The sequence below is a fragment of the Peromyscus leucopus genome, chromosome 9 (assembly GCF_004664715.2).
Source record: "Peromyscus leucopus breed LL Stock chromosome 9, UCI_PerLeu_2.1, whole genome shotgun sequence".
NCBI lineage: Eukaryota > Metazoa > Chordata > Mammalia > Rodentia > Cricetidae > Peromyscus > Peromyscus leucopus.
Window position 1 is genome coordinate 66,076,586 of NC_051070.1, and position 144,179 is coordinate 66,220,764.

A 144,179-nucleotide genomic window follows, 5' to 3' on the forward strand; every position below is an offset into this window, starting at 1 on the left:
TTTTCTTCCAGAGTCCTGTCTTTCCCATATAGGCATCAAAGCTCGACTGCAACACACACACACACACACACACACACACACACACACACACACATACACACACACTCACACACATTCACACACACACACACACACACACACACACACACACTTTGGGGAATTTCTCAAGAGCACTCATCCATCAACTTGTGCATATGACAACTCTGACTAGGACTTAGGCCATACAAGGAGTCAGAGAAGGAGAATGGTCACCAGGCTGAATTCTTCTTCTTTTCTATTTTTATTTGTTTTGTTTTGTTTTTGAGGCAGGGTTTCTCGGTGTAGCTCTGGTTGTTCTGGAACTCACTCTGTAGGTCAGGCTGACCTCAAACTCACAGAGATTCCCCTTGCCTCTGCCTCTCGAATGCTGGAATTCAAGGTATGTGCTACCACTGCTGGGCCAGCCAGTTGAATCTTGATGTCTCTACTTCTTTTAACTCAAGAGGCCTCACTCAAACCTCCTTGATGTTTCCTTTGGGCTATATAAATTATTCACAGACATTGGTATCTATAGGCTACGGCCCCAGTCACCTCATCAGACAGTCCAATGATGGGCTTCAGTAACAGCTCATGTCACTGGGATGATACTGAGCTGCTTCCACACACTGACAGCCAGAGGTTGGGAGGTGGTCTGGCTCTGGCTCAAGGTCTCCATTGTGCTACAAGGACCTGACTCTGGTCTAACCTTTTCTAGCTCTTTCCTTCAGGATACTCATCTGAGTTGGACACAGCACTTCTTTTTTTTTTTTTCTCCTTTAATCAGTTTATGACCCAGAAGTTTCCAGTTATCTTTACCTCAAAGGCAACTCCCAAGTGTGACGGCTGTTCTTGGTTGTTGACTTGACTACATCTGCAATTAACTAAAACTCAAATGGCTGGGCACATTTGTGAAGTACTTTTTTTTTCTTAATTAAATTGTTTGAAGTGGGAAGACCCACTTTTAATCCAGATCTTTTGAGGTGGGAAAATAGACCTTTGATGGGAAGATCTACCTCTAATCTGGGCCACACCTTCTGCTGGCAGCCTATAGAAAGGACAGGGAAGAAGGAAGATGGCACTCTCTTTGCCTGCTTGCTAGCAAGTCCATTCCTTCACTGACATTAAAGAATATATAGAATATCTATACCTATATATTCTATAAGTTCTCTTCCTCTAAAGAGCCCTGGATAATATACCCAGGGCTTGAGGTTTTATCTGCAGGGCTAGTTTTGCACCCTTGATTGGGGTGTGGGGTTGTCTGAGTGTATATAGAGAAGGCAGTTTGACCACATGTCCATTTGTAAAAACATCATTAAGAAATTTCCCTCTAGGGCCTGTGACCTCTCCAGCCACAAGCTTTTGGTCCTTTCTAATTAGATTTGGGCCTCAAATCTAATTAGAAAGCAGTTGGCAGTTGGGCAGTGGTGGCACACACCTTTAATCCCAGCACTCGGGAGGCAGAGGCAGGCGGATCTCTGTGAATTTGAGACCAGCCTGGTCTACAGAGCGAGTTCCAGGACAGCAACGAAACAGTAAGAAACAAAGCCGTTGCACAGAGAAGTGTGTTAGTGAGTTAGTCTTATTTATAATAACTCACACTTGGGAGAACTAAGATCTCCCAAGAGCTATGTTAATTTGAGGACTATGTGCCCGATGACCTACCACATCTCTCCTTCTCCTTGGAACCCCTTCCCTTGCCTCTTTTTCTTTTGTCTCCTGTCAATATTTGACTAGGAATGATCTTGGGTTGGTGCTTTTGACCGTGCTGCCTCTGCCTCTCGAGTGCTGGCATTACAGACACGGCCGCTGTTTCCACTTAATGTGGTGTTGGGCATCAGGGTTCAAACCTAGGGCTTTGTGCACTCCGCGCAAACTCTCTACCAACTGAGCTACACTGACAGCCACCCACACTGAATCTGGTTCAGTGTCTGAGACCACTGTGTTCTCTGCTTGGGGAGGTCTTCCTGTTGTGTTTTTAAGTGCTTAGATGCTGAATTCCGTCCTTGCTCCTCTAACTTCACCGGAAGCAGATATTCTCTGAAAATCAAACCATCTTTAAAACCATCTTCAACTGGCGAATATTCATTTAAAAACCACGCTGAAATAAGCTATTTTCTCCGTATCACTGTCTCTCTATATTTTTGTAAAATAGATTCTAGAATTGGAATTAAGCCAAAAGGATTATACAGGTTGGGGTGGGTGGGTGGGTAGCTCTGCGGCACAGCACTGGCCTAACAGGTCCAAGGCCCTGGGTTTGAACTTCAGCATGGGAAAAACAAAACAAAATAGCACTTACATTTTAAATTCTGTAATGTATTAATAACTGTGAGGGTCTAAGGTTTTCACCAGCTGCTAGCCACCAAATGAACTTGGTGCTGTTTTGTTGACAAAAGACCTACAGGTTAAGAGGTGTAGTCTCTTAGACTGAGAGTAAAAATAAGCCAGTGTTAGGCTATTTGGAAGGGGTTCATTTTAATTTTTTTTTTTTTTTAAGTTTCGATGATTAATTAGAGAGAGGTTCTTGACTAGTTTTCTAGGTTGGCCTTGAACTTCCAAGATCAACCTGTCCTCTTGCCTCAGCATACCGTATATCTGAGATTAGCAGAGAGCGACACCAGCTTCTTGAAGCTCTATACCCCAGAGCCATGCACAAGAAGGGCCTGCTTTTTGCAGCAGGGAAAGGCCTGGAACTTTTGTTTGCCCAAACATTAGACCTTGTAGTGGGCACCCTCCCCAGTAGTGGGCAGTGCAGGGTCCTCACTTTGGCACCCAGACCCATGTAATCTTTAGTGTCCGTTTCAGGAACTGTTGACATCAGAGGATCGAGGCTTTGAAGTCTGAGCTGTGGCAGATGCTCTCCCAGTGACTTACTGTGACCTTGAGATGATCCACAAGAGATGGCTACTGACAGCCACGCTAATTAAGCCAAAGGAAAGCATATTCGTTCTTTATAAATGGCCAGACCCACAGTAGGCTCATGCCTCCAAAATGTCTCTTGGGGTACCATGTTTTTAAAGACAAAAGCCATAATTGCATTAGTGAGGAATTTGGGGTGGCCTAGTAACATGTTTTCTTGGAAAACTCAGCAGTATTTTTCAGACACTCCATGACAATTCTTTTTTATTTACACTTCCTCTAATTTTAGTTTTAGCTTGCACAAACATGAATTATTTTGGCTTATATGTCTGGACCATGGTCAGGGTCACAGAGAAAAAAAGCATTGCTAAGGCAGATATGGCTTTTAGGGGTTGAAGGCTGAGGAGTGCTAGGCAGACACAAAATTAAGTTAGGACAAGATGGCATTACCTTAGTCATTGACCTCTCCTCCAGAAAGGAAGAGCAGTTGAAAGCTGCCTTAGGTCTTGTAAAAGGGCAGGGGCGGTGCATGCCCCGCTTGGCTTTTTTTATTTTTATTTTTTAACACCCATGGTATGCCTCTGGAAGGAGGAAGTAAGGCACACAGTGGCTGTGGCACGTTACAAGGAATTCAAACGTGTCCTTCCGTTTCGCAGAGTGACATATCCGGAGTTTTCCTTCGTTGCTGTCCCTAAGTACCCGGGCTTCAGTTCACACAGTGAAGCCAGGCGGCAGGTATCTCACCAGACCTGCATCTCCCGTGTCGAGTCGAACGTAAATAGTGAAACAAGCGGCCGGGAATGTCTTAAACGTCTTTAAAGGAACGTTTTTCTTCCAAGTGTCTCTAGGGCAAAGCTTTGTGCCAACCTGGCAGCATCCGCTCCTAGGGACACTGGTTTAATGATTTCCTGTCAGAAACTGAAAAGTAAAAATTGCTCAGCTCAGAAGTGTCTGGCTTTCCCGGTTTCATCCACGTTCCCACTTTCCCACGTTCCCGGTGCTAGAGCCTAGTGACCAAACCAGGCGCCTAGCCCCGCCCTCCTGCGCCTCGGCTCCTCCCCGGAGCTTAGCAGCCAATGGGCGCGGCTGCACGAGGCCCGGACACGCCCACCCTGGCGCCCAGCCCCACCCTGGCGCCCAGCCCCATACCAGTTCACAGCCGCTTTGCTCTGCCTGCTTCCTCCGCTAGCGCAGCTGTGCTGCCAGGCCCGGATCTGCCATGGCGTCCCCCGCAGCGGGAGGGGTGGTGATCGTAGGCAGGTAAAGGTCTCAGTGGCGCTGCGCTGCAATGGCTGGCGTCCCAGCAGCGTTCGGAACGCGGGGCCTCGCTGGGGCGGCCGTGGGTGCCTCGGGTGGGCATCAGGCTGTACCTCGCTCCTCCAGGCGCTTTTGCACTTGTACTCCGGAGCTGGCCTGGCAGGAGACACGGTGGCAGCTGAGGCTTGGCGGAGCCCTGAGGAGAGCTAATGTGTTCCTGAAGTCGGTGTGGGGTCACCCCGAGGTTTTCACCCTTGTCAGTGCAGGCTGGACAGCTCAGTGGTGCAGGGCTCCTCAGAGGTGTCTGGCATCGAGTACTAGCGATGATCCTGCGAAGACTGTGTTCTAATGTTTTGAACCCGGAGTCTCATGTAGCTCAGGCTGGCCTCAAAGTCTCTAAGTAGCTGAAGCTGTTCTTGAACTCCTGATCCTCTTGCCTCTACCTCCCAATTACAGGGACTGCTAGTGCGTGCCACCACACCCAGCTTGAAAACAGTGCCCTTAGTTGTTTTTTTTTTTTTTTTTTTTTTTTTTTTTTAAGAACACAGACAAGTGATTTACCCAGGATGATAGTAATTGGGAAGGTTGGCCTGGGGCGTTAAGAAGGTTCATGTGCACCCCTGGGCTAGGCTGGTAAGTCTCTGGAGGCAGATCCCTTGTCAGTCAAAACACCTGGCTTTCATCACTCTTGTGTATGTGTGCCCCAAGGAGGGAGGCTGAGTCACTTTACAACCCAAGTTCATCCATACTGATTTCTCTTCTCACACCTCCCTTTTTTCCTTCATTGCTATTTTTTTTTTTCAATAAGGAGGGGGCGTTTATGTGTACTTTTCTTTGGCTAGATGTCTATAATTCTATCAACATGTAGCAACATAGTAACTCGTGTTGGTTGATAGCTATTTGAGGAGTGGCTGGCTCCATGTCCTGGTTTATGCTTTTGACCACCTGTTGCCCCACCTGCAGACCAATCTCAAGTTCAGGGGTTTTCCTTTAGAACCCTTTGGAGGAAGGTGTCAGGATGCCGCCGGCCATTTTCTCTCTCACAGAACTGGAATTAACTGCACCTTTGTCCTTTCCGTGGATGCTTGTGGTTGAATGGTCAAGGAATATCAAAAAGTGCACTTTGCCCCTGCGGTGAATTGTGCTGCCTCACCTTCTGTGATAGGCCAGGGTCAAGGGCTGGGTTTTTTTGGATCTCCTGTTGGGAGTGAAGTAGTGCTCTGCCTGAGCCTAACAGGTGTGTCAGGTGGAGGAACTACTCAGTTATCTGAGCTCATGGACAGGGAGCTTAGAAGAGGCTTGGGGCATCTTAAGCACCACAGGATGACCCTGGGGCCATTGCATGTTACTTTGTCTTCTAATGAGAAAGTTTTGTCTGTCTTTTGTTTACAACACCCTTGTGAACACAAAGTTGGCCTCCCCTCACCCTTCCCCACCCTTCTTTCTCATCTGTCCATCCAGCTATCAGTCAATCATCCACCAGTCTCTATAGTATCTATTACCAGTCTTCTACCGTGTGTCTCGTCTCTATTAACTTTATTTCTGTCTTCTCTATCGCTCTCCATCTCCATCTTTCAGGGCCCCGTAGGTGATTCAAGGGCCCATCCATTTATCAGGTGGTGCCCAGAATGTAAATCAGTTCCTTCAACCCGGATGAAGAGCTTGGCAAGGCCGCACACCTGCACACCTGTGACCCTAAGGAGGCGGAGACAAGAGGCTCTCAAGTTCCAGGCCAACCTGGGCAAGAGTCTCAAACAAAAGTAACCGCAAAAGAGACCTGGCTGGGCTCCACTTTTTGTTGTTTTGTTTTTTAAAGCAGTTACACAAGTTTAAAAATAATTATTTTGTATTATTGTGTATGTGTATGTGATAGTATGAGCAGAGGTCAGCAGACAACTTCGTGGAGTTGGTTTGCTCCACGCCCTCATGTGGGGTCTGGGGATCAAACTCTGATGAGGTTGCCAGATTTTCATGGCAAGTGACTTACACCCTGGCCCTCTCTTTGGCCTGCCCTCCCTCCTTCCTCCCCCCGCCCCCTCCCCTCTTTCCTTTCATTTCCTTGCAGTGCTGAGGATTGGACTGGACCCTGCAAATGCTGGGTAAGTTCCTTGCTGAGCTATACCCCAGGTCATTTTCACTCCATCTGATATAGGACCTTACTATGTAGCCTAGGCAGGCCTTGATCTCATCTTCTCCTGCCTCAGCCTTTCAAGTGTCAGAACTGTGAACATGTGCCAGATCACTGGCTCTGAAGTTCATGGGGGGGGGGAGAGAGGTATTATGTAGGTCAAGCTGGACTCAAAACCCCTGTGTAGCTGAGGATAACCTTAACCTTCTAGTCCTTCTGCCTCAGTCTCTCCCCATAGCCTTCTTAGTGCTGGGATTACAGGCCACACCCACCTAGAAATTTGGCCTTGATTTAATTATTTTCTATTGCTATTTCTACCAGGACTACCCTTCCTTAGGATCATTTATTTAACCCTATGGGCTTCTGGGGCAGGCTGTTTTAAAATGGTAGGGAAGAGCAGATTTGGGAGCATTAAGGATAGAAAAAAATCAAAACCAAAACCAAAACATGGTTTGAGGCTGTGCTATGAGCCACAGAAACATGATGTGGGAATCCAGCTGATTATGACATCATTTACCTCGAAGAGTCAAGGGCTTTTCCAGAGGAAGTCAAGACTCAAGGAAGTATTGGTGCATTGGCTTTTGAATATATCACATATATTTGAATATAGCACAATTTCATGTGTGTTATTGCAGCTTTCCCATTTGATTCTTCTAGCAGTGTGATCGATCATTCTTTGGGCACAGTTTTTCTCTATACAATTAAGTTATTTGGAATACTTCTCCCAGCTGTGCTGACAACCGTGACATAGGCAAGACTTCCTTTTTCCAGGCTGTTTTTTTTTTTCCACCTTTTTAGCATTAGAATCAGATGTCTGCCTTCTGTAATTATCTCCTTTAGCAAGCATCCAAGGCCAGGGCCATCTCTGGACAAAAGCATTTTATCTGAGATATCCATCATACATCCAAGGACAAATGGCAGACAGAATAAACATTCTAGACAGTCTCCTGAATTAAGGTAAATATCCATACAGAGACACCACCTAGGCCAGGTAGACATTAGGTACATAGCTTTGTTTCTTGTGCAAAGTAAGTTTAGACCATTCTTCTACAGCTCAAGTGGTACCTCTAGACTTCCCCTCTAACAATACTCAGAAAAAGGGCCTTTTCATACCAGGTGCATCAAGCTGTGTGACAGGCTTCCTAGCTACCAAGCAGACTTGCTTCACCTAAGCAGATAGTGGCGAAGCCAGAGAATTGCGCATTGTATGTGTGTTTAAACTGGACTGGGGAGAGAGGAGGGGAAGAAACAAAGATGGAAGGAACTCAGATAGAACAATGAGAGGACAAGAGAGGAAGGGACAGAGAGGAGCTAAGTGTGAGAACACAATTGAAGTTGTGCAGAGAGATTTTTGACTTAGAAGAATAAAGTGAATGGACTAAAGAGCTCGGTGCACATAGTATCCCATAGTATTGAGTATCCCTCAGATTAATCCACTGCTGGTAGGTTCTCTTCTAGAACCCTGGGAGAAGACTATAGAAGGGTTGGACCCCAAATAGTCTTCAATAAGGCTGTGGGAGCAAAAGAGGCGAAATCAGGAAATGACAACTTTAGTGACTTCAGTAGAGATGAGTATGGATGGGCATTTGAGTTGTGTTCCCAGGCTTTCACGCTGTTGGAGTGCTGTGTTCATTCACACACTGTTCTGTGTTGGTAAACCTACTCTAGTCATGAGCCTGTTTGAGATAGACACCTGTCTGGGGTGGTTGTGGGCATGTGTGTTGGCGGTTGCTAAGGGGTAGGCACTGTGCATGTTCAGCTGGAGCCGCCTTTTCACCCACCCTGTTTTAGTCAGACAGAGTATTTAGCTCAGCTCAGGGATAGTCTTCTCTCAGATAGACTTGGTCTCTGGAAACTTCCCCTAGGAGCTGATACTGTGTTGCCCACACTTGCACTTTAACCCATATCTAGTCCTGTGCACAGATGTTTGAATGTTTCCAATAGCTATCACCCAGGCCCCACACTATGAAGGCCCTGGAGAACATTGTTTGATATTTGTCTTAGTTAGGGTCACTACTGCTGTGATGAAACACCATGACTAAGGCAACTTGGGGAGGAAAGGGTTTATTTCAGGTTGACTTCCACCACTGAGGGAAGTCAAGGCAGGAACTCAAACAGGGCAGGAACCTGGAAGCAGGAGCTGATGCAGAGGCCATGGAGGGATGCTGCTTATTGGCTTGCTCCTCATGGCTCGCTCACTCGCTCAGCCTGTTTTTTTTTTTTTTTTTTTATACAACCCAGGACCACCAGCCCAGGGATTCGGCCTCCTGAGTACTGGTGTGCACAGCTCCTTTTAAACTTTTAAAACAAGTCAGTTCACATATGTAATCTAAAACTTTTCATCACACCCAGCTTAAAAACGTAAATCCTGCCATGGCCTCCGAGGCGCTATGTATGCAATGAGATCTCCCCTCTCACCTCCCTTCTCTGACCTCATCCTCTGCCACCCTTTCCTGCCACCTCCATGCTAGTGATGCCATCCTGTTCGCTCACCTGGACCTGCAAACACACCCCAGCTCTGCCAGAAACGGTTCTTCCAGGCACCTCCCCTCACCTCCTGCAGTGCCCCGGTGAGATAGTCCCTGGTGGCGCTTTCAGATTTCTTCTGCCTCCCAATCCCCACTTCCTACTCAGGGCCCTTCTTCCTGCTGCTTCCTCTTTCCCAGCACTTCCATTAGTGGGCTGTCTTGTGCCCGCTGCAAACTCCATCTGATCTGGAGCTGGAGTGGTGCCTGGCATACAGCGGGCGCTCTGCACATCTCCAGCCACCTGCCGTTGGGCTTGTGTTCGTTCACCCCACAGGAAGCGCCGCTGACCTTTATCTGGAGTTTGTCAGTAGCATATGTCAGCTTTTTTGGTTGTCAACAGCTAACACTTCTCAGGCTCCACAGTGTGCCAAGATTACAAAGGTTCCCAGAGCGTGTGAAGTTCATCCCGTCAAGTGCAAACAGTGTGCTGCTGCTGACCAGCACTGCGTCTCCCGCTTCCCTGCCCAAAACTGACGTTTTATCCGCATGCTGAGACACACCATCAAGAGCTGGGTTAGCATCTAGTGACCCCTCCCAGGCCGGGGGATTAAGGTGGAAGCAGGGTCTTGCTTGGGTTTGTCATTTGCTCCCAGGCACTCTCAGCCACTCCATGCCGGTCTGCACATAGGAGATGATGGTCCAGCAATGGCGTTGCCTTGGCAAGAGTCCCAGGGGGAGACTCTCTTCACACCTCTGTGTCCTTGGGCTCCAGAGCTGCAGATTGAACCAAACATGGCCTGAAAATGATTGACAGAAAAGTGCCTGGCTTCATGTGTGCAGACTTTTCCCTGTCATTATCCTCTAAAACAGCAGTTCTCAACTCCTTTGGGGCTTGAAGGACCCTTTCCACAGGGGTCTCCTAAGACCATTGGAAAACACAGGTATTTACGTTACGATTCATAACAGTAGAAAGATTACAATTATGAAGTAGCAATGAAATAATTTTATGGTTGGGGGTGGTCACCACAACATGAGGAACTGTATTAAAGGGTCTCAGCATTAGGAAAGTTGAGAACCACTGCTTTAAACAATGTAATATGACCGTCATGTATAATAGCATTTCGTTGTGTAAGTCATTTACAGATGATCAAGGCAGGATCTACAGATATGGGACGATGGATATAGGTTCTGTGCCAATGCAAGGAACATGGCCACCTCCTGGGATGGGAGCAGGAGGGCCCTGGAGCTAATCCCTCACTGATGCAGAGGGCCGCTTCATTTGCTGTTTCTGTATCAGTGCCTCTAGATTGTGACAATTTCTTAGACTTTCCTTGTTCTTGGTGACCTTGACAGTTTTGAAGAACACCAGGCAAGAAGTTGAATTCTGTTTGTTCTCCTAATATTTTGCTCCTGATTAGACAGGCTGCTGGGGGGAAGGGCTGAGAGGTCAAGGGTCATTCTCATCACAGCACAGCCTGGGAGTGAACAGTCAGTATGACTCACCATTATTGATAATAACCTTGACCAACCTGGCTAAGGTCCTGTTTGCCTTGCTTCTCCATTGCTGAGTTACTGTTTCCTTCCTCTATACTTTTGAGAGTGTCTCTGCATAAGTTACATTGGGGATGGATGGAAGGTGTATTGGGGTCAGATCTGATAGAATGAATATCTATGAATATCTATCTATCTATCTATCTATCTATCTATCTATCTATCTATAATCTATCATATAAGTTATTAGAGTGGCTTATAGACTGTGGTACAGCTAGTTCAACAGTGATTGTCTCCCAGTGGAACATCCAAGAATCTAGTAGTTGTTCAGTCCATGAGGTCTTTAGTGTATGCCAGAATCCCAAAGAAGCAGGTTCTAATCCCAGCAAAGGAATGGACTTGCCAGTGAGAGCAAGGGCAAGCAGGCAAAGAGCAAGAGCTTCCTCCTTCCATGTCCTTTATACAGGCTGCCAGCAGAAGGTGTGACCCAGATTAAAGGTGGGTCTTCACACATCTAAGATCTGGATTAAAGATGGGTGTTCCCACTTCAAATGGTTCAGTTAAGAAAAACGCCTCACAGATATTCTCAGCTGCTTGAATTTTAGTTATTTTAGATGTAGTCAAGTTGACAACCAAGAATAGCCATCAGAGTATGACCTCATGTCCCTGAGGGGGGTGTAGCTGCATGAATTATTAGAATTCTTCCACAGGGTACTTTTGTTTGCTTATTTGTTTCTATGTGATGAAAGCTGGATTTCATTGCCTTGGCCCCTGAGCCCTCACCTAATGGTTGTATGGGTCTCTTTGACATGCTGGGCCAGCCAGGCATCTGCCTTAGCACTTCCTAGCTTCCTAGTGTTGCTGACTGCTCCAGGGTCATCTTTTATCTTGCACGCTCAGTCCTAGAACTATTCATTTCTCCAAGGTGTCCTGCTTCCTTTGATTAAAGAAGCCAATTTGGACCCTGGATGTATTCTGGACTTTTTTTTTTTTTTTTTTTTTTTTTTTTTTTTAGATATCTTACTATGTAGCCCATGCTGGCCTTGAACTCAGGACTCTCTTGTCTTGACCCTCCAGTTCTGGGATAACAGGTATATTATATGTATACCATGCACCCAGCTGTGTTTTATAACGTTGTTTTTAGTCCTTTGGAAATGGTGACTTTTTGTCCTTTTGATTTGCAGTGAGTCTGGAAGGGTGGATGGATTATAGAATAAAGACTCTTGCTCAGGCTGTAGCTCATCTGCTTTGAGTGTAGTCTAGCACCAGAGAGATTTGACTTTGGTCTTCAGCACTATGCAAACTGGGCTGGTGGCACATAAGCCTGGAATCACAGCACTCCAGAGGTGGGAGCAGAAGAATCAGGAGTTCAAGGTTTCCCTCAGCTCCCTGGCCAGCCTGGGCTGTTACAGAGACTTTGTCTGGAAGCAAGAAAAACAAAAGTTAGATTTGGGGGGCGGGGGTCTTAGAAGCTCACACACATGCTGTCTGGTGTATCTTTCTTTCTTGGTGCCTTTCTCTCTCTCTTTAACATTTTAACATTTTAAAAAAATTATTTAAGTTTTATTTTATGTACATTGGTGTAAGGCTGTCAGATCTGGAACTGGAGTTGCAGACAGTTGTGAGCTGCCGTGTGGGTGCTGGGGAATTGAACCCGGGTCTTCTAGAAGAACAGTCAGTGCTCTTAACTGCTGAACCATCTCTTTAGCCCCGCCTTTCTTTCTCTTAACCTGCATGCTTGGAATCGATATTAAAAATATCTTTTGAGGGGACTGGAGAGATGGCTCAGAGGTTAAGAGCACTGACTGCTCTTCCAGAGGTCCTGAGTTCAATTCCCAGCAACCACATGGTGGCTCACAACCACCTGTAATGAGATCTGGTGCCCTCTTCTGGCCTGCAGCCACATATGCTGTATACAAAAATAAATAAATATATCTTTAAAAAAAATCTTTTGATAAAAATCCCTACTCTTCTTTATAAAAATAAAACAAAACCTAAAACAGAGTAAAGACTCTTGAATCAGACCTCCTGGCTTTATCTCCTAGTCACAGCACAAGCAGCCTGCCTGGGATTAACCCCTTGATGCCTTCTTTTCCTCAAGTATAAGAGAGAAACTGATAGCATCTACTTCTAGGGTATTGCAAAGATTAACAGAGGTGAGACCTGAAAAGTGTCTAATGGTGTCTGGCACCTCTTCCATGCTTGGATGTGGGGAGAGTGGCAGTCATTATTGGGGGCAGACAGTGGATAGGGAAAATGCAGTTGTCCCTCAGTACTCATGAGGGAGGGCTTCTGAGGTCCCCCCTCTGGGTGTCAACATAGATGCTCAAGTCTCTTGTGTAAGCAACAGTGGCAGTGTGGCAGAAGTGACACACAACTTCCCTTGAAGTCCTTGTAGATTCCGTGTACTACACAATCCAACATGAAGTCTATGTAGGCTTCTCAGGTTATTTATTAAAGGTTGTAAGAGGGGGACGTTGTTTAATTTTTATAGTTGCTTGATCTGAGATGTGCCAAGTGATTGGATCGATAAATGACTTGAATCCTTGTTGTTGGCTTTTCTCCCCAGTGGACTCATTGGTCGGAGCTGGGCTATGCTCTTTGCCAGTGGAGGATTCAAGGTGCAACTCTATGATGTTGAGCAACAGCAGATCACGAACACCCTGGAGAACATCAGGTAGGCCCTGCTCGCACACCTGGAGGTCATCCGATGGCCCTGCTCCTCGCAGTCCATCTCACTGGACTCCAGGCTATGACTACCTGAAGTTGCCCATTTGCACGAGACAGCTCTTGTAACCCTGAGAAGATAAAGGCCAGGTTTAAGGTTCACAGGAACAGCACATGAATCTAGACAAGCGAAGGGACTCCTATTGTGAAGAGAGCCTTTACATCAGCAAGTATGGGGGGGACAGGGGTGGAAGACCCAAACGTGATGTTAGCCTTCATTCCCATGTGGTGCCTCTGCAGCTATTTACATGTCCGTTAGGGTGACAGTTTTGCTGGCAGCTCTCGATTTAAGATCTAGAGAAGTTGTAGACTCATAGCAAAATTGAGAAGATGGTATAGCGATTCTCACATGCCTCCAACTTCTCAAATTCAATGTTTCCCACCTTCAACATTCCTCTCCCGCTGGTCATTTGTTACAATAGATGGAGCTACCTTGATCCATCATTGTCTCCTAGAGCCCTTGGTTGACATTAGGCTTCTCTTCTGGTATTGCACATTCTGTGGGTCGTCCTCACGTGTGTCCACTGTTACAGGATAATACTGGATAGTTCTACCTCCTGAAAAACTGCTCTGTGCTCTGCCTCTTCATACATCCCTCCCCAGGCCCTGGCAACCACTGATATTTTTACTATCTCCGTAATTTGTCTTTTTCAAGAGTGTTGCATAGTTGGAGTCAGTTTGTAGCTCTTTCTAGTTGGAATCTTTCATTTAGCAATGTGCATTTAAGCTTCCTTCATGTATTACCTACCACACTTTAACACTGACTAATAGTCCATGGCCTGGACTATTCATTCACTTTCTGAAAAGCAACCTTGGTTGCTTCCAAGTTTTAGAAATTATGAATAAAGATGTTATAAATATTCATGTACAGATTAGTGTGGACATGTTTCAACTCCTTTGAGTAAATACTAAAGATCGTGACTTCCTGGATTATGGCAAAAATATATTCCATTTTATAAAGAGCCTTCCAAAGTGGCTATACTGTTTTGTATTGTCACCAGCAATAAGTCAGAGTTCCTGGTGCTCTGAACCCGTGCCAGCATTAGGTGCAGCCAGTGTTCTGGGCGCTAGTGAGCCACAGCGTGTGTCTAATGGTGCCACCTTGTTTTTGATCTGCTGATGGCATGCGACATGCGTCAACTGTCCACATGACTTTTTGCCATCTGTATATTCCAGTCCTTTCTTCGGATCTTGCTGAGGATCGAACCCAGGGCCTTGTACGTGTAAGCATATGCTCTACCAAAAGTAGACCCAGTTTCTTTCCTTCCATTAAATACATGTTTTTGGCTAACGGGTAAGCCTTAAAGATTTTCATTTGCTGTGACTTCCTGGTGCACAGTAATTATTCTAACTCAGAATCCCATGTAAAGATTTTGTAAAGTGACTCCTCAGAAACTCTGGTCTACCATATTTCTGGGAGTGGAAGTTTTCAGAGAAGATTTAAAGGAATTAGTCACAGTATATCAGTTGGATCCCTCACCAGAATCTACAGATGCCAAGTTGCCTGTAGGAATGTGGCATAGCATCTGTATCGAGTCTGCTCATCCCCGGTGTCTTTCCACAATCTCCAGGTGGCTCATTCCTCCCAGTGCAATGCAAATGTTATGGAAGTAGTTGTGCTGCATACTTTAGGGACAATGACAGGAAAACAGTCTGTGCATGTTCCATAGAGATGAAAAACATTTTCTTGATGATTATTTTCCACCTGCCATTGGCTGAACCTGGGGGTGCAGATCCCGAAGATGGGAGGAACAGTAATCCTTTGTCAAAGTCATCTTCTAGTCCCACATGAGTAGTTTATGTAAGAGCTTTGCAGACCTTGCTTTGGAAATGGTAGCTGGCCAAAGCATCCATTGCCAGAGGTTTTAGGGTCAAAGCCTGGGCTCTGGCTGCCCAACAAGCTAGGCTCAGTAATGCATCATAGCACACCAATTACAGACACAAGTTACAGTGGAAAGCAGAGGAAGGAGATTTAATCAATGTGGCCATATGGGAAAGAGGAACAAATAGTGTAGTGACCCCCCCAAGTCTGTTTTTGGGGATCCTAAAACAAGGCTTAGTTTAAACTGAGGGCAAGTGTTATGCATAACTGAGCAGTCCTGGTCAAGGTGTGGTCCTGCCCATCACTGAGCCTTTATCATCTAGCTTCTGGTCCCACAAGGTGGCTTGGTGAGCTAGTAGAATCATAAAGTCACTTCAAAGGAGCCAAGTTCCTCCTTGAGTTGGTACCAGGACTTCAGTCTTTTCTTTCCCTCAGCATGAGGTTCCCAGGGAAATTTCAATTTTTGGAGATCCGTTGTCTCAAAGTCTGATTGCTGAGTGGAGAAGCGCTTGTGTCTGTCTTATAATACCTCCCTCCCTGACGGGGTGGTTACACGCCTTGGCATTGTACCCTTGGATGGTGACAGCTTTTCAGCAGACCTAGACTTGTCACTGGTTTTCTGGTGTTTGTGGTTGGTGGCCCCGGAGCTGAGTGACATGAACTTCAGAACTGTCCTAGTGTTGGCCTCAAGTAACCGAAGCTGCCAGAAGCTAATGCACGGGGATTGCTGCTGTGAAATGACAGATTAGGGTTCTCATGGCCCCTGGCATTTACCTACCAGTTTTGTGGGGAGTGCCCACTGCTCTAGGCAGGGGCACTAGTAGGTTCAAGCTGTGCATTTTGTTTTCAGTCTTCTGAATGTATCAGTGTCACACAAGCTCTGTGCCAGCCACTCCAGACGACACGTTGTGTCTCAGAGCCTGGAATATAATGGGTTCTAGGTCTCAGTAGGTCTCAGCAGGACCTAGGACTCATCATGTAGCCCAGGCTTGCCTCAAACTTGGGACAGTTCTCCTCCTAAGATCCCTCACCCCCACTCCCGACTGCAGATGTAAGACAAGATGCCCAGCTTCCGAGATCCTCAAAAGAGAACTCTCCTGGTGATACTTATTTTCTTGCTTGCTTTTTGGGTTCTGGTATTTTTCATAGATTCCCCCTCCCTCAGTCATTTGTTTACTTACTTACTCTCCACATTCTGATTCTTTGTGTGTTTGTTGAGACAAGGGTCTCAGTAGCCCAGGCTGGCCCTGAATTATATATGTAGCCATGGATGGCCTTGAACTTCTGATTTTCCTACCCCTAGTCCCCAGATGCTGGGATCACAGGAGTGTGCTACCGGGCCTGGCTTTATTCTGATTCTTCTGAAATTTTTTACAGCAGGAAACATCCTGTGAGCTGGCTCGGTGGTTAAGAGTACTTGCTGCTCTTGAAGAATGCCTGTGTTGAGAATGACCATCTCAGACAGCTGACAACTGCATGTAATTATAGCTCAGGGCACACAACCCTCTTCTGGCCTCTTTAGGCACCATGCGCGCGCACGCACACACACACAGACACAGACACACACACAAAATCTATTTTAGACAGTCTTAGAAATCCCTTGTATGTTACATTGACCCTAGGCTAGTGCCCCTGAGCTACATGCCCCTTCTGTATTTTCAGAGATGGTATCTGTTTATGATTATCTGTTTATGGCCTTAAATTTGCTATGTAGCCCAGGCTAGCCTAGAATTCACAACCTTCTTGTCTCTTCCCACAAAGTCCTGAGATTACAGGTATTCACTGCCTTTTTTGGTAACTAATCTTAAATAGTAGAAATAGTTCATATTGATGTGAAAAGTGTAAAAACAAATATAGAATAGGAGAAGTTTGATATATATATATTTTTTTAATATTATGACATTAGAAGCTAGGCATAGTGAGTGACTCACATCTGTAATCCCAGAATTTGGAAGCTGAGGCAGGAGGATTATGGTAAATTCCAGGTTAGGCTGGGCCACAGAATGAAACCCTGGCTCAATAAAATAAAATAAAATAAAATAAAATAAAAAACCAAGACATTAAAAAAGTTATTATCATAACCCATACTATGTGACAGGAGCTCTTAGAGCATGGGGAAAAAAATGTCATCCAAGACTGATCTTTTCCTAGCAGGGAGGCACAGTGAGAAGCCTGTCACCGTCTCAGGTGGAGGATATCTCACGGGGAGAGGCCTTGCCTGTGCCTGCCTGCTTCGCCTTTGTTCTGCTCTGAGCTCGGTAGGTGTTAGGTCTCCAGCTCTTCAGAGTGACGGCTCTAAGAACACGTTAAGAAGATAAACTGAAACCCAGTAAGCATGGTGCCAAACAAAGCCGCCTGTGGATCTGAGTGCATTATTTCTCAGGATTTGCAGCTTGTTGCATTTCTCCAAGTCCTCAGGCCATGGGTCGTCATTTGACTGCCCACCCCTCCCCAGGTATGAACACGCTGTCTTGTGTGGCTCACGTCCTCGGCTGTGACCACTGTCTTTGGGTGACATCTCATTTGTCATCTACCTTTTTCTACTCTCTGTGGTCGCTGGGACTCATTGCCCTCTGCAAATGTGTCAGCTTTTTTATAGAGATCGGGAGTTAATAAACCACGGGAAGTGATCTCTGAAACTGGCAGCTGTCCTGTCCTCTGGCTCCTGACGTTTTTTTCTGAACTCATGCCCTGCAGGTGACCCGATCCCTTGTTTTTAACTTTTCCAGCCTCCTTTCTGCCTGAGCCTAAACTTCATCTTAAACTGTGTCCACCTGCATTCCTCTGGATTCGTCTGTTCTTCTGCTTGGGAACTTTTAGTTTTCCCACACACCTTAGGCTAGAACAGCTGGAATAGTGGGTGAGGTGTGATGGTCCGTGCCTGTAATCCTAGCACCTGGGAGGTGGAGGCAGGAGGGTCAGGAGTTTGAGGTCATGAGACACTGTCACAAAACAAAATAAAACACCACCACCACCACAAACCACTCATTAGAATGGTGGACCACAAAATGGCCATAAATTATTGTCCTGTCTGTCGACACCCCCCCCCCCACAGGATTGAACCTGGGGGCTCCTGCATGTGAGACAAGAATCCTCTGTTGGCCCCTCTGCAATATACTTTTTGTTTTATTTCGAGGCACATACTCCTTGTGTAGCCCAGGGTGGTCTCTGCCTCCTAAGCCCTGGAATTACAAGTATGTGTCAACCTAGCAGGCCCTGAAATTACAGATGCGTGCATCAACCCAGCACCAGGTAGCTTTCTACTCTGACCTTGGACTTGGGCCAGGCCATGCGGACTGGCCAGTGGGGCAGTCCAACGGTGACTCAGCAGAAACCGGGAAGGCACTGTGCGTCGGGATGCTGCCGCTTTTGGTGGGGAAACCTCTCCTCCCAGTTGTCCACTATGACTTCCTAGCACTACCCCGCACCATCTGCTAGACAGAGGAGGGACGCAGCTTAGACCAGCAGCCTCCATGTTAGAGAGCCCCACCAAGATGGCACACCCAGGGACCGTGACAGGACACGTGGGAACTAGTATGCCTGCCTTGACTGGGCTTCTGCAGTCAGCAACCACCACTGACTTCAAGGCCTGGGGACTGGTGGCCTTGCTCTGCCAGGGGAACTTTCACTGCCCTAATCTGTGTCACAGATGGGTGACAGGGAGAGCATAGCCCCAGCCATTTGTTGCAGAGTGTCTATTTTGGCATTCAGTCTGTTGCCCATATGCACCATATGCCGGCAAAGCCTCAAGTGCTACTTCCCAGTTGGGGGAGACGGGTCAGTTCAGAGGAGTGTGTTGAGACCACCGGGGAGTTGGTGGTTCTAGCATACTGTTGGTGAGTGTTTGGAAGGGAGAAATTTGAACATAGGCTTTGGAGGTAAAATCTCAAGGAAGCAGAGAAAATATCATGTGGAAGAAAAAATTACTATTTTTCTGTAGATTGGCTACACACAGAAAACATAATAAAATATATTATCAGAGAACATAATAAGAGTAAATATAGTATAAAGTAAATATATGTTTTAAAAAGTATAAATGTCAGACATCATAGATGTATTCATGGAGGGATGATATATCTAATTTTAGTGATGAATAAGTAAATAAAATGTAAGTGGAGAGGCAGATGCGGTCTCATGACCCAGCAGGGCGCACAGGGTGCGGGCCCAGGAGTAATCAGCCTGGTGGTTTCCGGCCCACAGTCTCGGGTTGTGGATTCAGCTGGGTCATTCCACCCCAGTTATCTGGGTGTTCACAGATTCCGTCCTTTCTTGGCTGCCATCGTGACAGTTCAGGCAATTGCCTCACTTCCTTTGTTTGCTTTTCTTCCCAAGCAGCAATAGCCTTAGTTGATCTGATTTGCAGCAGTGACCTGTGGGGACTGGACATCTGAAAAGTTGGGGGGAGCCTGAAGACTGTGACTTGCTGTCGTCAGTGGGGCTGCAGGTGACTGTGCCTGAGCGTTCTGAGGCCAGCTGCTGCTGTTCCACGCTGTGTGCTTGGAGAGGAGCATGCTGACAGGAGGAGAGGACTGTGCACGCTTAGACGGCACTAGAGATGTGGGCTCGAGAATAGCCTGACTTGGGCCTGGCCTGCTGGTGCACACCTTTAATCCCAGCCCCTGGGAGGTAGAGGAAGGTAGATCTCTGAGTACGAAGTTATCCTGGTGTACATAACAAGCCCAGGACAGCCAGGGCTACATAGAAAGCCACCGTCTCAAAAGAAAAAAACCAATTGTGACTTGGGGCCAGAGAGATGGATGGATGGTTAAGAGTGCTTGCTGCCCAGTCGCCACAGCCTGACTTTGAATCTTAGCACCCCTAGAACAAGCACCGAGAACATGTTCTTGCCCACGTCTGCTGCCTTAGCACCATGGTGGCATAGAGACAGAATTTCGGGGGCTTGCCGGCCTAGCTAAAAATGGGAGCTCCAGACCCTGCCTCGAAGAAATACGGCAGAAAGAGAGAAGAGTGCCTGACATCTTCTCTGGCCTTCATAGGGAGAGGCATGTACACACACACACACACACACACACACACACACACACAAACACCCCTACCTCTGCATTCATACATACACGAGAATTATAAAATCAGTTTTTTTTTGTTAATATTTTTTTTTTTTTTAAGATTTATTTACTTATGTACACAGAAGAGGGCGCCAGATCTCATTACAGATGGTTATGAGCCACCATGTGGGTCCTGGGAATTGAACTCAGGACCTCTGGAAGAGTAGTCAGTGCTCTTAACCTCTGAGCCATCTCTCCAGCCCTAGACAATCAGGTTTTAAAATGAATTTCAAAAGGAATGATGGGACGCTTGCCTCACCATTTTGATTCACATTGCTGTAACAAAACATTAGAGACTGCCTATTTCATAAAGAGGAGAGACTCAGTATCTCACAGTCTTAGAGCTGAAGATCTGATGCTGGGCAGCTCCATTCAGGCTCTGTCTGGGAATGTCTTTTGGCTACATCACAAATGGCGTCACACAGTGGGAAGACTTGGGCATGGTGTGTGTATGTGTGTGCCACTCAGAAAGACAGAAACCTGGGAGGGGTGGACTTGCTCTTTTTATAACAACATACTCTCCCACAAACTGGCTTCCTGCTGTGAAACCTGTACTCTTCACTCTTTGCTTCTGACCTCACCTCCCACTAGGCCATCCCACCACCTTTGAGCACTATTTGAATCTTCCAGCACACAGACCTCGGGGGACCCCTCCAAACTGCAGCGGTCTCCCCATGTGTCTGACTGACGAGCAGGCAGCCACGGGGCCACTTTCGTGACGGGGCTGGCACTCGATACTACCCTGTAAATTTTGGTAAAATTGGTTGTCCTAAGACTTAACTGGGCTTCTCTTTTTATATTCCTGGCCTCCAAGTTCCAGAGTTGCCACCAGCCTCAGAGCCCAAGAAAGCAGAGGAGAGGAGGTGGGGGGACAGGGCGCTCTCACCAGTCAGACCCGTGGGCTTCCTGTGGACAGCTGGAGGCTCTTTTCTGTCTCTTTGCAGTCCATTCAAGCTTAGATGCCTCACTGAGAGGGTTTCAGATTCTCAGGACAGACAGACTGGCTGGCTGGCTGGCTGGCTGGCTGGGTAGCAGGTGTGGCTACTTGGTGGAAGGCCCCGGGCAAACTCCAGATAGTCTTTGGTTGAAGGCTGTCAAGGTTTTGAAAAGCACTGTGCTGTCAGAGGAAGTTTGGTGTGCCTCTTGCTTTTCATTTTCAAGGGATGGTCATGTCCATTGCAACTGTACCACATCTGTTCCTACTGATCAGCGGGCCAGGGCTCCAGTTCCCCTTTGTCCTCACCAAAGTTTAGACAGGTACTTTTGGCTGTTTTTTGTTTGTTTGTTTTCATATTTTGAGAAAAGTGTCACCTTGTAGACAGGCTGGCTTAGACTCACAGAGGTCTGCCCACGTCTGCCTTCTGAAGGCTGGTATTAAAGGCAAGAGCCATTAGGCTTAGTCCCTAGTTGCTGGATTTTTGTTTTTGTTTTTGTTTTTATTATTTTTTCTTCTGTTTTTTTTTTTTTTTTTTTTTTTTTTTTTTTTTTTTTTTTTAAGACAAGGTTTCTCTGTGTATCCCTGGCTGTCCTGGATCTCACTCTGTAGACCAGGCTGGCCTAGAACGCACAGAGATCCCAGAGATCCGCCTGCCTCTGCCTCCCGAGTGCTGGGATTAAAGGTGTGTGCCACCACTGCCTGGCTCTAGTTGCTGATTTTTAATACAACATCTAAACTAGAAATAAGAGACGAGTGAAATGGCTGAGTGGGTAAAGGTGCCATGGAGCCTGACCACCTGAGTTTGATTCCCGGGACCCTCAGGGTGGAAGGAGGACATTTCTGGAAGCTGTCTTCGGACCTGTATATGACCTGATGGGGCATACATGTGCTGTGGCACATATATGCTCTCACAAGTACATACAAATCCACATGTGTTAGTACACACACAGACACACAGACGTACACACAAACCCCCCAAATGAATGAGTAAATAAATGTAAATTAAAAAATTTGTTTTTACAGTTTAAAAAAAAAACCTTATTTTACCTTATAGTGATTAATTGTTTGCATACTTTTTCCCTTCTAAGTTTTTATGTTTTGAAACAGTCTATTGTGTCCCAGACAGGCCTCAAATTTTCTATGCAATTTGCTATGCTATGCATCTCAGGAACATCCTTAACACACCCCAGGGTTGGCATCCAAGTGTTTTTATTCTACATCATAACATTAGCCTGACATCTAGTGGTAGAATAGGTATATTGCCAGCACACTTACCAGCACACTTCGTTGGTGGCAAGTGTGTTAGATAGAGTACTGTTAAAAACAAGTACTTTTTAATGGAAACAGCTTGGCGCGCGCGCACACACACACACACACACACACACACACACACACACACACACACCTGCAAAGAAAATCTGTCATAGGATTTTTGAGACCATTAAAACAGAGAAGAAAACAATGAGGAGAAAATGAGGCCAAAATTGGATGTGGTGGCATATGCCTGTGATTTTTAGCACTCAGGAGGTTGAGGCAGGAGGATCATGAGTTCAAGGCCAGTCTAAGCCAAACAGGGAGGCCCTGAATTAAAAAAAAGTTCAATTCCCATGTCTGGTGACAATCTGCTGGTACCCTTTTCTGCCTGTATCAGAAGAGACCCATGCACTGTCTGGCCCATGGCGATCTCAGGGTTGTTTTCCGAAGTGTATTAGTGTATCTTTTTCTTGTTACTCTGATAAAATACTTGAAAAAGCAAATCAGCTGGAAGGGTTTGTAGCATGAATCTTAAAAGTTCTTATTAATAAGATCAAACCTGAGGCCAGTTATTGGGGTGAACACTGGAAGATCAGAGAGCCAGAACAAGCCACATCTACCTCACCTCGCTGGATCCTCAGCTGGTCTTGCTTCCTCAGACTGGAGGCCTCTGAGTCCTCATCCAGAATGGGTCTCAGCTGAATTGCTGCTCAAAAGCCTGAATGCTTAACCAGCCAAATGCTTAACCAGACTGAATGCTTCTAGTTTCTGGTCCTCACGCCTTATATACCTTTTTGCTTTCTACCACCACTCCCTGGGATTAAAGGCTTGCTTTCTGGGATTAAAGGCGTGATGAGTCACCATGCCTGTCTGTATCCTTGAACACATGGATTTCTGCCTCTGGAATGCTAGGATTAAAGGCGTGTGCTACCACTGCCTATCCTTTATGTTTAATATTGTGGCTGCTCTGTCTCTGACCCCAGATAAGTTTATTTGCATGCACAATATTTGGGGGAATACAATACCACAAGGGGTTATTTGCCTTACAGTTTAAGAAAAGATACATAGCCAGGCAGCAGTGGTGCACTCCTGTAATTCCAGCACGTGGAGGCAGATGGATCTCTGAGTTTGAGGTCATCCTGGGCTACAGAGCGAGTTCCAGGACAGCCAGGGATATACAGAGAAACCTGTCTTGAAAAGAAAAGATGCAGTGCACCATGATGGAAGGCACGGCAGCAGGGGTGTGAGACACTTGGCCACATGAGTCCCAGTCATGAAGCGAGGAGAAGATGCCCCCGGCTATCTTCTTTTCTCCTTCAGTCTGGGCCTCCAGCCCATGGGATGGCGCTGCTCCAATTTGGGTCTTCCCTCCTCGGTTAAACTTTTCCAGACACGTCCTCATGGACCTGCCCAGAAGTGTGCCGACTGGGTGATTCTAAATCTTGTCAAGTTGACAAAGTAGATTCATCATCACACGGCAATTCTTTTGGTTAGAGATACTATGGAAGTTTATTTCTATCTTGGCACATCTTTTTTTGTTTTAATTTCCAGCCCCCACGCCGTGGGACTGCCTAGCACTCAGAACTGTGCCTTCGTGTTCTACTCAAGGCCACCAGTCCAGATCAAGACAGAGCAAGGCTAACTGTGTTCAGTTATAGACAAAGCAAGGTCACAGGGGTGCCCTGAAGATAATGAGGGCCCCACAGATGCCCAGTGCCCCTCTGTTGGTGGAAAGAGGTGCCTGTTGCCCCTTTGCCCACACAGCTTTGACATAGGTCCGGCCATCCACATGTGAGATGTCAAGGAATGCAATCCTTAGCTGTACCGCTTTCTGATGGCATCTCACATGGAGAGCCCACTTCCAGAGGCTCCCTCGGGATTGCCCAGGGAATGCTTGAACCCTGTGTAAGCTCTTGTCTGCCACCCTCTTCCTGAGATACACACGCGGCATGTGTCCCTCACATTCTCAGAGACCTGGCTAGCTCCCCTGCAGTGTGCTCCTGCTGGCTTTGGGTTCAAGGTCATCAGTGGATCAAAGATAAACATGGTTACAGAAGGAGGTGCCACATGTGACCTTGCTCACATGTTGAGAGTAGAATGGTACTTAGCCAGAGTCTGGTGAAGAGGGGGAGGAAGGGCAGGGGCAGGAGAGCAGTGGGAACCAAGGAGCAGTGAGAGGAGAGTAAGTGTCCCATGTGCTATATACACTATATTTTTCAAAAACCTAGAAGAGATTTTGAGTGGTTGCAAAACGTGAGATGGATATGTGCTGTGGTTTGGCTCTTAGACAACGTGTACCCGTATCGGAACATCACGTGGGACTCTATAAACGGGCACCACTTTGATGTATTTGCTCTTCGGAAGGTAAAAACCATGATGTGAAATGAATGAGAAGGTATTTGATTGCTGGTTAAAATCTGCAGTGTATTTTGGGGGCCACAGGTGGTGCCTGGGCAGCTGGGTGTGGTTATGTGTCCGCTCCCCCCCCCTCAGTGCTCCTGCATTGTGAGCAGTGCTGGCAACATAGTTTGTGAGACAATCGAGAACGTGGGCTTCCCACGCACCCAGCACGTGCCCAGTGTGACGGCACAGGTTACACGGCATGACGCTGGCTCTCCCCCAACTCTTTCTTTCTTGGGCGGTGTCTCACTAAGTGATGTGGTCTGGTTTCATACACCCATGTTCCCCCCGCCTCAGCTTTCCAAGTGGTGGGATCAGAGGTCCACTACACCCGGCTAAGACGATGCTTTCAGCGGACCCTTCCATGCCAGGGGACTGAGCCGGGAGTGAGAATGAACCATTGGTTATATCCACACCCCACCATGGAGTTAGTTTCACCCTTTACTTTAAAGGTAGAAAACTCAATTAAAAATGTCAAAATGGGACAAAAGACATGTCACAACATCTGTTATCTCACCATTTCAAGTGCAGTCGGTGCATGAGGCACGGGCTCTCCATCCTGCAGAGAAGAAGCTGCACCGTGAATCGCTAACTCCTCATTCCCCCACACTCTCAGCCCTGGGAACCGCCCCCCTGCTTTCTTTTCCCAGTTGACTGCTCTTGGTACCGTATCCAAATGTGACCTGTCACAGCGTTTGTCTTTTTGTGAATGGCTGATTTCACTTGGCATGAGGTCTTTAAGAACAGCCACACAGTGTGTGCCAGAGTTTCTTCCCTTTTAAAGTTTGAATGGTATTCCTTTTGGCTAGAACACATTTTACTCATCTATCCACCTCCTTAAGGATGAATAATACTCTATCATATGTACATGCTCCATTTGATTTTCTATTAATCAGCAGAGCCTTCCATTGCTTCCACAGCGCTGCTGTGAACACGGCTGTGCAGAACCTCCTTAAGGTTGGATTCTGGGGCCCAAGGAGATAGTGATGTTTATAAAGTATTTGCTGTTGCCGGGCGGTGGTGGCGCACGCCTTTAATCCCAGCACTCGGGAGGCAGAGCCAGGCGGATCTCTGTGAGTTCGAGGCCAGCCTGGGCTACCAAGTGAGTCCTAGGAAAGGCGCAAAGCTACACAGAGAAACCCTGTCTCGAAAAACAAAAAAACAAAAAACAAAAACAAAACAAACAAACAAAAAAAAACAAAAAAAAGTATTTGCTGTGTAAAGCATGAGGACCTGAGTTCAGTTCTTATGGGAAAATTCTGGCATGCTGGTGCATGCTTGGAATCCCTAGGGCTTGATGCTGGGCAGCCTAGCTGAATCCATGAGCCTTGGGTCCCAGTGAGTGACCTTGTCTCCAAAAACAGTGAATGGCTCCTGAGAAGTGGAATCCAAAGCTGATCCCCGGACTCCACACATATTGCATACATGTATGTGAATGCCTCTCCATGCCCCAACACAGGCACAAATTCGAACCTCTCTCCCCGCAGACACCAAAAAGAATGTTTCCAATTGTTAAAAACAGCTGGGTCACATCTCTCTCTCTCTCTCTCTCTCTCTCTCTCTCTCTCTCTCTCTCTCTCTCTCTCTCTCTCTCTCCTCCCCATCCTCCTTCCTCTTCCTCCTCCTTCCTTTTTGATAGTATCATCTAAAAGGTGTGATGACTTTGCACTGGGTCTGTCCAGCTTGGTCTTTACATTTGTTTTTGGTTGCCATGGTGACTGTTCTCCGCCTCTTTGCAGGAAGGAGATGAAGTTGCTGGAGCAGTCCGGTTCTCTGAAAGGTTCCTTGAGTGCTGAGCAGCAGCTGTCTCTCATCAGCGGCTGCGGTAACCTAGCGGAAGCAGTAGAGGGCGCCATGCACATTCAGGTGAGTCAAAGCCGAGGCTCTCAGGTTGGAAGAGGCCAGAGTTTGTCTTCTAGTTTTTCTGGAAGCACCAGCAGGTGAGATTCCACCATGGAAGGTGCAGACATTTTGTACCTTCAAGATTAGGATTTTGTTCTGTGTGACAGGAAACAGGGTCATTAAAACATGCGTCGTTCAGATGCTCATCAAACTATGAAGATGATGTCTTAGAATTGTCAGAATATTGAGGAAGAATAGGGTTTCTGGACTCCTAACACCATTTTATTTTGCTCTGTCACTCGGAGACACTCTTTAGACCAGGCTAGCCTTGAGCATACAGAGTTCAGTCGCAGGAGTGCTGACTTTAAAGGTGAGTACCACCAGGTCTGGCTTTGCATTCTTAAATGGACACATTTTCACTCTAGTAAGCAGGAAGTTGAAGGAAGTCACCTAAAAGAAAATCTTTCATTAGCATTTAGGATTTTAGATAATCTCACTAAAAGAAAAAACAAAAAAGAGTTCTCACGGGCACTGTTTGGTTTTCATCTGTCTGGAGAATGGCAGTGGTTGCTCCAGCCTGAGTCTGGCGTCCGGGTGCTGGGGCTTTCCAGGCCACTGTCCCCCCAGCTCACGTGCCCACCCTGCCACCAGTCCCTGCTCCTAAGTGCAAACGTCACTTTCTACTATAAGCTTGGAATGAATTAACTTAAAAATCAAAGGCTATTCCCAGGCCTCCTCAGTGTCTGTGTGGTTCCAAGGGGACACACTGAGAATGTGGAGAAGCCAGAGAGGCCACTTGTCTTCCATTGTGGACCCTGTCCCGGGAGGTTGGTTCCTTGTCTCTGTGGCTCTGAGTTCTCCACTTTCTCTACCAAACGTGTGGTGGGGTGGAGACGAGAGGACTGTTCTCAGCTCTTCTCTTTCTCGAATACAGCAGCCCAACTCACCCACGGTCTCAGTTACCTGTGGTCAATAAGAATCTAAAAATATCATTGTCTCGAGGCTGCCCCCTCCGCCAGCACAGTCCCATAACACTTTATCCAGTGTGTTATGTGACTCTTTAGTGTTAGTTATTGCTGTTAGCCTCTCACTTAATAAACTGAACTGCATCATATATGTGCATGTTTAGGAAAGACAACATAAATAATGTTTGGACTATCCGTGGTTTGGGCATCCACAGGGGGCTTGAGATATATACCCAGTGGAGGGTGGGATCTCTTCCTCTCCCTTCCCTCTCTTCCTCTCTTTCCCTCTCTCTTCCCATCACCTGCCCCCGTGCCGCTGCCGCCCCCCTCCCCCATCTTCCTTTTTGAGACCTAGTCTGACTGTGTAGCTAAGGCTGACCTGGAACTTGCCATGTGGCCCAGGATGGCTTTGAACTCGCAGCTGTCCTTTTGCTCCAGTGTCCTGAATGCTGGGATTGCAGCATGTGCACCACATGATCGTCTCTGTCTCTTGGTATGGTATAGGCCGTATGAAATGCAGGGCCCCGTGAGGGGTCAGAGAGTGTCCGGGTGAGCTCACAGGTGCCCCGTTTCTACATTAACTCCCTGGGCTTGCTTCTGGAGAGCACAGAAGCCACCTGGGTCTGGTCTTGGCGGAGCAGCTTCTTTGTGTGGGTTTAACTTTGAAGCCAGTGTGCGCTTCATTACTGGGATTGCGGGGTGGGGATGGGGGGGGGGAGGTGGGACTGGGGTAGAACAATTCAGGCAGGTGGGAGCCTTCCCTGCAGCCTGTGACTCAGAACACACTCAAGTCTGACAGGCCTGGGGACAGGGGCTGGGGATCTTTGGTATATGCATTAACTTTTAAGCTCCACTTCCTCATTTGTTTGTTTGGTTTGGTTTTTCAAGACCGGGTTTCTCTGTGTAGCTTTGCGCCTTTCCTGGAACTCACTTGGTAGCCCAGGCTGGCCTCGAACTCACAGAGATCCGCCTGCCTCTGCCTCCCGAGTTCTGGGATTAAAGGCGTGCGCCACCACCGCCCGGCCACTTCCTCATTTGTATGAGGACGATAACCTCACTCTGGAGCGGTGTGAGGATTCCCATCTGGGAGTCTGTCTAAGGTGACTCTCCTGGAAGGCAAGGCTCTACTTATTCAATGACGGGATTAAAAATCACTTCTTTTGGGGGTTGATTGATGTAAGAGCGATCAGCATCCCCAGGGCATCGGCCTAGGTGCCTGTAGCTGTAAAATCCAAAGCTGTACAGGTGCCATAAAAAGTGGGGAGGGTCTTGGTTCTGCCTCAACTGAATGTACCAGGCTTTGCTGTCTCCCTGCCCCCCCCCCCACCATGGGAGAACTTACCCTTTTGGAGGAGGGGAGGAGGAGTGGGTGGGTGGGTGGGGGAGTTAGGCAGAGGAGGGGGAGAGGGAGGAGGGATGAGAAGGGGAATCTGTGGTTGGTATATAAAATGAATAAAATTTTTTTTCTTAATTTAAAAAATAAAGCAGTGTCATCTTTGCATAGACCCTGTTTCCATCCTCCTGTGAACTTTAAATAATCTCAATGACCCCTCACACCCAACACAACAACCGTGCTCTGTAAATAGTGGGTATGGTGTTCAGCTTAGGGGATAATGGTGAGAAAAGTCTGCATATACTTAGAGGAGGCACACTTTTTCCCCTTCATATTTTCAGTCTGAAGCTGGTTGAATTCCTGGAACCTGCTGAAGCAGGCTCAGCCACATCTACTTAAGTAGCAGAACTGCCATGTTATAATTCCATGTTCGTATGATTTAGTTATAGAGTGAGATCTGAAATGTGGATATGTGGCCTCCGCTGTGATTTTCCAGCTTCTCACTCACAAAGCGTTTTGTTCCTGTCTCCCATCAGGCATCTCTCATTCCAGCGTACTGTCATGTCTTGGGGTCTGTCTAGCCAGGTGCCCAGAGATGTTTCGCTTCTTCAGAGATGCTCATGACAGAGCTTTTGAATTCATCCATGAAATTTCACCCCCAGCCTGGTGTGGTCGTGCGTAGTATTCTCTGTACTTGAGAGGTGCGGGCAGGGGTAGGTCAAGGTTATTCTTGGATACATAGTGAGTTTTAGGTTAGCCTGGACCCTGTGAGCCCGTCTTATCCCTCCCCAGCACATCCACTTTCCCAGAGATAGAAATTTTATCCTACAGCCAGCGGGATAAATTCTCGAACACCGAGGCAGGCTACTTTTTCTTCTGTCACAGGACGTGTGGTTTTGCACTGAGACAGCCTGCCATGTCGCTTCCTTTGAAGTTGCTTTTAGAAAGCTTATTTACGCATATCCCAGCCCTAGTGGGTGTGAAGACATGCTCTAGGATAATGAGTATACCTGTGTTCAAGAACTTTCTTGCTGTGTTTTTCAGGCTGGCCTTCAATTTGAAGGCTCAAGGAATAGTCCTTGGCCTCAGCCTGCTGAGCACTGGGGTACAGGCAGGTACCACCATGCCTGTGGATTTCTTTGACTTCTCTCCCTATTTAAAAAAAAAAAAACAGTCTAGCAGATAATTATCATAACCATCTAATACAGTGCTTTATGGGGCTGGAGAGATGGCTCAGCAGTTAAGATCACTTGCTGCTCTTTCAGAGGACGTGGGTTCAATTCCTAGCAACCGCATAGTGGTTCACAACCATTGGTAGCTCCAGGTACAGGGAACCAGACATCTTCTTCAGATCTGCATACATACATGCAAGAAAAATACACATGTACATAAAATAAAATAAAATAAAATAAATACATCTAAAAATTTTTTTTTAAATAAAAATCTTCAATAGCAAGAAGGCATTGTGGTGTCTTGGATATAAAGTGAATCCTTTAAGGGATATATATATATATATATATATATATTTTTTTTGGTTTTTCGAGAAAGGGTTTCTCTGTGTAGCTTTGGTGCTTTTCTTAGAACTCACAGAGATCTGCCTGCCTCTGACTCCCGAGTGCTGGGATTAAAGATGTGCACTACCACCACCCAGCAATTAAGGGATAATCTTAAAGGGACATATGCTACTGTATAAGGTCCTTGACCTAGGAAATGCTTCATAAATGATAGTCATTTTAATAATTTGTATATTGTATAATTTGGGTACAATTTTTGACAACAAATAAATGGTACAGAGCAAGAGACCGTGTCCCCTATGCAGCAGACGCCATAACTAGGGTCCGTCTGTTTTCCAAGTAACAAATGTGTTTATGTTGAGCTCTGTCTGTTATGTGGAGCAACCAAGGCTGGGATTGAAGGGAAGGAGAATTGAGAGGAGTGATTCAGGCCTGTTAGGTTAAATTCCTGTAAGAGACTGCACTGAGAAACTGTCTCCAGCAATTCAGAGACAGGGAGAGAATGTGCAGGAGGTTTAAGGCAGATAGGATTTGACAGGTGGAGTTTGGGAGAGTGGAAGGGGGTCATGGGGAGCTGAAGGGGCTCAGGGTAGGGAGTGTGTTCAGAAAGAGATGAATGGAGGAGATGAGTGTCTATGTCCTAGAAGGTTAGTGTGACTGAGACACAGGTGCGGCACGGAGGAGAAAGCAGTTGAGGTAGGAGTGACTCAGGGTGGCTTTTAATGCCAGCTCAAGGGCTCCTCAGATGAGATGAGTTAACCTCTCTAACATGCCGAGGATGATGATATCAGCAGGACACTCCGTGTTTTCCCTTAGAAACAGAGTTTGGGCTGTAACTTCTATCCTGATAGAATCTTTCAGAGGATGGCCAGAAGAGGTGACTAATCAGAAGGGGAGGTGGGAAGAAAGTCACATGATGATCCCATTTGCTAGATGACCCCTTTTCTGACTCTGTAGTTCATTTCAGGTTAGCTTGGAATTCAGGTTCAAGGTGGCCCAGGCTGACCTTGAACCCAAGGACATCCTCCTACCTCAGTCTCCCAAGAGCCAGGATTATAGGCACGCATCACTACACCTGGCTTGTAGTCGCTTTACACACTAATTGTAGTCGCTTTACACACTAATTTTTTACATTCTTATTTCCTTGTGGTGTTGGGTATCAAACACCAGGGTGCTGCTTATGGTACTCAAGTTTTCCACGGCTGAGCCACAGGACACAAGGTCTCCATTGCTGAGCTACAGCTCAAGTCCTTGTTTAGACCAGGCCTTGCTATATAGCAAAGGCTGCCCTTGAACTTGTGATCCTGCTGCCACCACAACAGGCAAATGATAATAACTCAATGTCTATAATTAGTACCTCCCAATGTTTCAACCTTTGTTTACTAGGCAAAGGAATGAACAAAACCCCCGTAGAAAAACCAGGTAATGGTATGCTACACGTTTTAAAGACTACGTTAATGTTTTTAATATCCAGGAATGTTAAATATACAACTTGGAGAAGGCTGGATATGGTGAGTCACTTCTATAATTGTACCATTTAGGAGGCAGAGGCCAGGGGATCCATGCACACTTGAGGCCAGCAAGATCCCATTTCAAAAACAAGCATTTATGTGTTATACACGCACACACACATATGCCACAGAGAACTAAGTGTTTTCTCAGGTCCATTATACCAAAACAAATCCACCTCTTGCTATATTTAATTTCCTTAAGACTGTTTCAGACAGAAGTATGGTGTTTGAGCTTCATTTCCCATCTATGAATATCAAGAAAGCTAGAGCTTCAAAAGGTCCTGGTGCCTGTCCCCAGGGCCTCACACAATTAGGAAATAGCTCTGTCACCGAGGTGCACCCACAGACCTCTTGGACCTTCGGTTTTTGCCTCAAGACAGGATCTTATGTGGCCCAGGCTCGCCTCAAACATGCTGTGTAGCTGAGGCTGACCTTGAACTCCTGGCCTTCCTGCCTCTTGCTGTAAGGAGCTGGCATCACAGGTGTGTGCTACACCTGTCCCTCTAGAGCCACCCCAGGAGCTGCACCCATTCTCACAACTCCCGTTTTCTTGTAGAAAAATGGGGTGCCAGCAGGCTGTCTCGTCAAAATTGTTGTTCTGGAGAAATGTTCCGAAGGGGAGGCAGAGCTTCAGGATAAGCAGATGCACCCAGGGAGCCTGCCTGCCCAAACTCCTCAATCCCAAACGGTCCCCTTGCAGGATTTGCTTAGTCCTTGTGCCAAAGCCCCGGTGAGGTGTGCCCCGGTGAGGTGTGCTCCGGTGAGGTGTGCTCCGTTCCTCCCCCAAGATAATCGTCTACCTGAATCCCAGAGGACAGGAGTACCGGTGAGAAGGTTTCCTAGCACTCTTGAAATGCGGGAGCCTCCAAGAAAGAAACTTGAATTTCTAGAACTTAGTGCAGTTTTGAAACCAAATCTTGCCTGGCAAGAAAGTCCTCCGTACTGGAAAATAAGCTGTGTCTCAAAAGCCGGTCTGAAAGCGTCGCCCTCTGAAGAGCGTTAAGGCTCATTAGCGACTGGAGGAGGCATAATCTGATCTCTGCCATTGACGCCTGGGGATCAAGGTGGCTGGCCAGAGCCATGAGAACGGCTTATTAACTCAGAAGGTTGAAATGGAGCTTGCTTCCAAAGGCAGGACCACGGCTGAAATCTAGAAGCCCCGGTCACATGGTCCCTGCAGATGCTGGGAGTTTGCACCTGAACCTCACCTTTCTTTACAGCTTGGAAAGGTACTGGTGTCATTTGGAAAGGACTCCCAGACACGGGCGTCAGTTACAGGAAGCCGCACTCCTAAGTAGCAGCATTTTGAAATGTCTGTGTTGGTTTAAAGAATAGCAGCTTACTGGACCTGGTCTTAGTCACTGAGGCTCACAATGGTCGCTTCAGTGGGGATGGAGGCGGTTGTGGGGGAGGGGGTGAGGGGGGGGGCAGAGGCTGCTGGGATGGCAGCATTGAGCTGGCACAGGGGCGTGCCCTGAAATTGGAGTTCCAAGGTCCTCTGCGGCATGTCACACTAGGCATGTGACACTTGTTTTATATGCTAAGATATTTTTTTTTAATATAGCTTTTTGTTGTTTCATTGCTGCCCGGGAATTGAATCCAGAGTCTGGTGCCTACTAGGCAAGCATTCTACCACTGAGTATAGCTTTAACTCTCTTAAATGTTTAAGAAAGGAAATCGGGTTTACTAAGGCTGTATTTATTATTTGTCTGTTTGTTTTGTGACAAGGTCTCATGTAGCCCAAGCTGGCCTGGAACTATCTGTAGCTAGGGTTGGCCTTGAATGTCTGAGTCTCCTGCCGTCGCCTAGCACTGGGATGACAGGTATTCATTACCACACACAGGCAAGATATCATTCACGTCTGATAAAATGTGCTTGTCTCAGTGTTCAGTACCATGTGCATGGGACAGATGTCTACACAGCTGGCCTGTGAACGACACAGGCCCGAGGGGCTGGAACCCATGTTTCATCTGAGAACTTGAGTTTGGGGAGGGGCGCTTAGTACAGTTTTGTTGACTGTGTGTGTTCCACAGCCATGGATCCAGTCAGTCATGGACAGAAACCATTTAGAAGAAAAGAAAAGAATATGGGGACTGACTGGGCAGGTGAAGGTGCATGTGGCTTGCCACCAAGCCTGACAAGCCTTAGTTCAGTCCCTGGGACCCACATGGTGGAAGGAAAGAAATGTCTCCTGAAAGTTGTCCTCTATCTCCACATATGCCAGAGTGTGCACTCACACACTAAATAAATCAATGTGATAAAAAAAAATACATCGGGCTGAAGAGGTGGCCCAGAGCTTAAGAGTTCCTGCTGTGCTTCCAGAGGACCTGAGTTCTGAGTTCCATCGGTTCCCAGCACCTACTGCCTATAACTCCAATTGCATAGGCACCAACGTCCTCTTCCGGCCTCACGGGCACCGGCACACATGTGACAGGCATTTAGACAAACACATATGCATATAATAAAAAAAATATAAAAAATTAACTCCACCCAAAAAACCTCAAACATTACAGTTGGGTGTGGCGGGACACGCCTATGATCCTAATATTTGGAGAGCTAAGGCAGGGGGATTACTGTTAGTTCCAGCTAGCCTGGGGTACATACATAGACAGTTGGATCCCTGGAAACACCAGGGCCAACGAGCCTGGTCTATGTGGTGAAGTTCCAAGCCAGTGAGAGACCCTGTGTCAAACAAAAGGTGGAAGGCACTTGGTGACCCACACTTGAGGCTGCATCTGACATTCATCAGAGAACTGCATATGTGTACCAGCACCCACACATGCACTCCTCCATTCCACCCCACAACCCAACTCCAAAAAAAAGGGGAAAGAAATCCCCCTGGAGTTCGAGTGACTATAGATTAGTATGAGGAGCTGGCTGGCAGCAAGATTGGGCCTTGGAATCCATGTACATGGTATACCCCTCTGTTTATTGAGTTTTTAAAAAAATTCTCTCATGTGTTTTGTAGATTTTAATAGCAACTTTGCGTGCATTTTGTCAGATATGTTTGTAAGTGCTTAGTGATATTAGTTCCATTTCAATAGCTCTGTCAAAAAGGACCCCTTCCAGTTGTTCCGTTCATTAGCCTGAATGTCCTGGGGTCTTGCTGAACTCACCCATTATCTCTAGCAATATTTTGGTAGTGGTTTAGGATTTTCTGTTTAGGCAGACATGTGTCTGAATAGTTTTCCAATTGCTATGACTCTTATTAATGTGCCGATTACACTGTCTCGTGTGGTATTGATCAGGAGTATAAGATCTGATACCCATGCTGCTGTATCTTGTTTTTTATTACGGGGGAAAGTGTTTTTCATGACTAATTGTGATGTTAGAGTTCCTTTTTAAATTTATTTTTGGTGCCTCTATCGGGTTGAGGAAATTCCCATTAATTCCAGTTTGTTGAGTATTGATAATGAATGGATGTTGAACTCTGAATTTTGTCAAATGCACGTTCTTTGTTCACTAAGAGAACTGTGTGGTTTTCTTTTTAATGTTATTACTGTATTTTCTTTCCTCCCTCCCCCTGTTTCTGGAGAACAAACCCAGGGCCTTGTGTATATGGTGAATTTTTATTGGATTATTTTAGAATGTCAAACCAACCTTGCATGCCTAGAATAAATCCTACTTGGTTATGATATATTACCCTTTTTTATGTTTTCTGGGTTCATTTGGTTAATATTTATTTATACCATAAATTCACACACACACACACACACACACACACACACACACACACGCACATGCTCACATGCAATTAGATGTCTGCTTCTACCATGTGGTTTTCAGGATTGAACTCAGGTAATCAGGCTTTGCAGGAAGTGCTTTTAGCTGCAGAGCCATCTCAAGGGCCTCAGTTGGTTGACTGGGGGGAAAAGGGTCCCAAGAGCAGACAAAAGAATCATAGACATCCTCCACTCTCACTGTTAGGAGTCTCACAAGAACATCAAGCTACACAACCATAACCTATATGCAGAGGACTTAGGTCAGACCCATGCAGGGTCCATGATTGTCATTTCAGTCTCTGTGAGCCCCTAGGAGCCCTGCTTAGTTGATTCTGTGGGCCGTGTTCTCCTAGTGTCCTCGACCCCTCTGTCCCCTACAGTCCTTCCTCCCCCTCTTCTCCCCACCCCCCAGCTCCACCTAATGCTTGGCTGTAGGTCTCTGCATCTACTCCCATCAGTTTGTTGTAAACTTTTAAACAATGGGCTTAGTTTCTTTAGCAGATGCAGGGTGGTGGGTTCCCTATTTCTGCCTGGATAACTTTGGAAGTTGTAGAGGAATTTGCCCATGTCATCCAAAAATTGAATTTATGGAAACATAGTTATTAGTAACATTCTTGTTGTCTTTTTGGTGTCTCAAGTTTGTGTTCATGTTTCTTCTCCATTCCTGATATCCATAGTTAGTCTCTTTCTTTTTTCCCCTCAAGTGGCTTATCAGTTTTACAAATCTTTTCAAAGAACTAGTTCAGTTTTATTTATTTTTCTCTCTAGTGATTTTTCCTTAGAGTGGACTGATTCTTCCGTCAACTATACTTCCTTCCTTTTGCTTATTTTGGATTTGATTTGTTTTCCTTTTTCTAAGTGCTTAAGCTACAAGTCTAGAAAATTGGTAAATTGGTTTGAGTCCTGCATTTTCTCTTCCTCCCTCTATACCCCCCTCCTCTCTCTTCCTGTGATTTCTACCTCTTTTCACCCTTGTTGGCTCCTCATTTCTGTAGAGTCTGGTGGTGTGCCTGACTGTTACTTATTGCCATGTACCCAATTAGTTGGAAGACTTTGTGCTGTCTTAAAGCAATGGTAAATGTATTTTACATTGGAGATACTTTGCAAAGTGCCTCTGGCTTTGTTCTCTCTTGATATTGGCCAGGGCTGCTGTCGCCCAAGGTTTAGTCAGACCTGGGGACATCACTTTCAAGATGGACCTCTCATCTCTGCCAAGTTTGTGAATGGAGGTTGTCGCCCCTCCTCATGGACTCTCATTGGTCACTTACTGTCTTCACTATAGACCAGCAGGTGAGTGATCTCACAGCAGCTGGCAAACACTGCAGTTTCCATGACTGAGTCTCAGAAGTCATGGAACCAGTCCTCCCTCATTGTGTAGGTCACACAGGGCAGACCTAGTCACTGTGAGCAGGGACTGTACAAAGGCATGATTTCTGGAGACAGGCGTCACCGGTGTCCATCTTAGGGACCAGCTGCCTTGCATCTCTTTGTCATTTTTATCCAACATTTCACTACAGCATCTGTCTCTCTTCTGACATCCCAGTCTCTAGATTTTCAATGGATCCAGTTCCACTGACTGTTTTCTTTCTTTTTAGTGTGTTTTCCTGTAATTTCCCCACTGAATGCTGACACTGATTCTTCCCGTTAGATTGTTGGTTTGAGGAATGAAGTCCAATCTATCTGGTTAAGAAATCAACTGCATCTTCCTATTTTCAAAGTTATTTGAAGTCTGCCATGAGCTCCAAATGCCTCTGCACCTTTATGTCCCTAATTCACAAGTCTCCCACAGCAGCAGCCATGTGGCTCCTGTACACTTTTGCAGTCAAGGAAAGCTCTGTTTGCCCTCCAGCTGCACCCAAACTTTCCTGGGAGCCCCCCCCCCCCAGGGAAGAGCTTTCTGAGGTAAACATCACTCTGTGTCTGGATCATCACACTAGCACACATACTCTGTTTGTACTTAGTGTTGCTCATCTCTTGCTGTGCATCGTTTTTATAAGTTAAATTTTGTCATCAGTATGTGTCAAGAAAAAAGCTAAATCATGAAAGCTCTAGCTTTAATCCATCACAGATGAAGGCATAGAAAACAGGGACACAGCATCCTTCTGCTGTAGCTGTCACGGACAATTTCCAAGACTTAGGATGGATGCTTGAAGCTATGGAGGATAACAAAGCCTGGATGTTCTCCATACACATACATACTGATGACAAAATGTAACTTATAAACTGCTTTCCACATCCCAGGTAGAAGTGGGACTCCAAGGTTTTACTTCATTTTATAAGCTGGATCAGAACACTAGTAATACTTAAAATAAGGAAAGTGGGCTGGATGTGGAGTTGTATACCTGTAATTCTAGCCACTGGGAGGGCTGAGGCAGGAGAATTATCGTGAGTTTGAGGGTGCTTGGGCTACATTAGTGGGCCTGAGGCCAGCCTTGGTTATAGTGTGAGACTCTGTCTCAAGAATAAACAAACTAAACCCTCATTTATTCAGAATTTTAGAAATGGGGCATGAGGCTGTCGCTCACAGAGCCCAGGTCCTATCCCAGTGCTGTATAAACTGATGTGGTTCTGCGTGCGCACCTATACCCCCAGCTCTTGGGACTTGGAGGCAGGGGGAGCCGAAGTTGCAGATTGCCCTTAGTTACATACCAGGTTTGATGGCAGCCTGAAGACTGAACATTTGTACTTAATAATACAGTACATCCATGTCTTCCATGTCCTTATCATACTGACCTTCACAACTATGCATTTCTATGGGTTGGGAAATCGTTTGCACGCCTACCATTCAATCATTAACTGTGTTTTTACAGTGGAGCATTAATGCCCAGGAAACAATATAATTTAACATATTGAGGTTATCTTTATGGGTTAAAGACTAAAATAATTATTATTGTAAATGTGTTACTATTGATTGACTGACTGCTAAAGGTTTGTGTCTAAAACAACTTAATGGGAGCTCGCTGGGCTGCAGTGGCCCCTTTCCCCGGCTTGTGTGAAAGCAGCTTGGTCGTAGCCCATTACAAAGGGCCACTGAGCACTCCTGGGTAACCAGGGACTTTCCACTGGACTGTCAAATGAGACCACTGCTCAGACTGTCACCAATCAGGGTATCCAGGGCAAGCCTTCTCTGCCAACCCCAGTGACAGAGCCCAGACCCGCTTGGGATTGCTGGTGCCTACTTCAGGAATCACTGTTTGCTCAAATAAACTGTTAAAATTTTAATGGGCCTCAGTTTGCCTTTTCAAGTGCTAGTAAAGCTTACTCCGATGCAAGGCTCAGCAAACCTTCTCTTTAAGGTCTGGGCCATAAATATTTTAGGGTTTGAGTCCGGGTAGAGTCTCTGTGGCATGTTTTTTTTAAATTTGTTTTTGTTTGTGTTTTATAATCTTTCATTGGGAGCGTGGAGGGGTGCTGACCCAGGGCCTTCTTTGCTGATTCCTGCTGACTACACAGGAGGTGCTTGTCCTTGTCCCAGGCCCCCTGGCCCCTCCCCAATTCACCACTTACAGTGCAGGTTGGTTCTTAGAGCTGTAAACTCTGGGATTCAGGGCTCAGCTCTGCCGCTGAGGTGACCTTGAGGTGGAAAGTAGCTTCTCTGTCCTACCATCCTGTGTAAAGAGGGAATAACTGTGGTGTGAGGATTGTGCTGCCATTCACCAACAGTGTTCCTGGATTCTCCCTCCTTTCAAACTTCTCCAATCCCTCTGCCTCAGCTTCCCAAGGGTTGAAATTGCTGTCCCCAGCCATTACTCTGGCCTAGTAAGAACATCCTTGAAGGCCATTCATAACTGTCCATCAGCATTTGTGGGAGACTGGCTCTAAGACCCTCTTATGATACCAAACTCTGAGCCCTTGTATGGCGTGGGGTAGCATTTGCACAGACATTATGCACACCCTCCCGTATGTTTTAAGTCATCCCCAAATGATTTATAATAATTCATACAACATGCTAAGAAAATAGTGGTTATATTGTCTATTTTAGGGCATGATAGCAACAAAAGAAATACATACATTCTCAGTAAAGACTTTTTTTTTTAATGCTGGAAGTAGAATCCAGGCCTTGTGTAGCATCCAACCACTGAGCTATATCCTCAGACCATGCGAATGATTTTTTCAGATAATACTAAGTATGGAATTGAGTTGACTTGTTACTACAAAGCAACAGAATGCCTTGTGCACTGCCCTTGTCAGTTTCTCTAGGAAGAAGTTTGACTCTTGTGAGACTGTTTTGATTTTCAGGTAAAGTTCCCCAGCCGGCGTTCCTCAGATAGCTTTTTGTTAACGGGAGGAAAACGTTGCTACTTGCTGGACCTCTTCAGTTTTAAGAGTTAATGGTACTGATGTCTGCAGGTTGGGTCCCAGGGGCCAGGAGTGCCCTGTCTGGCTTACAAATTGTCAAAGCTGCAAAGAAACACAGGAAATACTTTCAAGCAGAAAGAATTTGTTCAGGGGTGAGAAAAAAAAGGTTGTAATTCAGATGCAAGCTATGGCAGGCAATAGGTGTGCACAAGGGAAGGGAAGTTTTGTCAGCAAAAGGGAGAAGAGATTCAAGTAAGTCGCTTCCATCCTGAGGCCCTGGGCCTTGGGAACTGACTGAGACAGGGCTTGACATCAGCTGCCTGGAGGAGTGACGACCCGAAGAGCACCTCCCGAGTTGTGTGATACCTCCCAGAATGTTCCAGAGAAACTTGGACATAGCAGTCCATACATACAGGGCAGGTGAGCATGTAGCTGTGAAGGACGTTTTTTGGTGGGGCATTCTAGAAAGTCCTTGAGACAGTTCTTATCTTCTGCATGCAAGGCACCAGCTCTTCCTCCCTTTGCCCTCCTGGCTGTGGGTTTTGTCTGCTGCTGACAAAGAAGGACTTTATCTTGGTATCGGCAGTCTTCTGGACGCTGTAGAGCAGGTGGTGACAGGAAGAGAGTGTGTGTGGACCGAGGCCCTGGGCAAGGTCTCTGAGGTGTGTCATGATGAAAACCACCTTTGGGGGAAGAAGGTTCACTTGGCTTTGTCACACATCAGAGGTCTGGTCGAAGGAAAACGCATGGTCTTAGCGGTAGCACTGAGCGGGGAGGACGGTGAGGAAGAGAGGGGCTTCCTGGACACTCTTGGCTACTTGGTGATCAGAGAAGTCTGTTGTATCTTAGAGTCCCCACGGTCCAGACCCTAAGGACTGCAAGCCCCCTCTGCTTAGGGGTCATTCAGAAGAACACAGCTTCATTATTTGACTCGCAAAATGTGAAAAGCATTCTGTCCATCTTTCTTCTTACCGGAACTCTCTTTTTTCTGATAGTTCTCTCTTGCCACATTCAAACAGTGTGCTTCCAGACCTAGGCAGGAGGTGCTTTCTAGCTGTGTATTTGCATTTCCTCCATCCCTCTTCCCAGTTTCTTTTTTTTTTTTGGCCTCTTTTATTGGGCCATGTTTAGCTTTCAAAGATACAATGTAATCAAGAAATAAAATGTGTTACCATATACATACAACATACGAGGCAAGTTTTTTGCTGTAGTATGCAGAGTCACATACTTACTGCATGACCAAGTGATGGATCCCATAGACTACTGCTGTAGGACCAAAAAGATTATATGACAGCTGGAAGACCTCTTTGCCCATCGATGCCCTGATATCATATTGCAATGTGTCAATCATACCTGTGATGATGCTGTACAAACTGCCCTACCAAGGTGCAAGTCTTATACTAGTGGTACAATTACATTTAGTATATAATACTTAACCATCATAATAAATAACAATGATATTAGTATGTATATTTAATGTAGTATACTTTTTGTTTATTATTATTTTACTCTATTTATTTGAGATAGAATCTTACTGAGCCCAGGCTGACCTGGAATTTAAAAGGTAGTCTAGCTTGGCCTCAAACTTGTAGTAATTCTCCTGTCTCAGCCTCTATGTTATAATGGCTACAGGCCTGTACCACCACACCCAGCTTGTACTATGCTTTTAAATCATTATTTTAAAGTGTAGGTCCTGCACTTATAAAAAAAAAAAACTTCTCGTAGATCTTAGCATGGTGGTTAATCCTGTAATCCCAGCACTTGGGATGCTGAGGTAGAAGGATCAAGAGTTCAAGGTCATCCTCAGTTGCGTGTATAGTTGGAGGCCACCTAGGCTATGTGAGACCTTGTCATACACGCACCCCAGAAAACTTACTGCAAAACAATGTGTGTGTGTGTGTGTGTGTGTGTGTAAGTGTGTGATGCTGGCAGCAATCTTATACACCTCAAACTTACCATGTCTTGTTTTTACATGTGGTACTAGGGATGGATGGAATCCAGGCACCCCAGGCCCTTTCTCTCCCACTGAGTCCCTGCCTCAGCCCCCACCATGCCTCATGAGTGACCATGTGTAGCACCTGACCAGGACCAGCCAGCTTTGTGTAACTACAGCCTAGGATGGCCTCACAACCACACAATAACCTCCTCATGCTGCGCTCAGAAATATGTCTACCATCAAGTAACACATGACTGTATTAGGTTGTGTGACCAAACCAGAACTTGAGAAAGTGATTAGTCACGGTGTAAACAAAGGGCAGTGAAGCCACAGGTGGGAGAGGCTGGGCTTTGCATTCCACCTGATTGCAGGGAAGGCCTGAAAATGGCCAGCATGACTGGCCCTCCAGCGAGTGTTTACCTTACAAGCCCTCAGTGACGAAGCAGCTGGGGTATGACTTGCGTGTCTCAGACTGTGATCTGCAAAATCAGTAGGAAACTAGTCCATGGCAATTCGCTCTTTCTGGCCTTTGCCTTGCATAACTAGAATGAAGGCATGTCCCGGGCAGAATGGTAGAAGGCGGTGGACTCTGGTCCTAACCCGGTGAAGGTTAGCATAGGTCTGAATTTGACTTTACTCTGGCTTGCTTTCTTTCATCCAAGTTGCACATGGTGCCATGTGCTTTTAAGGATTCAGTGCCATCTTTTTTGACATCTGCACTCTGTGAGGCTGGGACCTGGCCAATTGAGATTTTGACCTAGGCTTCAGGGCGGATTGCAATGATGAGTGAATGTGTGCCGTGGAGGGAGCTTGGCTTCAGAGTGCAGGGAGATGGAACTCCGTCCAGGTGACAGACATACAGTGATGGCCTGAGGCTTGCTAGTGAGCTGCATGAGGATAGAAGATGAAGAAAGCTAGTGATGTGACATTGCTTAGGGTTGGGCCCACGGTCAGCCCTAGCACTTTGATTGACATTCCTCAGGCTGGCCAGCCAGTGTCTGGAAGGAATTCCAGAGTACCCTAGGATGGCCAGACACCCTGATAGTTGTGCCATAAACCCCATCCAAGGACTGAGGAATCTGGATGCAGACATCCATGGCTGGGCCCCTGGTGGAGCACTGGGAGTCTAATTAGTGAGAAAGAAGAGGGTTTATATGAGCGAGAATTGTTGAAGCCAAGGTTGGATAAAGCACAGGGACAAATAACCAAATGAATGGAAGCACAAGATCTATGAACCAAAGGCTGAGGGGCCCCCAACTGGATCAGGCCCCCTGAATGGGTGAGACAGTCATTTGGCTTGATCTGTTTGGGAGGCAGCTGTGCGTTGGTGCCGGGTCCTGGGCTCGTTGCATGAGTTGGCTGTTTGAATCCTGGGACTTATGCAGGGACACTTGGCTCGGTCTGGGAGGGGGGGACTGGACCTGCCTGGACTGAGTCTACCAGGTCGATCCCGGTCCTCGGGGGAGACCTTGATCTGGAGGAGGTGGGAATGGGGGGTGGGCTGGGGGGAGGGGGAAGGGGGCGAGAGGGGAAGAACAGGGAAATCTGTGACTATTATGTTGAACTGAATGGTGTTGTAAAATAAAAAAAAAATGTTGGCAAGTCAGACTTGGGGTTATATGTCTGTAATCTCAGCAGCTGGCCTTAGTAATCTTAGCAAGGTGGCCTGGACTCCATAGTGACTTCAAGGCTAGACATATAGAGTCCCTGTGTCAGCAAACAAGAACAAACACATTGGCGATATTAACAAAGTCCGGGTGCTAGAAAGAAGGAAAGGTCTAATGAGTTACCCCTAAACTCTCGCTACATTTTTACTCCTCTGCCCCGTTTCACTTCCTGTATTGTTTTTGCGTTCGTCACCACAATGGGTCCTTACTTATATAAGTTTGGTGACTGCTTCTGTAACCAACGGTAACTCTGTTCTTAGAGCCTGCGTGGTTCTTCTAGGGTCTTTGTAGCAGTCTGCCTTGTAAATACATCAGCTCAGTTAACTAATGAGTAGAAAGCAATGTTCTTTTTTGAAAATAAAATTTTGTTTTTTGTGTATGATTGTTTTGCCTGCATGTGTAAATGTGTGCCATGTGAATGCAGTGCAGAGGCCAGAAGAGGGCACTAGATCTCCTGGGACAGGAGTTATAGACAGTTGTGACTTACTGTGTAGATGTTGGGAATCGAACCCAGGTCTGTTGATAGAACAGTCAGGGCTCTGAAGGTAATGTTCTTATGGCTACTTCAGTACCTGCTTTAGGGCTGGAGCTCAGAGGGGGAATGTTTGCCTATTGTGGGTGACCCCACAGTTCCACTGATTCTTAACAACAACCTAACCAAACCAATACTGAGCTTTAACTAATCACACTGACTTCATTATCTCTCTACAGCATTCCTCCTGCTTTGGGTTACTGTTTAAAAGGAAGTTTCTTTAAAAAAAAAATTGGAATTTCTAGCCGAGGTGGCAGTGGCTCATGCCTTTAATCCCAGCACTCAGGAGGCAGAGGCAGGCAGATCTCTGTGAGTTCGAGGCTAGCCTGGTCTACAGAGCGAGATCCAGGACAGGAACTAAAACTACACAGAAAAACTCTGTCTCAAAAATCCAAAAAAAAAAAAAAAAAAGGAATTTCTAGATGAACACTCTTATCTGGCTGGCTCTTGATACATATTGCTGGGTGCTATATTATCTTCCTCTTCCCCTTTAAAAATTATTATTATTGTTGTTGTTATCACTATCATTATTATTGTCATTCTTATTTTGGTTTTTGAGACAGAGTTTCTCTGTGTAGCCCTGGTTGTCCTGGAACTCACTCTGTAGACCAGGCTGGCCTCAAACTCAGAGATCTGCCTGCCTCTGCCTCCTGAGTGCTGGGATTAAAGGAGTGCACCACCATGCCTGGTTTATTTATTTTTATTGTATGTGTATGTGTGCTTTGTCTGGATGTATGTATTTATACCATGTGTGTGTGTGCATAGTGCTGAAGGAGGCCAGAAGAGAGCATCAGATCCCCTGGAACTGGAGTTACAGATGCCTGGGAACCACCATGTGAGTGCTGGCAAATGGACCAGGTTCTCTGCAAAAGCAGCAGGTGCTCTTAACTGCTCTGCCAAATCTTGAGCCCAATTTTATTTTATTTTTTTGAGACAGGCTTTCTCTGTGTAGCCTTGCCTGTCCTGGAACTCACTCTGTAGACCAGGCTGGCCGCGAATTCATAGACATATACCTGTGGCTGCCTCCCGAGTGCTGAGATTAAAGGCATGCACCATCATCGCCTGGCCAGAGCCTAATTATTTACTGTTAAAGTTTTTATTTATTTTATGTGTATCAGTGTTTGCCTGCATGTATATCAGTGTACTGCATGCCTGCCTGGTGCCCTTGGAGGCCAGAAGAGGCACCAGATCCTCTAGAACGGACACTGTGGAACATTGTGAGCTACCAAGTGTGTGCTGGGAACCCAACTTGAGCCCTCTGCACTCCTTTCCCTTCCCTTCCCCTTTCCTCCCTTCCTCTCCCCTCCCTTTCCCTCTTCTTTCTCTTCCCTCCACTCCCCTTCCCTCCCCTCCTCTCTTTTCTCTTCCAAGACAGAGTCTCATATAGTCCAGCAAGGCCTCAAACTTGTTATATAGTTAAGGCTGAACTTGAACTCCTGATCCTTGCATTTCTTCTTCCCAAGTGTTGGAATTACAGGTGTGTACCACCACACTCAGCCCAACCTTGATATTCTTGCTTGTCAAGTTTGCTTGGCTACATCTATAATTCCAGCACTTGGGAGGCTAAGGCTGGAGGTTCTCCCGTTTGAGGTCAGCCTGGTCAACATACATAGTAAGGCCTTGTCTCAAAAAATAAAAATAAAAATAGAAACAAGCCTAATGACCTTGCTGTCCTCTGAGTTTAAAACAGAAAGTCCAAATCCCTGAAGAGGACCCCACAGAACATTCTTAGGAGGATGGAACAATTGATTTCTGATATAGACTTTTGACTTTGTGCTAATTATATCATCAGTGTAGGCAGAATCTAATTATCCAGTATGGTCTACAAATTGTAGGTTGTTCAGTTCATGCTCAAAGTAAAAATGAGTATGTATCTGAATATTTTTATAAAAATATGTTAAATAGAATAGACAAATTCAAGTTAGGAAAATAATTGTTTGATCTTATTATCAGGCCAGAAACACAGGATGCCACTAAGAGTGGCCATGACACACACACACACACACACACACACACACACACACACTTTCAGTGCTGGAGACCAACCATAGATAGGGTCTCATGCTTGCTGAGTAAGCCCCTATGAAGGCACAGCCCACCTGGCACACATAGTTAAAGCTTCAGAAACATCGAGGGGATTTAACAAGTGTGACATTTGCTCCCACTTACTTTCCCCTAAGTGTTTTCACTCATGGTCGTTGTTGTGTGGTGCTGCTCTCCAAGTCCATTAGATCCCGCGTACTGTACCGAGCACACCAGGGCCTCTGCCTGTTTAAAAGGCGAATGAGGAACTCTTCCCAGCAACTTAATATTGATAAGGAGCTCCTGGGGCAGACTTCCGTGCTGGGCCCGGACCACGGGACTCTGGCGTTTGGGTGGCTGCACGCAAAGTTGTCCGTTATTGTTTGTTTGGTTTTCCAGGGGTTTGGGCTTCCTGCCACTCACCCTGTAGCTTCAGCCCCTGGGGGGACTTCTAGCTGCTGACTCTGCACTGCCTTAGTTGTTTATTTTCATTTGAATGTCGATGTCCAGAAACTGTGAGGTGCCGTGGGTGGGGTGGGATCAAAAGGCTCCTTTCAGTTGATGGCCTCCACTGTCCCAAGCAGAAGCCTTTCTTCTGTCACTCGGAAGCCATGGCAATCGGCATCAGTGAGTTGTCTACACACCTGGGATATGGGTCATCGAGACTGTCACTTTGATCCTCCAAAGGATGGGGTATGAGCCCTGCCTTCTCCTTGCCCAAGGTGGGCAATGCTGTGTGCACAGGGAACTTTGGACAGATCTCTCTGCCCGTGGTGGAAGGTTGGAATGAACTTCGTCAGAGGCAGCTTTAAGTTTTTCAATTCCTTTAATTAATTTAAGTTTCTTTAATTCAATGGACTCAGCATGTCAAGTCACCGAACTTTGGGTATCATTTTCTGAGCTCGACAGTAGCCTTATCTGGAATTGCTAGGAACTGAATAGCAAAATTCCATCTGGGGTTGGGGGAACCGGGGTGGCGACTGGTTTATGAGAAGGGCCAGGAACACTTCCTTCCTCCCAGCTTTCCCTCTTATTCTTTCCTCAAGCTAAACCTTGAGATACATGTTTTGGTTGTGAAAAAATATCGCTAATTATAGTTATTTACCCAAACGAGGACACCATGCATGGATGATGTGTGTTGTTACCAGGGCCTGGTCAAACCATTTGTCGTTGTCCTCTGCTTTATCAGTTTGTTGTTTGTGGAACACGAACGGACTTCATAACTTAGCCATTGCAGAGGAGGTCACAGTTCACCTGCAGCTGGAGAAGCAGGCATGGTGGGCATCATGTGACTGCTGCTTGGAACCTCAGGTGAGCGCTGAGTCACCGAGTGAGTGAGCGCTTTAACAGCTACAGTTATGGCAGAAAGTGGAATTATGACAAATATACATCCAGTCCCTTAAAATTCTATTGAGCCAGGCATGGCAGTGTGTGTCTGTAAGCCTAGTACTCGGGAGGCTGGGGTGGAGAATCTCAAGATCAGTTATCATGGGCCATTATAGTAAGCCAGCCTGGGCTACAGGTCAAGATACTGTCTTAAAAAACAACCCCAACAAACAAACAAACAAACAAGCAAACAAACAAACAAGCCCCAAACTCTATTGTCTGTCTCATCCCTTAACTGGGGCAGTTCCCGGTAGCCACTGTCAGCATCCAGCTGTTGTCCTTTGTAGAGCTCAGGACCATCTACTGTGCTGTTCTCTTTGTGCTGGATGCTTTTGTTTGGCCGTCACTCTCTCCCCAGCCCACAGGCAGGGGATCCCTTCCCCAGAGATTAAGAAACTCAGGGAAACCGGTGCCTTTCACTAATTACATTGTGAGTGAGCGGCAAGAGACTTCTCTTTTTCTTACAAACAATGAACTTGGTTGTGGTACTTTCCTGAGAAGACATTGGAATATGTGGGAGTCATTGTTCTGTTGTATGAACAATGATAAAATGAGGACTGAAGTATCGGTTACCCTGAGCCCGCTACCTCCCATGCCACCCTTTAATGCCTTTCCTCCTCCAGTCTCTGCATTATTTCCTGTGTACTCCTCCTAGTAACACTGTGACCAGGATTTCTGTGGCATGCTTGTTGCTTTGTCACAGAGACCTTGTTACTGTGTTGGGGAGGCAGGCCCGGGACCACAGCCTTGTCATTCAGATATGCTCTTAGCTTCCCCATGGGCTTTGATTCCATCCTGCAGTGGGGAAAAAAATTCTTGTCTGAATGATTCACTAGTGGTTCAAAGTCTAGAAATTTCCACATAAAGTGTACCAGCCTAGTGACTCCTTAAAATAAAATATATGGCAACAGAGAGCATGCTGACGGGCCACTGTGAGATCTGACCTGTGTGCTCTGCCTGCTGACTCTTCAATTTGTGACCATGCATCACTAATTTCATGCTATCTTCCTTCACATGATGAGAAAAGTGGAGTATTTCTTTCCATACCTCAGTCAGTAGGGGGTGGGTGGGTGTGAATCAGGCTGAAGGTTGTAATTTTGACTCAACTTCTTTCTGTCCCAAACCCAATCCTACCAGCACCTAAAGAAAGAAGCCCAGTAGGGAATATAGAGAGTATCCACCTCCCCAATGCCAAGGGGCCAGCTGGCTTCCAATCCAGTTTGCAGCTCTGACTCCTCTCACCTGCCTGGCCCCACCCAGAGTCCAGAGGTTCCCTGGGGGTTCTCATCCTTCTCAGCAACTCAGAACTCACACATTTCACTGGCTGCTTGGGCCTAGGGTGCACAGAACATTCCAGTAGGGTGTCTTCTCCCCACTGGACATTTCTAAAAGGGTTGCTTTAGTGAGACAGGAGTATGCTTGAAGACAGCTGCTCTGTCCTTAGCCTGCTGGACCTCCTTTTTCTAGAGGTGCAGACAGTGCTGGAGAGAAAGGTCTGGGCACGGTTAGTCTCCCCTTTGCATGTGGAGGTAGAGATAATGCGGACTCCCCATAACGCTGCAGCAAGGAGGAAAGAGCCACTTGGCGCATATTCAGGCTTAGAAATACGCAAGTGTGGTATCTATCTGCTGTCACTGTCATCAGTGACTGATTTCCTACAACATCTTGAGCATCTCCAGTCTGAAACTACAAAATTCATAATGCTCAGAATATGTGAGATTCAGGAGCATTTAGATTTGGAGATTTGTGAATTAGAGATGTTCAACCATCAAAGTCTACGCAAATATTCTAAACCCAAGAAACTGAAATGCAGAACACTTCTTGCTCCAAGATTTTAGGACAGGAGATATGCAGCCTGAATAGTCATTACTATGGTTTTTTTTGGTGTGTGTGTGTGTGTGTGTCTTTTTAATCTATGTGCATTTTTGTATACAGGTTTACCAAAGTGAAAAAATTATTGAATATGCATTCTTATTTGAAAAAAGTCTTGTTTGCTTCAAAAAGAGCATATGTGGGGAGCTGAAGAGAGTTAAGAGCAATTGTTGCATTTGTGAGGGCTGGGTTTGGTTCCCAGAACCCACCCTGACTCTAGTTCCTGGGATCCAATGCCCTCTGACCTCCACAGGCACCAGACACACATGGTACACATACACACATGCTGGAATGTTCTGTGCACCCTAGGCCTGAGAGCACCAGACACACATGGTACTCTTACACACATGTTCTCAGAATGTATGAGAGATGAGGGGAATGCTAATAGGGGAGATGGCTTAGCTCTGTACCAATGTTTTAGGCCCTTTCAGCCAATGGCCTTCTCCAGGGCCAGTAGGTATAAAAGACTGACCTCCAACCTAAACTTGTCCAATGTGCTCTAAATGCTGAGTTCCTCTTGCTATGCTTTGAATATACATTGTCCCCGGGAACTCTCTTTGAAATTTAACCTTTATTTTGAGATAGTAAGAGGTGGGGCAAGTGAGAACTTTCAGAAGTAACTAGAGCCTTCCCTTCATGAGTGGATCAATCTACCCATACAATGGGTCTGCCTTAAAAACCAGCTTGGGTCAGATGTGTCAGTGCACACCTGGAATCCCAGTATTCAGAGACTGAGACAGAGTGATCGTTGTAAGTTCAAAGCTAACCTGGGCTATAAGGCAAGACTGTTTCAATAAACAAACAAGCCAGCATGGCCAGGCCTCTCTCTAAACACCTAATACCCTCTGATACCTTCAACTCGGCCAGCAAGGAGGCCATCACCACATGAGGCTCCTCAACCTATGGCAAGAACTGTGAGCTACATCAAAACTTCTTTGCCTTCAACTCTTCCGTGTCTGTGGTATTGTGTTGTTAGTCATAGAAGATGGACTGAGACACCCCTCAAGGTCTGTTTATATTGTGCTCAGAATCAGTTGGGTGTAATAAAGGCTGTAGGGATGGACCTGATCTGCTCTGCCCCTGTGGGAGAACCCATGCCTTGCCAGCATGGCTTTCTGTCTCCTGGGAGGCCAGGCCTTGGTGCAAGGAGGAAAAGGGTCCCATTCAGACCTTGACAAGTTTCCTGAAGATAGATAGACAGACAGACAGACAGACACCACCCTTCCCCCACGCCCTGGCGCCCCCCTTCACGGTTTTGAAGGCAAAGAGTACTGTAGACATCTTACCTTTGGCCTCATGATGAGAGGATACAAGAAGGAAGGTGTAGCTGAGAGAAGCTGCAGCTGCTGTGGGACTTGCACCCCAAGTTTCCCCAGGTCTAGTCCTCCTGTGTAATGAACCAGAATTTCTTCTTTGTTCCAGGCAGGTTGGACTAGGTGTTTGAGCGCTTGTAGCTGAAAGTACTTGACTGGTAACTACAGGAAATGGCATGTTGGCCCAGACCTGACCTTCTACAAGGCTTTCTGGTCACTTTCAAAACCCGGTTGCAGGATTGGGTGTGAAATATTGCCTGTCTGTCTTCAGGGGCATATAAAGAAGATTAAAGTAGTTGTATTTATAAATCACTCTTGGGCTTGCTGATGTGAGCCACAGTGGCTGCTTATAGTGTGTGTGTGTGTGTGCGCGCGTGTGTGTGTGTGTGTGTGTGTGTGTGTGTGTGTGTGTGTGTGTGTGTGTGTACACTGCGGTTCATACCCAGAGTTGTTTATGCCAGGTGAGAACTGGCACTGATGTTTACACCCAGCCCCACTGTTTACTTTTATTACAGGTAAATGCAGCCATAGTTTGTATTGGGTGATTTTGGATTTTATATGAATGATTTCCGTCTGTGTTACTCCACAACTTGTCTTCATTCATTGCCATGCTTAAATATTGCACAATGTAGCTAATCTCGGTTGATAGGTGTCTGGAACTATTAGCTTATTGTAAGTTGAATTATAAAGAATGCCAAATGCCAGGCATGGTGGTATCTGCCTGTAATCCTATCACTCAGGGGGTAGGGGCAGGAGGATTGGAGGTTCAAGGCCAGCCTAGGCTACATGAGACCCTGTCTTAAAAAAATAGATTTTATACATTTATGAAATTCTCAAAGAATTAATAAGATACTATATTTAAATAATAAGAATACTTTAGTGAGTATTTACACATGTATACACATATGTATAAATGTATTTGTATGAATAAGATATGGAGTAATTAAGTATACATGTGTACAACTTACATACACACACACACACACACACACACACACACACACACACACTTTTTTTCTGGAGCATACCAAAATTTATTTTCTCACCAGAGCTACCTGAGAGATATAAATGTTTGCCATTCTGGGGAGGGTCCTGTAATCTGTGCTTCCTTTATCTGAAAGGCTGAGTATTTGAGCAGCTTTTAAAATCCTTCTCTGCCTGTGGTATAGAGCCTGTCTGGACCATGTAAGTAAGATCTTTTAACAGTTCTTTAATGGATTCATGCTAACTGCTTTTGTATTTTATGCACTGAATCCTTTGTTTTAAGAGTGCCCTGCTGTGTTCTTGGTGTCCTTTTATGCACATAAATCATCATTTCTGATGCGGCTGAATCTATCAACATTTTCCTTTGTCTCTTGTGCTTTTTAATGCTTGTTTAAGAGTTTCTTGTCACCTCTGCCAGTAGGACAGCTGGGAGCCCTTGAGGTCCTGACTTCAGGAGGCACGAGGATCATGACTGCCACTGTCTGGTAAGCTCATTATGGGCTAGTGCCAGGTCTGTGCTGAGAGGAGATGTCCAAAATAATGTACAAGTAGGAGTGATGTGAGCCCACCTGCTTGAGAGTGGCAAAAACCACAGTGTGATCTGTGTCTTTGTTTTTTCTGACTCTTGCTCAAGGGCTGAATTGCCCACTTGAAGGCCCTGGGGGTGGGAGGGGTGGGGAGGTGGGCGAGGGGAAGGGGGTCTCCAAATGCTTGCTAAGGGCTCTTTCCTTTCTTAAGGGAGAAAATGAAACCTAACCTCCCAGTTGTTCCAGAGGGGTGCTTAGGAACTCTTCACCCCGGCCCAGCCCCAGAAAACCTTGCACACTGAAGTGTTTTGGTTCAATGCTGAACCGTGGTGTGTTTGTTTCTCTGAGGTTCAGGGGTCCAAAGAGGTTGGGTGACTTGCCTGAGTTCACCCAGCGGGTCAGCAGGGTGGGGAGTAGTTGTGGAATCCTGTGACTCCTAGCTTAGTTTTCTGGCTCTGCTCACGCTGTTCCCTGCTGTGACATTTTTGTTTATTCGTCCTTTAGCTGCTAAACTTGGTGAATAGTTGGGATGTTTAAAAGTCCTAATCCTTTAAATTGCAGCTATTGTCTGCCTTAGAACGTTTGGAGGGACTGTTAAAGAAATTATTTTGCCTTTCTACACAAACTGATGTTGTTGGTACAAGTTGAACATCCCTAATCCAAAAAATCTAAAATCCAGAATGTTCCCAAACTCCAAATTTCTTGAGTATGGACACGATGGCACAAATGGAAAAATTTTACAATAATTTCTTATAAAACTTTATTCCATTCATACATATGCTTAATAACTCAGGGTATGTGGGGAAGGCACATGTAAGTGAACTTCTGTCACTGGGACAACATGTCTGAGACTGTCAGTGTAGACAGAGGAGCGCTTAGTTTAAGCTCAGTCTCCGAGGTTTTATCTGTGCCTGTTAGAGCTAACGATGTTATAGTGGTTCACAGAAAGGAAGAGGAAATGAAATTACCCTGTAGGTGAGCTTTAGTAGAGGAGGCTCATGGCCACGGGCAGGCAAGATCTGGCCTTGAAATGGGAGAGTATTTGGAGAGAGAGGTTGTGTGGTGACTGATGGTTCTGAAAGGAAAGGACTGTCACTTCCCAGGCCATTAGGACAGCTACAGTAGCACACCACAGGGAGCACGGTGGGGCCTGAAAGGAGAGAGAGCCTTCGATTCCTTCAGTTCTATGGAGCAGGAAAGGTGTAGCATCGGGTCATGCAGTGGGGTCCTGAAGAGATGGGGCAGACTCTTCAGTTCCGACAGTTCCCTTTAGATCCCAGGGAACACGGTACAGTTTCTTGCTCTTATAGGGCTTATTTTAGGGTGGGTGGGTGTGTCTTTACACTACAGGCCTACTTAGAAGTCACAAGGCATCCATAAAAGTAAAGTTAGAGGGGTGGAGACATGGTCTGGAGGTTAGGGACACTTGATACTCTTGTCAAGGACCCCAGTTTGGTTCCCAGAATCCATATCAGGCAGCTCACAAGGTCCGGGAGATCTGATGCCCTCTTCTGGTCTCTGCACGCGCGCGCGCACACACACACACACACACACACACACACACACACACACACACACATTGCACCACAGATAATTCATGGTTATATTGAATCTGAGCAGTGGCAAGACCTGCAGGGTCACAGAATGCTTCTCCTCAGCTCTCCTTGGAGAGGGAGAGACTGAGCTTGGACGGAGAAGGGGACAGCTAGAGGGTCTAATGATGTAACAATGACCACTGGACTCTGCTGCTCTGGGCTTACTGCATCTCAGCCAGTCACTTCAAGAGTGTGTAGCAGAGATTTGTCACTTCATGGCTGCCAGGAAATGGGGGTGGCGGGGGTGGTGGTGACGGGGTGCACCAGGGTCTTCATACCCTTTCGGGACGCGATCCCAGTGACTAACTTCCTAACAAGAATCCCATCTCTTGGGCCTGGCGGTGGTGGCGCACGCCTTTAATCCCAGCACTCGGGAGGCAGAGCCAGGTGGATCTCTGTGAGTTCGAGGCCAGCCTGGGCTACCAAGTGAGCTCCAGGAAAGGCGCAAAGCTACACAGAGAAACCCTGTCTTGAAAAACCAAAAAAAAAAAAAAAAAAAATCCCATCTCTTTAAGTGTTGTGTAGCTTTTTCTTCCCCAAGCACAGCAGGCATCTTTGTATCTTCCCACAATTTCAGAATTTATCGAGTAACAATACATTCACAAGGAACCTCTTATTGTCCGCAGTTTGCCAAGTAGTCTTGATATCCCTTGATAGCTGGCCAGTGGCAAACAGATTCTTTTCTTCTAGTCTTAATTGCTAGAATGAACTCTAAGATCACCTCACACAGGGCTATCTATCTCCATATGTGTGGAGATTATAGAATGGCAACAAAGGGGCTAAGAGGTCCGAAGAGTTCCAAGAAGGCCTTGCTGGGGCAGAAGCAGAGAGTCACTGCAGGTGCTTCAGTAAGAGAGAGGTATACTGCTTGGAGGGCTGCCGGAGTCCACAGAGCTGACGTGTAAACAGTGGGAGGCAAGGAGTAAGGCTGTGGGGACTACACCGAGATGAAGCCCTGGGCACATGGGAGCCGTCTGCCTATCCTTCCCTTGATGCACACATTGGTGGTCAGATAACAGGTTGGCTGGGGACATACCCATCACATTAGGTGGCTCGCTCTTGTAGGGTCCAGGTAAAGGCATGTGGTATGTGTGGTGAGTTCTTAGACCTGTCTCTCCAGATAGGGTTTTGATGCACTCTGTGCCCATGTGTCTCCAATCTGCTTCGGTAAGGTTACTTGTAGGGATAAGCTGCGTATCACTCTGTTCCTCGTAGATGATGTTAAGTGCCCAATGTGATGCAGTCATCCCTCCTCTGCATTCAAAATGGAGCCAAATGCTGAGTGCAAAATGGGGTCCCAGGGCAAGACACAGCCTGAAAACTACTGTTTCACACAACATGAAGTCACTCGGAGCAGGGCACAGCCCGTCTCCACACATTCCCTTTTTTGTGGTGGAGGTAGGAGGCATACAGATCATGCAATCCCCAAGACTCACAAAGTCTTTTACCAAAGTCATGTAAATGGTAACCAGCTGCTGGGAGAGGGGATGCTTGAGTGGTAAACTGAGGCATCATCCGTGTTGGGGTGGTTGGTGTGCCTGCAGATAACCCCTGTAAACTTAGTAGCCCAGCAAACTGGACTTAGATGCTGTCCTTTCTTTGATCTGGGATCTTTGGGTACCCTCTCTATCTGGGGTGAACAGAAAGAGACTCCCTAGATAAAGCTACACAGTGTAAAGGTTCTGTATTCTCCAGTGGCTCCATAGGCTGGTGACCATTCCATGGGTCTTTGGGGAGACATTCTAGATCTAGACCAGATCACGGTATACATGAAACAGTAACCCAGTTTTTCATTTAGACAGGTATCCCAGCACCGTGGTGTCTTATTATGTGTAAGTTAATGTTCCCAAATCTGAAAAATGCCCCAATTTAAAACACTTCTGGGTCCCACGTATTTCAGATATGGGGTTCTCAACTTCTCTGTCATTGAAAAATAAGAGCAAATGAAATAAACATTTGAAAAAAAATTAATTGACTAAAGGGGACGTTTGGGCAGAAAGCATCATTGTCATTTTGAAAAGAGTCATGAGTTTTTCTCTCAGGTGATAGTGAAGGTGGCCAACTGTAGGTTTGGGTTTTTTTTTGTTTTTTTTGTTTTTTTTTGGTTTTTCGAGACAGGGTTTCTCTGTGTAGCTTTGCGCCTTTCCTGGAGCTCACTTGGTAGCCCAGGCTGGCCTCGAACTCACAGAGATCCGCCTGCCTCTGCCTCCCGAGTGCTGGGATTAAAGGCGTGCGCCACCAACGCCCGGCTTGTTTTTTTTTTTTTTTATGTGAAATGTTTCATTATATTCTTGAAAGTTGTCTGGGATTTCCTGATGTGAAGTGGAATCTAGAACAAATGTGACTAGTCTATATCAGATTAAAAAACTTTCCAGACAGCGAATGGCATTTTGGGAGAACATATATAATATCAAAACACATTTCAAAAAAGGTAATGTAGCCAGGCATACACCGGCACTTGGGAGGCAAAGGTAGGAGGATCTCTGAGTTCAAGGCCAGCCTGGTCTACATAGAGAGACCTTGTCTCAAAAACAAAACAAAACAAAAAGTTAATGCATAAAGAACTTCTATGAAACAAAGATACTAGAAGTGCAATGTTAAGATGTTGGCTGGGCGGTGGTGATGCATGTCTTTAATCCCAGCATTTGAGAGGCAGAGGCAGGCAGATCTCTGATTTCAAGGCCAGCCTAGTCTACAGAGTGAGTTCCAGGACAGCTAGGGCAATACAGAAAAACCCTGTCTCAAAAACCAACCAGCCAACCAACCAGCCAACCAACCAGCCAACCAACCAACCAACCAAACAAATAAGATGGCCAGACATTAGGAATGACTGATTCACATACAATGCACAAGAGCTCAAACCCATGGAAGTCTGAAGCATTTCCTCCTATCAAATTGGTAAAAATCAAAGATTGTTGAAGCAGCCTTGGTGAGCGTGTGCCCCCATGCTCTTGGTGGTGGAGTGCCAGGCCAGAGAGTTCCAGTGGATTCCCTTATACCAGTGCCTTAGGGCCCCCATGACAAATCACCACAAACACAAGAGAAATGAGTTCTTTGGGTTCTGAAAGTCCAGCATTGGCACCAGCAGGTTGCTCCCTGCAGCAAGTGTGAGCCAGTGTCACGCCTGCGCTTTCCCAGCTTCCTGGGAGATGGCCTTGGTATCCTCAGATAGAAAGCCGCCTTGCATCAATCTATGCCTCCATCTTAACATGTCCTGCTCCCAGTGCCCTGGTCTCTCTTCTCCGACCCTTCCTCTCCTTCCTCTTAGGAAGATATCAGTCACTGGATTTAGAGCCTCCTCTAGTCTGATGCCACAGGTCCACAAAAGACCTCATCTTAACTTTGTTCTATCTATAGAGACCCTATATAGAGGTCTAAGTTGGGTCACATTTATAGGTACTAGGGGTAAGGACTTCATTATAATCCCTTTTGGCATGTCATCTTATTTGTTCTAAATGGGTGGACTCTGTAGTCTCAAGCCTAGGATCCTGCCCTTTAGAAACAGTCCCCATTGGCACAAAAGCTTCCATTCTGTGTGTTCATCACTGCAGTGTTTGTAATGTTGAAAGCTAAAAACAAAAGTTGAGTAGAGGGCCAGGGTGATGGCTCCGTGAGTAAAGTCACTTGTCACCAAGCCTGACAACCCGAGTTCTGTTCCTGGGACCCACATGATGGAGGGAGGGAATTGACGCCTGCAAACTGTCCTGTTTCCCACCTGCACACCATGGCGTATACACGCATGCACGCATTCATGCACGCGCACACACACACACACACACACGCACATGCACACATACATACACACACACACACACACAAATGCAATGATGACATTTTTTAAGAGGTGAGTAGAGCTGGTGTTGTGGCTCATGGCTGTAATTGTAGCACTTGGGAGCCTAGAGAGAAGATTACTGACTGTTTAAGCCTGAATGAAGAGAGAGGTCTAGGCAAGCCTGTCTTAAACAAACCAAGACAGGTGGTGAGTGGTGGGTGGTGATTTGCACTCTTTCTAGGTTGACATAATCCTCTAAGAGACAAACACACAGAAGGGTAAAGGAAGTTTCCATAAAACCCAAAAAGATACTGTAAACCTTCTCTTTGGACCCTTTCTGGAGCCACAGCTAAAGCAGAAAGAAGAAATATCAATTTGATATAAAAATGATGTGTTTTTAGGAGTTTAATATTCCCTAAAAACTAGCTTTTCACGAACTATGAGAAATTAAAAATAGAAAAGTCCAGCCAGTGATGCTGTTTACATTTGACCACAACCTTGAACTGACAAGCTAATGATTGTTCTTAGCTCCTGAATTGTCCCTTATTTCTTAACAGAAGACTAAATGTCTCCGAAGTGCTCCGTGGGCCCTTCCCTACTGTTACCCACCCCTTCTCCTTGAAGGGCACCATCGCTACAAATTTGATGGGTAATCTTCCTGTCTGTATTTTAATACTCATCGTACATATTTAAGTTTGATTTAAACGTGGCGCGCTGTGTATATTTTTGAAATTAGTCTTCTGCTTTTTGAAGTCTGTTCTTACTGGCACATCACCTCCCCTTTGTTCTTTTGATGTCAGTTAATATGACCGTATTATAGATTATACATCCTGTTTGATAGGTATTAGGTTTTCTTACTTGCTTGCCTTATATACAGTGATGTCCCACAGAGCTGTGCGTAGCCTCCTTGTGGACATGTGATGGTGTTTGTTTCATGCTTTGTGTTCATGTATCTGGCTCGAAGGACTTATGTATATCCAGCTCATGCTGTCTTATGTCACACCATGCTATCAGAATATCCAAAATGTGGCATTTTACCAATTTTCCAACTATAGTAAGGGAATCCATCCACACTCTCTTCCAATGCTCTTAACCACTGAACCATCTCAGCCCCAGAAATACTTAGTTTTTAAAAGAGGCTCACACACAGGTGTCTCTGGCAGTTATGAGTGACATATGAGTGAGTCACTAAGAGCTGGCTTCCTGGATGGGAACCTGAGGTTAGTTGTCCTGTTTGAGCCTGGGGGCTGGACAGACCTGGCTTCAAGTCTCACTCCTGTTTGCTTCTTAGCTCCATGAGTTCATGGAATGTTTCTCAGTTGTAAAATATGAGAGAACCAAGAATATGATCGGTGTCCTCTCCATCACTGGTCTCTTGGGCTTGGGATATGGTAGGCCCATCATGGTGGGAACAGCCAGGGAGGAAAGGGGAAGAGGAGAGGACCTGTCATACAGTTCCCTTTAAGATCCTGCCCCTCCCACTTGGGGGCCCCAGTGACCTTTCACTAGGGTCTACCTCCTAAGAGTTCCCTCTCCCAATAGTGTCATAGGCTGGAGACAGCCTTTGTCACATGGGCCATTGGGGGTCATTTCAAATCCAGACTACAACGTGGTTACTCCGAAATTTCCTTATTTATTTTTGTGTGTATGCTTGCGTAGCGTATGTGTGTTCATTTGTTTATGTGTGTGTGTGTGTGTGTGTGTGTGTGTGAAGGCCAGAGTTTGGCACTAGCTGTCTTCTTTTGCTGTCTACCTTAGTTTTTGAGACAGGCTCTCTCAGTAGACTTGGACTTCACCGGGAGACTGACTGGCTGCCTCTGCTGCCCCACAGCCCTGGGCTGGGGTTACCGACATGTGTGACCACTCTTGGCTTTTATGTGGGTACTGGGTCTATAATCTCAGGTCCTCCTCATGCCTTTGTACCTACTGAGACATCTCCCCAGCCTCACTCTGAGAATGAAATGAAAAGGCATATAAAATGCTTGCCATGTACCGGGTATCATTTGAAATGCTTGGAAATATCAGTGATGATAAACAGATTTCTCTGCTTTTTCACATTTGGCTGATTTTTGAGAAAAAGGCTGTGGGGAAGCACATTCCAGCAGGTATTAGAAGATAAAACGGTGTACCCATGACTTTAGGAAGGAGGAAACCTGGTTACCGCCCCTGTTGTTGGCCAGAATGAAATGAGCTGCCAGACTGGAGGCTGGCTCCCTTGTGATGGGAGCCTTGGGTTTAGGCATAGCCACAGGCCTAGACAAGGCTGAGCTGATGAAACCTGTGATCTGTCCTTGAAAATATGGTAAAGAGCGGGGCGACTGCTTAGTTATTATTCTAAGTGTAGGCTGCTAAATGTCTTGTGCTGGTATGTAATGGCTTCTTAGGTGATGGAGGTGCCAAGGAAATATTCACACTGGCAAGTCACTGAAAATCTCTGCCTGAGAGGTTGGAAGGCTTCCAGAACTTTCCTTAGGACAGTGCTCAAACCTGTCACAGTTTATTTTGTTGCCCTGTTTTCGTGCCACAGATTTGATCATTGCTTTTACAGTGTGAGCGTTGAAAGCATATCCTAACATCCACCTACTCCAAGACAGTCATGTGTATCCTCAGCCTAGAGAGTTCTGTGGGTGCCTCCATCTGCCAGCTCACTGAGCCAGATGCCTGGCACATGTCCTCAGTTCCAGACCCCCCATGTCCACCCAAGCCCTAGGGAGTGACTCTGTTTCATGAATTCATTTCAGATGTGCTTCTCCTCTCTCTCCTCTGCCATTGTTTTAGATTTCCAGATGACCATTCTGATTGGTTCTCCATCATTTAAAACTCGCCTGTTGTTTCTGCTTGTTGATGGAATGCAGGGTGGGTTCCTTAGTGTGATGCTCTGTCTAGCTCTCTATAAACTGTCCACTGCGTATCTCTTGTCTCCCATAGCAGTGCTGTGGAGATGTGAGCATGGCTGTGTGCATCCACCCTCATCTTCTAGAAGGGGCTTCCCAGCAAACGTGCTTATTCAATATGGGCAAATGGTTTCTAAACATCATTCTCTACTTGAAAACAGAAACAGAGCTTGCTCTAGAGAATTGTGAATTCAAGGGTAGCATAGTTTTACATAGTGAGACCTGTAATGAAGGAAGGGAGAGGAAGAGAGAGAAGGAGGCAGGGAGGGAGTCTGTAATTAGAAGTAAAAAGGGTGTCAAAAATGAGATATAGGAGTCTGGGGGGATGGCTCAGTGGTTAAGAACACTGGCTGTTCTTTCAGAGGCCCTGGATTTGATTTTCAGCATCTACACGATAACTCACAACTGTCTATAACTCCTATTTCAGGGGCTGTGACACCCTCTTCTGGCCTCTGTGGGCACCAGGCACACATGTGGTACACAGACATACATGTAGGCAAAACATACATATATACATATAAAAAGTGAGTAAATATTTTTTAAAAGTGACCTGTAGTTCTGGGAATATGTTCCAGTCAGTAGACTGTTTTTGTCACACACACATAAGGACCTGAGTCTGATCCCCAGATGTCTGGTCATGGATACAAAGGTGGAGACAGGTGGACCCCTGGGGCTCTATTATAGCCAGCCAGGCTAGTCCACCTGGCAGACTCCACGTCGAGTAGACCCTGTCTATGAAAAAGGTGGACTGTACCTGAGGTTGACTTCTTCCGGTCTCCACGTACATGGACTTTGACATGCACCTGCACGCACACAAACACAAGTGAGTTATAAAACTCATAGACTTGGGGGCTGGAGAGATGATTCAGTGGCTAAGAGCACATCTTACTCTTGCAGAGAATTGAGTTTAAACCCCAGCACCCACGTCACAGCCCTGTAAGTCCAGATCTGCCATCATCTTCTGACCTCACATGGTACACAGTCACACGCACATAAAACAACTAAATAAAGCATTAAAAAATGTCACGGCCCTAAAAGAACCCATTCTGGGGCAGGGATGCAGCTTAGTAGGGAACGCTTGCCTAGCATGTATGAAGGCCTGGGTTTGAGCCTCAGCCCCTCAGAAACCAGGTGTGGTGGCGCATACCTGTAAGCCTAGCGTTTGAAAGACAGGCGAGGAGCTTAGAGTGTGTATCATCGAACTGCATAATTCCTCAGAATTATTTTGGCTCCCCTGGCCCCTTTGACTTTCCTTTTTCTAAGTTCAAACTTCTCTGCTTGCTTGTTGGTTTATTTTGCAGTGCTGGGATAGACCCTGGAATGCTAGGCAAACGTTGCCATGGAACTGCAGCCCCGGCCTTTGGATTTTTGAGACAGGGTTTCGCTGTGTAGCTCAGGCTGGCCTCAGACTTGCAGTGTTCCTATTTGTGCCTTTCCAGTTCAGTTTTTTTTATTTATATATTTATGTATGTATGTATTTATTTTTAACTTTATTTATTCTTTATGTCTTCCATATCATGCATCTCCATCTCATTCATTTCTGTGTCCCTTTGTATCCACCCTCTGCCCTTGAAACCTCCCCCCTTAAAAAATAAAATTTAAGAGAAAAAATAAACGAAAAACCAATTTCATCATGGAAGCTGCAGTGTGACGCAGTGAGTCACACAGTAAACCCTTTTGTCCATGTATCTTTACATCTAAGTGTTCATTGCAAAGAGCCACTGGTCTGGTTTCTGCCACGCTATCAGTGCTGGGTCCTCACTGGGACTCCTCTTGAATATCCTGTTGTTGCCCTGTGTCATGGAGATCCTGCAGCTTTGGGTCTGCAGGACTGGCCCCTTCATGTGTTCCAGCAGACCACAGATGCGGTGGATGTTGGGGTAGGCCAACACATAACCCTGGTTCTGGGCCTGGGTCGTTGCAGGGTTGGTTGGCCCACCCGCTCTCCCCTGTCCTCACCACGAAGATGAGCTCTCCTGCATTGCCCTGGCTAGTTCACCCCTTGCAGTAACAAGCAAGGGGTGGGGCCAGTTCCCCCACTTTCGTGTCTTCAGGGTTGGTTCTCCCACACCTACATCTGCAGGGCCAGCTCCACGGTGTTGCCATGATGTAGGAGCCACTGATGAGGAGCAGGGACAGTTGTCCTATGGTGATATTGTGTCCCCTAATATATTGTGCACCCTAATAAACGTATCTGGGGTCAGAGAACAGAACAGTCACTAGATATAGAGGCCAGAAAATGGTGGCACACATACCTTTAATCCTAGCATCCCAGAGGCAGAGATCTGTCTGGATCTCTGTGAGTTCAAAGCCATACAGGAAACAGCCAGGCATGGTGACACATACCTTTAATCCCAGGAAGTGATGGCAGGAAGCAGAAAGGTATATAAGGTGTGAGGACCAGGAACTAGAGCCTGGTTAAGCTTTTAGGCTTTTATCAGCAGTTCAGCTGAGATCCATTCGAGTGAGGACTCAGAGGCTTTCAGTCTGAAGAAACAGAATCAGCTGAGGAATTGCCAAGGTGAGGTCAGCTGTGGCCTGTTCTGCTTCTCTGATCTTTCAGTGTTCACCCCAATACCTGGCTCCAGGTTTGTTTTTATTAATAAGACCTTCTAACAATTTGTGCTATACTGTCCCTCTTTTAGGACCTCAGGGCCAGCTCTCCCACCTGCCTCAGGTGTTGATGGGCCGGGTAGGGTGGAGTGGGGGAGGGCATCTCTCCCTGGCCCATGCTGCCACATGACAGGTGAGGAATGGGGGCAGGTCTCTGATGCTCACAGCTTTGGGGCTGTCTCACCCACACCTCCATCAACAGGATTGGCTCTATTGTGCTGCCCAGGCAAGGTGCAGGGCCTGCTCTCCCAAGTGTTGCAGCTAGTGGGGGACAGGAGCAACTCTCTCACCTGCCTCAAGCATTGATGGGCAGTGTGTGTGTGTGTGTGTGTGTGTGTGTGTGTGTGTGTGTGTCTATTTTTAATTGATACATAAAAAAATTGAGGCTGAAGAGATAGCTCAGTGGATAAGAATGCTTTCTATGCAAACATGAGATTTTATTGAAATTCAAGACCCCCCCTTAAGAAACCAGAAACAGAGAACTGGGCATGATGTTGCTTGCCTGCAATCCCAGTGCTTGGGAGGTGGAAGCAGGAGGTCAGGAGTTCAAGGCCATCTTTGGCTACATAACAGGTTCATGGCCAGCTTATACTGTAGGAATTGGCAAGGTGAGGTTAGCTGTGGCCTGTTCTGTCTCTGTGATCGTTCAGCGCTCACCCCAATACCTGGCTCCAGGTTTGTTTTTATTAATAGGACCTTCTAAAACAAGCAAGAAAATAAGATTTCAGCAAACTAATTCCTAAAAGTGATATGAAAAGTAAAGCAGGTCTGTTGTGGGCCAGGGAGCATGCTCAACTGAGTTCAATCCCTGGCATTGGGAAGTCTTAATGGTAATTGGACATTTCCTGTCCTGACTGCCTGGTCCCAAATAACTGATTCAGAGGATAAATAGGAATTATAAATGCTCAACCAATAGCTAAGGCTTATTACTAACTAGCTCTTATGTTTTAAGTTAACCCATATTCCTTATTTATGCTCTGTCACATCTCAGTACCTTTATTAGCATGGCACGTTCATCTCCTCCCTCTGCTCCTTGCTAGTGACTCCTCTCTCCATCCTTCTCCTTCCCATCTTCCTCAGTTTGGTCACCCTGCCTATACTTCCTGACTGGCCACTGACCGATCAGTATTTTATTAAACCAATTCGAGTGGCAAATCTTTACGGTGTACAAGAGGATTATTCTACAGCACTTAATAATCACACAAATACTATAAGCAAAGGAGATATGTTGAACTTGAATACAAAACAACGTTATGAAATCTATACATGTATCCAAACATTACACAACACCCTACACATATGTATAATTTGTGTGGGGAGGTGTTGCAGGCATGGCGCTGTGCAGATGCAGAGATGCATGTGCAGAAGCCAGAGAGGATTTTAGGTGTCTTCCTCCATTGCTCTCAGCCTTGTTCTCTGGAGGCAGGGTCTCTCACTGAACCTGAAGCTTGCCATCTGGGGCTAGGCTAGCTGGCCAGTACTCTCCCAGGATCCATCCTGGGAACCCCTGGTGCTGGGATTACAGGGCACACAGGGTACACAGGGTACTTCTACATGGGTTCTGGGGATTCAAACCTGGGTTCTCATGCTTGCATAGCACTGAGCCATCTCCCCAGCCTCAATTTTTTATTTTTATGCATCAATTAAAAAAATACATTGAACTGGAGAGGCACAGATAGGAACACTGCAAGTCTGAGGCCAGCCTGAGCTACACAGCGAAACCCTGTCTCAAAGATCCAAAGGCCGGGGCTGCAGTTCCATGGCAACGTTTGCCTAGCATTCCAGGGTCTATCCCAGCACTACAAAATAAACCAACAAGCAAATAGAGAAGTTTGAACCTAGAAAAAGAAAAATCAAAGGGACCAAAGGAACCAAAATATTAATTGTTTTTCTTCTTTCTCATCACACACATATAAGACTATAAACTGCCCTTTCAACTCTTCTTTAGTTGAAACCAGTTATTTTATGTGTTGTTTTCATTTTAATCAAATTAAAAGTGTTCTAATTTTCAGTTAGGCTAGCCTAGACTGTGTGTGTGTGTGTGTGTGTGTGTGTGTGTGTGTGTGTGTGTGTGTGTATTGAGTCCAGGCTAGTTTGGGATAGAGAATGAGACCTTGTCTTAACAAAACAATTCTAGCTTTCCATGATAATTCTCCTTTCACTCTGGGTTATTAGGATCTGTGTTAACTAATTTCTAGATAATTGGATATCTCCCAATTATTCTTCTGTTGTGCATTTCTACTTTAATTCAGCTGTAATGCAAGAGCATGCCTGGATGATATCTTCCTTTCATGGCCAGAATATGCTCCATCTTTGTGACTGTCCCATATGTGCGCTTGGGAAGAGTATGTAGTCGCCTGTTGGAGGCGTGGCCTTGGAATGGTCAAGCAGATAAGTTGGCTGATATGACTGACAGGTGCTGTAACAATGTTGCCTTTTCTGTCTCCTTGTCCTGAGAAATAATTACTGATGTCTCAAGTGGTCGCTACTTTTTGATTCTTAGTTTTTACCTCCCATATATATTTAAATTTATAAAGAAATTAGTAATTAATATCCAAAATACGTTGTCTAGTATATTTATTTTTTATTTGAGAAAAGTGTTGGTTTGCCGGTAAAATTAAGGCGGTACAGTGATCTCCCATGACCATCCTACCACAGTGGCTAAAAGGACTCCTTTTCACCACCCAGGTCACTAAATGCAGTTGGTAAACATTGAAACATGTCATTCATCATCTGTAGTTCAGGTTGCTCTTAGTGGTTTATGTTCTTTTTGGGTCGGCCAAGAGCACATTGACCTGTGTCTGTAACTGTCCTATCAAGAGTCTTCTCAATATCCTAAATCCTCTGTTCTTCCCTACCCATTCTCCACCCCATGCTGTTGTGAGAGGCCTTGCTGTTTAGGATTGCTCTAGCTTCTTGGAACATTGCAGTCATTTGCCTAGGATGTTTGCTCTTCTTTATCTGATACTGTTCTTTGTTCCAAGATTTCCTTTTCAGATATTAATATAGTTCCTTTGACTTTCTTTTATGTTTACAAGGATGTGCTTTGTATTTGTTTTCCTTTGCTATAACAAAATACCCGAAGTTGGGGGCTTTATAAAGAAAAGCTATTTATCCTACCCACTAGATCATTGGGGCAGGGGAGAGAAAAGGTTCAATTCACAGTTTTGGAGGTTCAAAGTCTAGACACTGTTACACATTCTCTGATGAGGGCCCTTTTGTTCACATCACATGGCAAGATGTGAGAAGGAGACAGAGAGGGTAGACTTGCTCTTTTGTCACTATTGTCTCTCAAGAACTAACCAGGGTCCCAAGAGAACTACATCATTTTGAAGGGAAGTACCCAAAATGACCTTGACCTAGATTATAGCTCTTACCATGGCTAGGATCCCCACACCGAACCCTTGGGAGATGCTGTACCACAGACCATAGCGGTTTTCCCGTTCTTTTCCCTTGCACTTACCTAGGTTTACACATTTACCTTTCAGGATCCAACCCCCAAACTCTGCCTTTTAATTGATGTGTTTAGACCATTCACATTCAATGCAACTATTGATACAGATGGCTTAAATGTACAACTCAGTTGTGTTTCTGTTTGTTACATCTTTCTTTCCCCTGAACATTTTCATCTCTATGATTCAGTCGTCATTTATACTTATGAAAAAAACCTTTAATGTCATACTTGGCATAGTGGGTCACACCTTTAATCCCAGCACTTGGGAGACAGAGGCAGGATCTCTGTGAGTCTGAGGCCAGCCTGGGCTACAGGGTGAGTTCCAGGTCAGCCAGGGCTACATAGAGAGTCTGTCTCCCCAAACCAAACAAACGGAACTTTGGCGTTTAGAGAATGTGTCTTCACTCTTGGAGGGTGCTCTGTGGGGCTCCTGGGCAGCTCACAATCTCTTGTTTTGCCTTTTCTTTCGCATGAGCATTGCTGTGGCTTCTGCTCTGGTCAGTTACATTATAGAGCAAACAGACAGCATGAAAACTTCCGCTGTACCTTCTGTGATCCCAGTTTGTCTTTGTGCAGATCCAGGTTTCTTTCTGGGATTATTTCCTTTACCTATGGACTTTCCTCTGACCTTGTAGATGCATTAGATAGACCAAGAACAAATTTCCTAAGTTGTTGCTTTCCTCAGACGTGTTTTTACCATTTTGTTTTTGAAGAGTACTTGGTATCCTGCACTGGGTTGGCAAGGTTTTTCTTTTAGCACTTAAGGATGTAACTCGAGCCAGGCATGGTGGCAAACACTAATCCCAGCACTCAGGAGACATGGAGATCTCTGTGAATTTGAGGCTAGCCTGGTCTGCATAATTAGTCTCAAGCCAGCCAAGGCTACATAGTTAGACCCTGTCTTAAAACAAACAAAATCTAGAAAATAATCCCCCCAGCTCCAAAACAAAGCTCTAACTACATTGTTTACTATTTTGCATTGTTTCTACGAGAACGCATTGTACAGCTTACTTTTGTTGTTTACATTCGCTTTTCCTGTCAGCTTTCCACATTCCTTTTTGTTTGCTGTTCTCAGTATTTTCAATATAATGTATCTAGTTGCAATAAGTATGGGAGGTTTTAAAAAACATACAGGGAGGGGCTGGAGAGATGGCCAGGGTTTCAGAGCACTCGCTACTCTTCCAGAGGACCTGAGTTAAGTATTTCCACTTTGGGTGGCTCAGAGCCACCTGTAAGTCCAGCTCCAGGGGATCTTATTTTCTCTTGTGGCACCCATGGATGGACACACACACACACACACACACACACAGAGAGAGAGAGAGAGAGAGAGAGAGAGAGAGAGAGAGAGAGAGAGAGAGAGAGAGAGAGAGAGAGAGGGAATCTTCTGATCTCCTTGGTGTAGCAGGAATCTTAAATGGTCTTATTAATAAAATCAAACCTGGTGCCAGTGAATGCTGGAAGATCAGAGAAGCAGAACAAGCCACAGGCACCTCATCTCGTCAATTCCTCAGCTGATCCTGTTTCCCCAGACTGGATGCCTCTAAGCTGAACTGTGCTGCTCAAAAGCCTAAAAGCTTAACCAGTTCTAGTTCCTAGTTTTCACACCTTATATACCTTTCTGCTTTCTGCCATCACTTCCTGGGATTAAAGGCTCACTTCCTGGGATTAAAGGCGTGAGTCACCATGCCTGGCTGTTTCCAGTGTGGCTTTAAACTCACAGAGATCCATCTGTGTGTTTATGCTAGGATTAAAGGTGTGAGTGCCACCATTTTCTGGCCTCTCTATATAGTGGCTGTTCTGTTCTCTGGCCCCAGATAAGTTTATTGGGGTGCACAATATTTTGGAGAACACAATATCACCACACCTTGGATCTGTGTTTTAGTGGCTTTCATTATAAGTATAATATTCTTAGCCTTTAATGACTTACGTTTCCCATCCCTCCCATTCTGTCTCACCTCCAGTGCTCCCGATTTCATATGTGTTTACTTGATATTGTTACTGGAGATCTTGGGTGCTCTGTTTGTTCTTGGCCTTTCTGCTCATTGTTTTGAATGATTTCTATGGACCAACCCAGTCTTTAAGGATGCAGACTCCTTTCTCATCTGAGTTGTGTCTACTGGTGAGCTGTCTAGAGAAGCTGTCTAGAGACGTTCTTCATCTCTGTTACTTTGTTGTTTTCTTTCTAGCACTCTCTTGGGCACCTTCTCTTGGCTTCTGATTCTCTGCTGAAATAACACAAATGAATTTGGAATTTTCATTAATGCCTTTAGCATATTAATCATAATTATTTGTAATTACTGTCAGATCACCCCATGTCTGAGCCATATCCGAGTCTTCTGATGATCACTTTGTTTTCTGGATATCTGCTGCTGATCTTTCTTGCCTTTTTGTATGCCTTGTGACTTTAAAATCTAGCCATCTCCAGCAGGACAGTAGATGCTGGTGTAAACAGTTTTTAACATCTGGCATGGGTACACCTTTCCTTCTACTTTCACTGGGGATTTGAGATAATCTGGCTCGAAGTTGGGTGAACTTTAAGGTTTGGAGTTGCTATGGTTACCCTACGTGCACTAAAGCTTTCTAGTTCTGTCAGTAATACCATGTGTTTGAGATGAGGACTAGTTGGCCAGAGGCTCCTTCCTGTGTGATCCTCTCCATGTCTGCTCCACCCTCAGCTCTTCTCTTTGCATGTCGTTCATGAAGCTCTGGTTCCATGCTCTCCTCCCAAAAGTGCCTGTCTCTTACTTGCGACTTAAGACCGTTGAGTCTGGGGAAGATTCTGGCCATCATCCGGGGTATCGCGTTCCCGGGACTTTGTGGCCTCTGCAGGGCTCCTGGCTCTCCCTGGGGTGGGCAGTATTGGTTCTCATGCCCCCTCCAGGAACAAGAGTTTTCATTCAGTAATGAGAATTTCAGGGCTCCTGCTTTCAGACTCGTCAGTGAGATAAAAACATTCATATCACATTCCAAGGGATCCTTGATGTCACCGAAGACCTCAGTTCTGCTTCTTTCCCTGTTTTTCTTGTGGATGTTCATACCTTGAGAAGCTGATAACTGCTGAGAGCTGTCATAAGTAGATTAGGAAGTCATTCTGCACTGCTGAATTTCCTGTCATTCTGTCCTGTGGCCCAGAGTAACTAACTTGTGTTTGTCCTCAGCACCAAAAGCTATCAAGGTAGAGTAGAATGTTTCAGCTGCTGATGGAGGTCTTGTCCTTACAAGGGCATGTGTGGATGTTATGTGCTAGCTTTTGATTGGTCCTGCCTTTGGGCTTGCTTCCTAGAGATCTTGAGCTAAAAATATCTGCTCAAAGTGAATGCAATGTGAGTCACATTAACTATATCTAATAAGATGTAGTTGGTTTTATTTGTTTGTTTCTTACTCTTTGAGGGCCCCAGCTACCAAATAAATACATGGAGACTTATTCTTACTTATGAATGCCTGGCCTTAGCTTAGCTTGTTTCTAGTCAGCTTTTCTAACTTAAAGTATCCCATTTCTCTCCAGGCGATGGTGGCACATGCCTTTAATCCCAGCACTTGGGAGGCAGAGGCAGGTGGATCTCTGTGAGTTCGAGGCCAGCCTGGTCTCCAAAGCAAGTTCCAGGAAAGGAGCAAAGCTACACAGAGAAACCCTGTCTCAAAAAACCAAAAAAAAAAAGAAAAGAAAAAAGTATCCCTTTCTCTTAATTTTGCCTTTGGGCTTTTTACCTTCCTTCCTCTCTTTCTTTCCTTTCTTCCTTCCTTCTTTCCCTCCCTCCCTTCCTCCTTCCTTCCTTCCTTCTTTCCCTCCCTCCCTCCCTCCCTCCCTTTCTCCTGACTGGGTGGCTGGCCCCTAGCGTCCTGCTTTCCTCTTTTTCTCGCCCCTTACACCTCTTCTCTAGATTTTTTCTCCTATTCTCTCTGCCTGCCAGCCCCACCTATTTCTCTCTCCTGCCTAGCTATTGGCTGTCCATCTCTTTATTAGACCAATCAGGTGTTTTAGGCAGGCAAAGTAACACAGCTTTACAGAGTTAAACAGATGCAGCACATCTTTGCATCATTAAACAGCATAAACAAATGCAACACATCTTAAACTAATATTCTACAATAGTAAGCTGTCTCTAAAGTTGCACAATATATACATGATGGACAATAACAATGACTACTACTTTATCTTTTTTTTTTTTTTTTTTTTTTTTTTTTTTTTTTTTTTTTTGGTAACAAGATCTGGTTGCATTGTCCAGGCTGTAGTAGCTGTTCATAGGCATCTTCCCACTACTGATCCAAATGTAGAGACCCATGGTCCCCCACTCCTGAGAGATCACCATAAGGATGCCCACCGTAGTGTGGACATCAATCAACATAGGTTAACATAGCATACCATAGCCCCGGACCTTGGGCTCAGTGGATTCTCCTGCCTCAGCCTTTCAGATAACTAGGACCATGGGTCCTCTCTGCAGTATCCAGCTGAATGCAGTCATTTTAAGCTAGTAGAATCATTTTTCAGTAGAATCATTTTTCTAGTCTTGCAGTGGACTGGCTAGGGGAACAAGACACCTCTCATTCATTCTTGTACTTTTTTGAAAGAAGAGAGGTTGCTCTTCATTAAGGGATGTCCCCCGTTGTGAGTAGACAGCAGAGAACCTGACATTGTTGGCACCTAGGCGCTCATCTCTTGGCCCTTTGTCATTTAAGACCAAGACTCATGACTTCACAAGTTTTATTTTTCTGTATTATTATTAATCAAGAAGGGTTGTAACTTTGTTCATATGAAGCATTGATGAATTGTATTCCTACTGGTGGTTCTCCCTGGGCAAGTTTTAAACAAGAGCCTTAATTTGATGATAGTTCCTGCTACAGAAACTTTGTAGATCTCCACTTGGAACTCTCCTTTCTTACACTGAAAGTTTAGGCATAGATTTTTTAAAAAAATGAGTGTGTATGTGTGTGTATCTGTGTGTGTGTGTAAAGGCCAGTGTGTGTGTGTGTGTGTATCTGTGTGTGTGTGTAAAGGCCTGGGTGTGTGTATGTGTGTGTGTGTATGTGTGTATCTGTGTGTGTGTGTGTGTGTAAAGGCCAGTGTGTGTGTGTGTGTGTGTGTGTAAAGGCCAGTGTGTATGTGTGTGTATCTGTGTGTGTGTCTGTCTGTGTGTGTGTGTGTAAAGGCCAGTGTGTGTGTGTGTGTGTGTGTCTGTGTGTGTGTGTGTATCTGTGTGTGTGTCTGTCTGTGTGTGTGTGTAAAGGCCAGTGTGTGTGTGTGTATCTGTGTGTGTGTCTGTGTGTGTGTGTGTGTATCTGTGTGTGTGTATCTATCTGTGTGTGTGTAAAGGCCAGTGTGTCTGTGTGTGTATGTCTGTGTGTGTGTGTGTGTGTGTGTGTAAAGGCCAGAGGACAACCTGAGGCGGCATCATTAGAAACACCACCCACCTCCTTTGAGGATTGCCCCTCACTGGCCTGCAGCTTACTAGGCAAGACAGGTTGTCCAGTGAACCCTGGGATCCTCTTCCCATCTCCAGTGCTGGGATTTCAAGTACATGCCGCCATGTTCCCCAGTCGTACATGTATTCGAGAGACTGAATTCAGGTCCTCATGTTTGCAAGACAAAAGTGTTTCACCAACTGAGCCACCTCCCAAGCCCCGGTATAGAATTTTAATATATATACCTTTTTTTAAAAAAAAACAAATGTTTATCTCTGGGTTCTTTCCTATCTGGATATCGGCCTGCAGTTTTTCACTCTTATGAATGCTTTCTGTATCTTAATAGAGGATTATTTAAAAACAAAACTGAAACAAAACAAAACAACAAAAGTCTCACTTTGTAGCCCAGGCTGACTTTGAACTTATAAGCTTCTTGACTCTTCCTTCTACGATGTATTAGGGTTACAAGTGTGTACCACAACCATGCCCAGCCTCCAAAGGATTAACTTTGACATTTTTTTTCAGTTCTTAGCAAAAGGACTTGTCTAAAGGAACATACTCTGCCATTTCCCAAAGCTCAACTGTATCTAGGAGTAGTTTTTTGTTTTTAAAGATTTTATTTTTAAATTATGTTATCTATAAGTGTATGTGCACATGAGTGCTGGGACCATGAAAGCCAGAAGAGCTTCATATACCCATGGAGCTGTAGTTAGGTGTTTGTGGGCTGCCCAAACCACTGAGCCACCTCTCCAGCCCCATAGGACAGCTTTTTTGGTGTATCGACTGTTATGTACAGTGCTGGCCCCTGGAGGTGAGGAGGACTGTTGGAGGCACCCTGTGTTGCTCTGTTGTCGGCCTGTGTTGTTTTCTCCTGGGAATTCTGCTTCGTCTGTGATGCTGTGTATCTTCTAACTTCACCAAGAGCACATTGTTATCCGTGGTTGTTGGCATCACAGCTGGCCAGCGGGTAAGTGGCCATCTGGACCGGCACCGTAGTATGGTTTTGCTCACTTCAGTCACAGCGAGTGGTGCCTGCCCTATTTTAAGTCAGGTGCCTCTGTGTCTGTCATCTCTCTAGAACATGTTTCTTGGCAAGCACCCATATCTTCTTGTTCCCCTAGCCGAGGTCCCTCCAGGGGTCCATTCCTTAGCAAGGGTGCCTCGAATACTCATGCTGCTGCCGAGGTTGCTGCCCTCTTTCAGACATCCACCTTCCCAAAGTCCCACAGATGCACCCACCACCAGGATTTCACGCTCTCCTAGATGGGAGAGGGACCGCTACACTCAGACTCTGAACGGAATCACCTTACGTCAGAAGTCACACAGGCTAAAAGCTCAGACCGTCAAGCTGGGGTGAACAGGACTGTGCTTTAAACACAGGGGGCTATGCTTGGCTGGTGAAGGCAGGAACAGGTCTCCTGTTTCTTCTTCCAGCCCCTTTACATAGTGTTAGAGCACACGAGATGAGTGACGTCATCAAACCCAAGGGCATTGACTAGGAGCAACAGATTCAGTCCCACAAGTTTTCATTACTAGTCAATGAAAATGTTTCCTGAGTGTCCACTGGACTTAGCTCGGGCCCTTTGTCAGTACAGTGGACATAAAGACACTGCTCTGTTAACTTCGTAGCACTGGCTACAGGTCGAAATGAGGAGAGATGGTTCAGCAGTTAGGAGCTCTGGCTGTGCAAGCCTGAGGACCAAATTGTAGGTCCAGCACCCATGTGAAGACAGCATGGTCCTGCGCATACCTGTAACTCCAGCATTGATGGGGGATGCAGGAGTGGAGGGGTAGTCAGAAGGTTCAACAAGAGATGTTTCCTCCTAGGAATAGGTGGAGAGTGATAGAGGAAGACATCAAACACCTTCTACTGGCTTCTCTGTGTGCACACAGGCACACACGTCACACACATACCCCTTCCACACATACCCCCACACTCATATACCTCACACACATACCCCCACACACATATACCTCACACACATACCCCTTCCACACACATACCCACACATACATATACCTCACACACATGCACACACATACATCTCGTACACATGATGCGTATACACACATACCTCACACACATACATTCACATATGCACCTCACTCACACACGTACACACACATACACACAAATAGAGATGGGAAAAGAAGTAAAGAAGAACTTTAATGCAAAAATAACTACAAATACAAATTCTTCATTATCACTGTGTTCCTTTGTCCCAGGGAAAGGACCTAAGACCCAGGGCCTGCTATTCATTCATTCATTCATTCATTCTCATAGTGCCCATGCCAGGCACTGTACTGGGTGTATTCTTGAAGATGGAACTACAACACAGACAAACAAAAAATTGAAACCTAATCTCCATTCTTGAAATGTTTTTTATAGGACTGATATTTTCTTATAAACATCTCAGTGAAGATGGGTAGCATTCTGCTAATAAATATACATACACATAATATGAATTTTGAGGGGGGCTGGTTTCCTGAGATGGGGAACTTGAACTCACAATCCCCCTGCTTCAGCGGCCTGAGTTCTGTGATTGAAGGCATGCCCCACCATACCCAGCTTGTCTACTAATGCTTTTGGTGTCAGAAGTTGAGCTCAGAACCTCTGTTTATTCTAGCCAAGTGCTCTACTGTTTGACTGTACCCTAGACTCTTACTATTTTTATTTTTTTTCCTACATGTAAAACATAATCTGTTCATTCACTCATTTATCTACTTATTTATTTTGTGTTGACATGTATGTAATGTGTCTATGTGTGCGTGTTTGTGTATGTACAGGTACACCTGTGTGGGTGTGTTCATGTGTCTGAGTGTGCATATGGGGCACAGGCACACTTGTGTGGGTGTGTTCATGTGTTTGAGTGTGCATACGGGGCACAGGCACACCTGTGTGGGTGTATTCATGTGTCTGAGTGTGCATATGGGGCACAGGCACACCTGTGTGGGTGTATTCATGTGTCTGAGTGTGCATATGGGGCACAGGCACACCTGTGTGGGTGTATTCATTTGTCTGAGTATGCATATGGGGCACAGGCACACCTGTGTGGGTGTATTCATGTGTCTGAGTGTGCATATGGGGCACAGGCACACCTGTGTGGGTGTATTCATATGTCTGAGTGTGCATATGGGGCACAGGCACACCTGTGTGGGTGTATTCACGTGTCTGAGTGTGCATATGGGGCACAGGCACACCTGTGTAGGTGTTCATGTGTCTGAGTGTGCATGTGTTGCTGGAGAAGAACCCTGGGCTTTGTTCCTCAGGAGCTGTCTACCTTGTTTTTCTAAGTCAGGGTCTCTCACTGTTCTGGGTCTTGACGACTGGGCCATGGTTTTTAAACGTGGCTCATCTTATTAGCCTTTCCGGAAGGCATTTGATCCAATGGCCGTCCATACACTGGAATGGACTCCTGACATCGGAATTGACTCCTGGCATTTTCTAACTTTCTGACAGTGAAGCACTTCATCTAAAAGGATGTTTTGTTTTGTGTAGACTCATCCAGTGTTTGAAGAAGGAGGACTAGGTTTTCAGCACCTCATATTTTTAGAATCAGAAGTTCTCTCATGTTGATGGGTGAAAAGTTTATTTCTACATGGGAATGCCCCCCCCCCCATGAAACTGTCTATCTACCCTTGTTTTCGGAGTTATATTTTCTTTTTTTCATAGTTATCTTGGAACCTGTGGGGAATCCCGGGGAGAGGCTGTATTGAGTTGTATTCTACTGTTGGCTAAGGTCATGTAGACAAACTAATAAACAAACCCACATATGCACTCATGTTAAGGATCCTCCTTTCCACTCCGCTGTTGGCTTTCTTGGTGGGAGATAAAACATCAGGACTGTGGTTCAACTGTGAGGCGTGTGTCAGTCACAAGGTGATACTGTCCCTGTGTTCTCACAGGCAGTCAACACAGACTCCAGAAGTGGGTGTGGTTTCCCCGACATCAAGCAAATTGTGAATTCCACAGCAGCAGACACTGGCTGGGGGCTGTAAGTCAGATCTGCAAAGATCTGTCTACCTGCCTGGGGACAGAGTCTGATCAATCTTGTGGACGGAGGACACACCCCCTAAGGCTGCTCCCCCACTTCTACACATTTTCCAGAAGTTCCTGCTTTCTTTACACTTCTGTTTGTTTGTTTTTGAGACAAGGTGTTGTTCCTGGAACTATGTAGACCAGGTGGAATTCCTACACAATATCCTCCTGCCCCTTGGTGCTGTGATTTACAGGTGTGGACCATGCCTGATTTCTCTCCACACTTCTTCCTATGAATCAGGGTCCCCACAGTCCGGTGACTGCCTTTGATTAGTTTGTCTCATACTGGTTTATTGGAAAGCATATGACAAAGGCTGCGGATGAAGAGATGTATGGGCTGAGGTATGGGGGGAGGGACCAAATCTTCCAGACCTTCCCTGGGCTTACACCCTCCCCAGTTTCCCACCTGTCTAGAGGTGCAGAAGGTCATCTGAACCCTGTCCTTTGGGTTGTTGGGGGAGACTTCACTGAGTAAGTGTAGGTGAAGCAAGGACGACAGTGTTGAAATGTGATTGGACATAAAGGGTCCAGTGTCACAGCAGCAGCTTGGGTGGGTACCAGTCAGACTCCGGGGCTTCAACAGGCTGCTCGGCTGCTCCATGCGGCATTCCTTCCTCTAGGGCATGGGCAAGACTCTTCTGGAATGAGGAGTATTTACTATCTGTCAGGAGAGGTTAGAGGATTTCCTTATGGGCAGCTAAAGGCAGGAGAACATTAAAGTCTCTATGGCAGCCTTGGGGAAGGAACTGTAGATCAATAGCCATGGAAGGAAACCAGTACACATGTCTTAACATCACACATAGCTATGCACTAGACTCAGTTTTGTGTGGCCTTGTGAGGCAGGCTGTCACTGGGTCCCTGCCCTACCTTCTTGCTACTTTCAAGGAAACATCATGGCTTTGGTGAACTCCCATTTCAGACCCTGGTCCAATGACTGTCTCTCTGCCCTACAGGCACACACCATAGGAATGCTTGATTGGTTTCTTTTGGAGACTAGGAAAGAAGGATGGTGATGTCAGCCATTCATGTTGACACAGACTAGCATTGCATTAGAAATTGAGGGTTGGAGTGACTATATTTGTATTAGATATTTTAAATCTTATTTTGTTATGTTTTAAAACAAGTTCATATAGCCCAGGCTGGCATCAAACTACTGATACATTTGTCTCTAGCTCCCAAGTGCTGGGATTATGGGTGTTTACCACCATGCCTGGCTTGCAGTAGAAGTCTTGATCCACCAAAACCACCAAAGAAGGCCATTAAAGAGAAATCAGTGTGGTTTCATTTTTTCCCCAAAAAGAAAACAAAATTTTAAAGAATGAAACAAGTATTCAATATGTAACAGGCAGAATTAGGACTCTCTCTTTACGAAGGTGAATGAGGGATGTGGTACATACATTCTCTCAGCATTTGGGAGGTAGAGGCAAGGAGATCTCCAAAATTTTAAGGCCGGTTTGGTCTACATATCCAATTCCAGGCCAGCCATGGCTGTCCAGCTAGAGTCTATCCCAAACAAAATAACACTAACAAATGGGCTGGAGATAGTAGAGCATCTCTAGACTGCAGAGGGCCGAGCACCACACAGCACCAGGCATGGTGGTGCATGCCTTTAACCTCAGCAACTGGGGAGTGGAAGCTATGCAGGGGGGCCACCCGGGACACAGGAGGTGTTGTCTTGGATAAAGTGGGGTGTGTGCTCTCTTCGGTGGCATAGGTGAGGATGACAGATCGAGTGGAGAATAAAGGAATGAGGAGAGAAACAAGCATGGCGTCCCATTGTCAACATGAAATAAACATGGTGTGACTGTAAAATGGATTTTTAACGCAAATAATAAAGTACCTTCTCTAAAATGTAGCAGCCAGGCGTAGTGGCACAGCCCTGCAATCCCAGCACTCAGAAGGCAGAGATGGGGTTTGCCTGAGCTACAGAGTGAGTTCTGGAGTAGCCTGGGTTGCAGAATAAGATCCTGATCTACTGTGGTTGGGCAGCTTTTTTTTAACCAACTTGTAGCCAGGTGTCACAGCTCATACATGTAATCTTAACACTTGGGAGGTGGGAGGTGGAGACAGGAGGATCAGGAGTTAATGGTCATCCTCAGCTACATGGTAAGGTCAAGGCTAGCCTGAGCCACATGAGATCGTGTGCGAACACACACACACACACACACACACACACACACACACACACATACACACACACACACTCCCCAAACAAAAACCACCCTACAAAAACAAAAGAAGTCTCAGTAGTGTGTATTTCAAAATGCTGCCTCTCTTGAAGCTCCAACAGCACAATGGTTTAGCCCATGGCACTTAGACAAATGTCACCTCTTCCTCCTGAGAAATACTAGAGATGCCATAAACCAATAGCATAAATAGAGATGTGAGTGAACTGTTTTTATTGTATTCTTTTCTTCATGTCAAGCATCTAAATTCTAAATAAGTGATTTCATAAAAGGTACACAAATATTCCTGGAACGAGGATGGGATTGGATGCTTGGAGGAACAGCACTGTGCCACCCTTGCCTCTGAGGTTCTGGGACATCACCCGAGGCAGGACTGCTTTTTTTTAAAGCAGCCAGCACTAATCTCTGTAAGCAGAACGCCTAAGCTCCAGGAACTGACCGCTCGCTCGGTACGCTGTGCCCTGCTGCTCCCCGCTGACTGCCCAGGACGCTGTGCCCTGCGGTTTGCCTTGGGAAGGTCTCTGGGTGTAGTTTGTTTTGGATCATTGTGGGGACCTCCAGGCTAGCAGAGTGAGCACATGTAATATACTTAAAGAAAACAAAATAAAAAGTTTCATTTGATTTTTAGGGGGAAATGAGCCCCGTTTGTTTGGCTGAGGTGTTGAGGGTTGAGAATGAAGTCCAACAGTACACATCACTTCTGGAGCGGGAAGCCCCTCATCCCCTTCCTTCCTCTCCTTCTTCTTTCCTCTCCCTTCCCCTGACCACGTCTTCAGGAGTGTGGACACAGTCACCTCCAACTGGTCGTTTTTAAGGATTGTGCTTGTGGGGAGAACACTGAAGAGAAAGAAATGTGAACATCAAGGCTGCCACACATTCTGCGTTCCGCTCTCCTCTCCAGCCCTGTAGTGACTCTCTCGTCTCTGTCTGCTTCCCTCCCTGGCCTTCCTGAGTCTTCTCTCCCCCCCCCCCCCCCAGTTAAAACCAGCTCCGAGAAACATGTTGTGAGCAACGTACCTTAAATGCTGCAGCCTTATGGGTTTTCTTGGAAAGCACATTGACACTTTCGTTGAGATATCTTACATGAGTCACGGGATGCTCTTTACCTTGTGTGGAGTGATTGGGTGGGGCAGGGCAGGGTGGGGGTCATTAAAAAAACAACAACCCAAAAACCTCAACAAAATCTCATCTGTGTCCTTCATGGCAGCCATCTGTGGGAATGTGTGTCCTGTGGCCAGTGGCAAGACTTGACAAGCAGGCACTTACTTACCTTGTGCTCAGCTCTCTCTGGGAATCGTCCAGTGAGCTGACCTACCGTGACTGTGCAGATTCTCTAAAGTACAGTCCGGATCTGTTTTCAACAACCCAGCTAGTTTTTACTACAGATGAGACACTGACATTTGCCTGTGATTTACTTTATTTATTTATTTTTCTTTTTTTGGTTTTTTGAGACAGGGTTTCTCTGTGTAGTTTTGGTGCCTTTCCTGGAACTCACTCTGTAGCCCAGGTTGGCCTCGAACTCACAGAGATCCGCCTGCTTCTGCCTCCCACGTGCTGGGATTAAAGGCGTGTGCCTGGCTGTGATTTACTTTTAAAAACATTGTAATTAAAAATGTTCCTCCCAGTTTCTTCAGTTTGAGAAGGGAAGGGAAAAGGCAGTGTTCAAGTTCAGCCTCCCCTGTTAGCTGCAGCTACTGCCTGGACCTGGAAGCTAGTAAGAGTTGGATGTGGCTCTGCTGTCAGGCCCTGGGTTTGATCCCCAACGCCGAGTAAAGCATGCATGGTGGCTTATACCTGGGATCCCGGAGAGGTAGAAACAAGAAGGTCAGGAGTTCCAAGTCAGCCATGGTTATGTATTGAGTGGGAAGCTAGCCTGGGCTATGGGACTCTGCTTCAAACTAAGGGAGGAAGCTGATTTTGACAACCATTAAGAATTGTGTGAGGGAAGTTTTGTCATCATTTACTTCCCAAGTGTTCACCGTTTGGTTTTGCTTGCCTAAATCTAGGCATGTCTGTGATGCTGGTTGTGTATGGCATATTATTTGTAAGATGTGGCATTCCTACTCCCTCAAAACAAATAAACCCAAACAAACAAACAACGGTAAGTCAGCTCTGTAGGGAGGTGTGGTCAGAGTTTAACTAGACAGAGGCAGGCTGCTTGCCTGCAGTGGTGATGGCAGTCACTGGAAATACTTCATACATAGTAGCTTTTTATAGAAATAGGCCCAAGGCAGACGGACTGGAGAAGCAGGAGGGTGTGGATGAGAGATCCAGGGCATGTCCACATTCCTCTGCCCTAGCTGTGTGTACCATCTTAGTAGCCTGTAGTGGTAAGTTTCTCCGGTCTGCCTGGCCCCTGATAGCCACTTATAAAATAATCACTCAGAGGCTTATATTAATTATGAACTGGCTGGTCTATGGCTCAAGCTTCTTGCTAGCTAGCTCTTATAACTTAACCCACAGCAGTAGCCCTTCAGGGAAAGGATTGTAGCCCCTGGGTCTGAGATTCTGATTAAAATGACCCACCCCCCTTTTATAGACCTGGGCTACTTTAGTGGATAACAAGGAACAGCCTAGCGCGTGACATGGACTGAAGCCTGAGGTCTGTGGCTCCATCCGCCGTGTACAACTGGGTTACGACAGCAAGAGCAACCAAATTTCAAGCCAACAGGCCACTGGAAACCCTTACATAATTGTAGAAGGTTTGGGTTTCCTGTGGTTCAAGTTTTCTTGCCTCTGTCATGATCAAACAATCTGGAGAAAGGCATAGAATTTCAGAGGAGAATCTGCAGGGCGGTGCACAATGAGTCCATTCTTTCCCGGCTCACACAAGCCCTGCGTCGGTCTTCACCTCTGGCTTGACTACAAGGCTCCATTTAAACTGAACCCCCCTCGCAGACTTAACTGATCCAGGAGTGACTCAATAGATCAGCCAGCTACTGTAGCTCTCTTTCCCGTTTTGATAAGGGGACAGAACACAATGGGCTTTACAGTTCTTAAATGACTCCATTCTTCGCTTCTGTGTATGAGATGTGATGCTAATGTGATTTTTCCTTCTTAATAAAATTTTCTGTGGCCTGATTATACTCTTAAAAAGCTTAAACAAGCACAGTGTGGACCCCTGCCCATTTGGATAAAATTTAAAAAAAATTTTTTTTCAAAATTTTATTTTATGTGTACGGGCATTTTGCCTGTGTTGTATCTGTGTACCATGAGTGTGCCTGATGCCCACCGAAGCCAGAAGAGGGCATTGAACCCCAGAACTGGAGTTACAGGTGGTTGTGAGCCACCATGTGGGTGCTGGGAACCGAACCCAGGTCCTCTGCAAGAGCAAGAAATGCTGGTATCTCTGAGTCATCTCTCCAGCCCCCGCTTTGTTTATCTATTTATCTATTATTTATTTTTTATATATTCTTTTGAGATACAGTGTAGCCCTGTCCAGTCTCAAACCGTCTGTGCAGCAGCAGGTGGCCTTGACCTTCTTGACTCTCCTGCCTCCACTTCCCTAATGTTGGGGTCATAGGCTGGCTGACAGTTTTTATTTGTGAGGAGTGGACACTGAGTTCCTATAGTTGGGCTCTTGACTTTCTTTCCATTACCTTAAATGTTACACAAATGTCGTGTTCCAGTGAAACTGGCTAGTGATTAGAGCTATTGAAGAGACCAAAGTGCCATTGTGATTGTGTTGATTACTGAGTCGCTGGGACAGTGGTTCTCAACCGGTGGGTCCTGACCCCACAGGGGGTTGCATATCAGATATCCTGCCTATAGATATTTACATTACGATTGATTCCTAACAGTAGCAAAATTACATTTATGAAGTAGCAACAAAATAATGTTATGGTTGGGGGTCACCCCATGAAGAAATGTATTAAAGGGTCCCAGCATTAGGAAGGTTGAGAACCACTGAGCTAGAAGATGGGGGATCCTGACATGGGAAAAATGCCAAGTGTGGGATGTACCCATTCTTTTTAAGTAGTGACCATGCACTTTGGATCTGGACTTCAGAATGGTCATTCTGAGCTTAAGGAATCACCAGGATGCTTGTGAAAAATGCAGGTACCTCAGTCCCGCCTGTATTAGGTCTGGGATGGGGGCCTGAGATTTTGTAGTTAAGGAGCACTTACTTGATTCTAATCCTTGGCTTCGGGGCCATTGTGAAAAGAAAGTGAGTGTCATGAAGGTTGTGTTGGGGAGGGGGTCTCTTGCCTCCCAGGTGAGCAGGGACCCACTTTGCTAAGAGTAATCCTCAGTGTGATGCCCATAGGTAGAAGGGCACTTCCTTATACGTGGCTTCCATCCAGAGCAGAATGTCTATCTCAACCCCAGGTTCCCAGGGAACACCCCTTACCTGTGGCCAGCCTGGGCTGTTTGAGATTGCCATCTCAGTCCTACCTAGCCCTGTAATTAGAATTTCAGAGTGTTTGTTATCAGCAGTAATTAATCCAAATTCACTCCCCTATCTTTTCTATCCCATTGCCCACCCCATTTAGTACTTTGCAATGGTTAAAAACAAAGGTCATTTTCAAAAGGACTCCCAATTAGAAATGGGTCCTGGAGCGCCTCTGGGGAGTTACAGGTGCAAAGTTTGTTCATTGTAAGAGGATGAGATTTTCCCTTGAAGATCCTAGGTGTGATGGTCGGGGCAGATAGGGGAAGTATGCGGTGATGAAAGCGTCCAGCTTCATAGCGGTTTGCCGGAGGGCTCCTGTGAGCTCTGGAGTAGGAGCCATCTCCCTGACAGACTTCTTCATCATGAGAATTTTCAGTTGGCAGCTTCTCTGCAGCCTTGGTTCTTAGAAATGGAAGCAGGGTTGCCTCTAGCTGCTGGGCAAGTGCCTTCCCATGGAGCTGACCTCCAGCCCAGGCCTCTTAGGATGAGAATGTTCAGACCTGTCTAAAACCAGTAGCAAGCAAGTCCCTGCGTCGACATTCCCTGTCAGGAACATTCCCATTCTCTCAGTGGTCTCTTCTGCGCTTAAACTCCTGGACTCCTGATGTGTTCCATGTGTGTGTGTGTAAGACTGGGTGATCTTTTCTCACCTCTGGTAAGGTCTATAGCTGAGGTTCCATTATCAAAATAGAGACCAATAAGAACACACACATTTACTTAATAAAGTTTTATGTGGCACAGGACTAGTCAGAAGTGAGGATCCAAGAAACCCCATGTGGTTTTACAGCTGGTAAGATGAAGAGTGGACAAAGAAAGAGATTCTGACTTAAGGAGTGAGCAAGGCCTTCTGGGTAGATTTTTTCCTGTCTGTTTTGTTGTCTGCAAGGTACCCCTTTCCTCTCCTCTGTGTGTCTCAGGGTACCTCCTGCAGAGGGTCTTGTGACCTACTTCTAGGAAAGGCAGAAAACTGTTTCATAGCCTGCTGCAGGAGGGAAGGCCAGGGGAAAAGAGCCAGTAAAACCTCCTGCCTCAACTGTTTTCAAGGTGCCCTGTGCTGGGGTTGAGGGTCCCCAGATCCATCATTTCCAGATTAGTTCATTTTAGGGACAAAGCAAACACACAGTTGTCTTGATCATAAGTAGTCATCCAAACATGTCTCTTTCAGGAATGTGTTCCGGAGAACCTGGAGCTGAAGAAGAAGATTTTTGCCCAGCTGGATCGCATCGTGGACGATAGAGTCATCCTAAGCAGTTCCAGCTCTTGTCTGCTTCCTTCCAAGCTGTTTACTGGCTTGGCACACGTGAAGCAGTGCATCGTGGCTCATCCTGTGAGTACATTGTTTGTTTTGTTCCTTTGTGGTGTTGGGGATCAAACCCAGGTCCTCTCACATGCTAGTCAAGTACCAAGGTACACTCCAGCCCTGGGCATGTGATAAGCCTGGGGACTTGATTGTATCTCATTCCTTTTTTAGGGGCAATGCATTACAATGGATCTGCAAGCATCTTGAACTGCTTTATGGAGGTGTCATCCACATGCCACACAATCCGTTAGTAAATTTGGTGGTTTTGCATACATTTAGGATTGTGCAATATCGTCATTTAAAAAAAGGAATATGATCCAAAATTCCTTGGAATTTTATCTGTGCGTCTAAGGTGTCATGGCATAAAACAAGCAGTTTTTAATACTTGAACCCTCCGGGCACTCATCGTGTGGTATAAGGCTAGCTGCTAGGTTAGCAGTCCCATTAACAAGTAAAAGTGCTGCATTAAAAGTGTCCACCCAGGCCGGGGACTGGCTGAATGGAGAAAGGGTATGCTGTACAAGCATGAGGGCCTGGGTTTGAATCCCTAGGACCCGTGTAAACTGAGAATAGTAGTGTGTGCGTCTGTGAACCCTGAACTTCTACAGGGTGGTGTGGGACGCAGAGACAGGCGAACCCCGGAACCTCGAGGGCCAGCTAGCCCTGTGTACGCCGCTGCAAACAACAGAGACCTTGTCTCAAACGAAGTAGAAGGCAAGGCCTGATACCAGAGTTGGTCATCTGACCTCAGAATGTGGCCGTGGCACAAGTGTGTGCACGTGTGCTCTCTCTCTCTCTCTCTCTCTCTCTCTCTCTCTCTCTCTCTCTCACACACACACACACACACACACACGTACACGTACACACATACACACACATGTACACACATACACACACACATACACACACACACACACACACACACACACACACACGCAAGATTTAAAAATGTACATGTCATACAGGAGTTTATAGATATGTCACTTGCCTTGCGTCATTTCCTGAACGTCATTCACAGGAGGATCAGCTCTGTTAAAATGCAAGTTCTGGGTGTCACTGCCAAAATTCTGATTTGGGGCATCTGAGTTGAAGCCCTCTTCTCCTGCTGCTCCCCCTTTACCCATCCACTGTGACCGACTATGCACATTTCCTCACCAGGCACACCTTGTGTGGTCAGCTGGGCCACAGGCTCCGGTTAGCAGGTGAGGGAGGGCTCCGTGAGTCTTGGTGAGGGCAGGGACCAAGCATGGCGGTTTAAAGATCACTCCGTGAGTGATGCTGGAGTCCTGGCCATGAACTCAGCATGACCGTGAAGAACCAGGACAGCCTGTTTGGGTGGGAAAGCTAACTTAGCTCCAGCCAGGAGAAGTAGGATGGTACATTGTGTCATTACCAGCCAAAAGCTACCCAGAGAAGCAGGGCCAGCCCGGCTGGGTGGATGGGAACTGGGCTGGAAGCTGAGGTATTGCGTAAGCCAAGGCCGTAGGGCAGGAGCAAGGGAGAGTATGTGGGGTGGGGTCATGATGGCATGGCTGGGAGAGCCCACACACTGAGAGGGGGCAGGAGGAGGTTTGAAGATGAGAGATGGGGAACCTGGGTTAGTTACTTTTCTTGTTGATGTGGCCAAGTGTCTGACAGGAAGTGAATTAAGGGAGAGAAGGTGTGTTTTAGCTCTTAGGTTGAGGGGCTATCATGGCAGAGAAAACATGGTGGAGAGAAGCAAGGAAAAGGCCGGGGGCAGGGTCAGTTGTGAACCTCAAGACCCAATACACAGTGACCATTTCTCACTTTCTCCAGTGAGAAAAACTACAGGTTCCACAGTCTTCCAGAGCAGCACCAGCAGCTGGGAACCAGGTCTTCAAACCCATGAACTAGTGGGGAGGACAACCTTTTTTTTTTTTTTAAATAAAGATTTATTTATTTTTAGTTTATGTGTTTGGGTGATTTGCCTGCATGTATGTCTGTGTACCACATGTATGCCTGGTGTGTGCAGAGACCAGAAGAGGACCCCAGATCCCCCAGAACTGGAGTTACAGACAGCTGTGAGCTATCATGTGGATGCTGGGAATAGGACCTGAGTCCCCTGAAAGAGTAGAGAGTGCTCTTAACTGCTGAGCCATATATCTAGCCCCACAGAGCGTCTCATATCCAGACCGTTAGCAGCATCCCTTAACCAAAATGCTTGGGACTAAGAGTATTTCCGAATTGAGTTTTGGAATGTTTACATAGTCTTTACGAATTGAGCATTCTTAATCCAAAAATTGCCAAATCTAAAAATTTAGATTTTTTTTTAAGCACAGTGTCAGAGCTTAAAACATTTCAGATACCCAGACGCTTTGGAGGTGGAGAAGTCTCACCAGCAGGGCTCTAGAGGGTCATGAGCGTTACTTTGAAGAACCCTGCGAGTCTAGGTACAGAGCAACAGCACGAAGCCTTGGAAATGCTGCTGTGGCAAAGTCCAGACCTCACAATACAGTGCACAGGGCCACATTTGAAGCCTGAGGAGCTGGGGCTAGAATGGGGGCCAAGGAAAGTCTTCTTCCAAAGAAGAGCAGTTGAGAGGAGGTGCTAGACTGGTTGGGGTGCAGAAAAGGGATGAGTGACTGGACACCCACAAGATGCTCAGTGTCAAGACGCAGGCAGTCCAGACTCCAAGTTTTGCCATATTGTGAAATAGCATTGGAAAGAGTGAACCAAATGAACATAGAATGGAAATGGCTACATTCAGTCACAAAACGTGCAGGTAACATTAGAGTCCAGAGGGACAAGAGCTGAAAGCACCCAGGCATCAAGGCCTGAAGTTGTCTTTTCTCCTGTGATAGGTAGATGTCACAAAAGTCCCTCTGAAAACAGCCACTGCCTGTTACAGTGGACAGCATTTGCTTATAAGAAAGCCAAGCCGGGCGGTGATGGCGCATGTCTTTAATCCCAGCACTCGGGAGGCAGAGCCAGGTGGATCTCTGTGAGTTCGAGGCCAACCTGGGCTACCAAGTGAGTTCCAGGAAAGGCGCAAAGCTACACAAGAGAAACCCTGTCTCGAAAAACCAAAAAAAAAAAAAAAAAAGAAAGCCACCAATTTCTAATCTGTTGTATTGCATTTAAGTTGGTCAAAAAGGAATGCTATTTAAATCAAAGACTTCAGAAATCACTTATATATTCTCAAAAAGACTTTTCCACCTTGTTTAGGCCAAGACAAATGGCATTCAGCAAGTCTAGTTGGTAGATGGCTTTCCTAGTGTATGAATCTGAGTGGGGTGGTAAATGCCTGTAACCCCAGCTTTCAGGAGATGGAGGCAGAGGGCTCTTAGGAGCTGGAGATCATCTTCAGTGGCATGGTGTGTCTGAGGCCTGCCAGGATGTATGAGACCTTCATTCAAACCTAAATAAATACTGAAGACACCATGGTCTTTGGACACAGGACCTGGAGGAGCCAAGCTGGATCTGACTGGAAGCCCCTTCCCTGAGGACTAGCTTTCATGGTATCAGAAGATGTCACCAACAGCCCTGCCCAACTCTGATGCCTTTGAACTACAGCAATGATCAGCACGGCACGATAATTCTAAGGGTGTAATAGTGGCACTCATACCTTAGCAGTAACCAACAGCTGTCTGATTGGACTTATGACCTTCTCAATGAGAGGGAAATTATGCTTGGTACTGGAAGCTTAGTCAACTGCTCAGGTCTAGTGAAGTCATGGATCTTCGAGGAAAACATACCACCACCACTTTAACTAAACCAGCGTAATTCCTAACTACACTCTAAATGTTTACCCTTATAGTCTTCACTCCTCATCAAACGAACTTCTCTTTGCCACAGACAGAGGAGACGATTGCAGAAAACCACAGCCAATCAAAGTGCAGAGAACAAGAGATCCTGTGGAGCCCGGCCCCAGTGAATACATCTATAGCACAACTCTCGTACCTAAGGCTCTGGGGTCACCGTGGAAGAAGGGGAGCCATAGAAACAGGAAGTGACATGACCTGAACATGACCTGGACAAGGATGACACCCATAGACATTCTAACGTGGAAGGGGGAACTCTCATGGGGCTTCAACCCTACACAAAGGGCTAAGGCAGCTAAGCAATGCCGAGAGGGGGAGAAATGGTCCTCCCCGAGGCAGTGGTCCCCCAGTTGGTTATCCAGTACTGGGCCGTCAGTGCTGAAGTGACAATGTACATCCAAACAACATGGTGTGGACTGAGGATGTTGTATTTAGGAATAGATGTAAACCAACAAAGAAAAAGAGGCTATGAATTTGAAAGTACATGGGAGGGGTTGGAGGGAGGGAAGGGAAGAGAGAAATGGTGTACTTATATTTAATTCAAAAAATAAAATGATTAAAAACAAAAATAGAGCATAGATAAATACGCAAACTAAAACATAAATTCAGCCCTCTCTAAAATCAGGTGTGGTGGTTCACTCCTATAATCCCAGGATTAAGGACACTGAGGCAGGAAGCTATAGAGTTATTAAAAAAAAAAAAACCCAAAATACCCAAAAACCAAAAAACAAGGCAAAACAACAACAACAACAAAACAAAATCAAAAGCCACCCCAAGCCCGGCAGTGGTGGCGCATACCTTTAATCCCAGCACTCGGGAGGCAGAGCCAGGCAGATCTCTGTGAGTTCAAGGCCAGCCTGGGCTACAGAGTGAGATCCAGGACAGGCTCCAAAGCTACACAGAGAAACCCTGTCTCGAAAAACAACAACAAAAAGCCACCCCAAATTGATTTACTTAGTGGTAGAGCGTTGCCCAGCTTGCAAAAACCCTAGGTCTCAGTCTTAGTAGGACACAAGAAGAGAGTACGCACACAGTCTTTTATTGTTTTTATGAGGTTTTTTTTTTCTTTAGCCAAAATTGATGTTAACTCAAGCAAATCAGGTCACCAAAGTGAGCCATCTTTGGATTCTGTCATCCTACGGCATCCAGAGGAGTAGGCAGACCATCTGAAATCATATGGACAGTCCTAAATAGTCAAGAGTCATCCCTAGTCTTTGAGAAGCTCCATTTTCTCCCAGTTCCACAGGCCAGACCAGAGTGGCTGAGCTCATGTCCCGAGCCCTATAGCCCTCTGGGATCTTTGCCTGGACAGGAAATCAGATATCAAGGAGGAGGCCTGGTCATGCCCCTGCAGGGCCCTGGCACGGTGGATATTTGCCGTTGCAATAGGTTTGGCCTCCACCTCCACACAGGGAAGCTCCAGTTGGCAAGTTAGGACAGCCCCACGTTCCCTCAGGCACGTTTTCTGCGGGGCAGGGCAGATTTTCTGGTCATCTCTGTTCCAGGGGTGAGTGGAAGGTCCTGAGCAGTGGGTGTGTGCTGTCAGCACCGAGGGCCCTCACGTGGGCTTCAGTATGGGCTTCCTGGACTGCCTGCTTTTCAGAGGCTGCGGAAGATCTGCTACATGAAGCCCCAAAAGGAAAGGGTGTTCATACACCCACCTGCCTTCTCTATTGTGGCTGTTCGTGCCCACAGATGTGTTTTAGATCAGCTTCCCTTCTTGTAGGGAGGAAGTCCGAGTTGGTGTTGTGTAGGGGGTGGCTTTAGAGGCCGTGTCTGTCTTCCCACAGTGTCAGCCGCCCATCACAGCAGCGGAGCATTGGACCTATTTTGGCCTCACTTTTAAAAACTTTCCCTTCATCTTCCTTCCCGATCTGTTATGGGACCAAGGTGTCTGGTGGAGCTAATGGGGCCTCTTAGTGCTCTTTTTCTGTAGGTCAGGTTGCCTAGAAGGAGGCCACAGACTCTGGGATGGACCCAGGTTCCCGTTCAGCTGCAGGGTGTCTCTTCCTGGAATTGGATAAAGGCCTGCTTTTATTTTTATTTTTTTTGTATAAACTGTCCACTGCCACTGTGCTTCCTCCTGGTGTTAGGCAAGGGCTGTACCACTGAGCACCTCCGACCCTCTTATTTCCACAGCGTCTTGCCATGGAGTCCAAGTCATTCTCAAGCTTGAGAGCCCCCTGCCTCATCCTCTTGGGGCCTGGGATGAAAGACCAGCTCCGGGTACCTTTTCTGTAGTGGTATCCTCTGGTTGGATACCAAGTTAGTCCCATTGCTTTACACCCTTGGCTGAGGGAGCCCTGTTGTGATGCACACCCCTGCTTCTAGGCATCCTGGCACCTGGCTGGAGAGGGAGGGCTGATACAGAACATGTTTATAAGGGGGGTCTTCAGCTCATTTCCCGGGAAGCCTGGGAGGAACGGCCCCTGGGGTGGCCGGTGGGTGGATAACTGTCCTGCAGTGTCTGGAGACCATGGCCCCACTCCCCAGGATGGAAAGGAGACATCTGCGGGTATTACCAGGGATCTCCCTGCCTTGGTTAGACCCATGAGGAGAATACCCACCCTGGGCAGACTTAGAAGTGGTGCCACTGTCTGAAGTCTGCTTCCTCTGTCGTGAACATTTTGCTCTCTCCTTTCCTCTGTCCACTGTGTGGCCCAAGGCACTATCACTGCTCGTCCCTGACTCCAAACAGGGATTGATTTCATTGTCAGAGGCCAAGTGCTCTGGGTGGAGCGACGCCATTCTGCCTGGAGGCTCCTGGAGGGACAGGAGAGCGACCAGGTTCCATCTCAGGAGGTCTGAAGGGTCCAGTGTTGGACGGTTGTACCACTTTTTTTTCCTCTTTCTTTCTTTCTTTCTTTTCTTTCTTTCTTTCTTTCTTTCTTTCTTTCTTTCTTTCTTTCTTTCTTTCTTTCTTTCTTTCTTTCTTTCTTTCTTTCTCTCTTTCTCTCTTTCTCTCTTTCTCTCCTCTTTCTCTCTCTCTCTCTCTCTCTCCTTCTCTCCTTCTTTCCTTCCTTCCTTCCTTCCTTCTTTTCTCTTTTTTTTTTTTTTTTTTTTTGAGACTGGGTCTCAACTATATAGCCCTAGCTGACCTGGGAATCTCTGTGTAGAACAGGTTGGTCTCAAAATCACAGAAGCCAAGCCACTTCTGCCTCAGAGTGCTAGGTGCTGAGATTAAAGGCATGCATCACTATGCCTCCTCAGCTGCACAGCTTTTAAACCGGCTATGGGGGATCATGCCAGAATTTGGAGCTGGAGGTGGGGAGATCAGAACACTGTTTTTAATTTCTTTCTTTCTTTCTTTTTTTTTTTTTTGGTTTTTCGAGACAGGGTTTCTCTGTGTAGCTTTGTGCCTTTCCTGGAGCTCACTTGGTAGCCCAGGCTGGCCTCGAACTCACAGAGATCCGCCTGGCTCTGCCTCCCGAGTGCTGGGATTAAAGGCATGTGCCCCCACCACCCGGCTGTTTTTAATTTCTTGAATTAAATTTCTTTTAATTGTGGTAACCATACCACAAAGTTGACCACTTTAACTATTCTAAGGGGTGGTTCAGAGGCATTAAACACACCTTTGTGTTTTTACTGCTCACCATCTTGGAAAGCTTCCCTTCCTGAAGGAGGCTTATCCCTTAAATATCTGTTCCCTCTCTGGCCCCCGCCACTACACACCCTATGATGTATTAACACAACAGAATGTCCCCATATCAAGAGATGCGTGTCTGTTTTTGCCACCTGTGACATTCACAGTGCTGCAAGGACCTGGAACCCAACTTCTCCAGTTCATCTCGAGGTGTACTTCCATTTTTTATAGTCCTTATTTCCTTATTTGAATAATTTTATATTTATTTATGTGCTCTGTGTATGTGTGTGCACATATGCCGACATCATAAGACAGCTTGCAGGAGTTGGTTCTCTCCTTCCAGTACGTGGGCCATAGGGATTGAATTCAGTTGGGAAGCTTGGCAGCTGGGACCTTTACCTCCGGATCCATCCCACTAGCCCCCATAATCTTGATTTTTAAAAGTGTCATAGGTTAAGTAGTTAAGCGAAACAGGTGATTAAGTTGGGGTATTGATTTATATAAGTTACTTATTTAAGTTGAGCCAGGGATATAGCTCCGTGGTAGAGTGCTTGCCTACCATGAGCGAGGCTGTAGGTTCAATTCCCAGCACTAAAAAGAAAAACACAGGCTCATCTTTGTAATACCAGAACCCAGGAAGCTGACAAAGAGAATGTCTGTTGGTTTGAGTCAGTCTGGACTACAGAGTGAGTTTCATATCAACAACTGATTTTTAAAACCAAATAAAATAAATTTAAAAATAACAAAAAATAATAAAGCTTGGCCCTGTGGTCATAAGTGTGGGAGACCCATCCCCAACCCCCACCAGCTGCAACACTCGGGAGAGCAGGCCCTGCACCTCTCCAGGCAGCACAATAGAGCCAACCCTGTCAGTGCAGGAGTGGGTGAGCCAGCCCGGAAGTTGTGACCATGGGAGAGCCGTCCCCATTTCCCATCTGGCCCACAAACCCTACAGCCGTCCGGCCCAGACCAAGGATATGACTTGGCCTGCCCCATCATCCACGCCATCTATGATCTACTGGAGCACGTGAAGGGACCTGACCCGAAGACCCAAAGCTGCAGGGTCTCCACAACACAGGGCAGCAGCAGGATATCCAGGAGGAGCCCCAGTGAGGGCTCAGCATCGATAGGATAGGAGAAACCAGAGGCCTCGAACCAGACTAATGACTCTTTGCAATGAACACTTGCAAGTAAAGATAAACGGGCAAAGGGATTCATGGCAAGACTCACTGTGTCATACTGCAGCTTCCACGACAAGATTTTTAAGTCCCCCCTTTTTCTTTTCCTCTTTTTTCTTAAATTTTGTTTTATTTGACGATGTGCAGGGGCAGAGGGCAGATGTGAAGGGATGGGGAAATGAATGGGATCAAGATACATGATGTAAAAGGCACATAAAATAAATAATAATAGTAGTAATAATAATAATAATGAAGCAGCTTATCCCTGAGTAGATCATTTGCCTTCTGAAGTGGTACCTTTTATCTCTCTCCCCACTAGAAGCCTTTGCAGAGGATATTTGTGTAAGCATCTATGATCAGCAGAGCAAAAGCCATGGAGGGGCTTTCCTCATAGACAGATTGTCATAGTACAGGCTGGTTAGGTACTACTAAGCTGCATTTTCTTGGGATGTTTGCTAGTTCTTGATGAGGAATAGCCAAGGAACTAAGTGTGAACTGAGAAAACCAGACCCGAGGACCGCACCAGCATCTCCCCTAAGTCCCTCCCACTGATGGGGGCCTTCCTGTCTCCAGCCACCCTAAGGTGTGAGGCTGCCCAGGTGCTGTGTTGTCTGCGATTTCCAGAACAGAACAGGACTTTAGATTGCCAAAGTGGGTGAGATGCACAAGGAGGGACCAGGGAAGTACCAAGCTTTGGGAGAGTCTGTTTATGGGGTATTTGAGACAGGAGTTATTCTGTAGCCCAGGCTGGTTTGGAACTCACTATACAGATGAAGCTAGTGTCTACCTGCCCTCTGCCTCAGCCTCCCAGGCTTTGGGGTTACAAGCATGAACCATCACACCTGTCCATCCTGTTCACGTTCTTAACACAGGCAGAGAATGGCCAAGCCTGAGGAGTCTAGGATAGGAAAGTGGTTCTGGACAGTGGCAATGGGTAAAGCTATGCCAATTACTAGTATAGAAACCTTGTCCTGGGAAGGCTGGAGGGCTTGGGGTCCTCTATGATGTATACAAGATAGCAAGGTGCACCTTGTATGTTCTTTTCAAAAACAAAACAATACAGTTCTGTGCTCAACCCCCCCTCCCCCCTGTGTATGCATCCCTTTCTCAAGTCTTATCTTCGGGTGTGGAAGCTAGGGACCTTTCCAAAGTTGCTCCCATTGGACTTGTCACTTGACACAGGTGAGGTGGAGTGGACTAGGCAGCACCCCACTGTCAGCCATGGCCTTGACCCCCTTGTTCTTCTCACCCTCTCATAAGGTCAACCCACCCTACTATGTCCCGCTGGTTGAGCTAATCCCTCACCCAGAGACAGCTCCAGCCACGATGGACAGAACCTATGCCCTGATGAGGAAGATTGGACAGTCCCCAGTGAGAGTCCTGAAGGAGATCGATGGCTTCGTCCTGAACCGCCTGCAGTACGCCATCATCAGCGAGGCCTGGAGACTGGTGCAGGTTCGTGCCCTGTGTCCCTCCTCCCTTCCCTGTTCCTCCTGGCCTCCATCCCATCTTTCTCCTTCTTCCCTGCATCCCTTCTTCCATTCTTCCCTCACTCCCTCCCTTCCTCCCTCCCCTCATGTCTCCCCCCCTTCCTCCCTCTCTCCCTCCCCTCATGTCTTCTCCCCCCCCCCTTCCTCCCTTGCCTCCGTGGTTGAGTAGGAAAGGAGTCACTTTCTGGGTCTGTCAGAGTTAGAGGACACCCAGGGCTCCTTGCTCTCTTCTGGAGACCCAGGGCATTCCATTTGGAAACAGAATACAACATACAACACAGCAGTTCACTGTCTGAGAGATCCCTCTTTCTAAGTCATTATTTGATAGCAAGACACAGTTGCAAACCTCTCCTGCCCTTCGTACAAAATCACCTGTGTGTGAGGTGTTGGATTTTCCCACAGACCCATTTTTACCTCTTGGTGTCAGAATTTTTCAGGATGAGAAAATATTCTTTTTGTACAAACAAACAAACAAACAAACTTGTACTCCCTTAAAGAACCCAGCTTATTCCAAGAACTGGGGGAAACCGTAATAAATACAAAACTTGTTAGTAATAGGCTTGTTTTCTTCATTCAAAAGTACAGCGCCACGTCCATGCAGGTCATAGTAAAGTGTATAAGGGACTGCCTCGTTCTCAGGTGGGGAGGGCAGTGCTTGGCTTGGACCATCCACACTGGGTGTAGTCCCACAGCTCCTTGTCAGCACACAGGACGGGAAGCAAGAAGCCAGCTGCACCTCACCTTTTGTGGGTGTTAGAGTTCCTTCCAGTATTTCCTCCAGACTTCAACAGGTGTGCATGATGTATGCGACTCTCCCTGTTAGAGTCATCGTGTGACCCTGCGTACCTGTACACTGGGTGCACACTGTGCTGTGACTCAGAGTTTAAATCTGCCTCCCACTCTACACCTGCCGTGTACGTGCTGGGATCTCACACTCCTTGAATAATGTTTTAGAAATCAACCAGTGTCAGGACATTTTAAAGAAACTCTACATGTAAAATACCTTCTTTGAGGTCTATTTAAAACAGAACAGCAATCTAGTAGACCCAAGAAAAATTTAGTACTGTAGTACAACAATGGTAAGAAGTGGTGTTGTGGCAATTTTAACTTTTTAGGTTTTGTTTTGTTTTTTCGAGACAGGGTTTCTCTGTGTTGTCTTGGAGCTTGTCCTGGATCTCACTCTGTAGACCAGGCTGGCCTCGAACTCACAGAGATCTGCCTGCCTCTGCCTCCCAAGTGCTGGGATTAAAGGTGTGTGCCACCACCACCTGGCCTTTAGGGTGTGTGTGTGTGTGTAATTAAGTCATATATATATATATCTTGCTTAGTTTTATATATAAAATTAAGTCATATATATATATAAAATTGCTTAGTTTACTTGAAAGTTGTTGACTAACTTTGGAAAGAATGGAGAGACCTGTGTAGGACTTGGGCAGGAGATGTGCACAAACATTGTCTGTGTTTGACCACACAGCGGAACTGATGGTAGATGGAATTCTCTGGGCAGGGTTGGTGGGTCTCCTTGTACTGTTGGGGGGAAGCACACTGAAGCGGATGCTCAGTTCACCTCCCTGCAAGCTCCCATCGGTTTGTGCTGTCTGCCTTTTTTTTTCCAGGAAAATACACGGGAAGGTTAGGGAAGTGTGGCTAGAACCCAAAGTCTTACCTTTCATGTGATTCTAGAAGATAGCCTGTGCTCAAGTTCAAAAGTGATCTGAGGACTGTTAGGACTGAACTGCAGGTGTGTCTCCAGCCTGTAGGGGCTGGGGCTTTAACGCGGACAGGAAGGCAGGCAGAAGGGATGCAGAGAGCATAGGGGTGGAATCCAGCAGTGTGCTTCCTGTTACCATAGCAACTTAGCAGCAGCTCCTCCACCCTTCTCCCAGGACCTTGAGCAGGGGAGCCTGGATATTGGCTCTCTGCTGAAACAGTTGCTGGTATGGGCTTCTGTGTGTCTGCATGGACCCCGTCCTGTCTACATGTTTCCAAAGCTGAGTGAGAGGCTGTGGTTCATCTTGAGGTGACTCTAGAGAAATCCTCCCCACAGTAACTGTGCCAGCTGCAGGACCCCTCTCCCGTAGAAGTGTGTCTGATGCTGTACCTGCCGGGAGTTGGCTTAAGGATACCCAACTATTGTGTACATTTTTATGGGAAGGGGCCTGGTTCCTCTTCAGCCACTGCCGTCAGCAAAGGTTGGAAACCCTCTGCAGAGCGCTGCCCTCCTGGTGCGGATCTGACTGCTGTGCTCGCAGCCTCTGTTCCAGGCAGAGGTTAAGTGACTCCTCACCACTTCAGATAGAGCCTGTTGGACTTAGTTTACATTTTGGGGTGTTCAACTTGATGGGAGTGTTTCAACTTGGACTGGGGGTTTCCCAAGTTTGCTTCAACACTCTAGGGTAATTTTACTATCAAAAAGAGCAGAATTGAGGCGAGTCACAGGCCTTGTAAAGACCCCCTTCCTTCCCTCCCCTCCCTTTCTCACTTCTTCCATATCCCCACTCTCTCTCATTGGCTTTTGGAGACAAGGTCATTTTAAGAAGGCCAGGCTGGTTTGAAACTCATCATACAACCTGTGTGAGCCTCGAACCACTTAATCCTCTGTTATAGACAGGCACCAATGGACTGGCCCAGAGCTTCTCTTTGCATGTAAAGCCTGGGCTGGGTTCCACATGTGACTGGAATACCCGATCCTCAGCCTGGACTGAGAGAACAGAATGAGCTTCCATATGTGAGGTGGCTTCCCCACCTCTCCAGTTCCCCATAGGTGCACTGTCTCCTTGTTCTCTGGAAAGAGAGAAAGGCTCTTTCTGCTCCACACAAGTCTGGTGCATTCATTGGTGGAACTTTGTTCCAGATGTAAAGAGCCTCAGAGCTTTTGTCCAGACATCTTGGTGCAAATTCTGTTTCCTGTCATCTGTGTGAGCTCTGGATAGATCAAAGCCAAGTATGCCTGTCCATGTCCTGACCCTATGTTAGGTCTAGGACAGGGTAAGACAAGTAGTGGGCCTGGATGAAACCCAGACTATTTCTACCCAGCATGGCAGTGTTTTGATGCTGATGTGGAAAGAGGAAGTTGCCTTGGTGTTCACTGGCTGTGATTCTCAGAGTTACATTGACTTTCTTGGTATGGAGCCAGCCCAGTCTGGAATAACTCTCACTTGCTCATGGACTTTCTTTATATATTTAATTTAAAAGTTTTACTTTTAATTGATAAACCATTATGCTTATTTGTGGAATGCACAGTGGTGTTTGACTCTCTCTTCTGTTCTCCGTGTTTGCACTGATACACACTCTCATGTGATATACTGTTTACTTTAGACATTGCTGAGTTCCATTTGTTTATTTTTGCATCTGAATTCATGGCAGATATTTACTGGTAGTTCCCAAGCTGTATTATGTGACTTTGATTCCAGGGTAGTTCCCAGTCGTTCTTAACCTGTGTGTTGTGAGCCCTTCGGGGATCGAACCACCCTTTCAAAGGTGTCGCCTAAGACCATCAGAAAACACAGGTCTTGACATGACGATTCCTAACAGCAGCAAGATTACAGTTACGAAGTAGCAATGAAAATGATTTTATGGTTGGGGGTCACCACAGCATGAGGAACTGTATTAAAGGGTCACAGCGTTAGGAAGGTTGAGGAACATTGTACTAGGCTCTACCACCTCCCAATAGTGCCAAGCCAGACACGAAGGCCTTTGGGGGACACTTAATGTCTAAACAGCAGAAAGTTTTCTTTCATCGATCAGTATCTATGTTTCCTGTTCTAAATTCCAGTCACTAATTACAGAGGGCATAATTGAATTCTTGTAGCTAAGCAACCAAGATCAATTCTAAGAGAAGCAAAGGAGGGGTGACATGGGAGAAGACTCCCCTGTGGACTTGTCCACCGGCAGGTGCTTGTGAAGGGGTACCATGCTGCAGTGGCATTTCTGGGTGAGTGAAAGTACAGTAGTAAGAGGCATGTTCTTATCCTCTTTGCACACCCTAGCCGTGACTTGCTGTTTGCTGCTGTCCCCATACTTTCTGGGGGAAGAATGGTACCCATGGAAATGAAGGAACCAGGGTCTGTAGTATTGTCTCATAGATGTTAGTTCTGTTTTGTCCTCTTTTCTAGTCTGGCTTCATATCTGGGGCACAGAAGACCTTCCTGAACTGGTAAATGCTGGGCATACAGGTCTGGCTGCAGTCTAGTAACACTAACATTTCCCTGCCAGGGCTCGGTCACTGGGTGATGACATCCTTTTGGCTGGGGAGGGAATTTCAAGTTCATGTTCCTGAGGCATTAACACAGTGAGGGAAGTTGTGTTGTGATGAAAAGTCTCTGGCCAGACAATAGCTGAGTTTATTCCCCATAAATTCTTTCCCCATCAGGGTAAGGTAGGTGGAGGAGCCTGGAATGAATCATGAAGCCATCATCAGGTTCTCAGCCTGTTGGCATGTTTTGGTGGTAAGCCTTAGAAATAGCTTACCATGGGTTTTATCCTTCTAAGTGGTTTAATCCCTAGCAGGATTCCTGTTCTTAGGGCCCTATGGGAGTGAAGAGAAAGCATTCCCTTTGCCCTTGAGAAGTTTAGGGATAGACTGACAAGCAACAAGGTATGCAAATTTGTTACCCTGCCTGGAGGACATCACAGGATCGTGAGTGCCCAATAACCCCTCAAGGTTCAGATGGTTATGTGCCCTTTTTTGTAAGGGAGAGGAGGAAAATGGCAGAATATAGGGCATATTTGAGGGGCAGTAATTTCTAGGCAGAATGAGTGACCTGGAAAACAGATAGTAGTTCATAAACCATTCTTTTTGGAAGTTGAGTGGACTCAGGAGATGGATAAGAGCTTGTGTCAAAGTCTGTCCAGGGATGGTGGCATCTCAATCATCGTCCTGTGGTAGGCAGGTTTAGTTCATGAAACCTCAGAGAGATAAAGGCAGTTGTTTTTCTCTTTGGTGAGTCTAGTCTTCAGACAGGAACAGGAAAGTTAGCCTGTGTACGTGGTCTTCCAGCATCTGCCAACACACAAGGCACTTGACTTAAAGTTGGTGTGCTGTGTTCTGGGGAGATAGTCTACGGCCCCTGCATCCTGAGATACTGGATTCAGTTCTTAGCCTCTTAGCCTTTCACAAGGGGCATGGTCTGTGGCATCTGATCAAGACGCCCTGGGGGGTTCGTTTCAGACACAGAGTGCCAAGTGCTGGGAGAATTATTCCAGTTAATAAAGTGCACTTCAAAGATCACATCGTCAGATTAGCTGGTGAGGCTCCTTCCGGAGAGCTGCAGCGTGGACTTCTGCTGAGTATTACTTACCTGAAGTTGCTGCAGGAATTAGAAATCAGCCCAGCCCACCCAGCACAGGTACCTGCTCATCGCAGTCAACTTCCCCTTTGTAGGATGTCGGAGCTTGGAAAACTTTAGTCTCCGTTTTCCATGATCAGATATTTTCAGATTTGCCAATCAGTTCTCAACATCAGGGGAAATACACTGCTATTTTAGACTTTACACAAGAGGAAATCGACCAATAAGTTGAGTGGCTTGGTCTACACACTGCAGCCTGGTTGGGAATTGAGACCCACACCCACCCGCCTCTGTTGCAGGGTCTATGATGCAGTGGAGATGATGATGATGATGATGATGATGATGATGATGATGATGATGATGGACTGTTTCTTCCTGGGCTATGATGAGGACCAGGTGGAGATCTCTGTGTAAGGGCTAGACCAGTGTCCGACAGGTAGCTTATGGTGAGACCTTCTCATTTATCCTTCTTTCTCATGCGGAGCCGCTCTTGCCAGGGATGCTCGAAGACGGTGGTTCTCAGTCTTCCTAATGATGTATGCCACCCTTTAATACAGTTCCTCGTGTTGTGGTGACACCCACCACAAAATTATTTTGTCGCTACTTTGTAACTGTAGTTTTGCTACTGTTATGAATTGTAATGTAAATATTTGTGTTTTCCGATGGTCTTAGCCAACCCCTGTGAAAAGATCCTTTAGCCCTCACACCCACCCACAATGAGTTGAGACCCACAGGTTGAGAACCAGTGCTCTAAGCTGAGGCCCTCACATCCTGTCTATGTAGGTGACATCCCTCAGGACTTCCTGGGCCTGACCTGGGTGCTTATGAGAAATGCAGTCTGTAGCTCCTCCGCCCCTCCCCGCCCCCAGCCTGTGGAGTCAGAATCTGTACTGTGACTAGCCAAGGGATTCTAATGGATGTCAACGCTGGAGAAGCCTTGGATGTGGCTTCCCTGAAGCCTGGGCCTGAAAGTCTCCTTAGACTGGGTTTCATCTGTTCAAAGATAAACTCTGCACATTACAGCTGGTGGGGTAACTTAGTTGACTGGCAGCTCTCTGTTCCTTAATAGAATATGAATACCAGTTTGGCCTGAACTTGATGGAGTCTCCATTTCACGGAGAACATGACATTTCACTTCTCGATTGTTTTTCCTCTTTATTTCCCTCTGCCTGCCTATATGTGTTTTGTTCTATCTCTTTATCTGGAACTCAGACCTCCCATCGATACCAGCTTCTACTTAAATACAGGTTCTGGTGATTTTGATGCTGTGTGAATTTGAGCCCCAGTTTAAAACACTGAGTGCCTCTGGCTGTTCCAAAAGAGATGTGAAAATTGATTTTTGACACAGGGTCTCAGTGTGTAGCCTTGGCTATTTTGGAACTTGCTATGTAGACCAGGGTGGCTTTGAACTCACAGAGATCTGCCTGCCTCTGCCTTGTGAGTATTGGGATTAAAAGTGTATAGCTCCATTCCAGGCTCAAACGTTTTTTAACTTTTTTTTTCTTTTTTTAAAGTTTTAGTTCACCCTCATTAAAGCACCGATATGGGTTTGGGATGTAGCTCATTGGTAGAGTGCTTGCCACGCATGCGTGAGGTGCTAGTTTTGATGCCCAGTACCGCATAAACCGTGGGAGTTTGAGGCCAGTCTAGGTTTAAATGAGACCCTGTCTCAAGAAACAAAAACAAAAGTGAAAAACAAACAGGTTGAACAGACGCAAGACTGGAATTGTCCGGAGGTGAGAATTGCTCTTCTCAACGCAAGCTCCCTGGCCAGACCCTATCTCACTTGGAATTGCTTCCCGGTCACATTGCTCACACATGTAACACCAGCCACACCTCACCCGTTCATTTCCTGAGCAGAGATGCAAATTGTGATCAGGTTTTCTGTCAGGAGAGAACGTCCGTGAGTAGAACAGGAACCTGGAGGATGAGGAGCCTGGGAATGTACAGCCAGGTCTGGGGAGAGTTGTAGATCATAGTTCTGTTCAGATACCCTGCTTGCAGCAAGGGGGTTTGGGGGTATCTGGCTGCCAGCAGCATACAGAAGGGAGAGCTCTTAGCTACCTGCAGGATGCAGGAGGCCAGTGTGTCTACCACAGCCAACAAGTCGCCAGAGGGAATCAGAGTTTTCTTAGGTTTATCTCTTTTCAGTCTCTCAACCCCATGAAGCTGGCTGAAGACTTTCCTGACCAGATTCCTTATGAAGAAGCTGCTCAGTCCAAGGCAACATGTCTGTCAGGCTGCCACATCACTGAGGCTGATGCATGACTGTTCCTGGGACCAGCTCCCTGTGGGTGACCTTCTATGCAGACTCACTGAGAACAGGCCGCACTCCGGGCAGGAGAGCTTTTGGGGGAGCCCGGAACTATACCAGAGCCCCACTTCCAAGTCAGCACAGCGTCCAGGTCAGCAGCAACCAGGAGATGCTCCCAGAAGTAGGAGCAGCTGATGTGTAGTCTGGCTCTCTGGAAATCTCAGTGAAAACTAGCAAACTGAATATTAGAAATGGCATGTGAAGAGCATCATCTGTACAATCGAGTGGGGCTTGTCCCAGGAATGCGAGAATGGTTCCACACAAGCAGATCTGTAAGTGTGAAGCATCCCATCAACAAACAAAGAGCAAAACCCATGTGACCCCCTAGGGAGATGCCAAAAAGCATTTGCCAGAATTCAGCATCCTTCTGTGATGCAAACAGACAAACTCCATATGTTAGGTAAAGAAACGAGTGTACCTTGGCTGGATTGGTAACACATGCCTTTAATCCTAGCACTCAGAAGGCAGAGGCAAGTAGATCTCTGTGAGTTTGAGACGAGCCTGGTCTACACAGTGAATTTGAGGCTAGTCGGGGATACATAGTAAGCCCCTGTCTCAAAGAAAAGGAAGATAAAAGAAAGAATACCTCAACACAACAAAGGCCATGTTTACCAAACCCACAGCAAGCATCATAATTCAGAGTTCACATATCAGTAAGTCAAAACCTTTCCCTCTACAATCAAGGAAAAGCAGAGGCTTCTCACGTCACTGCCTTTTTGATATCTTTGGCGCTGGAGGCTTCCTTTTGATTCAGACCGCTTTGTACCAAACTTTATTCCCAGGTGACTCCTCAGTTAAAGTTCAGGTTGAGTGTTCCTAAACAAGGCACCTGAAATCTGAAATACTTCCAAATATAAAACTTAGTGATTCTAATGTTAGATTAAAATAAGTTTTAGATTTCAGGTTTTTGGATTAGTGGCACTCAGCCAGTACTCTATGCAAATATTCCAATGTGTGAAAAGCTCTAAAATCCGGTGGACCTCCAGTTCTCAGTGGTCCTGGGGTCCTGGGGTCCTCAGCATGCTGGACGAAGCCTTAGTCCATGCTGCTGTCTCTGTTGGTGTCTGGCAGGAAACTGACCTTCCAGAAAACGGTGGATCCTTTTTGTTCTTGTGTTTGGTTTTAAGGTTAAGATGTACGGTAACACAGGTCATTGTCTAACTAAACACGGTCATCTATACAATGGGCTGAGAAATAGTGCTCTGGAAATTATAATTTTATTCTATTTTAGAACTTTAAAGAAAATTCCAAGGGGAAAATGCCCCTAGCTTTGCCCTGTCCCAAGTCCAATTTCTTTCTTCTCTCCAGGCTTTCATCCATCCATCATAAATGCTTTGCCCTGATATTTGTTGTTGTTTAATGGCTTCCTTATTTCATTTGGTTGACTTTTAAATGTTGGGATGTTTCTCCCATTGTGGGTTGTTTTGAAATCGCTTCTGTTTCTGTCATGACCTTGACTCAGTGACTCCTTTGCCTTTGTCCTTGGGGGTCTTTTCATGGGTAGTCTGGGATGTGGGCTCTCCAGACCAGGGACTGTCATTTTCATCACTTACTGTATGTGACCAGAATGTCCCCGAGAGTGAGATGTGCTTCTGCCAACCAAAGGGCACATGGGATACTTGTCCCCAGCAGGCTCACCTGTCAGGGCCACCTGCTGCTTCCCACCCCATCCTGTGGAGGTTGGAGGGAGAACTTTAGCTCTTCTGTGTCTTTCAGATGGCTCTTGACAAGATGTGTGTTTTCTAGGCATGATTCAGTGTCCTGTTGCATGAGCTGAGTGTGGGCTTCGGTAGACTTTTCCACAGTTAGCAAAATCTGCCCCTGTCATCATGCAGGAATGTCTGTGTCCTGCTTCCAAGAACTCTTGTAAGTGTTGGCAAGAGGCCATGCTGCTTACAAACCTGTGAGTAACTATAGGTCATGAGGCAGTTCTCAGACATCTTTTATTTTCTCCTTATTAAGATTTCCTCTTGCCTCACATATCCCTGGAAGGTGGCATGGGTGGGGTGGGAGTGTTTAGGCCAGGTCTTTTTTGCTCTTACTCCTGGAGCTGGAGTTACAGGTTGCTGGGAACCACCTGATGTGGATGCTGGGAACCAAACTCAGATCTTCTGCAAGGGCAGTGTGTGCTCTTGACTGCTGAGCTCTCTCTCTCTCTCTCTCTCTCTCTCTCTCTCTCTCTCTCTCTCTAGCATCCTTAGCTTTCTGCATCATGTTTGTGGTGGAGAAGAGCAGTGATGTGTGGAGAAGAAATAAAAAACAATGTATAAGACTATTCCGGTAGAGAGAACTAACCCATGGTCCCACTTCATTTCTTGTGAGAGCTGTACCACGATAGTCCTCGGTTTGCAAGACCAATGCTCTAATCGGTAAACTATGGAGCCCAAACACTTCTCAGTTTCAACCTCCAGACCCCAAACTCTCTGTTTCTGGACCATCCGCAAGGGCTCCAGGAATGAGCGTCTCCAAGAGGGACAGCACTGAACCTGGCTCTTGCTGGAGTTGTCTTATCCAGTCTACCTCAGGAGACAGACACTGCTGAAGCTCAGGGTTGTTCCACATCAGTAGGGGCCGAAGTGGACCCTTGGCCTGTGAGGTCTTCCCAGTGGCCGAGATACAGCAGACCCACCTTCCTTCCTGTTCCCCTTAGGTGACGGAGGGTGGCAGAGCCACGAGTCTTACTGTGCACACCACAGTCTGGAACTTACTCATAACACCGCCTCTTCCTACTCTTCACCCCTCATCTTTCTCCATGAAGACACTGGGCGCACACCCTCACAGTTGGGGTTGAAGGTTGGGGGAGGGAAGAACCCCAGTGGAACCTCATCTGCATGCCTGGTAGCGAGGCTGGGTCCCTGAACGTGACCGTGGTGGCCAAGTCAGGACTGTTTTGCTCAGAGCTCCTTGACAACTCAGGAGCAAGTGTGGGAAATCAACAAAACAAAAATGGGAGAAGACAACTGGGAATTGGCTTTTAAAAATGAGGCGAGGTGGCCAGGATTAAAATGAGAAAATTCAGGGAACATGGGGGCAAGCAACCATGTGTGAGAAAATGAGAAGGATGGACGGTCGAGGAGAAGATAAGTGTGCGTGGCAAGTGGAAGTGGCGACAGTCACGAGATTTAGTCATCAAATATTGTGCACCATGCCAGGCCTGCCTCCCTCCTTCTGTCACGCGGGATGCTGCACCCCTTACTTACGTGGTCCTTGACCTGTCTTCTCCTTTGTCTCTCACCTCACAGATACTCAGGTTGGACAGTGTGGGGGTCCCGAAGGGACTTTGTGCCTCAGCTGACCCTATCTACACAGAGTTATTCTCTATAATCTGGATGGGCTACATCTTGCCGGTTCAGAAGTCTAAAAAGTTGAACTGAGGCCTCCCCGAGACTTGGCAGCTCACAATCACATAAGCCAATTCCTTATACTAAATCTCCGTACGTGTGTGTGTGTGTGTGTGTGTGTGTGTGTGTGTGTGTGTGTGTATGTACTGTGAGCTCTCTGTATCTGTGGGTTCTCCATCTGCAGTTCAAGGGACTACAGATTGAAAGTATTTTTTAAAAACTGAACATGTATAGAGTTCCATTCTTTCTTCTCTAGACAAGATGTCATGACAAATTTTAAATTACATTGATTTGTTTGTGGAGTGTGTGTGTTGTGGGGGATGCATTCATGCATACATATGGAGGTCAGATGACTGTTTGCAGGGATTGGTTCTCTCTCTCTACCCTGTGAGACCCAAGGATTGAACTCAGGTTATCAGGTTTGGCCGCCAGCACCTTTACCGATTGAGCCATCTTGTTCGATCACATTATTACATAGTGCTTCTGCTGTATGAGGTGTTGTAAGTCACCAGTGGCGGGTTAGTCTATGGGAAGATGCACATAGGCTGTAAGACAGTTCCATTCCACTTTATTTGAGGGACTTGAGTATCCACGAACTTTGGTAAGGGGAGATGGGATATTCTGTAACAAATTTTCCATAGACACTGAGAGAAAAGGGGGGGGGAGAAAGGGAGAGAGCATGTGTGTGTTTCTGTGTGTCACCACTAAAAGAATTCTGTCTGGCACACCCCCAAAAACCTTTAATTATGCTTAAAATGTGTGTCAGCGTAACTGAACACTTCCTTCGCTGCCCCGTGTGTTCTTGCCTCTCTGATGACTGTCTTGCCCCTCCCGGTCCCCAATGCACCAGTGTAAATTGTGGTAAGTCCCAGATCTTAAAGAAAAGCCAGACCAGAAGTTTTCCAAGTGAAAGGGGATTCCTTACCGGTGTGTCTGGGCCCTCCTCACCCTGAGGTTTCTCAGAATGTGGCACAAAAGCCAGGCTTTGAACAGACAGTGATGGTAGTGTTCGTTGCTCTGTGTGAGTTTTTAGGACTCTCCTAACCTCCTGGGACTGTTCTTTGTACTTGCATCTTGAGAATTTTGCCACAAAATGGAGGAAGTACCGATAGCGATTCTGATAAGTATTAAACTGGGTTGGCATCAGGTTCCATGTTCCATCTAGGTTCCAGGAGTCATTTGTCAGCACTTTTTTTCTACCTCTTCTGCCACTGAGGATATTTGTTCTATGTACCATCATCCATGTTGTTATACAGTTGGAGTGGAAATGAGTTCAGGAGAGAAACTGAGGACCAGTGCATCCTGAGTGTGAAGCCTGTAGTTCAGCGTGTAGTGCAGCTTCCAGGAGAAGTGCACATGATTGCCTCAGTGATGTGAAATTTCAGTCAGCAAGGATCAGGATTGAATGGAAATACTCACGGTCGTCTTCCTCTAGATTAACGTCTAGGTAAAAACATAAGTTTGAGGAATCCCCTTGAAAATCCCATACAGGGCAGAAAGAGATGCAGAAGTGAAGAGAATACAATATTCTTCCCTTTTCTGTCTGTCCTGGGGAGCGGGGAGGGGGGCATGAGGAAAATAGACTGCTTTGCTCCAGACGACACCAGAAAGAAAGGCAAGCTGCTGGGAATTGGTAGGGCACTTGACTAGCATGTGTGAGGCCCAAGTTCCTCCTATTTCCAGCAAAAAGACAAAAAAGGCAAAAAAAAAAAAAAAAAAAAAAAAAAAAAAAAGGAAAAAGAAAAGAATTTGTGTAGCTCACTGTTCGAGTGTTTTGTAATTCTTTTAAAGTCAGTTCTAAAAATACTGAATCTAACTGTAGAAGAAAGAACTGGACAGCATTGCCAGCATAGGGTGGCTTCAATGTTTGTGTCTATCACAGTTTGAAGGTGAAAGTGAAAAACTTCAGGCATTTTGGAATGATGAGCTGGAACTCTAGGTTGAAGGAGGGTCTTCAGACCACCCCCTGCCTCTCACGACATTCCAGGGTCAGAAGAATGCAGGAACCCCTCACCCTGAGGCAGGTTAGGAAAGCAAGAGCTCGCCAGGTAGGAAGGAGCAGCTGGGAAGGACGATTCTACATCGGATGGTCTTCTAGATGGTTCTGGACGTTACCATGGCTTTCTGTGGATTCTTGCCTCCTCAGTGCCCTCTCTTCTTACAGTTTTGTTTTGAGGAGTGAAAGGAAGCGATGATACTTGTCAGCATTTGGGTGAACTGAATAAATGACTTTGCTCTTCTGGGCAGTCCAAATAAACACATGGTAGGGTGGTTAGTGGTAGCAAGAGACCCAGTGTGACTCCACGGTGCCCTACCAGGTCAGAGTGCCGCATACATCATGGCACCCTGTCTTTGGAAGGCGGTGAGAGATGAGAACTCCTGCACACAGTGCTGGTGCCTGGGGGAATGGGTATGACGCAATGCTCTGGGGAGCAGCATAGCATTGCCTAATAAAGCAGAAGATGGAGCATGGGCCCAGCAGTTGTTCTCAGACATAGGCTGGAATTGCGTTCCAGAATATTCTCTGTCGCCCTATGTATAGGAGCTGTACACTAGAATCAACAAGAATGGACAAACTCTAGGCACACGTAGAGTAGGTGCATCTGTATTTACTTTTATTTTTGTAGTTCTGTGGGTGGAACCCAGGGCTTGGCACATGTTAAGAAGGTGAGCCTCACCCCCATCCCTGTGTATATCTTAAAAACCATGATATTGAGAAACAGAATCAAGTCGCACGAGAATGCATACTACGTACTACTCGATTAGAAGTGTGCGAAGAAAAGCAAACTCCGAGGGCCGGTCTCAAAAGCCAGGGCATGGTTATTATAGAAAGTGGGTGTCTGTCTTTAGGAAGATAGTGAGCTGGTGCCAGGTCCTTGCTTTATCACGGGTCTCTGCACTGTGTGTGCATCTTGAGCGCATACAGCCTTTCTGTCTTCATGTCTCATGTGCTGCGGCTCGATGGAACGTGCTTCTCTGAAGTTGAGTTGCTTAGTCAGATGTGACCGAGACTTGTCATTCCAGGGTGGTGGGCTCTGTCTTCATCTTGGTTCTGCAATTCTGTCCTCTCCCTCAACTGAACTGGGGTTGTCGTCCAAACACGCACAGACCCAAGACTCCTCTCTTTTTCATTCACTGGGGTACAGTAGCAGTGGTGGTAGGTACTGCAAATCCGCTTTCCCAACTGTCCTAAGTCTTGTTACCTTTGGAGTCTGGGAAGTGGAAAATGCCTGCTGACCAGGCCAGCAGGGGGCTCTTCAGCCTCTGATGCCCAATCCCAGGGGCATCTGGAGGACAAAGGGTTCCTTCCAGAGGAACCCTGAGGACCATGATGATGTCTCGGATCCCTCCTTCAGGCTGACAAGATGTCAGACTGAGGTGACATGTCTGATGGGAGCAATGTGCACAGGGTGACAGTGTATGGATGTATCTCCATAAAGGACCTGGGTCCTCCAGGTGAGGACTGACAGGGGCCTTCCAGAGCTGCTTATGGCATGGTTAGTGGCCTTACAAATATCAAGTCCACAGGACCCTCTCTGGAAGAAACTGCTCAGGAAAGAGTCCCTGAGTGGCAGGTTCTACAGAATGCTACCAGTCTAGCCAGCAGGAATTTGGGGGAAATGTTTCTCTGCCCTCCTGAGAATTGAGATGCCCAGGGTACAGAGGTCCTCAGCAGGGTGTGAACCTGCAGTGAGTTGCCAGAATGTACCACTGGTGACTTAAGTCTTGCACCTGAAGCCATGCACACAAATGGGCTGGTTTTCTAAGCACAGCACATAACAACTTTTCTCTTGCTTGGCACTTCACATTTGCAGAAACTTCTAGGGCCCCACCTTGGCAAACAAACCCATCCTAAGCCGTATTTCATCAAAGAATGGCATTTCCTACAAACTCATTAAAAGCTGAACAAGGCCTGGCTTGCAGGCAGGTGAAGCCTGAGAGCTACTTCCCATTCTCTGGGGTGTTTAAACACCATCCCATCTCCTGATCAAATATCCAGAACCTCCCCCCCCACCCTCCCCACCCCACCCCACACCCGTCTTTTCCTTGGGTCTACTTTATCTTTCCTGTCTCCAAAGCTGCAGGTGATACGTGGTGATGGTAAAGAGGAGAAGAGGTACAGATTGATTGCAGGTCTCAGTATTTGGACCTTGAAACTCTTTTTTCAGAACTCACACATATAGGATAGTTTGGTTGTAAAAACAATTCCATTAAAATATTACAGTGCATGAAACAGTGGGGTTTTTTGAGGGGGGTGGCGATACTGCCTACAAAAAGTTAGGACAAGCAGTGTTAACAAAATTGCCTTTCTAGAGAACTAAACTGTGTATTACCGCCTTCTCCTCATGTAGGAAGGAATAGTGTCTCCTAACGACCTGGACCTGGTCATGTCAGATGGGCTGGGCATGCGGTACGCATTCATTGGACCCTTGGAGACTATGCACCTCAATGCTGAAGGTATGCCTGGGACAGGGATGGTGTTCTGTGGTATCGAGTATTTCTGTGAGCTTTCCTATCTGCCAGCCTGTGCTGTTTCTTTTTAAGCAGTGTGATAATGGCAGTATCTTGAAGGACTCCCATCAACCCTAGTAACTCCGACAGGGCTGAGGCACAGAGTCCTGTGGACTGGTACAGAAGTCCACACGGGGTCTGTGAAGCTCGGGGGTCTGGATGTAAGGAGTCCTTGATGGAGTCCAAAGGAAGAAAGGGAAGTGCTGTGATGAGGACTGCTGCGTAGCTTGTCGCTTGATGAGAGAGGAGCAAGAGGGAGAGCCAGGCGAGAGGCAGCAGTGCCACATCGTCCCCAGTGATGCTTCTGGAGTTATCTTCTGCCCGCTCACGAGTGCCTGTGGGTGTGGGCTTCCCAAAGGTCGGGAGTCACAAGGCAGGTGCTTTACAGGAGAGGCCTGGCAAGGTGGGCCAGACCACTGTCCAGAAGCTGACTTCAGAGGCTCGGGCAAGTCAGCATGACCTGGTTAGTTCCAAAGAAAAATAACTTGAGAGTGAAGTGGATTTTTAAAGAATGCAAAGACGACCCATACTAAAAATAATTAAAGTGTTGAAACCCATACTAAATCAAAACACATCAATGCAGTGATGTACCAAAGTCTGAAAAGATGTTGCCTACACGTTAGCTATCTCTTGGTATTTAAATAATAGTAACTTTTTTTTTTGGTCCTGGGTGAAGTCTCACTACATAGCCCGGGCTAGCCACAGATGCATGATTCTCCTGCTTCATGCTGGAATCATAGGCGTGAGCCATACCTGTCACAATAGGAAATGGTGTTTATGGTTTTTGCTTTTCCTGTGTGTGTGTGTGTGTGTGTGTGTGTGTGTGTGTGTGTGTGTGTGTTGCTGGGGGTCAAACCTAGTGCTTTCTGCCTGAGAGCTGAGCACTCCTCCTCTGAGTCCTAGGTAATGTTTATTATCTTTTTACTGCTCTGCTGCTGTAAACTGATACAATTACTGTAGGTTACTTTAACCGAGTCCTCATTAAGTGGTAAAAGAGACATAGAAAGAGAAAAGGAATGTTATCTGTAGGTCAAGACTCTATTTCACAAGAGATATTGAGGAAGGAGATTTCCCTGGGGGTGGGGGCTGGGGTGGGGTGGGGTGAAGCCAGAGGGGTACAAATGTGTTCCCATTATTTTGTTTTGTTTGGAGACAGGGTTCCACTCTAATTCCACCTCTCCTGATAACTTACAATGTAACCCAGGCTGGTCTCAAACACCAAGTAAATATCTTCCTGCCTCAGCTTTCCCCGTGTTGGGATCACAAGAGTGTGTTGCTACCCCCTGCTGTGTGCCCGTTTTTTTTTTTTTTTTTTTTTTTTTTTTTTGAGTGGGCGGAACCAGAACAAAAGACTGGAAATGCCAGGCAGACAGGTTGTGTTTATAGTATGTGACTGACGTGACAGAAAGAACTTTCTAATAACTGGTGCTAGTGACCTGGGAAGGGAGGGCTCACATCCTGGGTAAACTACAGGGCCATGGGTAGATGTTGAGAGGAAGTTCCTATCGCGTGGTGGGTTGGAGCTGATGGCCTCTCAGGGTCTGACTTTTGTCCTGTGATCCGATGATGTTTTAGTTAATGAACTGTTCTTCCTAACCAATATTTAAGGCAGTTTTCCCAGACTCAGCATTACGTACATACAGCAGGTGAGTGTATGATTGAGGAGCAGACTCACTACACTAGCCCTGCAATAACAGTGCAATAACTGAGCCTCCCTTAAAGGCAAGCCTTGCTAAGAGCAGCCGGAGGAAGGAGACTCCCATGCTTTGTGCGAGAGGATACCCATTGAACACGAGAAGAAAATACCAAGAAGACGCCTTCATACACGTGAAATTAGAGTTTTGAAGTATCATCGGAATGGTCTTGGATCATTTCAGAGGTCTTTTCAGCCAGACCTTAAGAGTGGGAGCACAGCCAAGCATTTGAAATGGACGTGGACACTGTCCGATAACCACCATGTTTCTCTTTTCTTGAGAGAACTAAGATAGTTAAGGTATTGTGGGAAATGGATAGGGGGGAACTGAGAAGAGCTTTGAATCTCAAACAAATAGAAACAGAAGCCAGTGACACCGGACACTCAAGGATCAGTGGGGTGGCAGACAGGAAGGAGGCCCACAACAATTTTTCAAACAAAACTGATACGATAAGAAAGCTTAATTGGCTTAATATGATAATAGGGGTCGGATGTAGTTTTCAACTTCTGAGCATTCCAAAGCCCAGAGCTAGAAAGTTATAAGATCTGGCTGGGAACCAGCGGCCCTATTCTGGTGTCACCCAGAATATGTCGAGATTGGAGAGGGTTGGCAGTTTCCTGGTTTTGCTGACGTGGTTCTCATCAGTCTTGGACTTACGGGGGTTTTTGGTCTTAAAAGCTACCATCTTTTCTAAAGCAAGTGCAGGTACTTTAGGTTTATTTACTGATTTTTAAAGCTTGAGGATAATTTTATTCGAGTTGGAGAGAAAACCCCAGGGCAGGTGAGCTGTAAATGTCAGCTGCCCCGGGGAGGAGGGGATGGAGAGGAGGAGGACCATGTCTTTTGAGTTTGGGTCTGGGAAAGCCCGCAGCCTCAGCAGTGGAGGCTGGAAGCAGCTGCTTGGCAGAAGGTGGCCTAAGCTTCAGAGAATGAGGAAGGATTCCCAGAGTTCCTGGGAAAGTGTTCGAAGGCTTTGGCTAGTATCTGAAGGAAAAAGAAAAGAAAAAAGTTACCGTTTGCTGAGAAACTCCGAGAAGTGGGAAGACCCCCTGGGAGAGGTGCTTCGGGAAGCTGTCAGGGGAAGGGAGGATTTTTTTGTTCTAAGATTCTAATTAAATAGGAAAACGGCAGAGTAGGGTACAAAGTTTGCCTTCTCGTCTGCTTTTTAAAAGCAGCCTTGGTGAAATCTATGCTCTCAGAATGGAGGTTCTGGCCAGCAGGACAGCCAGATCCCCACCTCGGCCTTCCCATCTGTTAGCTACGTAAGCTTGGACCAGCTGCTTGTTCAGTGACCCTCCGTCGTCTTCTCATCTGTTCAGTGGGGTAACAACTGCTTCCTGGTGGGGAGGGGCAGCAAAGAGACCACGCGGGAGGTGAAGAAGGGCTCGGCAGGGCTCGGCAGGCCCAGGCCTGGCAACCACGGTGCCAACAGGCTGTGCCTCTTACCCTTCCCCTCCTTGCTAACCGCCATTAGAGTCCATGCCGAAAGTGAGCCCCCAAGGTCCATTCCCTTTTAATTTGGCCACTGACTCATTCCTGAGACAAAACACCAAGATCCAGCAATCAAAATTCATTATTTAGCCAACACATGCAATCAGGATTTACCAACTCACCCTAGCACAGACTCCCCATTTTTCTCCTTAAAAAAACCATTCCTACAAAAAACAAACAAACAACAAAACAAACCAACCAACCCACTTGCTTAGTACATAGCCTTTTGTTTATTTTCCTCTTTGTCTTTGACCACCATGCTGGGGCATGGAAGCCGGAGCCTGTGCCACGCTAGATTGAGCTACACATCCACCATTTAAATGTTATCTTTATTCAGCTTGTTGGGTTTAATTTATTTCTCTTCCAGGGTTTTTGTTTGTTTGAAGCTTTCTTAATCCCCCCCCCCCCAAAGACTGACCCAGGCCCGAGGGCGAAACAGGAAATACAGATGAGGCTTTTTTTTTTTTTTTGATTGCTCGGCCGAGGAAGTGCTAGAACCAGGCCTGGTTTCTCCGCTGAGAATCTGGGTCCTGCCCTGTCCCTGGCAGCTCCTGGGACTTTGTGTTTTGCTGTCTCTGTGGAGGGACAGTATCTCAGAGTCTGGCAACCCCGGGTCCCCCTCCAGGTGAACTGGTTGATCACCGGCTTCTTGTCGTGGAGACGCTTACGTGGTTTTTGGCGGGAGCCTGCTGCTGACCCATCATTGCTGGTGGGAGCAGCCGAGCTGGGAGACACGGCCTGGTGCTGGAGTGGGTCCTGCCGCCCTGACCACTCTGTCCTTAGAGGATACTCAGCATTGCTGCTCTGTGTTCATTAACTCTGTGGAACCCTCCTAAGTCAGGTGAATCCATGTCGGTGTGGGTTCACGAGCTGGGTCTGGGTTACTGTGAGAGTCCTCCAGAAAACCGAACACCCAGTTTTGAGGGGTGTCAGTCAGGTATGGGTGGCCAGCCAGGTATGGCACGGTGGACTGTGTTTCGCCCCACACATTCAGCAGACAGGAGGGCTTCCTGTTGGTGGAGGTGCTGAGGTTCAGGGAAAACCCCTGTTTTTTCCTGAGGGGCTCACGCACAGAGAACTGGGAGTCAACAAGATAAGCTACCTCCGATCTTCTGGGAATCATCTCCTTCCTGTGCTGTCATTGTAGGAACATCTCTTGAGAAAGTAGCTTCACGGCCAGAGAGCTGAGAGCAGCAGCAGTTAGGAGCCCTGGCTGCTATTCCAGAGGGTCCGAGTTTCACTCCCTGCAGCCACCCGGAGGCTCACAACCACGACTGGCACAGACACACAAGCACCCACATGGAGGCTCACAACCACGACTGGCACAGACACACAAGCACCCACATGGAGGCTCACAACCATGGCATAGACACAGGTGCACCCACGTGGAGGCTCACAACCACGGCACAGACACACGTGAAGCGAAAACACCCACATACATGAAATAAGAATAAATAAATCTTTTTTTTAAAATTAGGTTTAGAGCCGGGCGGTAGTGGTGCACGCCTTTAATCCCAGCACTTGGGAGGCAGAGCCAGGTGGATCTCTGTAAATTCGAGGCCAGCCTGGGCTACCAAGTGAGTTCCAGGAAAGGCGCAAAGCTACACAGAGAAACCCTGTCTCGAAAAACCAAAAAAAAAAAAAAAAAAAAAAAAAAAAAAAAAAAAAAAAAAGAAATTAGGTTTAGCCTCTGCAGAGCCAAGCTTTTTAAGAGCTGTGGAAGAGCCAAGCTCACATGGACAGGGCACACGACAGCACAGAGGAAGGACGGAGGGAAGTCTAGAAGCCAAGGAAGAAAGGGTGGTGGTGAGCCAGTGGGGTGAGAGACTAGGCTGGGCTTTTCCCCTTCTGGCAGAATTGATGTTTTAGGGGAAATTTCCATTCCTCCCTCTCTCTCTCTCTCTCTCTCTCTCTCTCTCTCTCTCTCTCTCTCTCTCTCTCTCTCATAGAGAAGTCAAATTTTGTTGCATAGGGTGGGGGATGTGAGTTGTATTGTAAACAGCTTTATCACATTATATTCTATGTTGAAGAAGTGAATGTCCCATGGGAATCGGAGAGATGGGATTGGGTACCTAAGTACCCACATGGCCACTCACATCCATTCTTCATGCCCTCTTCCAAACTCCACAGGTACCAAGCATGCGCATCGTGTTTATCCATACATATGGGCAGGCAAAGCACTCATGCACATAAAATGAAAATATAAATACATCTACAAAATAAGAGAAACATCCCTTTAAATTTCCAGGCGTTTTATAAAAGGCAGTAGAGAAAGTTCTAGAAAGTCTCTGTGAGATTGGAATGATTTCAGGATGGTGGACGATGAACATTTGTTGAAGGAATGTAAAGTGACCCATAGATAAAACGTGGTCTGTGTACCCCATCCCCTCAGACCGCTGCTTCCATTGGCTGGGGAGATGGAGCTGGCTCCAGAGAGGGGCGTGGGCTCCATTTCCCCTATAAGCTTGTTAAAAATGCAGCCACAATCCATGTTCTCACTCTCTTCTGTGATGGCTTGGGTCTTAAACGTCTCCCAAAGACTCTGTGCGGAATACTTGGTGATCAGCCTGTGGTGCTATTTGGGAAGGAGCATGGGACCTTTAAGAGATGGGATCCTAAGCCGGGCGGTGGTGGCGCACGCCTTTAATCCCAGCACTCGGGAGGCAGAGCCAGGCGAATCTCTGTGAGTTCGAGGCCAGCCTGGGCTACCAAGTGAGTTCCAGGAAAAGGCGCAAAGCTACACAGAGAAACCCTGTCTCGAAAAAAAACAAAAAAAAAAAAAAAAAAAAAAAAAAAAAAGAAATTCAGGTCCTCAGGCTCGGTGGCCAGCCCCTTTACTCCTGAGCATCTCAGTGGCTCAGGAGTAAAGGGGCTGGCCACCGAGCCTGAGGACCTGAATTTGACCCCCAGAACCCACATACTGGAAAGAGAGAACCAGCTCCCACAAGTTGTTCTCTCACCTACACACACACACACACACACACACACACACACACACACACACACACAAACACACGCGCGCGCGCAATAAGTTGTTTTAAAAGAGGCGGGGCCCATTTAGAAACAAGTTAGACCACTGGGGTTGTCCCTTGAATGGGCTATTGGGAGGCCGGCCTCTTCCTGTCTGTATCCTGGTCATCATGAGGTGAGCAGCTTTTCTCCATCATGTATGTGTTCCCCACCATGATGTTCTGCTTGCTGCAAGCCCAAAGCAATGGAGAAATCCATCAGCTTGGCTGAGCTGGGACAGCACAGCTTGGAGAGTTCGTGCACCGTGTGGTTCTGGCTCCAGCACTCCTGATGGCAGTGCGGATGAGTGATGAGCACAGCCCAATGCAGGTCCCACCACCTTCCTGACACATGATTTATCTTAGGAATTTTGTCATAATTTAACATCGTTCAAATATATTCAATTCTGTGTCTCTTGCCCCCCAACTCCAAATGAATACATTGTAGTTGTGTCTAGATTTTATTATTGTTAGTGTGAATAAATGAACAGATAGGAAAAGTGGAATAAATGCTTGATTTCTTAAGGGAAAGACATATTTACCTGGTTTTCTGGTCTCTGGCAATTCTAAACCACCGGAGAAGACTGAACATGGCTGGAGCATTTACAGGAGCTTGCAGAGTTCTGGACTGCTGAGAGCTAACATGTATGCAGTGAGCTCTCTTTAAGAACCAGCCACTGGTTAACTGCAGGTGTTGATGACAGAAATTTTTGTTGGCTTAAATATTTTACCCTTCAAAACAGTTTCTCGAGCTGGGTGTGGAGAGTGCCCGCCTGTAATTCCAGCATTTTGGAAGTAGAAATAGGAAGGACTGTGTTCAAAGCCAGCATTGGCTACAAGGTGGGTTTGAGGCCAGCCTGAGCTACATGAGACGCAGTCTCAACACACACACACACACACACACACACACACACACACACACACACACACCCTTCTAAACACTTTCTTTTTTTCAAAGGCTCTTTGGCATACAGTCTTCAAGGGGTAGATGAGAGCAAGCTTTGGGGGCTGTGCGAATTCTGCAATTTTATTTGTGTTCCAGTGACCCACTGCTGAGGCTTTGTGGCTCTGGAAGGCTGAACATGGGCCCGAGGGATAGCTCCATGGTACAACTCATGTCCAGCATTACAAAAGGGGAAAAATGTGCCAGAGTCAGCATAGCCAGGACTTACAGACATGTTGGCCTCTGGGATCCTAGGCCTGGCTTCTGGCTTATCTTGTCTCTAACCTGTGCCTACTCTTGCAGCTCCAAGGCTCAGCATATAGGGGAAGAGGAGGGAATTGCCCTGGGGCTGGTGGTTACTCTTCAAAAAGGTACCCAGGCTAGACCAGGCTTGTGCTTTCCTTCACAGCTCACCGGGTTCCGAGTCTAACTTTGGCCTCAGCCCACACAGCCCTGCAGCTACTGTATTGACTGTGACCCCCTCCTCCTCCTCACTCATTTCTCCACCAAACCCCTGCAGTGGAGAAATTGGTCAGCCCGGCGGGGCTGGGACAGCCTGTGCACAGGGGTGCAGGCCTGGCTCCAGCCCTCCTGATGGAAGTGTAGCAAGTGATAAATAGAGCCCTGGAGCAGGTCTTACCACCTTGTAAATACCAGATAAGGCATAACCTGACCTTGAGGCTCAAGTGTGTGATAAGGAGGGAGTGACGGGAGTTTTGACATCTGGGTTCTTGAAGAATGAATTGAAGCCATTCATGATAACTCATGCCTGTGGTGGCAGTACTTGGGAGGCTGAGGCAAGAGGATTGTCCTGAGTTTAAGGCCATTGTGGGCTACGGAGTCTCTAAAAAGGAGGGTAGGGGAAGGAGAGGAGCCTGGAGATATACTTAGTTAGCATTCATGGAACCTTTGGTTGGATCCCCAGCTCCACAGAAAGCAGGAGTGGTAGCACATGCCTATGATCCCAGCACTTCAATAGTGGACGTGGGACCAGACATTCCAGGTCATCTATGTAGCCTGGGCTACACGAGCTCTTGTATCAGAAAGAAGGAAAAAGGGTGGGAGGCGAGGGAAAAAGAGAAATGAAGGGGAGAAATGAAGCCCAGCACACACCCTTAGCAGTACGGTTGAGGAGATGCTTTATGCATGTCAGAGTGTGAGCACCATTGACTGAGGGCCCCCAAGACGCACTGACCAGGGGCCCCTGAGATGCACTGACTGAGGGCCCCCGAGATACACTGACCAAGGGTCCCCAAGATGCACTGACCAGGGGCCCCCAGAAGCACTGACCAAAGATCCCCAAGATGCACTGACCGAGGATCCCCGAGATACACTGACCAAGGGCCCCCGAGATGAACTGGTGGGGGACACATGGCAGGCCTAAGGAGCCCAGTGCTCTTCAGGATTTTCATTTCCAGAAAGCTAAGATAGACTCGTGGGGGTTCTGCTTGCCCAGGCCAGCAGGTTGCTCACCTCCCGCCTCGTTTCTGTAGATTTTTCTCTTCCTTCTGTATGGGTCTCAGTTTGGAGTTACAGAATGTGATGCTGATCTGTGGGCTCCTGTTTTTACGCTATTTCAGGTGTGGTAAGCTACTGTGACAGATACAGTGATGGAATGAAGCATGTCCTCAAAACTTTTGGTCCTGTTCCAGAGTTCTCAGGGGCCACAGTGGAGAAAGTTAACCAGGTATGTGGACTACCCAGGGGCATGCAAGCTGGCACGTACTGGCCATCTGCGGGTGGAGCTTTGTCAGTAGCTGCAGTCTTGACCCTTGGTTCTGATGGCTGCTTCTTCCTGACTGCCCATAGTTGCATCCTGGTCTCCAGGATAACTTAAGATGATGGTGGCCAGCGGCTCATTGTGACTTGTCGTGGGGATCTCTGGAGATCTGGACCTTGTATTCACTAACTGTGGGGTTTGTGCTTCTGTGTCTTTGGAAGCGGTATACACACAGCTGGCATAAATAGGAGAGACAAGTACACTCCGGGCAGATTATTTCCTCTGCGTGTGTTCTCTGTTTTTCTTCCCCCGTCCTTCTCCCAGGACATGTGCATGAAGGTTCCTGATGACCCCGAACACTTAGCTGCCAGAAGGCAGTGGAGGGATGACTGTCTCATGAAACTGGCCCAGCTGAAGAAGCAGGTGCAGCCCCAGTAAATCCCTCACGATGCCTCCATCACTCCTTCCTGGGAAGCTCTGTTCGGCAAGACGAGAAGATCCAATCCCTGTGCAGCACCGAGAAGCCCAGGAAGCCGGCCTGAGGACCAGGTCTGCTCTTCTGTGTTTCACTGTGAGCAGGTGTGGACACCAAGTGTCTTCTGGTCACTCCTGCCTGACCCTGCACTGGGCTATCACAGCACTCTGAGGTGTGGGGTTCCTGCCCCCCGGGCAAACAGGCTGAAGATCTTCACCTCTTCTTTCCAGTGTGATTACACAGGCATTTCCAGGCGATGATTGCAGTTTCCTGTTATCTTAATCTACTTCAAAAGAATTTTTGTAATCATTTTCTAATCCCGCTCTGAGTGTCCTGTGACCCTGCATTATGAAGCAATCACCTTCAGTTTGAATAAAAAAAAATTCTGATTAAAATCTTGATTCCATGAGGACAGGCATTTTCTACACACACACACACACACACACACACACACACACACACACACACACACACACACACTAAACAAACAAACAAATAAATAAATGTGCAAACAGTCCTCCAGTTTGGGCCAGTTCTTTCCCAAACTAGTTCAGTTGTGCCCTGGGGTCCTCTGGTCAGGTACGTTTAAGGAGCATTGTGGGCTGCCCAGCCATGTCTGCAGTAAAGGAAATGGTGTAGAATTCTGCAGAAAAGACACCAGCTGGAACAGTCATTTCTAGAACCTCCTTCAACATGAAGTCTGTTGCTGGCACAAGCTTCCAGGGCACTCCGAGGACACCGGTGTGTGCATCCCTCCATGGCAGCTCGGATTGCCGGATACCATTACAGGGCTTCCCAACAGCTCTGACGAGGTACTGGCCTTGCAATTTTGGGTGGTGGGAGTCTCAGTGTCATGAGGTAGGGAGCCGTGTTTCCTCAGGGTGGAGGCCGTTGCGGTGTGGAAAGCAGTGAGTTTGATTAGGTCATTTCGCTAGCTTGTGAGTCTTAATCAGCACACCCCCATGTTCTCAGCCTACACCGAATGGCTAAAGATCTGGGGTTACCATGAATCAAAGTGACCGTGCAGCAGGCTCCGTGCCCCGAGGGCGCATGCCCATGGAGGAACATGATAACTCTGAGAGGCCCTGCAAGGGAAGCATCAGGGAGGTGGGCTGTGAGCCTGAGTGGATCACAGGAGTCAGCCAGTGCCTGCCAGCAGAGGAAGAGCGTGGGGTCCAAACACGATAGGCTTAGAATGGCTCGGCTCACGGTGGCCAGGAGAGTATTCTGCAGAGACGCCCCAACCAAACTGATCAGGATGAACCCCCGGACCAATGGTTAGACCTCTTCTCCCAGCACTGGATCAGATCAGGGTCCCACAAGTTCACTCTGACAGCAGAAAGGACCAGACTGGATGCAAGCCTGCTGTGAGGGTATGAATGAGGCTGTGGGGCAGTGGGCTGGGGATGCCTGTAAGTAGGAGCTGCCTGTCACGGCTGGGAAGAGTGCAGGGTCAGAAAGTGAGAGGCAGGGCAGGAGATGTCCCGTGTTCGAAAACTTCTCCGGGCAGACCTGACAGGATGGAAAGGAGGTGTCGAACCCTGAAAGGCCTCCTCTTTGTCTTTGCCTGATGGAGTTCCAGATAGGTCTTCAGCTCTGGTGACTCAGTCTCTTCCTGAGCTCATTGCTTCACCAGCAGCAGGGCCCTGGCATCTCCTCAGCTAAGGCTCCTCCACCCTCCCTCCCTTCAGGGCACTTCCAAGCAGTGCTGTTACAGAGTCACAGCTTTCTCTCCCCGAGCTGCCTGCCTCCTCCCTGAGTCCCGAAGGCCGTGCCGTCCCCAGACCATGCCTGGACACCCACATGAGGGGGACCTAGTTCAGTGTGCCTACCGCTCATGACCTGCCTGGCTCTTGGTGTGGATGAGCCACGAGAGTCCTGGAAGGGCTGGGCATGTAGGTAGCTGGGCCTGAGACTACATGAGTGAGGTCCTAGGGGTGCCAGGCAGGGGTACTCACTTGTTCTGGGCAGCGTTGCTGGGGCAGGAGGGACAGAAGGTGGTACCAACTTGGAAACATTGGTTTTTATTGTATGTCTAAGTTATAGTTCCCTATTTTCATTGTCGTGTCTTCCTGGGCAAATGTCAGGCACGTTTGGAAATACCTGCAGGTTCAGAATCTAAGGAATTCGGCCAAATGGAAGATCAAAAGTATTTGGGAAAGAATTCTAGAAAGTTCTGGAAAGCAACATGCACGAACGTTTCCCCTCACCATGGTCACAGCTATGGAGGATGGCAGCCATTTCCACAGCAGTTACATTGTATTAGCTATTATGAATCATCTAGGGACGGCTTATGGTATGCAGAAGGATGTGTGTGGGTTCTCTGCAAATATGGGGCCATTATATATAGGGGACTTGAACATCTGTGGATTTTGGTACCCATACGGATCCTGGAATCAATCCTATGGCTACTTAGGAAGGACCTGATATGGTAGCAGAAAGGCTTTGTGGTCTGGTAGCCATCACAATGTATAATGAGGAATTAATAAGGTATACAAATGCTGAGTCTCACCTAAGAACTGAAATAGCAATTAGTTCAAACTTGAGAACAAATAGTAGGGAGCACGGACCCAGCTTGAGGAAGATGGTTCTGGAAGCAGCTGGCAGGAGTCAGAGTTTGGTCAGACATGGAGCTGCGGGGGAGATTGTGAACCCAGCTTCACACAGACCCCAGGAACCACGTCTGTCAGAGGAACTGTCACAGGGAGAGGGTATTCTGCTCCCAGCTTGGCAGGCTGGGGACTGCTGTGAAAGAGCCTGCTTGCTCTGATGGGTCATTGGATACCCTTTCCTCCACCTGGGCTATTGGGTCCAAAGCTGCAAAGGAGAGGATGCCACTTAGCACGTCATTTCCTGCTTGCCCAGGCTCCTCTGTCTGGCTTTGCATCTCACAGCCTTGACATTGCTGAAGAATCCCAGTCTCTGGTTGTCTGATGTTTTCTCACAAGTAGGCTGAGATCTGGTTTGGGATTAAACTAAGTGTTCCCCTTGCCACGTTGTAACAGGGGACTGTAATGACCAGGTAATATCGCTGGGTCTTCATGGATGGATTTCTGTACTTCAAATTACTATTATGAAAAAAAATTAGGGAGTTAATTAGAAGGACCCGCCCAATAAGACGCCATCCTGACTAGTTTCTGAATCATTTTGTCAGGGTTGCAAAGTCATAAATCTGCATCAGCATGGTGAATGTACTCAATTCCTCATTTTCTGCTCTCTGAACCCAGTGTCTCCCAGAGCACCCACAGTGTCTGTGTGGACCAAGGCCATACAATCACCCTGTTAGGGCTGCTAACACAGAATGCCTACACTTACTGCTTAACTTTTGCCGGAGGATCAAAAGATTTCTATAACTGTTTGGAGACCAGGTCCTACACAGCCTAAGCTGACCTTGACCTCTTGATCCTTCTGCCTCAGCCTCCAGAAACTGCGATCATAGGTGTTATCACCACGCATACCTTTTTTATTTCCGTTCTAAAAGCCACATGTCTATAATCCCAGCACTCAGGAACCTGGGATAGGAGGATCACAGAGCTGAGAGAACTACTCTGTCTGCTGAATGAGCGTCAAGTACCTTGAAGACTCCACCTGTACCTTCAGATGGGCTCAAAGGTCTGATGCAGGCCACCTATCTTAGTGGGAGCAGCCCTCCTGTGTTGTGGCCACCTTCACCATTAGGCTAGTTTTTGGCATGGCCTTGCTTTGTACCCTGTGTTTAACGGTGACTGCATTGTCCTGTCATACACAGTGATGGAGCTAGTGGCTTTGCATCCAGCCAAGGTGGCCACATGAATGTCCAAGATTTGTTTGAAATTTATTAATTTTTAGTGGATTCACTTAACAGTTATTGAATATGTCATCTATCAAGATCCACTTCAAATGTTGAAGATGGAGCAAAGAATAAAGCAGGAAAGAAAAAAAAAGGAAAGAAAAAAAGAAACTGTCCATGTAGACCTTACATTGGAGTAAAGAATGTAAACATAAACAGACAAACCAGTCAGCAAAGCAGGCGGACGTCTAAAGATTCATTGCTTAGGGCCTGTGTTATGGCTCCGCGCGTTATAGGCTCTTACTGTCAAGTCTGACAGCCTGAATTTGATCCCAGGGACCCACAAGGGGGAAGGAGGGAACGGATTCCCACAAACTCTTCTCTGACCTCCACATGCACACTGTGTTCTGTGGTGTGAACACACACACAAAAGAAAGAGTAAACGAAAGGGTGGAGGGAGGGGTCGGATATGTAGGCCAAGTGCATTCTGGGTGGTGGCCCCTCATAGCGCCCCCTCTGGTGTACTTGGAAGGCGCCCCTCTGCCAAGGAGTTGAATGGGTGGTGTGGCTGGATCTTGTGCTCAACTTGCCAGTTTGCCTTCATCTTGTGTCTCCGAGAGGAACCTCATGTTCAGATTCAAGGGGGACCTAACTAAGCCTTGCTTGGATCTCTAAGCAACATGGACATCCAGCGTGTTCTGGTTGGCTCCCTCCTAGTCTGGCCTGCCTCTGTGGAGCTTAGTGGCTGTGGCTTGAAATGAAATGAGGGTTAAGGCTATTTGGATTTAGCATTTGCCTTGCTTGGTTTTGTTTTAGACGGGTCCCCTCCTGTTTCCACTCCCAAGTGTGGGATTCCAGGTGTGCTCCCCATGAAGTTTTCAGGTTCTCTTTAGAGTTCTCTCTGCACTTCTTTTGTTTTAGAACCCCTGCTTTAAAAACAAACAAACAAACACCCCCAAAACTTCTGTAAACATGACTCCAAGCATCTTGTATGTAAATAAAGCTACCAAATAGCATCCCGGAGGGTACAGCACACACAATAAAGACGGTCTCCAAATGTAGGTGACAACATGGAGTATCAGTGGGAAATCTGAATAAGGAACGCAAGTGCAAAGACTCGAACACGTTCCTTCTCCTTTGTGTTCCTGGCACCGAGACCCAGAGGTGCCATCAAGCAGTGCTCATGGGTGTTTGAGCGTGAGGGGGTGAGCAGAGTTCCTGTGAAGGGCACTCCTTTGCTGGGCTTGGTGAGCACAGCTGGAGTCATCCCCCTGTGGCAGGTCAGGGGTTCCATCTGCACACACCAAGTATAGCTCATCTGGAAAGGTGCTTTCTCAGGTGGTAAAAGCTAGTAACTCTAGAACTTCTTGGGAGGAAGGGCATTTTTCAGAGAAAGGAGAGCTGGGTCAATCTCCAGAGACCTCTGAGGCCTTGACCTGTCAACTGAGAATAATAGGCTGTTCATACATAGAGATTTTCATAAAAAAACACCTGGGAGGAAAGGCCTCAAAATGATAAGATTGCTTATTTCTGGATGGTTCTAAGTGTGTGTGTGTTTTACCTTTGAATTCTTTCACCACAAGCATATATTATGTTTATACTAAAAACCTGGGTGCTGTTAACATTGAGTCTCTCCCTGCTCTGGGACTTATCACTCAAGACCAAAGTTTGAAGGACATGACCTCCAGCACCCTCCCATGGCTCGCTTCAGATGTATGATAGACCTGTGTTTATAAACTAATGAAACCATTGCAGATGGGGTGAGCTGTATGCAGTGAAGAGCACAACTATCTTGACATACAATAGATGTTCTAAGTTCAGAGTGCTGGGGTCCCACTCAAGATCTTTTTTTTTAATGCATTTTATTTATTATTTTGAACATAAAAAACAGGTTATAATTCAAAAGTCCAGGGTTATTTTAAACAGGAAAATATTTTCTCTGTAGAAAATCATATAAATGATACCATTTCCCAGTAAGCCCTTTTTAGCCAAATGATAGCAGAATTATACATATAAATATTGACTAGATTCTGAGATACAAAAGAAACCTATCTTCATCTGTTCAGAGAGCTATGTTTTACCTAATTTGTGTAAGTAAGATTCCTGTTCATCTTCCCCTTCACTGATTTATGGCAGACATTTTTCTATGGTCGAAGGAAAAAGGCCGAGTAACAGATAAAGGCAGACCCACCCAAGACCTTACTAAACATCTAACTTACTAACTCACCACTACTGTCTCAATACCCTCACAAACACCATCATCACTATCAATCACTTCTGCTAGCACCACCACCACCACCACCACCACCACCACCACCACCACCACCACCACCATCCTCCTCAGCATCACCACCATCCTCCTCAGCATCACCACCATCCTCCTCAGCATCATCACCATCCTCCTCAGCATCACCACCATCCTCCTCAGCATCATCACCATCCTCCTCAGCATCACCACCATCCTCCTCAGCATCACCACATCCTCCTCAGCATCACCACCATCCTCCTCAGCATCATCACCATCCTCCTTAGCATCACCACCCTCCTCAGCATCATCACCATCCTCCTCAGCATTAGCATCACCATCCTCCTTAGCATCACCACCATCCTCCTCAGCATCACCACCATCCTCTTCAGCATCATCACCATCCTTCTCAGCATCATCACCATCCTTCTCAGCATCATCACCATCCTCCTTAGCATCATCCTCCTCCTCAGCATCACCACCATCCTCCTCAGCATCACCACCATCCTCCTCAGCATCACCACCATCATCTTCAGCATCTTTAACACTACCATCACCATTTATTCTAGTTCCTGTACCCCACCTTCAGGAGGTTTATTGTGTTCTAGGTGACAGTTTTATAGCAGTATCCTTCAAATTAAATAGGATGGGGGTGGAGAGAAGTTCAATCAGGAAGTAAACAAACTTCAATGCTCAAGAAAGATGAAATTGGCCAATCAATGAGACTTCGACTATGGGGACATGTTGGGGTCAGGCTAGTCTCAGGGTCTAATGCTTGCCTCAAGACATTCTGCATCCTCATCTCACAGTTGTGAATTCTGATGAGAGGGTGGATTAGCCTGAGAACAGATTCCCTGAGAGAGGGAAGAGATGGTCCCCTACCAAAGAGCGGGAAACATGCCACAGCCAATAGTACACGAAAACACTGTAGGCTGGACTTGAAGATCGGTGTCACACACCTCTAGCTGGTGGCTGGCTTGGAGAAGTCACAGAACACAGACGTTAGAAGCCTGGGCTCTGGGGCCAGACTGCCTGCCCTCTGCAGCAGGTAGCTGGCTCTGAGCAGGTTGCCCAACCCTCCTGGGCCTTCTTGCTGGGGTGCTGGTGTCTTATGTTGAAGTGAGATGATAGTATAATTGCCACAGTGTCTGGTGCTCATGATGGAAGTCCCGTAGGTAGCAGCCGTGGGTGGGCAGAGTGATACAGTTAGGGCCGCAGGGGCGCGGGAATGGCCTCAGCAGCATCTAGCACCCCCCTACCCCCGTGGTTTTATGTGTTGTGTGAGTCTGGCCTTTCCCACCCTGCTAACAACACTGCTGGAGACGCGTACTGCCTGTGCCTCCCCATGCAGTCGGGGTGACTCTGGAGAGGGCTGTGGGTCCTTCCCATCTCTCGTTGGCAGTTGAGGGGACGAAGCTCCAAGCAGGTTCCACACCATCCCCGTCAGTCAGTGCCACTTTTCAGGGCCGACACCGCAGGATAAAACTAACAGGAAAGCAAATTTGGTGGTGCTGGGGCTCAAACTTGGGATACCATGCATGCTAGGCATGTGTTCTACCACTGAGCCACCTCCCCACCCCCAAGAAACTTGTGGTTGTGACTTTCACCTGCTGCCTGGCTCTGAGTAATGCAGACCACAGGCTAGGAGGCTTAGTCAGCCATTGTTTCTCATGGCTCTAAGGGCTGAGTCAGATGTGGAGGTAAAAGGTAACCAGATTTGCTAATACCACACCTCAGCCTCAAAGGGACCCCATTTAGCTGCCCAGAAGGCTCTGCACAGATAGGACACTCAATGTCATGAGGACATCTGTAGCTAGAGTTTTCCTGCCTTGCCCACAGTCAGGACAAATCTTTGTCACCCGCCAGTCCCACAGCCGCTCAGACCCAACCAAGTAAACACAGAGACTTATATTGCTTACAAACTGTATGGCCGTGGCAGGCTTCTTGCTATCTGTTCTTATAGCTTAAATTAATCCATTTCCACAAATCTATACCCTGCTACGTGGCTCGTGGCTTACGGGCATCTTCACATGCTGCTTGTCAGGGTGGCAGCTGGCAGTGACTCCTTCTGCCTTCCTGTTCTTTTATTTCTCCTCTCTGTTAGTCCCGCCTATACTTCCTGCCTAGCCACAGGCCAATCAAGTTTTATTTATTGACCAGAGCAACTTGACATACAGACCATCCCACAGCACAGCCAAGTGCAGACCATCTCAGACACCTGCACTTAGGCCCGTGGTCCTAATCATCCTCTATGCGGACCTGCTGGGTAAAGCCACGAGGAACCTGAGAACGGGCTCCCACAGGACATACAGAACATCCCACAGCAGACACCTGCCACTCTGTGCCCAAATCCTTTGGAAGGAGGTAGAAGGGAAGAGAGCTAGGGCCTGTGGAGGACCAGGCCTCCTTCAAACCGCCCATCCGCACCTCCTCTTCCCGGGGAAAAGGCGCTCCCCCAGGTGGGCAGGAGGGAGCTCATGTGTATCTGGTACAGACAGGCCGCCTCTCGCCCTCCCTTGGCCTTTGCCTTCTGCATTCGTGAGTTGTTCAGGTGCAAATGCCACCTCCTCTCTGTCACTCTCCAGCACTCTGACTTGGAATTCACTTTCCTAACTAGAATTCTGGCTTGTCCACCTTTAGGAAATGGCCTTGCATGGTGGTCAGCCGGCCGAGCTGAGGCTGCTCTGTGGCTCCTGCCTGAGCAGTGCTCAGGGCTGCCTTTCTCCATACCTACATGAGTATCTCAAACGATCATCAAATGATGTCTTTTTGGGAAAAACTGCCTTTTAATTTTGGGTTCTCAGAGAAGTCATACAGCGTTTGGGGTTTTGCTGACTTTCCCCCGCCCCCCTTACCTGAATAGTTCCCCCAAATAACTCCACTTCTCTTACATCGCTGGAGCTGATTGGGAAATGTGCATGAAATCTAAACATGTCCCTCATCCCTCAGGATTTTGGGGAGGAGTCACAGGAAGAAGATGTCTGACCATGTGGCAATTTAGACAGAAAACGTTTTCTCTTGCATTTCTGTGTGGAGGCTAAATGATGCTGTGTACAGGTGTGAAAAAGAGAAAAATACAGGTCCCCAGCAAGGTCTGAACCCTTTCTTGGAGACATCTCTGAGTGTAAGGAGGCTGCAGGTATGTGAGCTTGGGAGGTGTTCCAACTGTTTGAACTTCCAGTGTTTTGTGTGTGTGTGTGTGTGTGTGTGTGTACATGTGTTTATGTATATGTGTGTGTGTCAGGTACACGTGCATCTATTTGTACATGTGTATAGAGCCAGGGGTCGACATCACTTGCCTTCTTCATCTTTGTCCTTATTTTGTGAGACAGTGTCCGTCACTGAACCTGGAGATCCATGATTTGGCTAAATTGGCTGGCCAGTGAGCCCCAAGGACACTCTTGTCCTTGTCCCCTAGTGCTAGAGTTGCGGGTGTGCACCTCTTGCACACCTGGATTTTAGATGGGTCTTGGGAATTAAAATCAGTTCCTTTGGCAAGCACTTTGCTGACCTTAGGCCAATCATCATTCCTTTTTTTATTTGCTTGCTTTGTGTTGGGGAATTAAACCCAGGACCTTGTGGATACTAAGTTGGTGCTCTTCCACAGAGCGGCTTCCCAGCTCCGACCATTCTCAGTCCCTCAGTAGGAATACACACAGTAAAATGTATCTTTCTTAAATACTTGGTTACCCTGAGGTATGATCATCATAGGAAAAGTGGGAAAGATGCTGAATTCTTTCATTTATTTGCATTTCCAATGTGAGTTAGTAGTAACTGGAATAAAGGTGATCAGTGAGGCTTTTAAGTTCATTAGTAGTATAAGCTGAGGGACATATGTTTTAATGGGCTGTATCTATGACTCAGGGATGTGGGCGTCATCCATCTTTGGCAATTGAGACTCTGTCCTATTGGCTCCTGAGATTTTTGGTACAGTCTAGTAGTTTGAGAGCATCTTTGTTTGATGGTATGTCCCTCCTGGGAATTTTCAGAGTATACATCCCTATCCTTACAGTCTTATTTTATATTTTCTGTGCCTGTAGGAGATATATATCATATTGTATCATATCATATCATATCATATCACATCACATCACATCACATCACATCACATCACATCATATCATATATCTGTCATCTATGTATGTATGTATGTATGTATCTATCTATCTATCTACCTACCTACCTATCTATGATAGTCTTTACTAGGAGTGGCCAGAAGTTGAGAGACTGACTAGTCATCAGTTTATTTAACAAGTCTCTTGTTGAGTCTCTAGCGTGTTTAGATTCTACAACTATGAGGAGCTGCATCAGTCACCTGGGGGTGCAGAGTGCCCCAGCTGTGGGACAGAATGAAGACACAGGTCAAGTGGAGCATCAAGGGTTGGCAGAGAGACGGGAGGGAGTCCAGGAGGAGGTGACACTGGAAGTTCAAACAGGGACTCAGACATACTGTGGTGGGGAAAGCCTCCCTTCACCCTGAGTTTTATCTGATGCCTCCATTCAGCAAATGAAACAAGACGACGTGCTAAGGAAATGCTCCTCTGCAGAGCCACTCCCACCCAAGGACGTCCTTTCCCAGAAGGAGTCAAGTCTGTCTCCTGAGGTGTCACCCTCCGTGCTGCGTGTCACTTCTGTGATGTCTCTCAAGTCTTCTTTTTGGTCCTCCACAGCATTTCTCAAGTAGCAATAGAGTTTAAAACTATCCCTCTAAAGGGGGAAAAAATACCTCAAATACAGATCGATGCAGGCAGTGTGGTAAGAGGGGCCCAGTGACAAGAGAGGTCTGTCAGTGGCACACATACCCTCAAGTCAGCCTCAAATTCTGCAGTCATTCAAAGGAAAGACAATATTACAAACAACATATATAGGCTAATTAAATGCAACATTTTTGGGGAAATAATTTCATAGAAAATATACTTCTTAACATTCATTCTAAAAGACAAAATTTTAAAAACCTTGGTATGATTCATAAACAAAACAAGGAGTCATGGCCAGGTGTGGTGATACACCCTGTAATCCCAGTATTGGGAGACAGAAGCAAGAAGATCAAGACTTTAAGGCTAACCTGGGCTATGCAAGACTGTGTTTCAAAAGACACACACACACACACACACACACACACACAAAATAACAACAACAAACAACTATGACAAAGCTGAATGTCAAGTCCTTCCCCAAAGAGAAACACCAGGCCCAGGGGGCTTCTCCAGGGGCACTGTGTGTTAACATTCCTGCAATGCTTAAAATTCAATTGTGTTAACTATTCTGGGGTAAATTTATAAGGGTTCATAACATTCATCCCCAAATCCAATCATAAACAAAAATCAGCATAAAAAAACATGGGAAAACACAATTTTCTGCCAATTCCAGCACAAAAATATCGGCAAGCCCCCCCCATCTCCTCCACCCCCCCTCCCCCGGGCTTTGTGAAACGGAAGCGCACTGCCATCAAGCTGTCCTTATGCCATAGCTTCAAGACTGGCTAACATGTACCCCAGGAAACTAAAAGACAGTAAATTAAAAAGCACATCAAATATCATATTATTTATATATGGATTGCATTGGGCTAAATCAAATGTGTAATTCTTTCTAAAGAGAAGCTTGTCCTCTAAAACTGGCCTGAAGGCACCACCCACCAGCCAGTGGGCTCCCAGTCCTCAGGCCAACCCTGTGTAGGCCACACCTCTCTGTTATTGTGACTACAGTCTCTCATGTCAGAGAATGAGAGAAAAAACGTACAAACCAAGGGTTATGAAGCTACCTTGAGGGGGGAATTCAACCCACCTGGACGTTTGTTGACAATACAGATTTTTCATTCCCAGACTCCCTAAATCAGACTCTGCAGGGGTCCTCAGATCCTCTAAATCAGACTCTGCAGGGGCAGGCCCAGGAATGTCAGCTAAGGCCAGCGTGCAGCTGCAAATCAACAACAACTCTAGAAATCTATGGAGAACGTGTTGTTCCTACCTCCTGGCTGCCCATGTGATCTGAGATGACACTGACTTAGGAAGGCTCCCGCCCTTCCTCCCTTCTTCCCTTCTGGGGGTGCGAACCCAGGGCCTTGTGCGTGCTAGGCAAGTGCCCTTCTACGGAGCCACACCTGGTGTTAGGAAATTCTTCCTCAGACTGACTCAAGTCTGACTCCTGAAGTCTCACACTGGATTCCGGGTGTCACTTCTGCGATGTCTCTCACACCTTCTCTGGTCCATGACAGCATTTCTTAAGTAACAGTCTCAGAGCTCTGCTGTGTGGTTTTTGCCATGGGCTGTGCTTTTGAGGAAGTGGCGTTTTCTGTGAGGAGGACACAGGGACAGCGGACTGAGGGCAGTGAACGATGCCCCTTTAGAACTGTCTTATATCAAGTTCAACTAGGAAAAGATGCAGCCTGCTGGAGTCGAGTCAGAGATTCATACTCACAGACGTAGAGACCTGGAATACTCACAGATGTAGAGGCCTGGAATTCTAACACACGTCGAAGGGAGGAAAGTAAAGGCTTTTTAGTGATCACCGTGGGATCTGGAAGCCAGAGCTCTTGCATCTGACTGAGAAAATGATTTGAACAGAAAGTCCATCTTTCACAGGAAAAGCTTATGTTTGACATGAGTTAATCTCTGAAAATGGAACCAATAATTAACATGACACTAGGAACTGAGAAAACTTTCTATGGGGATGTGGGAACGCACAAGCCACCTGAACTGGGCAGGTTGCCAAGTGTCAGGGCCACTGTCATTATTTGAAGATGCTTAGTTCCCTCAAATGCTCTCCATAGCTGAGTGACCTGTACCTTGATGACACTTTGGGCAGGTACTTAACCTTTTCAGTCAGATGGGTTTAATTCATTTAATTCAGCTCCCCCAGTTCTTTATATGTTCTGCAGTTCTTTATATGTCTGAGAATTCATCACCCCGCTCTCTCTGAAGTAGTTGGATTAGGGGAACTGTGTTTTCCCATTTATATATAACATTTTGATAGTACAAGACAAATGTTCACATTCAAACTATACAAAGAGGGTCTAAGATCATATTAGCAAACATTTTTTTAGTTAACTCTGATAACGTTGGGCATGATTGGGGTATGACTTTAGTCCCAAGCCCTAGGACTCGGTGGCAGGCAGAGCTCTGTGAGTTTGAGACTAACCAGAGCAACATAGTCCTTGTCTCAAACAAACAGACAAAATGGAAAACCAACCAAACAACAACGGCAAACCTTGGTTAGCTTTGGCCCTCAACACAGCTTCTCTTCATGCTTGCTTACAGTGGTTATTATAGAAGGTGTGTGCTGGGGGTTGAATAAGAAATCTTTCCCATAGACTCACGTGTCAGGGGCACAGTTATCAGCTAAGTGACACCATTTGGAGAGTTCTGGAAACATTGTGTGTGGGGGGGCTAGCTAGAGGAAATAGGTCATCCGGAGCTGGGCTTTGGGAGTACCTTGTCCCAGTGTACTTATCTCTCTGTCTCTGTCACCGAGAAGTGGACAGCCTCTACTACACATTTCTGCCACCATGCCTAGGGGCCAAGCAGCCATGGGCTGACCTCTCTGAAACCGTGAGCCAGAATAAAAAAAAAAATTCCTTCTTTTAAATGGTCCTGCTGGATATTTTGGTCACAGCTACAATACAACTAGTGTATATTGGTTACTTTTCTACTGCCTGATAAAACAGTGTGACCAAGGCAACTTATAAAGAAAGCATTTAATTGGACTGACAGTTCCAGAGGGTCAGAGTTCATGATGGCAGAGTGAAAGCGTGGTAGCAAGAACAGCCGAGGGCTTACAGCCTGAATCACAGGGAGGAGGCAGAGAGAGTGACCAGGGAATGGCATAATTCTTAAAACCCCAGTGACCTCTTCCAACAAGGCCACACCCCCCAATCCTTCCCCAAAATTCCACCAACTGGGGACCAAGTATTCAAGCATATGAGCCTATGGGGGCCAATCTCCTTTAAACTACCACACTTCCTTTACAAATAACATCAGAATTGCTACGGTGACTCTGATCGTTGGCAAATCTCATTGCCTTCTACACTCTAGTAATCATTTGCCATCACCCCTTTGTCAGATGCAAATTATAGATTATTGGAGTCAGAAGAGACATCAAAGGTCAGAATTCTGGGTCCAGCGCTTTACAGTTTTATCATCTAGCATCTACTTGGTCTTCACCTTCATCCTTAGTAATGGAGCTAAGATGTGGTTTGCAGGGTTGGAGGTGCGGTGGAGTCCTCATCTCTGGTTTCTTTGCCCCCATCTTGCACAGTTTTTCATTGCCATAACAAAATGCCTGCAACCGACACTTACAAAGAAGAGAGGTTGGTTTATCCAGCTCACATTTGGAGGCCTGAGAGCAGGAACTGGCTTCTCCTCAGCTGGGGGGGGGGCTTTATAGAGGACAGTGGAGGGGGAGGGGCTCTTGCTCTTTCATATCAACCCCTTTGAGAACTAACCAGGTCCCATGAGAGTTATCTCATTTTTTTTCCCCAAACGGAAAGTCCTCCAGGCCAATTTATAGACCCTGTCTCTTGAAGGTTCCTCCATCTCTGATCATCACCACATGGAACACCAGACTTCTCACACACGAACTTTTGGGGAGACACACTCAAGCCATACCTAAATCACAGCACCCCCAGTAATGCTACTGCTGCTGATAATGGTAGCTACCATTTTACTGAGCATACACTACTGCACACCAGCACCATTCTAGGGATTTTGTGTACATTATCTTTGATACACAAAAAGGGAGCAGGTGCTTACATTATAAAACCCAGAATCCAGGTCTTCCAAGTCAGCTCTGTCCCCTCCATTGCCTCCTAAATTTTCCTTCACTCTAAAGTATAACATACATACGTTTCTATTGTGAATAAGCTGGCTGAAAAGGGGAGAGCTAAGAACAAAGAACTCAAAAGAGATGCCCAACACTCCCAAGTGGTCCTCCCTTTACAGATGAATTGACTGAATGGACTTCTTTTCATGAGCTCAGGTCTGTACCTCTGCAGGTGGACTCTTCTCCTGGAGGAGATAATGTCACCACCCAGTAGGCAGGGATATCTGCTGGGGATTCAGCATCTCTCTTACTGCCATGTGACAGTTTTACCTGGGACTCTAAAATCAAATCTCAGCAAGAGACAGCAAGTAGGAGAAAGACTGGACAAAGATGGCCCAGAATTACTTACTAACTTAATTTACTTATTTTTGTGGTGCTGGAGATTGAACCCAAGGACACCAGGCAAGCATTTCCCCACCAAGCTGCCTCTTCAATCCCCAAAGCTTTTAGAAACAGCTTTATTGAGGTATAGTTATATACCATAAACTACCCATTTTACATATACAATGCAGTGAATCTTGTCGTGAAATATTAGTTGAAGATGTGCTACATTCATTTATGCTGTGGAATATTTGTTTAATGATGCAAAGATGTGTCACCTTCTTTCAGGCTGTATTTGTATAACTCTGTGAAGCTGTGTTACTTTGCCTATCTAAAACACCTGATTGGTCTAATTAAGAGCTGAACGGCCAATAGCGAGGCAGGAGAGAGAAATAAGCAGGTCGTGCAGGCAGAGAGAATAAATAGAAGAAGAGAAGAGAGGAGGACTCCAGGGACCAGCCACACAGCAAGACTCTGAATAAGAAGGAAAGAAAGGAATATAGAATATAGAATGTCAAGGCCCAGAGGAAAAAGGTAGACAGGATAGTTTAAGGAAAGCTGGCTAGAAACAGGTCAAGCTAAGGCCTGACATTCATAAGTAAAAATAAATTTCCATGTATTTATTTTGGGGGCTGGGTGGTGAGTCCCCAAAGTGCAAAGAGTAAAACAAACAAACAAACAAACAAACAAACAAATCTCCAACTACAGAATCTTAGCATATTTAAATAGTTACACAAGATTACATACCATGAGGGTTTATCTGCAAGAAATTTGCTCAGTGTTTGACCAAAAATGTCTTTATTTTGCCAGAATTTGTGTGTATGTGTGATATGTGTGTGTTTGTGATATATGTATGTATGATGAATGTGTGTACATGTTTGTATGTATATATGTGATATATATGTGTGCATATGTGTGGTATATGTATATAAATGTTTGTGTTGTATGTTTGTGTGTATGCATGTGTATCCACACAAAGACCAGAGGTCTATATCCTGAACCACTCTCTACCTTATGTTTCAAGACAGGATATCTCTCTGAACCTGGAGCTCCTCTTTAGACCGATTGGTTAGTGAGTTCCAGAGATTCAACCGTCTGCCCTGTTCTGGGGTTACAGATGTAAACTGTAGTGCCTGATATTCACCCAGGACCTGGAGACATGAGCAGTTAGCACCTTGCTGACTAAGCCATCTCCCTAGCCCTGACATTTATTTATTTATTTATTCACTTATTTACTTACTTACTTACTTACTTATTTGCCCAGACTGGCCTAGAACTTGCCATGAAGCTGGGGCTGACCTTGAACTCCTGATCCTCCTACTCTACCTCCCAAGGGCTGAGATGACAAGTGTGCACTACTATGTCTCATCTCCACTCAATGTTAAAAACTTATTTTTTTTTTTCTCTTTGTGCTTCAAGAAGTAATCCACCCTCTCACCTGCCCGCCCATGTAGGTCAGCCTGTCTTCAAACCTGCCATCCTGCCCCCAGACCTCAGTGTTGGGGTCACCAGGCCTGGCATGCTTTCAAGTCCTGTCATAGCTATGGGGTCTCAGTGAAGGCTGGCCGACGGCCCATTAGCTCCAGAGCTGTATTTTCAGAGCTCAGCACCCACCTTGCTGCACCCAGAGTCCGTCTCTCTGCTCCCTTCCTTCTACCTTTTCCCACAACCCTCCTAACCCAGCTATGGTTGGTTTCAACCGCTCGCCCAGTAAACTCAGTATCTGGCTTATCCGCAGGCTTCTGTGGTCTCTGTTCTGGGTTTCATTTACTGTTTATTTGCTTTTCCCCTATCTAGTAATTTTTTAAGTTCCAATGGTTTGAAATCGTGTGTGGATGGAGCCTCTGAACTGCACCACTTCCGATATTAAGTCACCGATGGGTTCCTTTTGGCCTGCTTTGAGGTGGTGTCCAGGCTGTGGCCGTGTCCTGGGCCTCAGGATGTGCTCTGACTCCTTGGGCACAGCCCTTCTAGTTCTTCAGGAAGAGCCTGCCGTGTTTGCCAAACTCTGAGGGGAACTTGGAGTTGCAACCCCTGAGGCTCCTGCTGTCTGCAAGGTTCCTGGCATTGGCACGTGTGCTCACACACACACACACACACACACACACACACACACACACACACACACACACAGCAACACCTGTTAAAGAAGCCAAGGACCTGATCTTGTGTTTTCCTTGTAGTTGCCCTGCTTTCTGGGATCTCTTTAATTTCCATTTCAGGGCAGCTCTGAGCCTCGCCGTTTCTCCCCACAGTGCCACCTCTGTTTCCTTTCTGTTCAGCCGTGGGAACGTTTCTTCACTACTGCAAGAAATATTGCAAGGCCCATTCTGTACATAAAGCAGAGTAACTCTGCACTGCGCAGAACACGTTAGCAGAAGGTGAACAGGTAAGTACTCAACAGAAAGGAATGTCTAAATAGCGTAATAACCGCTGGGTGTGCTAATGCAGGCCCATAACCTCGGCACTTGGAGGTGGAGGCAGAAGGATTGCTGTGAGTGGAAGGCCAGCCCGAATTTGTTTCCAAACAGAGCTCTGTTTACACACAAACTACTTTAGTACACATTGGCAAAAACCGTTTTGTGAAGTACAAGAAGTTTGGGGTAGTTTTGTTTGGATGGTAAACAAGGGGATTGCTTGAACAAATAATTTCTATTCTGTTTTTCCAGCTGTTGACCTGAAATGTATCGAGGTTAGTGCCTGTCTGTCGGAAGCTGTGCGGTCGCACTGCACAAACATGCCTGTCTTGGAACCAGGGATGTTGGCTGTTGGATCTGAGTCACGCTCGGGTCCTGCCCAGGTGTGTCTTAAACCGCCTTAGAATTTCCTTTCTGTGTTCATCTTTTTGCAACCAGCTTTCCATGACATGTTTACCTCTGCAGGGAGTTGTGAGGGCTGATGAGGAAATGAGATGAGTTTGGTTTTAAAAAGTGACATGTGACGCCCTTTCCGATGGATGGACTGGACAGACTGCCTTTTCCTTTTGTGGCGAAAGGGCAGGGACTGAGAGTGAACACACGGCTGAATCGGGAGCCCGAGAAATGATACAAAGTTCTTAGCTGCTTCTCCCTCCCTCCCTCCCTCCCTCCCTCCCTCCCTCCCTTCCTTTTCCTTCTCCTCCTCCTTCTAAATCTGTGTGTGTGTGTGTGTGTGTGTGTGTGTGTGTGTGTGTGTGTGTGTGAACACAGCTTGTGGGTTGGTTCTCTTCTTCCACCAGTTGGGTTCTAGAGATCAGCTCAGGTCATCAGCTTAGTAACAAGTCCCTTTACCTGCTGGGACACCTCGAAGGCCTTTTCTTTTTTCTTTTTCCTTTTTTTGGGACAAGGCCTTTGTAGCCCAGGCTGGTCTTAAATGCTTCACAAAGCTGCCTCCAACTCCTGATTGCTAGGGTTAGGCACATACCACTGGGCCAATTTATGCAGAATTGGGCATCTAGAGCAGGGTTTAATGCTTGCTCGGCAAGTACCCTACCAACTGAGCTACATTCCTAGCCCAGCTTTCTTTTTTAGAAGACGTTGATTCAGGTGGATGATGTACCACTTATAGAGCTTTGGAAAGCACTGTTTCTTTTATCTTTCAATGTGTGGTATAATTACAACACATTTGGTTTATAATTGTTGCATACTATTTGTTTCTATTTTTTCCCTGCTGTTTATACTTCTTTTTGGTTCTCCGTTATTTTGGAGTTTTCATGTTTTTAACTTATTATTCCGCCACACTCAAATAACTCTCCAGTCACTCACATTTCACTGCTCTTCCAGTGTTGGCCAGTGGGCAAAGAGCTTGCTGACCAAGCATGATGACCTCAGGGTCCTTTTTTATTAAAAAAAAAAAATTTTTATGTGAATGAATGTTTTGCCTGCAAGCATGTACATATGTGGAAGTCAGAAGAAGGTGCTGGGTTCCCTGGAACTGAAGTGACGAGTGGTTGTGAGCCCCCATGTTGGTGCTGGGAACTGAACCCAGGTCCTCTGTAAGAGCTACAAGTGATCTCAAACACTGAGCTGTCTCTCCAGCCCTTTTACCAGGGACTTTTCCCTGAGATCCTTAGAAGGCTAGAGAGACCTGATCCTACAGAGCTGTCCTTTGATCCTGCATGTACCCATACTCCATACACATATACAATTATTATTATTATTAACTAACTTAAAAAGCCAAACAAAAACTTTAACTTTTAACATTGTTCATGTTATATTATCATCATCATGAATTTTAATTTCATATGGTTTAAGTTTTATGATACAGTGTTCTAAATAATATATATGTATTCACATATACTATATATTCATTTTGTTTTGTGGCTTCAGTTTAATTTTATGAATTATTTAAAAATAGCACAAAATGTTTCAACATGAAAATGCAATGGAAATCTTATGATTTCAATACGCACCACTCTGTAGTGTTTAACTTTTCTGAATCTGCTCAATCAGCAGTCCTGTAAGCACAATGGCACTATGTGGGAAATTTCATGTCGTGCTTGACCTCAGTACTTCAGAGTCTACTGAACAATCAAAGTTATTTCCTGACTACTGAGATTTGCACACCAAATCCCAATAAAGATGAGTCTTAGTGTTTGTTACTTTTATCATTGCTATGACAAAATGTCATCAGGAAAGGAAGGCTGGTTTTGTTCAGAGCTTGAGAGGGACAAGGTGGATCATGGTGAGAAGGTGTGGTTCCATCTCATCCACAGTTCAGGAAGCAGAGCACTCGGCGGCTTTTCCCCATTTATACAGTCCTGGACCCAGCCTACGGGATAGCGCAACCCACACTCAGGGTGGGCCATCTCTCCTAAGTTAAACCTCACTGGAAATGTCCTCATAGGCATGCCCACAAGTGTGTCTCCTAGGTATTTCTAAATCTGGTCCAGTTGATGAAAACGTAGCCACCACAGTCCTGTTCAGTGTTTTATGATGAATGCTAACTCTCAGAACCAATTCCCGACATGTCTCCTTGAAAGCCTGCCAGCTTTGAAAGACAGCATTCCGTGGATGACTGAAATGTTTTTGTATGCCAACTAACTAATTTGCATACAGCAGATACATGCACTATGCTTATGCTTCTGTGAATTATTTCTGGGCTTGAACTCATGGCCTTACACTGGGCACCTGTGCTGTGGCTGACACTGAAATCACCCCAGTCCAGATGTGGAACACTCTCTCGCTGCATTAAGGCCATTCACACCCTTGGCAGCAAATTCGCCTTCTGACATCTGGCCCAGCAAGTACTCACCCCCTGCCATGAGAGATGACTGTTGCCCACTGTGGCACTTGGTGCAAATGGAGTCACCTGTGAGAACTCTTCAGCCTGTCTGGGTTTTTTGTTCTCATTGTAATGTGTCTGAGAGACACACATGATTATGCAATCAGAAATCTTGTTTTTAAATCAATGAATGGTAAATGGTTTTTTTTTTTTTTTTGATTTTTCGAGACAGGGTTTCTCTGTGTAGCTTTGCGCCTTTCCTGGAACTCACTTGGTAGCCCAGGCTGGCCTCGAACTCACAGAGATCCACCTGCCTCTGCCTCCCGAGTGCTGGGATTAAAGGCGTGCGCCACCACCGCCCGGCAGGTAAATGGTTTTTATTGGGTGGCTATGCCAGGTTTTTTAATCACCTGTTCATGGACAATGGGCTCCTGGGAAGTATCCCTTGAAAGTCTTGACTTTTAGGAATGAAGACTGTGACTATTTGCATACAAGTCTTACGGTGAGAACCATGTTTTTATTTCTGTATCTAAATCATATTTTTGTTAGTCAGCTCCTGTTATTGTAATAAAACACTTGAGGCGAGCAGGTTAGAGGGTTCTGAGGTTTGTGTCTGTGACAATACAATGCATTGTTTAGGAGACATTGGCAGGAAAAATGGCTTCCCTTACAATGGGGCACAAAGAGAGAAGGAAAGGGAGGCCAGAGTCTTGACGTTCCCAAGGGCACATCCTGGGGTCTAACCTCTTCCCTAGGCTCCATCTCTCAGGGTTCTGCCTTTTGACAGTAGAGCTGCTGTCCAGGGACCAGACTTCTGCACACAGGCCTTGAGGTACTTTTCAGTTTAAATTCTGTTGATACTGTAAGTCTACCTGTAACTTCACAAAAAAATAATCAGCCAATATGGTTGTGCCACTCTGGATCCTATCAGCAATGTATGAGTTCAGTTGGTCACCGACTTTGTCAGTATCTAATATGCCTGGTCTTTTAAATTTTGATCATCTCGGCAGGTGAAAAGTTATCTCAATGTGGTTTTATTTTTAAAACAAATTTTTTAAATTAATGTGGTCTTAATTAAGCTGTTCTAGGCCAGTGGGATGCTCAGGAGGTAAAGGTGCCTATTACCCAACCTGATGACCTGAGTTTGATCCCTGGAAATAACATGGTAGAAAGAGAGGACTGGTCTTACAACATGTCCTCTGACCTCCACACATGCACCCCTACGTATGCACACACGCACAAAAATAAAATATTATAAAAATTCTTTTAAGCCATCCATATGTCTTTGTCCATGAAATTCTGGTTTTAGAACTTAGTTTGAGACGGAATCTCACTCTGCAGTTCATGCTGGCTTTGAACTTGTAAATCCTCCTCCTGTTTTCGCCTCCAAAGTGGTGGAATTCCAAGTGTGCGCCACTGTGTCCGGCTTCTGGATTTTTATTTTAAATGGATTGCTTGTTGTTACAGACTCGGTGCTCTTCACGCGTGTTGGGTGGAAGTCCTTCGGAAGATGATGGGCCCTGAAGCACCTTTCGAGCTTGGGGCAGCCGGAGATCTGTCTCATCCCTCCCTGAAGTCCGTATCTTATCTTCCACTGCTTCACAAGTGCCGAGATCAAAAAGTATAAGAACTGCACAGGGGGTTGGGAGTTCACTTGGGGAGGCAAAAAGGGTGGACCAGATAAAACGAGAACCAGGAATCCAGCTCCCCGCCTCCAACCAAACCCAGCCAAGTGGAGAAGGCTAGAATGCCACCTGACTGAGCGGACATCCAGGAACCACACTCAGCACACACCCGATGCCCGCTTTGCACACCACCCTGAAGTCCTGTCGGCAACCGCAGTTCTGGGTATTGACCTTTTTTCTTTGAAAACAAAGGAAAAAAAAAACAACTCATGGGTGGGGAGATGGCTCAGGTAGTGCTTTCTTTCCAACATGAAGAAGGACATGAGTTAGATTTTCAGCATGGCAGGAAGGTCGAGACAGGAGGATCTCTGGGCTGCCTGGGCAGTCAGTCTAGCCAACCAGCGGGCTTCGGATTTAGGGAGAGACTGTCTCAAAAACTAAGGCAGAGAAGTAATTGAGGAACTCATCTGAGGTCAGCCACTGGCCTCCATCTGTACACATGTGTACATACAAGAAATGTACACACACACACACACACACACACACACACACACACACAACTGTATGTAACCTTGGGGAATTCTCTTTCTTTTCCTTTTTTGGATGCTGGGGGAGATAGGTCTCACACTGTCCCAGGATGGCCTGGAACTCACAGTGTAAAGCAGAGTGGCCTAAAGTGCTTAACAATTATGCTGCACCAGCCTCCCAGGCCTGAGATCCTGAGATTCCAGGCACGCTGAGCCAGCCCCACGCCTGATGTCAAGGATAGTCCTCACACTTTAGATTCCAGAACTTTGCCCTGAAATTCCAACAGAAAAGCTCTTTCCAGAAAAATGACTGTGGTGTGGTCTAAGAAAGCGCAATTGAAACACACACAATAAAAATATACCTGAAGGCTCCCCAGGAGTCTTGCTCCTCACTTCTTGGAAAGCATCAGCCAGCTCCTGGGCCAGGCTGCTTCCCCTGAATGAAAATCCCCACATCAACAGCTGCTTTCTATCCTTCCCTGTCCCTTGGGTCTTTAGGCAGACCCGGCCTATGGTCTTTCCACATATTTTGCTACAAGTTATCCATACATGGGGTCTGGAAATGAGCTCTTTGCTGAAATGGTAAGCTTGTGTAGAAGGCTGGAGTGTGGCTCAGTGGTAGAGTACTTGCCTGGCATGAGCAAGACCTGGGCTTCATCTCTACCGAAAGAAGAAAAAGTAATAGAAACGGATTTGAGAAAAGTCTATTCTAGCTTAAACCCCAGCCCTGGGCACCAGCGGATTCCCGGCATCAACTCGCTATCTCTCTCTCAGTGAGTTTTTATTGTCTGTATTAGTTCAGTTGTGCCTTCTTAGGTAACACCACGTCAACTTTTCTGGAAAGAAGATTTTCTGTTGTAAGTGCAAAGCAAACCTAAATGGTTGGGCCGAAGGGGGCTTATGCCAGAGACAGGTGGCCAGCCCTCGGAACTGGCGCTTTCTGCTAAGGCTCTGGTGTGCTTTGTCTCCACCAAAACGAGGCTCCCCTGTCTCCACCCAAATGAGGCCCAGTCCCTAGGGCAGCAGTCTTTCTGGGGCACTTGGGGTCAGGAGGGTTCCACTGTGTCAAGCTGATTAAGGAGTTAATTAGTTATTAAGGGTGAGTCAGTTATTGTGAGAGCAAGCCCGCCTCTCCCCCTCCCCTCTCTCAGAGGGAGGCTCTTCCATGGAAACTCCCAGTGTGTTACACCCTCCCCAAAGTCACCCTCCCTGGACCTCCAGAGCTGTCTCTCCTCTACAATTTACCCAGCCTCAATTGTTTTGTTAGCACAGTGGACAAGGGACCAAGCCTCTTTGTCTTGTGTTTCCCCAAGGGTGAGGAGCATGGTATGGGTGCTCCATCGAAGTTTCCTAATGTTTTCTCCCATCTGAACTCAGCATTCAGTCCTGGTTATGTGTGCCCGTGTCATCCATATAACCAGCCTAGACTCGCTTTGTAAATGGTCAAGAGCTTGTCTGCCAGGACTAGTCTCGTGCGTGACTGCCTCGTGGACCTCCCTGGAGAGGAAGAGAAGAACCGGGCTGCAAGGTGTTGAAGGAAGGCACTCTTACCCAACTTTGTTTGTTTGGGAGAAGCAAGGAGAGAGGGAGTTTGTTCTTGTGCCAACTTTCAATTAATGCCTGTAGTCAAGCCCAAACCAGACATCCGCTGTCTGGCCTTGCAGCTCCATGATCAGCACTCACACTCCGTTCACTTCAGCTGCTTACCCAACACAGCCCCATTATTCTCCACAAGGCAGAAGGAGCCTGTGGAGAGACCCCCAGCAGCTGGAAGAGCCAGGCTTGTGGGTCCTTGGCAGCATGATTTGAGAACAAGACCAGCTTCCCCTTGGTGCACTGAAGACTGTAGAACTCCGCTGGTCTTGAGGCAAAACACACACCGAGAAACAGGGCTGGTCCTGTTAGCCCTTGTGCGATATGGGGAACAGACAGGACCTAGGTGGCTTTCCTGTTTCCAGTGCTGAGTTAGAAGTAGACATACATAGCTATGTAGCTCAGGTTGCCCTCGAACTCACCATCCTCTCATCAGTGAGCAAGTAGTGGGATATTACAGGCATGCACCAGGAGCAAGTAGTGGGATATTACAGGCATGGACCAGGAGCAAATAGTGGGATATTACAGGCATGGACCAGGAGCAAATAGTGCGATATTACAGGCATGCACCAGGAGCAAGTAGTGGGATATTACAGGCATGGACCAGCGCTCCTGGCTTCCACAGGACTCTCAATCTGACTGGAGCTCCTACCTTATTGTATCGGGGTAACTTGAGGGCCATCCATGACCTTTCAACCTGAAGTTATACACGATAAGATGTACAAGGAGGGAGAGGCCTGGAGGACAGGTCTTGGCGGATGTCTTGGACACTAGTTTGAGGGCTGAGTGGGATTCTGAATGGAGAGCACTGGGCAGGGTGTGGTTCGGTAGGATGGGAGAACTCATATTGGGAGGAATCATAGTGAACCAGGATTTCTGGGGCTCCTAGGTCTCTCCTCCTCCTCCTCCTCACATGAGATAAGTGTGGAGACATGTCCCATTCTTCTTCCTGTCTTGTTGCTTTCCATCTTTGAGCTCAAGGCAGTTAGGACCAGACTGGGACTATGCTTAGCAGGCAGAGCTGAGACCTGGCGTGTGGTGTGTGTGTGTGTGTGTGTGTGTGTGTGTGTGTGTGTGTGTGTGTCTATGCTGAGACTTGGAGTGTTAGGGTACGTGTGTGTGTGTGTGTGTGTGTGTGTGTGTGTGTGTGTGTGTGAACTACCTTCAGACGCTGTGAGACAATAAGACAGAAATTGACCTCATCTTTTGACTGGGGTCCCAGCCTCAGGATAGCTCATATGTGCAAATGTTCCAACACCTGCACAGCTCACAAAGTCCGAACTGCCCCTGGGCCTACGTGTTTTGGATAAAGAACAGCCTGGACAGTCAGCTGCGCAGTGTCCTGTAGGGAACTTCTGTCTCCTGAAACTTACTGTAGTGGATTCATTTGCTTGGGTAACTGAAGATAAAGTCATAGGTGAAACATGTTGTTCTCCTTGGAAAAGAACAGCCATTTTTTTTTTTTTTTTAGAATTTAAATTCTATCCATTGGTGTGTGTGTGTGTGTGTGTGTGTATGGCAGTCAGAGGACAACTTGAAGGAGTCAGTTCTCTCCTTCGACCCTGCAGGTTTCCCAGGGTTGAAATCAGGTTATCTGACTTGGTGGCAAGCATCTTTACTGGCTGAACAGTCTCACAAGCCCAGAGCAGCCATTTTTAATATGGCAGCACCTCTCCGCGGAACCAGAGGCCTGATAGTGCTGGCCAGGGTCACCACACATCCAAATGACCCCTTAGGTACATGGTCAGGGACTCTGTAGAGTAGGCAGA

At 46.5% G+C, this 144,179-nt stretch overlaps 1 protein-coding gene and 1 non-coding gene across 3 annotated transcripts; both read left to right on the forward strand.

Moving 5' to 3' along the window:
- Positions 1 to 4,005: 4,005 nt before the first annotated feature.
- Positions 4,006 to 118,712, forward strand: Cryl1 (crystallin lambda 1). Of its 2 annotated transcripts, XM_037208498.1 has the most exons (9): positions 4,071 to 4,134; positions 9,416 to 9,668; positions 12,788 to 12,895; positions 26,164 to 26,290; positions 83,358 to 83,519; positions 93,296 to 93,490; positions 108,821 to 108,926; positions 117,697 to 117,803; positions 118,161 to 118,712. In XM_037208498.1, exons 3-9 carry the CDS (start codon positions 12,813 to 12,815, stop codon positions 118,272 to 118,274), a joined length of 894 nt encoding a protein of 297 aa, XP_037064393.1. In that variant the 5' UTR covers positions 4,071 to 4,134; positions 9,416 to 9,668; positions 12,788 to 12,812; the 3' UTR covers positions 118,275 to 118,712. The 2 variants fall into 2 exon arrangements, with proteins under 2 accessions (XP_028726251.1, XP_037064393.1); XM_028870418.2 differs by lacking the exon at positions 9,416 to 9,668 and having other exon boundaries at positions 4,006 to 4,134.
- LOC114693909 lies at positions 57,445 to 57,567 on the forward strand. Its single transcript, XR_003734621.1, has one exon. It is a non-coding gene; the product is annotated as a small nucleolar RNA SNORA26 (small nucleolar RNA).
- Positions 118,713 to 144,179: the final 25,467 nt, after the last annotated feature.

Excerpts from the sequence above, each read along its gene's own strand:
- Cryl1 (XM_028870418.2), top strand. The coding sequence starts at position 4,094 with ATGGCGTCCCCCGCAGCGGGAGGGGTGGTGATCGTAGGCAG. Across the intron at positions 4,135-12,787 it reads GGGGTGGTGATCGTAGGCAG|TGGACTCATTGGTCGGAGCT; the intron begins GTAAAGGTCTCA and ends TTTTCTCCCCAG. Across the intron at positions 117,804-118,160 it reads CAGTGGAGAAAGTTAACCAG|GACATGTGCATGAAGGTTCC; the intron begins GTATGTGGACTA and ends TCCTTCTCCCAG.